The 144,179-nt window shown below is 39.3% G+C and overlaps 5 protein-coding genes across 18 annotated transcripts in view; 2 read left to right on the top strand and 3 right to left on the bottom strand.

The window, feature by feature from the left end:
* Positions 1 to 14,160, bottom strand: part of LOC115194549 (butyrophilin subfamily 1 member A1) — a 20,732-nt gene extending 6,572 nt beyond the window's left edge. Inside the window, exons 1-7 of the mRNA XM_029754314.1 lie at positions 14,053 to 14,160; positions 13,596 to 13,675; positions 5,728 to 6,066; positions 4,374 to 4,664; positions 1,603 to 1,722; positions 1,458 to 1,484; positions 1,289 to 1,324 (exon numbers count right to left, since the gene is read on the bottom strand). Coding sequence (XP_029610174.1) covers positions 1,289 to 1,324; positions 1,458 to 1,484; positions 1,603 to 1,722; positions 4,374 to 4,664; positions 5,728 to 6,066; positions 13,596 to 13,668 — 886 coding nt within the window. The 5' untranslated portion in view covers positions 13,669 to 13,675; positions 14,053 to 14,160. The remainder of the gene's footprint in view (positions 1 to 1,288; positions 1,325 to 1,457; positions 1,485 to 1,602; positions 1,723 to 4,373; positions 4,665 to 5,727; positions 6,067 to 13,595; positions 13,676 to 14,052) is intronic.
* Positions 14,161 to 26,546: 12,386 nt separating this feature from the next.
* On the top strand, positions 26,547 to 38,662 carry LOC115194553 (butyrophilin subfamily 1 member A1). The gene is made up of 7 exons (XM_029754332.1): positions 26,547 to 26,615; positions 34,394 to 34,455; positions 35,055 to 35,093; positions 35,396 to 35,440; positions 35,600 to 35,632; positions 35,741 to 35,758; positions 37,837 to 38,662. Exons 2-7 carry the CDS (start codon positions 34,452 to 34,454, stop codon positions 38,466 to 38,468), a joined length of 771 nt encoding a protein of 256 aa, XP_029610192.1. The 5' UTR covers positions 26,547 to 26,615; positions 34,394 to 34,451; the 3' UTR covers positions 38,469 to 38,662.
* Positions 38,663 to 50,849: 12,187 nt separating this feature from the next.
* On the top strand, positions 50,850 to 107,076 carry LOC115194550 (butyrophilin subfamily 1 member A1). 10 transcript variants are annotated; one of them, XM_029754318.1, is made up of 9 exons: positions 50,850 to 50,965; positions 53,031 to 53,111; positions 98,290 to 98,445; positions 99,251 to 99,298; positions 101,437 to 101,454; positions 103,662 to 103,712; positions 103,947 to 103,979; positions 104,778 to 104,795; positions 105,940 to 107,076. In XM_029754318.1, the coding sequence occupies exons 2-9, from the start codon at positions 53,042 to 53,044 to the stop codon at positions 106,494 to 106,496; spliced, it is 951 nt and encodes a 316-aa protein (XP_029610178.1). In that variant the 5' UTR covers positions 50,850 to 50,965; positions 53,031 to 53,041; the 3' UTR covers positions 106,497 to 107,076. The 10 variants fall into 10 exon arrangements, with proteins under 10 accessions (XP_029610178.1, XP_029610185.1, XP_029610177.1 ...); XM_029754317.1 differs by lacking the exon at positions 53,031 to 53,111 and adding an exon at positions 97,964 to 98,044 and having other exon boundaries at positions 50,853 to 50,965; XM_029754316.1 differs by lacking the exon at positions 98,290 to 98,445 and adding an exon at positions 53,334 to 53,489 and having other exon boundaries at positions 50,856 to 50,965.
* LOC115194548 (butyrophilin subfamily 2 member A1) lies at positions 77,581 to 90,505 on the bottom strand. Of its 5 annotated transcripts, XM_029754312.1 has the most exons (13): positions 88,342 to 88,356; positions 88,123 to 88,135; positions 84,346 to 84,455; positions 83,929 to 84,008; positions 83,109 to 83,447; positions 82,676 to 82,963; positions 82,047 to 82,166; positions 81,821 to 81,847; positions 81,599 to 81,634; positions 81,444 to 81,491; positions 81,322 to 81,348; positions 79,247 to 79,273; positions 77,581 to 78,864 (listed from the first exon to the last, which is right to left on the bottom strand). In XM_029754312.1, the coding sequence occupies exons 3-13, from the start codon at positions 84,387 to 84,389 to the stop codon at positions 78,287 to 78,289; spliced, it is 1,614 nt and encodes a 537-aa protein (XP_029610172.1). In that variant the 5' UTR covers positions 84,390 to 84,455; positions 88,123 to 88,135; positions 88,342 to 88,356; the 3' UTR covers positions 77,581 to 78,286. The 5 variants fall into 5 exon arrangements, with proteins under 5 accessions (XP_029610172.1, XP_029610171.1, XP_029610170.1 ...); XM_029754311.1 differs by lacking the exons at positions 88,123 to 88,135; positions 88,342 to 88,356 and adding an exon at positions 90,405 to 90,423; XM_029754310.1 differs by lacking the exons at positions 88,123 to 88,135; positions 88,342 to 88,356 and adding an exon at positions 90,405 to 90,420 and having other exon boundaries at positions 84,346 to 84,458.
* Positions 107,077 to 112,544: 5,468 nt separating the features above from the next.
* On the bottom strand, positions 112,545 to 113,100 carry LOC115194979 (butyrophilin subfamily 3 member A2-like). The gene is made up of 2 exons (XM_029754882.1): positions 113,016 to 113,100; positions 112,545 to 112,870 (listed from the first exon to the last, which is right to left on the bottom strand). The coding sequence occupies exons 1-2, from the start codon at positions 113,098 to 113,100 to the stop codon at positions 112,545 to 112,547; spliced, it is 411 nt and encodes a 136-aa protein (XP_029610742.1).
* Positions 113,101 to 144,179: the final 31,079 nt, after the last annotated feature.

The following is a 144,179-nucleotide window of genomic DNA, read 5'->3' as shown; positions in this document are numbered from 1 at the left end:
GCACAGGACGCACTGGACTGGGGAGGTGCACTGGAGGCCTGATGCATGGGGTTGGTACAGGTTGCACCGGACTGGTGACACACTCTTCAGGGCGAGTGCGAGGAGCAGGCACAGGACGTACCGGACTGTGGAGGCGTACTGGAGTTCTGGTGCATAGAGCCGGCACAAATTGTCCCGGACAGATGACACACTCCGCACGGCGAGTGCGGGGAGCTGACACAGAACGTACTGGGCTGTGGAGGCGCACTGGAAACCTGGTGCGTAGAACTGGCACAAATTGTACCGGAACAATGACACACTTCGCACGGCGAGTGCGGGGAGCTAGCACAGGAAATACTGGGCTGTGGAGGCGTACATCAGGGTGAGTGCGGGGAGCAGGCACAGGACGTACCGGACTGGGGACACGCAATTCAGGGCAAGTGCGAGGAGGGGACACAGGACGTACTGGACTGGGGAGGCGCACTGGAGGCCTGATGCGTGGGACCGGCACAGATTGCACCGGACTGGTGACACGCTCCTCCAAAAGCCTGCGTTGCCGCATACTCCTCGCCAACTCCATTCTCCGGTATTCCTCCTCGCACTGTTCCATTGACTCCCAGGCTGGCTCTGGCACTCTCCCTGGGTCGACCGACCACCTCTATACCTCCTCCCAGGTTGTCACTGGTTCACTCCCCGGCTCCGCTGACCACCCCGTGTGCCCCACCCCCCCAAAAAAAATGTGGGCTGTTTTTTGGGCTTTCTACGTGGCCGCGAACCCTGGTGTCGTCGCTGTCCTCCCTTCTCCCCGTTCGTCTGCTTCCAAGGAAGGCTTTCGTCTCCCGCCATAATTTCCTCCGAAGTCCAGAATGTCTTCTCCTCCTTTCTCTCCTCCCAAGCCCAGGATACCTTCTCCTCCCGGGCACGAGATGCACCAAGGCACAGCGTGCTCTGAGTTCCACATCTTTTTTTTGTGAAACTTACCAAACAAAAAGGAAATAAACAACGAATCGTTACATAAGAGGTGCAGCATGCACTACCTCAAAATAAGATCCCAGAAAAACCAGTGGGGAAATGGCTGCCTAAATATGATCCCCAATCAGAGACAACGATAAACAGCTGCCTCTGATTGGGAACCATACCAGGCCAACATAGACATAAAACAACCTAGATAACCCACCCTAGTCACACCCTGACCTAACCAACATAGAGAATAAAAGGCTCTCTATGGTCAGGGCGTGACACATACAAAGATTGCGTGAACCCAAACTTAATAGTTAATATATTAATATTGAGGATGGATTTGAGATACCTTTCTTCTTCTCTTCTAGTTCTACTTTGACTTCATCTGTAATGATGAAGAAGAAAAAACATTCTTTCAAACTTTAGGATTTGGAATACTTTAAATCTGTTATTTCATGAAATTAATAATTGATACGTTACAGAAGTCAGTTAATGAAAGTAGACATATTTGATCTTACCAATAGGCTTCAGTTTCTCCTGAAGATCTGGAAGTAAAAAACATATCTCTTAAATTAAATGATTGGTGAAACCCTTATCAAGTGAAAAGAGATGTTCAAGAGAAATACTACATTTGTTCTTCTTAAAATAGGAAGAGAGACCAACCTCTTTTCTGATACATGACAAAGAGCACAGATGCTGTGATACACACCAGTGCCAGAAACACAGGAATCACAAATGCAGAGATGTAGACGCGGTCAGGGAGACTGCTGAGGTAGAACTCCTCTATAACGAGATACAATCAGGGTCAGAGGTCAGTTTTGGGTACAGTTTCCTGAATCTCTTAACGTTCAAAAATATAAAAAATGCTCTAGTTTAACATTACCCAACTATACTGAACAAAAATATAAATGCAACATGCAACAATTTCAAAGAGTTACAGTTCATGAGGAAATCAGTCAATTGAAATAATGCTCACAAACAGGGATGTAAACAGATTTGTTCACAGAATTTGAGAGAAATAAGCTTTTTGTGCGAATGGAAAACATATTTTTATTTCAGCTCATGAAACACCAACACTTTACATGTTGCGTTTATATTTCTGTTCAGTGTATATACTGGATCATGCTTGATGAATAGGTTACACAGCGGTTCATCTAGATCAGGGGTGGGGGACGTCCGGCCTCCGGGCCGTATTCGGCCTACGAGATCGCTTGATCAGGCCCCCAAGCCAATTCATAAATACATTTTTCTTATAAAAAAAGCTCTAGACGTCGTTTTTCCTCAAAAATACATTTACATTTTTTTATTTTTTTTAAAAACATCAGAAAAATGGCTACAGTAAAGAAAAGAAAAGTAGATGTGGAGTGTCGCGTTTTCCAAGACAAATGGCCAAATATTTTTTGCTTGAAGTGAAAGGAAAACCTGTATACCTAGTTTGTGGGGATGCACACATTTGGAGCGTCATTACAGCTCAAAACATGCTAAAGTGAATGAGTTGCAAGGACAACTTTCTGTAGATAAAGTCATTGCTCTTCAGCAGGGTTTGGGTGCCCAACAAAACCTCGTTTGGATGGGGAAAATGTTATGCAAGCAAGTTTTGTGGTGAGTGAGCTTATCCCAAAGAAACTGAAGCCTCATTCGGGAAGGAGAATTTGTAAAATAGTGTCTCCTTGCCACTGCAGAGTTGCTAGCACCAGACAAAGTTAAATTGTTCCAAAGTGTCAGTTTGTCTCGAAGAATCATCACAGAGCGGATAACTGACATGGCACAAGATATCTATAAAACATTGAAGGACTCCGCAAAATATTTCAAAATATTCTCTTTGGCATGTGATGTGACTGACATAACAATACCAACCAATTTGCCATTTTTGTTTGTGGAGTTACCGCTGAGTTTGACACAAGGGAGGAATTGCTGTCTTTGGAAGCCATGCATGGCACCACCAGAGGTGAGGACTTGTTTGAGGGACTTGTCTCGGCTATGAGCAAATTTGAGGTACGATTTGAAAAGTTAAGTGGCCTTACTACAGATGTAGCGCCAGCCATTGTTGGCTCCAAAAAGGGGATAACCGCATTAGTGAAAAAATAAATGAGTTGTCTCATTCTTGATCCAAGTGATTTCATTGAATGCAACTGCATCATACATCAAGAAAGTCTGTGTGCACAGTCCCTGAAGCTGAACAACGTAATGGCAACTGTAGTGTCGACCATCAATTTTATCAAAAGCAAAAGGCTGAACAACCGGCAATTTAAGGAGCAATTGAGTGATCTTGAATCGGAGTATGGTGATCTGGTTTACCAATGTGTGGTGCGATGGTTGAGCCGTGAAAACATGCTCGCGCAGTTTTACGGACTGAAGGATTAAGTAAAACAATTAATGGAGATGAAGGGGAAACCTGTCACAAAACTGAATGATGACAAGTGGACGTGTGATTTGGCCTTCATGGTGGACATAACCAAATATCTGTCTGACTTGAACGTCAAGTTCCAAGGGCTGAACCAAGTTCTCAGCAATCTGCTGTGAAACGTGAATTCGTTCAAAGCGAAATTAAAGCTGTGGCAAGTCCAACTGGAAAGGGGTAACACAGTGCATTTTCCTACTCTGCAAGGACAAGAGCCGGTGATTACATCGGAATATGCCGGTGAGTGTGGAAAGCTCGCAAAGGCATTTTGTGAGCGGTTTAAGGATCTGAAAAGTAAACAACCAGCGGATGTGCCAGATGGCCTACAACACAAAGTCATTGAGCTGCAAAGCAATGACGAGCTCAAAGCCAGGTACAACAACCTCCCTCTCCTTGAGTTCTACAAAATGTACGTTAGCGCTGAGTATTTTCCTGTTCTGAGGAGACATGCACTTAAATTTGCATTTGTGTTCGGGATGACCTACTGCTGTGAGCAGTTCTTTTCCTAAACTGACTCTTGCAAAGACTCTTCCGCTCAAGACTGACTGACACAAACCTGGAAAACCAGCTGCGAGTAGCGTCATCTTCACTGCCAGCTGACATCAAACGCCTCATCAAAGATAAGCAGTTTCAGCCATCGCATTAGAGGTGAGATTGAACAAGTAATCATAATAACAACAGAAACATTATTTACAATACTATTATTTATTTAAATAGGACTAGCACTTTTTAAGTACTCAAGGACACAAGAAACATCATAAAAGTCATATTTAAACTATAAAAACAATGTCAGTGATTAAAGTCACATTAAAACATGAAGAAAGCAGATAACAGCCAATTTTAATAATATGGCCACCAAATTCATTTATAAATATCCAAATGGCCCTTGATGGCAAAAAGGTTCCCCACCCTTGGTCTAGATCATAAAAATGGAACCAAAGTCAAGGTCGGTCATCTGTCATATCGACAGTAGTTAGCATTTTTTACACTCATTTTTGGCTACTTGGACATACATTGCAGTGCTTAAACTCACCAGTCATCTGCAGTGATGCAGACTCCATCTTGGTTCCCCGGTCCTTTGACATTACCACACAGGTGACCCCCTCCAGTTGGTCCATCCCTATTCTTGTGTAACTGGTGATGGAGTACAGGATGCCCCCCTCTTTCTGTTTGGGTCTCTCTGTCTCTGCTGAGGTGATCTCCTTCCCACTGCGGTCCGTCCACATTATGTGAGGCTCTGGGTACCAGTTCTCTGAGCTGCAGCTGAGCTGGATGAAAACTCTGTGGTGCTTCCTCATGGAGATCCTGGGGACACTGCCCTGCTCTGCTCACAAAGGATGGAAGTACTGTTTAGACATTAGGAAGATATTCCCGAAACGGATTTTTTGTGGCTCTGCCAAGGCTAATCTAGATCAAAAAGTTGTCAACAGACAAATCAAGAAAGTTCCTGCATAGCTTCTGATTATTCTGAACTGCCTAATTTTAAACATCTACTGTCAGTTGTTGTCTACTCGAAGATTCAGCATGTCATCATCTTCAGGAAAGACTCAAAGACGAGTCAGATGTGTTTAACCAATTCTGTCTAAATTTGGTAAGACTTTATTTTAAGGTTGAAATTGACATTGACATTATACCCATTATACCCATAAAACCTAGCGATCAAACAGGCAAGTGGTTCCAATTGTTATTCTACCATACATTTTTCCCATAGTGGATTTTAGATACATTTAAAATAAGGGCTGTGTTTCCTGTAGGCCTACCCTGGCATGATGTTTTGATAACAAAGTTACTTTTATCAATGTATTTGCATGTATTCACCTCCAACAAATGAAATTCTACTTAGCTGCTAATGTGGCTATCATAAAGAACTACAAATGCCATGATGATCAGGACGACACTGACGAATTGAGGAAAAGGGAAGAAACTTTGGATTAACTATCTAATGTTCATTACATGTAGTAGTACATTGGCTACATTTCTTTAAATTGACAATTCTTTGAACTGTCTTGGGCAAGTTTTAAATTGACACAAGACCTGTTAGCAAAGGTGTCAGCTAGAGATGACTTGCAGGGATTTGTAGTCTTGCATGAGGTCTACTTTGATGCTAATTTGCATTTTTTAATCTGAGATTACATAGAGCCGAATATATTGATAAATCACCTTTTCCGATAGAGATTTACATGGTTATCAAAATGTCCTGCCAGGGTTAGCCTACACAAAACACAGCCCTTATTTTAAGTGTCTCTAAAATCCGCTTTGGGAAAAATGAATGGTGAAAAAACGATTGGAACCATTTCCCTGTATGACCGCTAGGTTTTATGGGTATTATTACACCACCACCGTGGGGCTATTGGACAATTGTTAGGCTCTTGATAAGCTTCTCTTACTTGTAACTTGTAGCACAACGGCTGGTTCCTGGATCCAATCCAAGTGGCTGGCCTGACATTTGTAGCGTCCCATATCTGACACCTTGACATTCTTCAACAGCAGTGATATGTTGCCTCTCTCCAGCTCCTGGGTGAACAGACTCACTCTGCTCTTATAGCCCTTCCCCTCTTCCCCCATTCCGCTCTTATACAAGTACAGTGGGTTAGTGAATTCTCCCTCCTTAAACCACCTGATATCCATGACAACAGCACTACTTTGAGGAGATAGATGACAGGGAAGGAGGATGTCATCCCCAGCAGAGGCAACTATAGGATCAGGAGGGACTATGAGGCTGAGGTCTGGAGGGAGAGAGGAGGAGAAAGTGTTACAGATGGTATGAAGTATGGATCCCTTGATAAAGATGAGCAAAAAGACTGCATAAAATAAATAATACAAATACTGATCTACAAATGTAGGATCTTAATTTGATCACTTTCTTTTTTTTTCTTTTTCAGCTTAATATTGCGGAAAGAATGTTGCTTCCATCAATGTAATTGTCTGCATCATTTCCAATCACTCTTTTGTTACAAGAATCACTCTTTTCATCACTCTTTTGTTACAAGAATTACAGGAAATGCAAACTTAGTTTATTTGAGAAAAAAATGCTTCTAAAGTTTGTAATTTCCACATTAAAGTATTGAACTTGATTTGCCCTAACAAAAACATGTATCAACCCCTACAAAGATGTGAATTAATTCTAATCCTGATAATAATTCACATTTCCTTTTGTTGCAGGTTACGTTTTCCTGCTGTAGCAAACTGGCTCTAAATAATATCCAAAATCTGTATATTTTTATGCAAAAAAGACAATTATTTTACACTAATACATTTGCTCAGAGAAAGAGTAAGTAATATATACAGTATGTTTCTATATGACATTAAAATAGAGGTCTTAGGCATGTGAAAATCTATAAAAAAAAGTCCACACGATAGGCAAATAATGACGACAAGATTACAGCAAATAAATTACTACTGTTAACAAGACACTGAGTCTGAGTAGCAGTATTTCTTTGTGTTAACCAAGAACAGGACTCTGGAATCAGGATAACTGAGGTACAGCCTTGTTTACAATTAAACCAAATACTAATTTCAAATCTAATGTCTATTCTAATGTCTATTCTACATAAACCTTTGTCTAAATGTCTCTGCGTTGTTCTTTCGAAGGCCAAACCCACCGCTGGTGAAAGTTGCTAAAACATCTATTTTTGAGTGATTTTACCACAGCACTGGTTCCAATCCAAGTGCCAATGCCGTTTAGCAAACTCCAGGCATTGGTTAAACAACATAAAAATAGAGCTCTTTGGCAACGCACACCAGCGGTTGAAAGAACAATGCATATGCAGAAAATACCTCATCGTTAATGTGAAATATTGTGGTGCATCTTTGATGTTATGGGGCTATTTTGCTTCCACTGCTCCTGGAGCCCTTGTTAAGTTCAACGTCATCATTAACTTTACCAAGTACCAGGACATTTTTTGACAAAAACCTGGTTGTCTCTGGCAGGTAGCTGAAACTTGGCAGCAAGTGCATCTTCCAGCAAGACAATAATCCCAAACACACAAAATCTACAAAGAAATTGTAAATTGACAACAAAATTGAAATTTTGCAATGGCCATCCCAGTTTCCGGACATGAACCCCATTGGTTTGAATTGAAGAGAGGAGTCCATAAGCGCAGACAAAGGATCCCTTACAAAATAACCACATGAAATTATGTGATCACTTGTGATTTTATGTTTAGTTAATATGATAACGTAACAACATGTGAAGCAACATGTGATAACATGAATCTACACATGTGTCATGTTCGTCGCAGGAAGGAGACCAAGGCGCAGCGTGGGTATCGTTCCACATCTTTTATTTTAATGTGAAACTTTGCAAGACAAACAATAAACTATAAACAAAACACAAACCGTGACGACAGAGGTGCAACATGCACTAACTCAAAATAATCTCCCACAAACACAGGTGGGAAAAACAACTACTTAAATATGATTCCCAATTAGAGACAATGATGACCAGCTGCCTCTAATTGGGAATCATATAAAAAACCCAACATAGAAAAAAGAAACTAGAACCAAACAACATAGAACTAAATAAACTAGAGAAACCCCCCCAGTCACGCCCTGACCTACTCTATCATAGAAAATAAGAGCTCTCTATGGTCAGGACGTGACAACGTGATCTCGTGAAATAAATGTGATATCATGAAAATGCACATGACCACTGCATCACAGTGCTAGCTGTGACACTAGAGATTCAGGGTTCAAGTCCAGGCTCTGTCACAGCCGGCCCGACTGGGAGACCCATGGGGCGGCACACAATTGGCCCTGCGTCGTCCGGGTTAGTGGAGGGTTTGGCCGGCAGCGATGCCCTTGTCCCATCGCGCACACGTGACTCCTGTGGCGGGCCGGGTGCTGTGCACACTGACACGGTCGCCAGGTGTACGGTGTTTCCTCTGACACATTGGTGCGGCTGGCTTCCGGGTTAAGTGGGCATTGTGTCAAGAAGCAGTGCTGCTTGGTTGGGTTGTGTTTCGGAGGAAGCACGGCTCTCGACCTTTGCCTCTCCCGAGTCCGTATGGGAGTTGCAGCGATGAGGCAAGACTGTAACTAACAATTGGATTCCACGAAATTGGGGAGAAAAAGGGGTAAAAATATACATAAATAAAAATACACATGACAAATGTTTTGCACATGTGAAAACCCAGGTCTCAAAGGTCAATGAGAATATTTTAGTTTAAAAGGCATACAGAATTTGACATTCATTTGATGGAATCAGTTCCAGGTTTGTTCCAGGGACATCCGCAAGAAGGTTTTTTCAGGACGTTCTTAGAACATTGTGTCATGGTCCCCTGGAGGTTTTTGTCTAGGTGCGGTGAAAATACATTAAATCTAAAACAAGTTACTGTATTTTTACAGCTAAGTTAAGGTGTTAATGGACATTAAGCTGCAATATGCTGATTACTTGTGACTCAACCTCGCTTGGGACTGACAACCTCTTGGTTGATAACTATCTGAAGTTCCTGCTGCACTACCAGGTCTGTGGACATAAAGGAGATTGGCTATGCATATATTGCCAAGAATAAATGTTTGAACTTTGCCTAAAGCACTGTATATACTTGAAGATGTTATTTCTATAAAATGGCATTACGCTGCTGTATTCTGATTCCAATTAGAGTAAAACACATCTTGTATGATTTTGTACTGTGACCACACTTGGGCTCAGCCTTAAATATGATTTGAAAGTATAACCTCTTGATCACTAGCAACCTGAAATGTTCTGCTATATGTCCTGCTACACCACCAGGTCTACAAGACTGAAATTGAAAAGGGCCACAGACTTAGTGGCAAGAATACATTTCTGGACTTTGATAAAAGCTGCCCAGATTCAAGTTAATAATTGTCCAATTATTGCCAACAACGTAACATCAATAGATAACTAGCAGTGCTCAAGGACACTTGACATTGAGCATACATGAATGCTTAGGCAATTTGAACTTGCAACCTATTGGTTGAGTGCATTAATGTTTCTGCATTGCCACCACATCCATACTTATTGCTTGGAATATGTATTAACACTCTCTCAAATAATAAGGGTGGTTATGGTACAGTGTTGTTCCCTGGGGTACAAAAAACTCATAGGTAAACTTCCAAAGGTACACATATGAAATCACATGGTACAGTTTGGTACCTTGTAGGTATAATTGGGCATTTTTCCACCCAATATTTTGAATTTAAGGGACAATCATCACTGTGCTTTGATAGATGGGGGCAATGTACTGTTGGGCTGTGCAGCAAGTTAACAGTAGTGATGCTACGTTTGATACCGGAGCTCTGGAACATGTCGAAATCGCTAAGCAGTTTATTTTGAAGCAGTGTGCCGAAGGTTGTATCGCTTTATCAGAAGCACATGATCAGTCAAAAGCTTTGTTTCGTTGATCAACCACCTGATTGGGTTGGTATTGGTTTCGGTAGAAGACAAAAAGGCTACCCTGAGCACGTGCAACATCATCTATAGTAATTTGGCCATTCTAAATTATTTTCACCAGCAGATCCCACTAGTGTACATCAAAGTCTCATGTAATGACCCAATTTTCAACACATTTGGCTGGAAATTCTCAGCTTCATTTCCATATCACTATTTAACACTAAGTTATTACAAATTTCACTTCAACTTTCTATGAACCTGCTGCCATAATGCTACTGGGAACATACTGCAATCTCTTAACAGTGCAACTCTTGCTTGACAGAACTGACATTGTCAAATGCAGTGCTCAACCATCATCCACATAATGAACTACTTAAACTGGTACAACATTTACACCCATGGTTGGAACAAATACAACATATTTTAGAATATGCCCCCACATATGCTAATGAGCCCCTGACAGCGCAATGTCCCCAAGTGAAGTAATGATTGTACATGTTTTACATTTTTTTAGTCATTTAGCAGACACTCTTATCCAGAGCGACTTACAGTAGTGAATGCATACATTTCCTACATTTTTTTTTTCTGTGCTGGCCCCCCGTGGGAATCAAACTCACAACCCTGGCATTTCAAACACCATCCTCTACCAACTGAGCTACAGGGAAGGCTAAATTGTACCTTACATTGAATATATTGGGTACATTGTTTACCATTATACTAAATTATCTGCACATGTAGCCTAAAAGATACCAACCAGTACCATGTTTGTTCCTATGTGTACCTCTGTAGGTACCTTAAGTACCGTAACAACATTGTACTGTAACCATACTTTTATTTTTGAGATTCAGAGATTCAGATTCAGTGTTTAATTGTTACATGTTCAGGGTTAAAGGTGTGATTGCAGGGTACAGTGAAATTATTAGGTGCCAAGTTGCAAGCAGGACTAAGTTAAATAAATTCAAAAAGTTGTAATAAAAAAACAACAATTTAAATAGATATAGCACTATATTCATAATAATAAGAGTTAATATGTTAGCAAGCAATGCTGTATTAGCAAGCTACTAATTTACCAAGCACCTTAGCACTGCTGAGAAATTAATGCACTCCAGATCAAAAGTTCAAATCCCGAAAGTATTTTTGCACACTTGAAGTCAAGTATCCCTGTTGGTGTTGTCAAATAATTGCACAATTATTGACTTGATTCTGTGCAACTCTTAGCAGTGCATACATTTATTCTTGACAATAAATATGAGGCCAATTTCAGTCATGGCCACAGACCTGGTGGCGTAGCAGGAAATTCAGGTTGCTGGTGTCCACCTTAGGGAAATCCCAGTACTTCCATGGCCTGCATACTCACCAGACATGTCATCCATTGAGCATGTTTGTGATGCTCTGGATTGACGTGAACAACAGTGTGTCCCAGTTCCAGCCAATATCCAGCAACTTTGCACAGGAGTTGGACAACATTCCACATGCCACAATCAACAGCCTGATCAACTCTATGTGAAGGAGATGTGTCACACTGCATGAGGCAAATAGTGGTCACACCAGATACTGACTGGTTTTCTGATCCATGCCCCTGCCTTTTTTTTTAAAGGTATTTGTGACCAACAGATGCATATCTGTTTGTCCAGTCATGTGAAATCCATAGATTAGGGCCTAATTAATTAATTTAATTTGACTGATTTCCTTATATGAACTGTAACTCAGTAAAATCTTTGAAATTGTTGGATGTTGCGTTTATATTTTTGTTCAGTGTAGTTGCGGCATCCAGATGTCCAATACAGAGGACATTTCTTGATAAGCTCTTACTCTTCCTTATCTATAATTTATTTTGAAAAAACATATTACAGTCCTGACAACTCACTTAACTACTCCTGAGATATTCACTTACTAGAAACAATTTGAATATCAAACTCACAAAAATTAAACTTAATATTTACACACACTTATTTTCAAATGTCCATAAAATGTGGACATTTTGACGGCAGCCATTTCTTTAAGAACCAGGAAGATAAAATTGTCAAGGTCACTCCCCCCGACGTGATATCATTGAAAAGCCCACATTGTCCTCCCAAATGGACAACAGGACTTAGTACAGTGGTTTGTATGGTCTCAGAGATAAAGACCAATAACTGATGTCTACTAGAGAGGACAAAAATTAATTGATGGGTCTCAGCAGGCTAATGAGGGTTTTCTGTATAATAGTCTAATGTTGGTGGGGCATATTACTCTGTTTTAATGTTACTCCTGAATCACTATGATAAATATAATAGTTTTCCTCAAGTGTATTTTTAACAAAGCTGACAATCACTTTGAAGTCCAAAGTGTAGGAATACAGGTGAAATCAATTATGAATGCAGACATGGTGGCGTAGCAGGAAGATTGGAATGACTGTGAACCACAAGCTTTTGAGTTCAAATCTCAGGTGAGGATAAAATGTATATTTACTATATAAATAAATATACACAATTTGAGTCAAATACGTGAGGTGAAATTATGTGTTTTTTCTCTAAGGGACATCAAGGATCTGGAAAGATCATGTTTGAAGGAATGGTCTAAGATTCCTCTATATCTGTTCTCCAATCTCATAGAACATCTTACAAAAAGGCTTGTGGTGTTAGGGGGATCCAATCATTTTGACCCCTATCTTCTTGGTATTGGTCAGAACAGCCTCAATTCGTTGGGACATGGACTCTTCAAGGTGTCGAAAGCATTCCACAGGGATGCTGGCCCATGTTGAATGCAATGCTTCCCGCAGTTGTTTCAAGTTGGCTGGATGTCCTTTGGGTGGTGGACCATTCTTGATACACACAGGAAACTGTTGGGCGTGAAAAACCCAGCAGTTGCAGTTCTTGACACAAACCACCTATTAACATAGCCTGTTCAAATGCACTTACATTTTTTGTCTTGCCCATTCGCCGTCTGAATGGCACACATACACAAACCATGTCTCAATTGTCTCAATGCTTAAAAATCCTTCTTTAACCTGTCTCCTCTCCTTCATCTACACTGATTTAAGTGGATGTAACTTAACTCAATAAGGGACCATAGCTTTCACCTGGATTCATCTGGTCAGTCTATGTTTTAATGTTTTGAACACTCAGTGCCATTGTGTTTTTAAACATTGAGCACACAATATAGTTCAGTATTTGTATTATTTATTTTATAGTCTTTTTTGTTCATCTTTATTAAGGGATGCAATCATTCTGTACCCCACTGGAGACCTTTTTTTCAATGAAAAAGTAATTTTTGGCCATATCAAAGAAATTCAGATAACTTAATATTTTTTGCTTTTCAAACTTGTAATGTCACTACATATTTTCCATATTTGGCCCTCGTGGGAATTTAACCCACAACCCTGGCATTTCAAGCACCATGGTCTACCAACTGAGCCACACGGGACCCGAAAACATCACAATCAATGAAAACCCCAAACTGAGCTTCACTTTCAAGCATTATGTAAAGAAGAAAGGTTTTATCCAATTTACAAATCAACAACAGACATAATATTCTATTGTGTATGTTGTCAGAAACAGCGAAATAATTTGATTTATTTTCAATGGTTTACCCCAAGTTCACCTTTGCATAATAATCAGAACTTTTCATTATGTTGCACTTAGCACCATTGTCATCCTTGACCATTAAAACATAGGTGAAGACATCACCTTTTATTAGTTTAGTTCAGCAGATATGAAGGAAGATACATTGTCAGGCTGTGGCAGAAAAGCAAAATGGCTGCCACAGCCGCCAGGAGGTGTTTTGCAATGGCTCCCTTTCTGAAAATTCTCAGGGCCCCAAACTTTACAAGTGTACCAAGATTCATGCTTTTATGAAAAAGTTAACATAGTTTTTACATATGTCTGGACTAATACAGTATATGCTTGTAATATTTATTACCTGCAGCAGATGAAGTGGCATCGAAGATGACGAGAAAAGTTAGCAAACAGACTTTGTGAATCAAAGGTTCCATTACGCATCTGTCAGGGAAAAAAAACAGGTTCTGTTAATCATTGCATTTGCCAAGTCATAACCTAATATATCCAGTCGTATTATACCATTGGTTTGTTTTTAATTCACAGTCCCATCTGAGTAATATTTGCTTATAAAAAATAAATAATAATTCAAATATTGTGTTTACATTCATGACAGTTGAAGCACAGAAACGAATAGGAGTGAAGCAATGTGTTTTAGAACAATGCCAAGACTAAAGGTATGGTCAAAATATACAATGGAAATATGTAACGGACACATAAAAAAATCCACCATTAGATTTTCACTACACGCCAACTTTTTTTGAAACAGAAAATACCTATTAATAAATTGTTTTAGCCATTAATTCACTAGAGCCTCTTACCTGACTGCTGGCACCAGGAAAGTTTACCGGAGAGTCAGTTGTAGATATGAGAACACTTTCATTTTCCATCAGTGAATGTAATACACACCCACTTGGACATTTAGGAGGGAAAACACATTTCAAAAGATAGAATATAGTATGGTTTTCAGTTATTGTTAAAGCTGTCTTTACATGTACATAGGTATTAATTTTCTTTAGATTAATTTATCATGTATGTTAAATTAGAACGTCTTCATATTGTAGCTCCCAGATCTATGGTTTACAAGCCCCCTCTACAGGCTGCTGCAGGGGTAATGTGAGAGCAGGTCATGGTCAGTTTCTCTAATACACCAGTTTGTTACAATGTGTGGTTATCCTGCTGTGAATGTTGTAATTGTTAGTTAAATATGAAGTCAGGTTTAAATTTATTTTGACAATTAATCTAGTGACTGTTATTGGAATATTTTATTATGTATATTTTTTAATTCCAACATGCCAAATTATATATAGGTGGTTATTAATCATTAATCTCATTGTAATAAACGGCTCGAGAGAAAACCAAAAAGTTTTTCATAATATATACAGCACCAGTAAAAAGTTTGGACACACCTAATCATTCTAGGATTCTATTCTTTATTTTTACTATTTTCTTTGTTCTAGAATAATAGTGAAGACATCAAAACGTTGAAATAACACATATGGAATCCTGTAGTAAGCAAAAAAAACCTTGAATGAGTTGGTGTGTCCAAATGTTTGACCTGTACTATGTATATACAATGAACAATAATATGAACGCAACATTCAATCATTTGAAAGAATTTACTAAGTTACAGTTCTTATAAGAAAGTCACTCAATTGAAATAAATTAACTAGGCCTATGGAAAAAATTAATTAAATTAACTATGGATTTCACATGACTGGGAATACAGATATGCATCGGTTGGTCACAAATACCAACAACAACAAAAAAGTAGGGACGTGGATCAGAAAACCAGTCAGTAACTGTTGTGAACACCATTTGCCTCATGCAGCACGACACATCTCCTTCACATCTCCTTCGAGTTGATCAGGCTGCTGATTGTGGCCTGTGGAATGTTTTCCCATTTCTCTTCAATGGCTGTGCGAAGTTGCTGTATATATCCGCGGGAACTGGAACACACTATCGTACACGTCGATCCAGAACATCACAAACACGCTCCAATGGGTGACATGTCTGGTGAGTATGCAGGCCGTGGAAGAACTGGGACATTTTCAGCTTTCAGGAATTGTGTACAGATCCTTGCAATATGGGGCTGTGCATTATCATGCTGAAACATGAGGTGATGGCGGCGGATGAATGGCATGATAAATGGACCTCAGCATCTCGTCACGGTGTCTCTGTGCATTCAAATTGACATCAATAAAATGCAATTGTGTTCGTTGTCCGTAGCTTATGCCTGCCCATACCGTAACCCTACCGCCTACAATGGAGCACCCACACAATGCCATACACGCTGTCTGCCATCTGCCCGGGACAGTTGAAACCAGGGTTCATCAGTGAAGAGAACACTTCTCCAGCGTGCCAGTGGCCGTCGAAGGTGAGCATTTGCCCACTGAAGTCGGTTACGATGCCGAACTGCAGTCAGGTGAAGACCCAGGTGAGGATGACGAGTATGCAGATAAGTTTGCCAATTGCATGCTCCCTCAAAACTTGAGACAACTGGGGCATTGTGTTGTGTGACAAAACTGCACATTTTAGAGTGGCCTTTTATTGTCCCCAGCACAAGGTGCACCTGTGTAATGATCATGCTTTTTAATCAGCTTCTTGATATGCCACACCTGTCAGGTGGATGGATTATCTTGGTAAAGGAGAAATACTCACTAACAGGGATGTAAACAAATGTGTGCACAACATTTGAGAGAAATACGCTTTGTGAATATCTAACATTTTTGGGATCTTTTATTTCAGCTCATTAAACATGGGACCAACACTTTACATGTTACGTTTATATTTTTGTTCAGTATATGTACAACTATGTACAGTTGCTGCCAAATATATTAGTACTATATTAGCATTTCTCTTAAATAATTCCCTGTTTCTTCTAAAATACTATTTATGTTTAAATTGAAAAATACATTTGGTCTTCAGACATAGTTATTGGATTTTCAGCATTTCAGAACCAATTTAGATTTTTGAAACTTAAGTTTATCATTTTTATTTATAGTAGGGAAATTATTAGCACCCGGGACTTCACACAGATTTTGGCCAAGATAACTGCTGACAAACGCTTCTTATAGCCATCAAGGAGCTTGCAGCATCTTTTTACTGGAAGTTTGGATCACTCTTCAGCCGCAAACTGCTCCAATTCTGCAATGTTTTAGGATTGCTCTCAACCATCTGCTGTTTTCATATCTTATCATAGGTTTTAGATTGGATTCAACCGTGGCCATTCCAGAACAGATGGTTACAAGAAGCATTTGTCACCAGTTATCTCAGGTGAGGGCTGTGCAACCAAGTATAACATGATGACCACACCACCCACGTTGCTTGTGCGAGTGTTGCAAAATAAATGTACACACATTATTCACTAATTTCATCCACGAGCGTCTACGTAGCCAGGCGCTAACATAGAACCTGGTTTTATTTTTGATGCATGATGCTCTGCAAGCCCCACCTCTCTCATCTGCTCATTGTTTTTTTGTGTGCATATACACACGTGGGTGATCGAAAGATGAACTGAGGTCCCTACTCCAGTCCAGTTGGTGGCCGTAAGGAACCTTAACGTTGGTTGCCAAACGCCATTTAAAATCTACAGAAGAAGAAGACTGAAGGAGGATAGATTACTAGAAACTAACTAGGTTTCCCTTTTATCTGTGGATTAATTGTTGGCGTAGAGAACAAAAATGATTTTGTGTGACTCAGAATGGGTCAAAATTCTACAAAGATCCTGAAAAAAAGGACCTTGTGCATTTCAGGTAAAATAACAACACAAGGTTTATATCCCAGGACAAATTAACTAGCAACAGCAAGCTAGCTAGCTAAATGTCCATGAATGTTTCATGTGTTTCAACCTGTCCCATAATTAATATAGTTGCTTCAGAGTTAATTTTGATATTTCAAACTGTGAGTCCCGATCTCCTCTGGTGTGGAGGGACAAAACCAACATGCGCACAATGGCGTGCCCGGTCTAGCCAGCGTTTAAGCTCTTGGGTGCTTTTTTTTCCATGCTATTTGTTTTTCATTTCTAAATTAAAATTGTAAACTTAAGTTTTAAAACACTGCTTAAAATTGTTTCTGTAATGATGTTGAAAATATAACAATGTGGACCAAAACCCTTTTCAATTTCAAATTATTTGAGAAGAAATATAAATGTGCAAGGGTGCCAATTTATTTGGCCGTTACCGTATATAGCATAACTAGGTTTGCGTTCAACAGTTGGGTTTTTAATGTATAGTGAGTGTATCGTTGTCTTAGTAGAACAACTCATTTATGTCAATTGTCTGCCTCAACACTCATAAATGTAAAGCCAAAAATAGCATTGCGTTTATACTGTAAAAAGGAATGTTATCATTTGATTGGTTAATGATTATCATAGCTTACTGAATTCCAAAATGCTTTTACATTCTCTGTCAGGTGTATCATGGGACCTTTGATCAAGGTCTATTCCATAATTTGCCTCATCATCTTTTATCCCTGTTTATTTTGCTCCCGAGTGGCGCAGCGGTCTAAAGCACTGCATGTCAGTGCTAGAGGCGTCACTACAGACACTCTGGTTTGAATCCAGGCTGTATCACAACCGGCCATGATTGGGAGTCCCATAGGGCGGGGCACATTTGGCCCAGCGTTGTGAGGGTTTGGCCGGTGTAGGCCATCATTGTAAATAAGAATTTGTTCTTTGCTGACTTGCCTAGTTAAATACATTTTCAAAATAATCTTATACAGCCTTGCCAAGGCTGTGACTAAGGTGGTACTTCCATCTGATGTTAGGCCTACATTCCAGGCTGCGGACCATTATTGTGTCCTCTCTAATCTGCCTCAGTGTCTACCCCACTGTTGAACATGTACAATGTTAAAATGAAGTGCTTTGTAATATCAAACCTAGAGGCGTCCCGGGTGGCGCAGTGGTCTGAGGCACTGCATCGCAGTGCCAGTGTAACAGTGTAGGTTCCGTCCCTCTCTTTGCCCCAACCCGGGCTTGAACCAGGGACCCTTGCACACATCAACAACCGACACCCCACGAAGCATCGTTACCCATCGCGCCACAAAAGCCACGGCCCTTGCACCGCAAGGGGAAACCCTACTTCAAGTCTCAGAGTGAGTGACGGCACTGATTGAAATGCTATTAGCGCGCACCACCGCTAACTAACTAGCCATTTCACATCGGTTACACTCACCCCCCCCCCTTTGTTCTCCTCCTTTTTCCACAGCAACCAATGATCCGGGTCAACAGCATCAATGTAACAGTGTAGGTTCCGTCCCTCTCTTCGCCCCAACCCGGGCTCGAACCAGGGACCCTTGCACACATCAACAACTGACACCCCACGAAGCATCGTTACCCATCACGCCACAAAAGCTGCGGCCCTTGCAACACAAGGGGAAACCCTACTTCAAGTCTCAGAGCGAGTGACGTCACTGATTGAAATGCTATTAGCGCGCACCACCACTAACTAACTAGCCATTTCACATCGGTTACACTAGCTGTGCCGCCAGAGATTCTGGGTTTGAGCCCAGGCTCTGTCGCAGCTGGCTGCGACCGGGAGGCCCATGGGGCGGTGCACAATTGGCCCAGTGTCGTCCGGGTTAGGGAGGGTTTAGCTGACAGGGATATCCTTCTCTCATTGTGCACTAGTGACTCCTGTGGCTGGCTGGGTGCAGTGCACGCAGACCAGGTTGCCAGGTGTACGGTGTTTCCTCTGACACATTGGTCTGGCTGGCTTCTGGGTTGGATGTGCATTGTGTCAAGAAGCAGTATGGCTTGGTTGGGTTGTGTTTTGGAGGATGATTGGCTCTCAACCTTCGCCTCTCCTGAGTCTGTAAGGGAGTTGCAGTGATGAGACAAGACTGTAACTACTACCAATTGGATACCTCGAAATTGGGGAGGAAAAAAGGGGGTAAAAAAAAAAAAATATATATATATATATATATATATATATAATAAAAATATATTAAAAAAACTGTCTGATGGCCTTGAGATAGAAGCTGTTTTTCAGTCTCTCGGTCCCAGTACTGACCTCGCCTACTGGATGATAGCGGGGTGAACAGGCAGTGGCTCGGGTGGTTGTTCTCCTTGATGATCTTTTTGGCCTTCCTGTGACATCAGGTGGTGTAGATGTCTTCGAGGGCAGGTAGTTTGCCTCCGGTGATGCGTTGTGCAGACCTCACTACCCTCTGGAGAGCCTAACGGTTGAGGGTGGAGCAGTTGCCGTATCAGGCGGTGATACAGCCAGACAGGATGCTCTCGATTGTGCAAATGTAAAAGTTTGTGAGTGTTTTTGGTGACAGGCCAAATTTCTTCAGCCTCCTGTACGCCGAGGAACTTAAAACGTTCCACCTTCTCCACTACTGTCCCGTCGATGTGGGTAGGAGGGTGCTCCCTCTGCTGATTCCTGAAGTCCATGATCATCTCCTTTGTTTTGTGACGTTGAGTGTGAGGTTATTTTCCTGACACCACACACCAAGGGCCCTCACCTCCTCCCTGTAGGCCGTCTCGTCGTTGTTGGTAATCAAGCCTACCACTGTAGTGTCGTCTGCAAACTTGATGATTGAGTTGGAGGCGTGCATGGCCACGCAGTCATGGGTGAATAGAGAGTACAGGAGAGGGCTGAGAATGCACCCTTGTGGGGCCCCAGTGTTGAGGATCAGCGGGGTGGAGATGTTTTTTCCCACCCTCACCACCTGGGAGCGGCCCGTCAGAATGTCCAGGACCCAGTTGCACAGGGCGGGGTCGAGATCCAGGGTCTCAAGCTTAATGACGAGTTTGGAGGGTACTATGGTGTTGAATGCTGAGCTGTAATCGATGAACAGTATATTTACATAGATATTGCTCTTGTCCAGATGGGTTAGGGCATTGTGCAGTGTGATTGCGATTGCGTCATCTGTGGACCTATTGGGGCGGTAAGCTAATTGGAGTGGGTCTAGGGTGTCAGGTAGGGTGGAGGTGATATGATCCTTTACTAGTCTCTCAAAGCACATCATGATGCCGGAAGTCAGTGATACGTGGCGATAGTCGTTTAGCTCAGTTACCATAGCTTTCTTGGGAACAGGAACAATTGTGGCCCTCTTGAACCATGTGGGAACAGAAGACTGGGATAGGGATTGGTTGAATATGTCCGTAAACACACCAGCCAGCTGGTCTGCGCATGCTCTGAGGACGCGGCTAGGGATGCCGTCTGGACCGGCAGCCCTGCAAGGGTTAACACGTTTAAATGTTTTACTCTCGTTGGCTGAGGTGAAGGAGAGCCCGCAGGTTTTGGTAGTGGGCTGTGTCAGTGGGGCTGTATTGTCCTCAAAGTGGGCAAAGAAGTTATTTAGTTGGTGCTCTCGGGCATGCTGGTGCTCTCGTGCTTGCTTCAGTGTTGCTTGCCTCGAAGCGAGCATAAAAGGCATTTAGCTCGTCTGGTAGGCTCGCATCACTGGGCAGCTCGGGTCTGGGCTTTCCTTTGTGGTCTGTAATAGTTTGCAATCCCTGCCACATCCGACGAGCGTTTTGACGCTTTGCTTGTTTGATGGTTCATCTAAGGGAATAGTGGGATTTCTTATAAGAGTCCAGATTAGCGTCCCGCTCCTTGAAAACGTCAGCTTAGCCTTTAGCTCGATGCGAATGTTGCCTGTAATCCATGGCTTCTGGTTGGGATATGTATGTACGGTCACTGTGGGGACGACGTCGTCGATGCACTTATTGATGAAGCCGATGACTAAGGTGGTATACTCCTCAATGCCATTGGATGAATCCCGGAACATATTCCAGTCTGTGCTAGCAAAACAGTCCTGTAGCGTAGCATCCGCATCATCTGACCACTTCCGTATTGAGTCACTGGTACTTCCTGCTTTAGTTTTTGCTTGTAAGCAGGAATCAGGAGTATAGAATGATGGTCAGATTTGCCAAATGGAGGGCGGGGGAGAGCTTTGTATGCATCTCTATGTGTGGAGTAAAGGTGGTCTAGAGTTTTTTTTTTTTTTTTTTTTCTCTGGTTGCACATGTGACATGCTGGTTAAAATTTTGTAAAACTGATTTAAGTTTGCCTGCATTAAAGTCCCCCGTCACCTGGAGCACCGCTTCTGGATGAGCATTTTCTTGTTTGCTTATGGCCTTATAAAGTTGGTTGAGAGCGGTCTTCGTGCCAGCATCGGTCTGTGGTGGTAAATAGATGGCTACGAATAATATAGATGAGAACTCTCTTGGTAGATAGTGTGGTCTACATCTTATCATAAGAAATTCTCCCTCAGGCAAGCAATATCTCAAGACTTCTTTAATATTAGACATTGTGTACCAGCTGTTATTGACTAAAAGATGCACACCCCCACTCCTAGCTTCTTCTCTGTTCTGCCGGTACATGTAAAATCCCGCCAGCTCTATATTATCCGTGTCGTCATTCAGCCACGACTCAGTGAAACATAAGATATTACAGTTAATGTCCTGTTGGTAGGATAATCTTAATCGTAGGTCATCAATTTTATTTTCCAATGATTGCATGTTAGCCAGTAGAATGGATGAGAGTGGGAATTTACTCGCTCGCCTACGGATTCTCAGAAGGCAGCCTGACCCGCGCCCTTTTTTATTTTCTTCACACAAATGACAGGGATTTGGGCCTGTTCCCAGGAAAGCAGTATATCCTTCTCAATGGACTCATTAACTTCTATGGGCTACATGGGACGCTAGCGTCCCCTGCGGGACACAGCCAGTGAAATATCAGGGCGGAAAACAACAAAATGTCATAATTCAACTTTCTCAAACATACAACTATTTCACACCATTTTAAAGATAAACTTCTCGTTAATCTAACCATATTGTCCGATTTCAAAAAGGCTTTACAGCGAAAGCAAAACATTAGATTATGTTAGGAGAGTACATAGACAAAAATAATCACACAGCCATTTTCCAAGCAAGGACATGTGTCAATAAAACCCAAAACACAGCTAAATGCAGCACTAACCTTTGATGATCTTCATCAGATGACACTCCTAGGACATTATGTTACACAATACATGTATGTTTTGTTCGATAAAGTTCATATTTATATCCAAAATCAGCATTTTACATTGGCGCGTGATGTTCAGAAAATGTATTCCCACCAAAACGTCCGGTGAATGTGCACATCAATTTACAAAAATACTCATCATAAACGTTGACAAAATATATAACAATTATTTTAAGAATTATAGATAGTCTACCCCTGGATGCAACCGCTGTGTCAGATTTTAAAATAGCTTTACGGAGAAAGCACATTTTTCAATGTTCTGAGTACATAGCTCAGCCATCACGGTGAGCTATTCAGACACCCGCCAAGTTCGGGGCAACCTAAACTCAGAATTAGTATTAGAAATATGCTCTTTCCTTTGCTGATCTTCGTCAGAATGCACTCCCAGGACTGCTACTTCCACAAGAAATGTTGTTTTTGTTCGAAATAATCCATATTTACGTACAAATACCTCCGTTTTGTTCGTGCGTACAGATCACTTATCCAAAGGCATAATGCGCGAGTGCGGAACGAGAGACGAAAAGTCAAAATGTTCCATTACCCTACTTATAAGCATGTCAAACGCTGTTTAAAATCAATCTTTATGGTATTTTTAACGTAAAATTGCAATAATATTCCAACCGGACAATAGCGTATTCATTCAAGAAGAAAAAGAAGGAGGGGCGTGCTCGCGGGACCGAGCATATCCAATCCCTTTGTTGCCAGGCAGACCACTCAGTAACTGAGCTCCTATAATCTGCCCAGTGACAGGAGAAGGCTCAAACCACTTTCTGAAGGCTTTAGACAGCCAATGGAAGCCTTAGGAAGTGCAACGTCCCCCACAGACACTGTAGCTTCGATAGAGAATCAAAAGAAGAACTACAATTCTCAGACTTTCCACTACCTGCTTAGATTTTTCTCAGGTTTTTGCCTGCCATATGAGTTCTGTTATACTCACAGACACCATTCAAACAGTTTTAGAAACTTCTGAGTGTTTTCTATCCAAATCTAATAATATGCATATTCTAGTTTCTGGGCCAGAGTAGTAACCTGTTTAAATTGGGTACGTTTTTCATCCGGCCTTGAAAATTCTGCCCCCTAGCCCAGACAGGTTATTCAAGGAAAAAGCTTCTTCCAGTTCGTGGTGAGTAATTGTTGTTCTGATGCCCAGAAGTTATTTTCGATCATAATAGACGATAGCAGAAACATTATGTACACAGTAAGTAAAAAAACAAGTTATAAACAACGCAAAAAAAATAACAAAGTTAGTTAGTTAGGAGCATGTAAAACCTCAGCCATCCTCTTAGGCGCCAGTAGAGATCTGAGACAGGATTGTCGAGGCACAGATCTGGAGAAGGGTACCAAAACATTCTGCAGCATTGAAGGTCTCCAAGAACACAGTGGCCTCCATTTTTAAATGAAATAAGTGTGGAAGCACAAAGACTTCCTAGAGCTGGCCTCCCTGACAAACTGAGCAATCGGGGGAGAAGGGCCTTTGTCAGGGAGGTGACCAACAACCCGTTGGTCACTCTGATAGAGATACAGAGTTCCTCTGTGAAGATGGGAGAACCTTCCAGAAGAACAACCATCTCTGCAACACTCCACCAATCAGCCCTTTATGGTAGAGTGGCCAGACGGAAGCGACTCCTCAGTAAAAGGCACATGACAGCCCACTTGGAATTTGCCAAAAGGCACCTAAAGGGCACTGACCATGAAAAACAAGATTCTCTGGTCTGATGAAACCAATATTGAACTATTTGGCCTGAATGCCAAGCGTCACACCTGGAGGAAACCTGGCACCATCCCTATGGTGAAGCACGGTGGTGGCAGCATCATGCTGTGGGGATGGTTTTCAGCTGCAGGGACTGAAGCTGAAATGATGGAAGGGAAAGATGAACAGAGCAAAGTACAGAGAGATTCTTGATGACAACCTGCTCCAGAGAGCTCAGGACCTCAGACTGTGGCGAAGGTTCATCTTCCAACAGGACAAAGACCCTAAGCACACAGCCAAGACAATGGAGGAGTGGCTTCGTGACAAGTCTATGAATGTCCTTGAGTAGCCCAGCCAGAGCCCCGACTTAAACCAGATTGAACATCTCTGGAGAGACCTGAAAATAGCTGTGCAGCGATGTTCCCCACCCAAGCTGGTAGAGCTTGGGAGGATCTGAATAGCGAAAAGCGCTTTTATTAATGAATGGGATCTAGCAGAGGTAAATGGCAAATATGAACTATGTATGCTGTCTATATTGCTTGTAATTGATTTAAGTCAACATCTAAGTATTGTTATAGTTATGGCAGTATTTTTTTAAAAACCTAATAATGTTGTGCGTCCATCAGACCTGCGAACATTGGGTGAATAACAAAAACATGACCACCACACAGGTTAAAAACGGCAAAACTGTCTCCGCCAACAAGAGTAGTGTGAACAGTTTGCGTCATGCACGCATGGGTCCTGAGGTGGGGGTTTGTTACTATGCCAATAAATGAAAATATCCATCTTGAGCTTTGCAACCTAGGAAATTTGTGTGACCGGACCGCTGACATAGTACCATACATCTTTAGGTTAATAATACAGTATCAGGATACCTTGCTTTTGGTTAAACAGTAACTAGCTGAAATGAAGTGATTACTTATCTCCAGATTTTGGTTCTCATATGACCACTTCCTAGCATTAACCTGTTGGGGGTAGGGGGCAGTATTTACACGGCCGGATAAAAAAACGTACCCGATTTAATCTGGTTATTACTACTGCCCAGAAACTAGAATATGCATATAATTATTGGCTTTGGATAGAAAACACCCTAAAGTTTCTAAAACTGTTTGAATGGTGTCTGTGAGTATAACAGAACTCATATGGCAGGCAAAAACCTGAGAAGATTCCTTACAGGAAGTGGCCTGTCTGACCATTCCTTGAGCTTCTTGCCTCTGTTTATTGAAGACTGAGGATCTTTGCTGTAACGTGACACTTCCTACGGCTCCCATAGGCTCTCAGAAGGCGGGAAAAAGCTAAATGATGTCATTCCAGCCCCAGGCTGAAACACATTTGCGCTTTTGGCAAGTGGCCGATCAGAGGACAATGGGCTTAGGCACGTGCACGAGTCGACCCCATGCTTTATTTTCTTTCGTCTTTTTACCTAAACGCAGATTCCCGGTCGGAATATTATCGCTTTTTTACGAGAAAAATGGCATAAAAATTGATTTTAAACAGCGGTTGACATGCTTCGAAGTACAGTAATGAAATATTTAGAATTTTTTTGTCACGAAATGCGTCGTGCTCGTCACCCTTCTTTACCCTTTCGGATAGTGTCTTGAACGCACGAACAAAACGCCGCTGTTTGGAAATAACTATGGATTATTTGGGACCAAACCAACATTTGTTATTGAAGTAGAAGTCCTGGGAGTGCATTCTGACGAAGAACACCAAAGGTAATAACATTTTTCTTATAGTAAATCTGACTTTGGTGAGTGCTAAACTTGCTGGGTGTCTAAATAGCTAGCCCTGTGATGCCGGGCTATCTACTTAGAATATTGCAAAATGTGCTTTCACCGAAAAGCTATTTTAAAATCGGACATATCGAGTGCATAGAGGAGTTCTGTATCTATAATTCTTAAAATAATTGTTATGCTTTTTGTGAACGTTTATCGTGAGTAATTTAGTAAATTTTTTGTAAATTCACCGGAAGTTTGCGGGGGGTATGCTAGTTTTGAACGTCACATGCTAATGTAAAAAGCTGGTTTTTTATATAAATATGAACTTGATTGAACAAAACATGCATGTATTGTATAACATAATGTCCTAGGTGTGTCATCTGATGAAGATCATCAAAGGTTAGTGCTGCATTTAGCTGTCTTCTGGGTTTTTGTGACATTATATGCTAGCTTGAAAAATGGGTGTCTGATTATTTCTGGCTGGGTACTCTGCTGACATAATCTAATGTTTTGCTTTCGTTGTAAAGCCTTTTTGAAATCGGACAGTGTGGTTAGATTAACGAGAGTCTTGTCTTTAAAATGGTGTAAAATAGTCATATGTTTGAGAAATTGAAGTAATAGTATTTCTAAGGTATTTGAATAACGTGCCGCGCCACAGGATTCCACTGGCTTTTACGTAGGTGGGACGATTTCGTCCCGCCGACCCTAGAGAGGCTAACCAATAGTATAAGATGACCGAGTGATTACACTCTGAATGTGAAAACAGGTTGTATCTCTCCCAAACTGAAATGTATAAAAATTCAACATTATAAATCAGGTTAAGAAAACATTAGCATAGCTGCTCGCTGTATGGTGTTTGGGTCATTGTGGACTTTGTGCACAACTGTAATGGTGCTGTCAATCTGTTAGCTGCTATTAATGATTACCTCCTTAATCTGAGTAGATTCCATTCCGAGGGCACATTCATGAACGAGACACTCGTATCAGAGAGAACCAAGGTAAAGCCTTTTTTATTATTATTACTGAACATGACAATTTTTTCAAACAAATCCCTTGAAATATCAAATGAAATCAAATTGTATTAATCACATGCGCTGAATACAACAGGTGTAGACCGTACAGTGAAATGCTTACTTACAAGCCCCTAACCAACAATGCAGTTAAAAAAAGAAGAAGAAATAAAAGTAACAAGTAATGAAAGAGCAGCAGTAAAATAACAATAGCGAGACTATATACAGGGGGGTATCAGTACAGAGTCAATGTGTGGGGGCACCAGTTAGTTGAGGTAATATGTAGGTAGAGTTATTAAAGTGACCATGCCTAGATGATAACAACAGAGAGTAGCAGCGGTGTAAAAGACGGGGGGGTGGGGAGCAATGCAAATAGTCTGGGTGGCCATTTGATTAGATGCTCAGGAGTCTCATGGCTTGGGGGTAGACGCTATTTAGAAGCCTCTTGGACCTAGACATGGCGCTCCGGTACCGCTTGCCGTGCGGTGGCAGAGAGAACAGTCCTTGACTCAGTCCTTGACATAAAATTTCATATCATGGTATTTTAAACATTTCTGACGGTATTTGACGGTATTTTATGTTTTTGATTAATAAAAGTTCTAAATTTGCTTCATGAGTAGTGTGTGACTAGGGTGGCAACACATAAACTCAGAAAAAAAAGAAACGTCCCTTTTTCAGGACCCTGTCTTTCAAATATAATTCATTAAAATCTAAATAATTTAACAGATCTTCATTGTAAAGGGTTTAAACACTGTTTCCCATGCTTTTTCAATGAACCATAAACATTTAATGAACATGCACCTGTGCAACGGTCATTAACTTCCTTGGGATATGGGGCAGTATTTTCATGACCGGATAAAAACGTACCCGATTTAATCTGGTCACTACTCCTGCCCAGAAACTAGAATATGCATATAATTAGTAGATTTGGATAGAAAACACTCTAAAGTTTCTAAAACTGTTTGAATGGTCTCTGTGAGTATAACAGAACTCATATGGCAGGCCAAAGCCTGCGTAACCCCTAGCCAACAGCCAATGGCATCGCACGGCGCGAAATACAAAACCAACTAAAATACCACAATTCAATTTTCTCAAACAATCAACTATTTTACACCATTTTAAAGACAAGACTCTCATTAATCTAACCACATTGTCCGATTTCAAAAAGGTTTTACAGCAAAAGCAAAACATTAGATTATGTCAGGAGAGTACCCTGCCAAAAATAATCACACAGCCATTTTCAAAGCAAGCATATATGTCACAAAAACCAAAACCACACCTAATGCAGCACTAACCTTTGAGGATCTTCACCAGATTACACTCCTAGGACATTATGTTATACAATACATGCATGTTTTGTTCAATCAAGTTCATATTTATATAAAAAAAACAGCTTTTTACATTAGCATGTGATGTTCAGAACTAGCATACCCACCAAAAACTTCTGAAGAATTTACTAAATTACTCATGATAAACGTTGACAAAATACATAACAATTATTTTAAGAATTATAGATACAGAACTCCTTTATGCAATCGCGTTGTCAGATTTTAAAATAGCTTTTCGGCGAAAGCACATTTTTGCAATATTCTGAGTACATAGCTCGGCCATCACGGCTAGCCATTTTGAAACCCACCAAGTTTGGTGCTCACTAAACTCAGAATTACTATTAGAAAAATTGGATTACCTTTGCTGTTCTTCATCAGAATGCACTCCCAGGACTTCTACTTCAAAAACAAATGTTGTTTTGGTTGCAAATAATTCATAGTTATATTCAAATAGCTCCGTTTTGTTCGTGCGTTCAGGTCACTATCCGAAGGGTGACGCGCGAGTGCATTTCGTGACAAAAAATGTCAAAATATTCCATTACCGTACTTAGAAGCATGTCAAACGCTGTTTAAAATCTATTTTTATGCTATTTTTCTCATAAAATAGCGATAATATTCCAACCGGGCAACGTTGTATTCATTCAAAGGCTGAAAGAAAAAAATGGAGTAGTCTCGTGAACGCGCCTCTTAGTCTCACTGTCCCCAGGCTGACCACTCACAAACAGAGCTGCTGTTCTTTTCCCAGAGACAGCAGACACCCCATTCCACTTTCTGGCGGCTTCTGAGAGCCAATGGAAGCCTTAGAAAATGCCACGTTACAGCACAGATGCTGTATTTTCGATAGAGATGCAACAGAAGGACAACAAATTGTCAGACAGGGCACTTCCTGTATGGAATCTTCTCAGGTTTTGGCCTGCCATATGAGTTCTGTTATACTCACAGACACCATTCAAACAGTTTTAGAAACTTTAGGGTGTTTTCTATCCAAATCAAACAATTATATGCATATTCTCGTTTCTGGGCAAGAGTAGTAACCAGTTTAAAACGGGTACGTTTTTTATCCGGCTGTGCAAATACTGCCCCCTAGCCCCAACAGGTTTTAACACAGTGTCCAAAGAAGGGCCAGAGGTATACAGAATGGTGTCGTCTGCATAGAGCTGGATCAAAGAATCACTAGCAGCAAGAGCGACATCATTGATGTATACAGAGAAGAGAGAATTGAACCCTGTGGCTCCCCCATAGAGACTGCCAGAGGTCCGGAAAACAGGTCCTCCGATTTGACAAACTGAACTCTATCAGAGAAATTGTTGGTGAACCAGGCGAGGCAATCATTTGAGAAACCAAAGCTGTTGAGTCTGCCATTAAGAATGTTGTGATTGACAGTTGAAAGCCTTTGCCAGGTCGATGAATACGGCTGCACAGTAATGTCTCTTATCGATGGCGGTTATGATATCATTTAGGACCTTGAGCGTGACTGAGGTTCACCCATGACCAGCTCTGAAACCAGATTGCATAGTGGAGAAGGTACGGTGGGATTCAAAACGGTCGGTAATCTGTTTGTTAACTTGGCTTTCGAAGACGTTAGAAAGGCAGGGTAGAATAGATATGGGTCTGTAACAGTTTGGGTCTAGAGTGTCTCCCCCTTTGAAGAGGGGGATGACCGCGGCAGCTTTTCAATCTGTGGGAATCTCAGACGATACGAAAGAGAGGTTGAACATGCTAGTAATAGGGGTTGCAACAATTTTGGCAGATAATTTTAGAAAGAGAGGGTCCAGATTGTCTAGCCTGGCTGATTTGTAGGGGTCCAGATTTTGCAGCTGATGCTGACTGTTAGTTTTGATTTTGACCCCCCCTTTGTTCAGGGACACATTATTCCATTTCTGTTAGTCATATGTCTGTGGAACTTGTTCAGTTTATGTCTCAGTTGTTGAATCTTGTTATGTTCATACAAATATTTGCACATGTTAATTTTGCTGAAAATAAATGCAGTTGACAGTGAGAGGATGTTTCTTTTTTTGCTGAGTTAATTTTCTAAATTATTTCAATGGGTCATTCGCCATTCGGATTGTTTTAAACTGTTCAATTCAATTTCAACCTAAAATAATTTCTTGCATTTCCATCAATTTCTGCATTTCCTGCAATCATTTGAGATCATCTCCGCACTGCCACAATATGGGCAAAAATACTAGGCCTTATTTTTAACCAAATGTTGCAATTGCGATTTAGATCAAAACACTTAGGTGAACTTTCAGAATCATGGAAATAGAATGTTTATTATAATTCTGTAATTAGAATATAAATGTGGGCACTTTGAATACAGTGTTGTTTGACATGACAATGAAGGAAAATGCCATGGACGAGTTATTGTGACAGGGTAGGAACCAAAGTGATGTTCCGTGTTTCCTAGAGGACCCTATAATCTTTGTCTACATTAAATCTTTATTCATATAGCCAGCATATTGACGCTTCGCCTATTCCTCTTTGATTTAGAAGATACTGTTGCACAAACAACATGCTGATAAGGCCTCCACCAGCACTGGTATCAGGTTGTGTTAGCTAGCTACGTTTGCTCTGACTTTTATTAGCTAGCCAGATAACTAGCTACGCACTACCCTCTGTAGTGCCTTGCGGTCGGAGGCCGAGCAGTTGCCATACCGTGATTCAACCGGTCAGGATGCTCTCGATGGTTCAGCTGTAGATCCTTTTCAAGGATCTGAGGACCCATGCCAAATCTTTTCAGTCTCCTGAAAGGGAATAGGCATTGTCGTGCCCTCTTTACGACTGTCTTGGTTTGCTTGGACCATAATAGTTTGTTGGTGATGTGGACACTAAGGAGCTTGAAGCTCTCAAGCTGCTCAACTACGTCCCCGTCTATGAGAATGGGGGCGTGCTTCGGTCCTCTTTTTCCTGTTGTACACAATCATCTCCTTTGTCAGGTAGCATGTTAGTGAAACATTTAATTTCCTGTGCTCTTTGATGACGTATTTGTTTATTTCTTAACACTATATCACTATCAAAAACATTTTATACCAATTAATTCAGTTATTATCTATACCATTTGCGCGAAATATTGCTCACATTTGTAAGCATTATAGTGATTGCCTTTATCCCACAATTTCATCTCTCTGCCCTTGGGTTTGAAACTACAGTACTATATCTCAGAATAGCATACAGAGTTTCCTGCAATGATACTTTCTTATCAATGTTTTATGGTCAGCATTACCTTCAGTACAATCTGTGTTTCAGGGTAATACAATGATTATCTTGTCTTTTCACCTGAACAGATGCATTACAAAGAATGTCAGTGCTTTCAGAAAGTTTTTCACACCCTTGACTTTTTACACATTTTGTTGTGTTACAAAGTATGATTAAAATGTATTTAAGTCTCTAACAGCTTTGCACACCTGGATTGTACAATATTTGGCCATTATTTAAAAAATTCTTCAAGCTCTGTCAAGTTGGTTGTTAATCATTGCTAGAAAGCCATAGATTTTGAAGTTGATTTAAGTCAAAACTGTAACTAAGCCACTCAGGAACATTCAATGTCATCTTGGTAAACAACTCCAGTGTAGATTTGGCCTTGTGTTTTAGGTTATTGTCCTGCTGAAAGATGAATTAGTCTCCTAGTGTCTGTTGGAAAGCAGACTGAACTAGGTTTTCCTATATGATTTTGCCTGTGTGTGCTGTTTTCCGTTTCTATTTATCCAAACAGCAGTCCATAGTCCTTGCTGATAAAAAGCATACCCATAACAGCCACCACCTTGCTTGACAATATGAAGAGTGATACTTCATGATGTGCTGTGCTGGATTTGCTCCAAACATAACACTTTGTATTCAGGACAAGAAGTGAATTTCTTTGCCACATCTTTTGCAGTGTTACTTAACACTAGTCACAGCGCAATTCCATAACTACTAGAATGGTCATGACGGTCATCATGACCGTTACGTCCTCAATTATGTAAATATTCAATAATAAATTATAAATGGCTAAATTTATTTGTTAAAATAGGTCATTAGAAACCTCAGGACACCAAATGTAAATTGTAGTCAGTCAGAAAATGTATTGATTGGTCCAGAAGCGCATAGACTGTGAATACTAAAATAAGACCATAGTTTATTTTCTGATTGTAAGACAACAGTTGCCTGCACAGCTGGCTTATCAAAACCTGAACTATGAAAGTATAGACTGATGACCAGCGCAGGGTGCATTGACAAAGAAGGGAACAGATCATACCAAATATGACTTCTTCCATATCATCCTACAGAGGCCCATTCAGGCCAGGCATTTTAATTGCTATACCCTATAAGAAAGAGCAGATTCCAAGGTTTCTAATGAACCTGTTTTTGCCAAACAATTCTACAAAATTGCGCAGATGGTCTCTGTTTTCAGATACAACTTTTTACTAGAATAACCATGGCTCTGTGTGAGTTCCTCATGTGAAAAGGCTACTGGTGATGATCAGCCATTTGGGAAAAATATCCTTTCTTCTGTTAAATTACATTGTATTTTTACTGTAAAATATGCGTGTTGACTATGGCAGGGCAGGGACTGTGATTTATGCTAAATTAACAAGTTGATTTCAGCGGCATGGTGTTGCTACTAAGCACAGATAAATGCAACTCAAAACATGCTATTCTGTTCTTTTTAAATATATTGTCTTTGATCATGTTTATGACCTTCCTAAAAAAAATAGGAATGGTTTTCTTTGTGATTGTGTATATTAACACTAGAAAGACAGAGAGCATCATAATGTAGCATTTGAATCGAAATGTTTAAGTACTCTGACATTTTAAAGTCATGTCCCCCTTATCCTTGACTTTTCCCAAATACACTACATACACCTGCTTGTCGAACATCTCATTCCAAAATTATGGGCATGCATATGGAGTTGGTCCCCCCTTTACTGCTATAAAAGCCTCCACTCTTCTGGGAAGCCTTTCCACTAGATGTTGGAACATTGCTGTGGGGACTTGCTTCCATTCAGCCACGAGCATTAGTGAGGTCAGGCACTGATGTTGGGTGATTAGACCTGGCTCATAGTCTGTGTTCCAATTCATCACAAAGGTGTTCCATGGGGTTGAGGTCAGGGGTCTGTGCAGGCCAGTCAAGTTCTTTCACACCGATCAACAAACCATTTCTGTATTGACCTTGCTTTGTGCACGAGGGCATTGTCATGCTGAAACAGGAATGAGCCTTCCCCAAACTGTTGCCACAAAGTTGGAAGCACAGAATCACATAGAATGTAATTGTATGCTGTAGCGTTAATATTTCCCTTCACTGGAACTAAGGAGCCCGAACCATGAAAAAATTGCCTCAGACCATTATTCCTCCTCCACCAAACTTTACAAATGGTACTATGCAGTTGGGCAGGTAGCATTCTCTTGGCATCTGACAAAAACCCAGATGGTTCATCACACCAGAGAACGTGTTTCCACTGCTACAGAGTCCAATAGCGGCGAGTTTTACACCACTCCAGCCGACGCTTGGCATTGCGCATGGTGATCATAGGCTTATGTGTGGGTGCTCAGCCATGGAAACCCATTTCATGAAGCTCCCGACAAACAGTTATTGTGCTGACATTGCTTCCAGAGGCAGTTTGGAACTTGGTAGTGAGTGTTGCAACTGAGGACAGACGATTTTTACACGCTATACGTTCAGCACTCGGTGGTACCGTTCTGTGAACTTGTGTGGCCTACCACTTCGCGGCTGAGCCGTTGTTGCTCCTAGACGTTTCCAATTCACAATAACAGCACTTACAGTTGACCGGGGCAGCTCTAGCAGGGCAGAAATTTGACAAACTGACTTGTTGGAAAGGTGGAATCCTATGACGATGCCATGTTGAAAGTCACTGAGCTCTTCAGTACGGGCCATTCTACTGTCAATGTTTGTCTATGGAGATTGCATGGCGGTGTGGTTGATTTTTTTACACCTGTCAGCAACGGGTATGGCTGAAATAGCCAAATCCACTAATTTGAAGGGGTGTCCACATACTTTTGTGTATATGTAGTGTTCTTCTATTTAACACACTGTCGTTGTGGCTCAGTTGGTAGAGCATGGTGTTTGCAATGCCTGGGTTGTGGGTTTGATTCCCATGGGGACCAGTACAGAAAAAAAAATGTATGAAATTAATTGAAATATGCATTCACTACTGTAAGTTGCTCTGGATAAGAGTGTCTGCTAAATGACTAAAATGTAAATGTAAATCATGAACAGAACTGGAGTTCTGTTTTAGGAGGGCATGTCATTTTTTTATGGTTTTCCCTGTTAAGCACATTTTTGGTCAAACTTATTTAGGCTTGCCATAACAAAGGGGTTGAATACCTACTGACTCAAGAAGTGTTCTTATTTTTAATTAATTTCCCAAAAATTCTACAAACAAAATTCCACTTTGACATTCTGGGGTACTGTCTCACTTCTTCCTATGTTTTCATCCACAGAAGAATAATACAGAACACAGCTGTTTCTGAACTTGGTCCTCCTCTACTGTTAGCTATAATGGGTAAATCTGCTGCACAGATTAAACTGTACACTCTTAAAATAAAAAAAGCCAATTAGGGAGGGAGATATATTTTTGGGTTGTACATTTTAGTTCGTTTTTAACATTATTAAAAGGAAAATCACCCAAAAAACGATATAGTCCCAAAATGTTCTATATGTCAGCAATCAAGTTCAAGATAGTGACTTTCAAAATACAGAAATCTATCCCATATGATGCATTTTCCATCATGTGATGAATAACGCAGCATCATTTGATGCAAAATACATCATGCGGGCCAGATGTCTGTGTTTAGAAAGTTACATATCTTGAAAAAGATTGCTGACATAAAACATTTTGGGACTATATCAACAATGGACTAATGAAAGAAATACTAAAAGATAGTTTTGGGTGGAGTTTTCCTTTAATAATGTAAAAAAAAGACGAAAAAAAAAATATATATAACCCAAAAATATATCTCCCACCCTAATTAATATCATTATAACTATTACTAATATACTAATGAATGAAGAAAGAGATGCACACATTTTAAACTAAAGAAAGTACATACTGTACATCTCTTTATCAGATCATGATTGCACTGCATTTTCTTCCTTGTACAGGTGGCTGTTGCAGTAGCACATCTGTTGAAGACAAAACAGGTACATTATGTTGATTGTATTTGCTGCATCAAAATCATAATGGTGGATTTAATAATTGTCTAGTTCAAAAGAGCAAAGTAATATCTTTGGACATTTGGTCATAACTATGTGATTTGAACAACACGTTGTACAGGAGCAGACATCCAAAATAATTCTAGTGAAAAACGTTTTACTTCAAAAGTAGAAAATCCCCATGTTGTACGTTTAAAATATGATTTCTAGGATTTAAGTATTTCAGATGAAAAATGTTTTCTCAAATTATGATGAAGTCTTTTTTTTACATGAATGATATAACACCACAGTTATTGAACAGCCAAAGACATCTATCGCATCACCCCCTAAGCAAGGTACAGTAACGAATGTAAACTACACACACATACATGCTACCATATGACATACTTTTAAATAAAGTTATACCATACAGTAAGTACAGCATTATAGGAATACCTGTTATTGACTATGTATTTCCAGGTTAATATATTTGAATTATTTTGCTTCACTTATAGATGCATCAGTGCAGACCATGGAGCCGTCAACCGGTGATGACTCTATTTCTTATACAGTATGCTAATCAGGATGATAGTTTGATTGAGATGTGAGCTTTGTTATTGCACTTCTCTGTTTTCATTTTCTTTTCATTTTTTCAGATGAGAAGTTACATGAAGGTACTAAGCTATTTATTATCATTTTTTCTTACATATGGCTATTAATATTTTGTCACGTTTTCCAATCAACAACCAAGGGACAATCAGCAGTTGAAACAATAACAGTACCAGTCAAAAGTTTGGACACACCTACTCCAGGGTTTTTCTTTATTTTGACTATTTTCTACATTGTAGTATATTAGTGAAGACATCTAAGCTATGAAATAGCACATATGGAATCATGTAGTAACAAAAAAAGTGTTAAACCAATCAAAATACATGTTAGATTTGAGATTCTTCAAAGTAGCCACCCTTTGCCTTGATGAGAGCTTTGCACACTCTTGGCATTCTCTCAACCAGCTTCATGAGGTAGTCACCTGGAATGCATTTCAATTAACAGGTGTGCCTTGTTAAAAGTTAATTTGTGAAATTTCTTTCCTTCTTAATGCGTTTGAGACATTCAGTTGTGTTGTGACATGGTAGGGGTTGTATCCAGAAGAAAGCCCTATTTGGTAAAAGACCAAGTCCATATTATGGCAAGAACAGCTCAAATAAGCAAAGAGAAACGACAGTCCATCCTTACTTTAAGACATGAAGGTCAGTCAATCTGGAAAATGTCAAGAATTTTGAAAGGTTCTTCAAGTGCAGTTGCAAAAACCATCAAGCGCTATGATGAAACTGGCTCTCATGAGGACCGCCACAGGAAAGGAAGACCCAGAGTTACCTCTGCTGCAGAGGATAAGTTCATTGGAGTTATCAGCCTCAGAAATTGCAGCCCAAATTCATCCTTCACAGAGTTCAAGTAACAGACACATCTCAACATCAACTGTTCAGAGGAGACTGCGTGAATCAGGCCTTCATGGTCAAATTGCTGCAAAGGAAGCACTACTAAAGGACACCAATAAGAAGAAGAAACTTGCTTGGGCCAAGAACACGAGCAATGGACATTAGACCGGTGAAAATCTGTCCTTTGGTCTGATGAGTCCAAATTTGAGGTTTTTGGTTCCAACCGCCGTGTCTTTGTAAAACGCAGAGTAGGTGAATGGATGATCTCCGCATGTGTGGGTAGGCAGGTACCCTAGTGGTTAGAGCTTTGGGCATGTAACCGAAAGGTTTTTGGATCGAATCCCCGAGCTGACAAAGTAAAAATCTGTCATTCTGCCCCTGAACATGGCAGTTAACGCACTATTCCCCGGTAGGCCGTCATTGTAAATAAGAATGTGTTCTTAATTAACTTGCCTAGTTAAATAAAGGTTAAACAAATGTGCGGTTCAAACGTGAAGCATGGAGGAAGAGGTGTGATGTTGTGGGGGTACTTTGCTGGTGACACTGTCAGTGATTTGTTTAGAATTCAAGGCACACTTAACCAGCAGGGCTACCACAGCATTCTGCAGTGATTCGTCATCCCATCTGGTTTGCGCTTAGAGGGACTATAATTTGTTTTCAACTGGACAATGCCCCGACACACCTCCAGGCTGTGTAAGGGCTATATTACCAAGAAGGAGAGTGATGGAGTGCTGCATCAGATGACCTGGCCTCCACAATCACCCGACCTCAACCCAATTGAGATGGTTTGGGATGAGTTGAACAACAGAGTGAAGGAAAAGCAGTCAACAAGTGTTCAGCGTACGGAGGAACTCCTTCAAGACTGTTGGGAAAGCATTCCTCATTAAGCTGGTTGAGAGAATGCCAAGAGTGTGCAAAGCTGTCATCAAGGCAAAGGGTGGCTGTTTTGAAGAATCTAAAATATATTTTAATTTGTTTAACACTTTTTTTGGTTACTACATGATTCTATGTGTTATTTCACAGTGTTGATGTCTTCACTATTATTCTACAATGTAAAAAATATAAATAATTAAGAAAAACCCTTGAATGAGTAGGTTGTGTCCAAACTTTTGACTGGTATTTTTTTAATCAAATATGATATGTATTTTTATACATTAAAGGGGTCCTACAATTCTAAATCAAATAGCTAAATGATTCATGGTATTACCGTCTTAAAACACTTCCATATTTTAGCTTCGTACCCTTCCCGCTCCACCCCAAAATAAGAAAAATGTGTCATCAACAGTATGTGTGTATCTGTTTTCTTTCCTCAGTGGATGTAACTCTGGATGTGGACACAGCTCACCCTAACCTACTGATAGATGGAAAAACAGTACGCTGGATAAAGGAAACACCACAGAGACTGTGTAATGAGAATATGTTTGATGAAGATCCCTATGTGCTGGGCATTATGGGCCGTGCTTGGAGGACCTACTGGGAGGTGAATGTGGAGAAGAAGGATGACTGGGTACTTGGTGTTACCAAGGCAACAGCTAACAGGAAGGGACAATTGGTTCTCAGCCCTGCCAATGGCTTCTGGGTAATCAGGCTGTCCAATGGGGGAAGACTGAAAGCCATGGATGATAAGGAGCATGTTCTTGACAAAGATATTCCAGATAAAGTTGCTATCTTTCTAGATTATAAGGAAAAGAAGGTGATGTTCTTTAATGCAGAAGATGGTTCACACATCTACTCATTTACCAACGGACCAAGTTATGAGGATGATGTTCGCCCACTTTTCTCACCCTGGAACAATGATACAGATCCAATCAGAATTTTGTCAATTGAAACTAAACAACCTAAATCATCTAAAGCATTAAAGATCACCTCTACATCTATCAATAGGGTACTTCATTGTGATGGAGAGCTACACTTGAGTGGTCTTAACTACACTAATGATGATTAATATGCCATACATGAATAGGAGTAATTGTCACTAGAGTAATATTTAGGCATTTGCTTTATGGATATAATTGTATGATGATTTGTGCTGGTCATCAAAATGTGTCTCTTCGTCACATCTAAAAAAAAATGCAGACGCTCTTATCCAGAGTGACTTACAGTAGTGAGTGCATACAGTTTTATATTTTTTTTAACTGGTCCCCTTTGTGAATCAAACCCACAACCCTGGAATTGCAAGCACCATGCTCTACCAACTGAGCCACACAGGACCAACAAGGCATTGACTTTTTATTCTTCGTCTTCAACTTTGTTGAATATAAAGGACAGCTATTTCAGTCGCATTTTTTCCAAACCACACGGATGTTATAAATACAAATCATGCATAGTGAATAGGTAATGTTATGCCTCCCTTCATACACATTTACTGTACATTGTATTGATTTGTGAAACATAAAATACTGCTTTTAAGACTTGGATGTGTATCAGTTTATGCCTTGTGATCATGAGGATCAATCAGTTTATGCCAGCTCTTACATAACAGTGTATGTATATGGAAGGTTTGTAATAAGCCATAGTAAGTAACCTCGTACAAGCCAAAAGGCTCATAGAAGCAGGAGCCTATCTCCTGCTTCTGTAGTGAAAAGCAGCATGATTTACCAGTACACCCTCCAGACAGGACACAAGTCTATCGCAGGGCCTTATCCCAAACGCATCTCCTTGATGCTGAGAGCCAAGTAGAGACGCATCAGGTCTCATTTTTAAAGCCTTTGGTATGACTTGGTCGGGGATCAAACCACAAGGTTAGCCATAGGTAAGCACAAATTACAATGTCAAGACTGCTGTTCTGGGATCTAATAAATATTTAAAAAATACATTTGTACACAGTGTCACACCCTGATCTGTTTCACCTGTCCTTGTTATTGTCTCCACCCCCTCCAGGTGTTGCTTGTTTTCCCCAGTGTATTTATCCCTGTGTTTCCTGTCTCTCTGTGCCAGTTTGTCTTGTATGTTCCAAGTCAACCAGCATTTTTTCCCGTACTCCTTTTGCTATTCTCCTTTTTCTAGTCCTCTCGGTTTTGACCCTTGCCTATTCTGGACTCTGTACCCGCCTGCCTGACCAAGCCTGCCTGCCAATCTGTGCCTCCTGGACTCGTTTTGACCTTTTGCCTGTCCACGACCATTATTTTGCTTACTCCTTTTTGGATTATTAAACATCTAAAACTCCAACCATCTGCCTCCTGTGTCTGCATCTGGGTCTCACCTTGTGTCATGATACACAGATTTAATCATAAATTGTTTGTTTAAAAATATTGTAACAAAGTGATTTTGAAATCATGAACTTGACATGGAAATATGCAATTCAAATAGATTCTGCATGACATTTTATGATTTATAAATAAAACATTATTTTATGTGTGACTAAGGGCAGGTTTCAATCAGTTGCAGCATTAACCCGCGTTAGCCAACAACTGCATAGCTCTTGTTTTGGCAGTGTTGGAGGTGTAACTGCAGTAAGAGCTGACAAATCGGTGAGCACCTGCTCTTGTGGATCTTGTCACAAACCACTCCCCTCCTTATCCGCGTTAGTAGTTTATCCAAATATATATATATATATATATATCTCGACCGCGTTAGTAGTTTAACCAGCTATATACTGTGAAGTGATAGAAATGACATTCAAATGTAAAATTGTTAAAGGAAATGGCAGCCTACAAAAGCCACTTGGCTATGTTCTCCTTAGGCTATTTGTGCAGTTGAAAAGCACCAACAAGGCTATATTTTCACAACTAAAATTGTCATAGATAAAACATAATAAAAAAATATGAAAGACAATACAAATTATTTCTAGCCTATATTCTTTATGGGTTCTTTGAATAAGCTACGGCTAGCCAGCTAATGATGACACTTCAAGAAGCAAGTAGCCTATACGGATGATTACATTCCCCAGACAGAAATCAGGTTTTAGGAGGGGTTCTGAAAGACACTCATGGGGGTGTCCACTGAAAATTCACTAGCAACAACAACTCGGACCTAAAAGACACCCACCCATGAGCGGCCACTAAATTTGCCCAATAAGAGGCAAACCAAATAAAATACCTACACCAAACTTAAAGACAGGGAGCAAACCAAAAAGTGGAGCAAAATGAAAACAGGAAAGATTAGATAAAAGATTGTTTTTCTAGAAATCAAATAGGGAGCGCCAACTAAAAGGTGTTAACCCTCCACATCTCTCAAACCGGACAGTTTTCTCTCAATCTCTTCATTCAAAGACTCAGTCATGAACACTCTTACTGACAGTTGTGGCTGCTTTGTGTGATGTATTGTTGTCTCTACCTTCTTGCCCTTGGTGCTGTTGTCTGTGCCCAATAATGTTTGTACCATGTTTTGTGCTGCTACCATGTTGTGTTGCTACCATGCTGTGTTGTCATGTGTTGCTGCCTTGCTATGTTGTTGTCTTAGGTCGCTCTTTATTTAGTGTTGTGTCTCTCTTGTTGTGATGTATGTTTTGTCCTATATTTAAATTGTATTCATTTTTTATTTTTAATCCCAGGCCCCCTTCCCCGCAGGAGTCCTTTTGCCTTTTGGTAGGCCGTCATTGTAAATAAGAATTTGTTCTTAACTGACTTGCCTAGTTAAATAAAGGTTAAATAAATTATAAATAAATACAGTTCAAGCTAAAAGAAATGTGTTGGTTGAAAAACATGAAATATTGACTCCAAACACACAAATATTGGCCATGATAATGTCACGACACCGACGGATGGTGGCACCCCCACTCGACCGGGCGGAGCTCAGCGGTTGTCGTCGCCGGCCTACTAGCTGCCATCGATCCTTTTTGTTTCACTTTCTGTTGGTTAGGTCTAGGTAGGCACGCACCTGTTTTGGGTTAGTTATTAGTAGGGGGGGTTATTTAGTTTAGCGTAGTATGTCTGTGTTTGTGCGTGATTATGTTCCTTGTCAGGTTTGTGTGCTTGAGGAACGTGTGTTTTTTTTCCCCTCTGCCTGTGGTTGGTTTTTTGTGTTTTACCACCGCAGAAGTATTTAAGGGCTGGGTCCCTATTTTCTGACGACCATAACAGTTTTCTTGAATTAAAGTGTGTTCAAGAATTCACTGTCTCCTGCGCCTGACTCTACCTCTCCTGCTTTCTTGAGCCAGCCTTGACAGATAATCAACAATTCGTGCCTCTTACAAGTGCTAAAAATTAAACATTAAACTAGCTAAATTAAATGTACATAAATACAATCACAATTTGTATTCAAAACTGGTATTTAAACCAATGTGTTTTACACCATTAATGCTGTAGATAGCATTGTATTGTAGGTAAAATGCTGAATGATACTGTTATTAACTGTAATTGGAAGCCTCCTGTAAAGATTACTCTAACATACTGTATTTCTTTACAGTAAAAGCTTATGCCTACTGTAGATTCAGATGATCAGTTTCATGCACCAACTTCATTCTGTCGGGTGAGACTTATGAAGCTCAGACTATTTTAGAAATATCTTCTTTAGTAGCTTTGAAGTGGAGGAATATTTTCAGCAGCTGCTGGCTAGGTACCTTGACTTGTTTATAAGAATCTTTATTGCTAGCCAACGTTGAGTTACTACATGTTTTCTTAGCTAAACTAGCTATCTGGTTGGCTAATGTTTGCAAGCTAGCTAGTTAGCTAACTCATGTTGACACAGTGTCACGCCCTGGCCATAGAGAGGTTTTTGTTCTCTATTTTGGTTAGGCCAGGGTGTGACTAGGGTGGGCATTCTATGTCCTTTTTTCTATGTTTTGTATTTCTTTGTTTTGGCCGGGTATGGTTCTCAATCAGGGACAGCTGTATATCGTTGTCTCTGATTGGGAGCCATACTTAGGCAGCCTGTTTTCCTTTGGGTTTTGTGGGTGGTTACTTTCTGTTTAGTTCATGTTCCTGACAGAACTGTTTAGCTGTCGTTCGTTTTCTTGAAAGTGTTCTATTAAAAGTTAATGATGAGCACTCACCACGCTGCGCCTTGGTGTACTCCTTGCAACAGCCGTTACAGAACCACCCACCACAAGAAGACCAAGCAGCATGGTATGGAGGAACAGAGGGTTATGGACTCCTGGACTTGGGAGATGATTTTGGACGGAAAGGGACCCTGGACAACGCCTGTGGAGTATCGCTGCCCACAGTGGGACATCGAGGCAGCGAAGGCGGAACGGCGATACTGGGAGGAACAGGCAAGTCAGCTACAGGAGCCTGGGGGGCACACGGGGAGTTGGAGTAAGTCAGTTTGGAGACCTGAGCCAACTCCCGTGCTTATTATGGGGAGTGACGGTTCAAGCAGGCACCCTGTTATGCTGAGTTACGCACTGTGTCACCAGTGCGCAGCTATAGCCCGGTGCGGTCGATACGGGCTCCTCAGCGTTGCCGTGCTAGAGTTGGCACTCAGGCAGGGAGAAGTGCGCCGGCGCAGCACATCTGGCCACCAGTGCGTCTCCTAGGTCCAGCCTACCCTGCGCCTGCTCTATGCACGGCAGCCATCATTTCCCAGCACAGCCCAGTTCGCCCTGTGCCAGCGCTTCGCCCGTGCCGGGTAACATTGACAACTCAGCCAGGATGGGTGGTGTCAAGCCTACGCACCAGATCTCCAGTGCTCCCCCACAGCCCGGTCTATCCTGTGCCTGCTCTCAGAGCCAGGCCTCCTGCATGTCTCCCCAGCCTGGTGAGTCTTGTGCCTGCTCCCAGAGCCAGGCCTCCTGCATGTCTCCCCAGCCTAGTGAGTCCTCTGCCTGCTCCCAGAGCCAGGCCTCCTGCATGGCTCCCCAGCCTGGTGCGTCCTGTGCCAGAGTCGCCCGCCTGTCCGGAGCTGCCAGAGTCGCCCGCCTGTCCGGAGCTGCCAGAGTCGCCCACCTGTCCGGAGCCGCCAGAGTCGCCCGCCTGTCCGGAGCCGCCAGAGTCGCCCGCCTGTCCGGAGCCGCCAGTGTCGCCCGCCTGTCCGGAGCCGCCAGAGTCGCCCGCCTGTCCGGAGCCGCCAGAGTCGCCCGCCTGTCCGGAGCCGCCAGAGAGTCGCCCGCCTGTCCGGAGCTGCCAGAGTCGCCTGCCTGTCCGGAGCTGTCAGAGTCGCCCGCCTGTCCGGGGTCCGCTGCGAGGGTCCCCACTCCAGAGGCACCACCTAAGTGGGCCAAGCCGAAGGTGGAGCGGGGTCCACGTCCCGCACCAGAGCCGCCGCCGTAAGGAAGGCCCACCCGGACCCTCCCCTTTAGAGTCAGGTTTTGCGGCCGGAGTCCGCACCTTTGGGGGGGGGGTACTGTCACGCCCTGGCCATAGAGAGGTTTTTGTTCTCTATTTTGGTTAGGCCAGGATGTGACTAGGGTGGGCATTCTATGTCCTGTTTTTCTGTTTTGTATTTCTTTGTTTTGGCCGGGTATGGTTCTCAATTAGGGACAGCTTTATATCGTTTTCTCTGATTGGGAGCCATACTTAGGCAGCCTGTTTTCATTTGGGTTTTGTGGGTGGTTACTTTCTGTTTAGTTCATGTTCCTGACAGAACTGTTTAGCTGTCGTTCGTTTTCTTGTTTTGTTGAAAGTGTTCTATTAAAAGTTAATGATGAGCACTCACCACGCTGTGCCTTGGTCTACTCCTTGTAACAGCCGTTTCACACAGCCATTTCGGTCTAATCTAAATTGATTGTAAATATCTTGCTGTGCAACCTAAAGTCAAATCTGACAGGGTGCCATTTAGAGAATAAACTGAGCGCATATATGTGACTGTTATGTTTTCACTACTGAGAAAATGGCTTGTTTCTAGTAGTTCAAAAGATAAGACCCATACTGTATTACTATCACAAAGTGTTTTTTTTCTTCGGATTGACAGGCCTAATTTTACATGTAAACCTTGTCATGGGCTGATAAACTACTCACGAGCCACTAAATTCAATGTGAATGACCAGTGCACCGGTGTTGTATCAGGTTCCTGCCGTCTATCGGCTGCTTGGCACTGGGCAGCTGTAACAGTGTCACTGGCATTAGCTAGTAACGTGGACAATATGTTTCCCTCCCAGGATTATATTTCAAGTTTACAAAATAAATAAATAATATTAGCAGACATCTAGATGTCACCGTGATACAGTCTTCTCAATGGGGAGGCATGAATGGCAACAACACCATGACACAGTGTCCTCCTTAGCTGTGACAACCCTGTTTGATTCGGTTCACTCTGCTCTCAGCTGCGCTACGTACACCATCGTTTTGCAAGCCGTATAGCCTCATCCCACTAACCATTTGTTTCATTTAAACCACATTTTCCCATGATGTTACAGTATTAACTATGACTGTTCACTTTATTAGTAGTATGCAAATGTTTGGTGGCACAGAAAGAAATGAAAATATTATGAGTCTGGTAAAATAATCTGTGGTACTGTGTAGGCTATAGAAATGTTTTATTAGTTAGCTGTCTTATATGTATTTGATCAATGCCTCAATTGATTTCATAAACCTTATTGGATATATGGCTGTACAGATTCCTGGTCCACATCAACCCAAGAAAGAATCCTCCTTAGCTGTCACAACCCTGTGTGATTCGGTCTGTAGCCATGAAGTGCTTTGAAAGGCTGGTCATGGCTCACATCAACACCATCATCCCAGAAACCCTAGACCCACTCCAATTTGCATACCACCCCAACAGATCAACAGATGATGCAGTCTCTATGGCACTCCACACTGCCCTTTCCCACCTGGACAAAAGGAACACCTATGTGAGAATGCTATTCATTGACTACAGCTCAAAGTTCAACACCACTGGGCCCTCAGAGCTAAAAAATAACCTAAGGTCCCTGGGACTAAACACCTCTCTCTGCAACTGGGTCCCAGACTTCCTGACGGGCCGCACCCAGGTGGTAAGGGTAGGTAACAACACATCCGCCACACTGATCCTCAACACAGGGGCCCCTCAGGGGTGCGTGCTCAGCCCCCTCCTGTACTCCCTGTTCACTCATGACTGCACGGCCAGGCACAACTCCAACACCATTATTACATTTGCCGATGACACAACAGTGGTAGGCCTGATCAACACCAACAACAAGACATCCTATAGGGAGGAGGTCAGAGACCTGGCCGTGTGGTGCCAGGACAACAACCTCTCCCTCATCGTGATCAAGACTAAGGAGATTATTGTGGATTACAGGAAAAAGAGGACTGAGCACGCCCCCATTCTCATCAACGGGGGTGCAGTGGAGCATGTTGAGAGCTTCAAGTTCCTTGGTGCCCACATCACCAAGAAACAGACATGGTCCAAGCACACCAAGACAGTCGTGAAGCGGGCATGACAAAACCTATTCCCCCTCAGGAGCCTGAAAAGATTTGCCATGAGCCTTCAGATCCTCAAAAGGTTCTACAGCTGCACCATCGAGAGCATCCTGACTGGTTGCATCACTGCCTGGTATGGCCTCCGACCACAAGGCACTACAGAGGGTAGGGCGAACGGCCCAGTACATTACTGGGCCAAGCTTTCTGCCATCCAGGACCTCTGTACCAGGCGGTGTCAGAGGAAGGCCCTAAAAATTGTCAAGGACTCCAGCCACCCCAGTCATAGACTGTTGTCTCTGCTACCGCACGGCAAGCGGTACCGGAGAGGCACGTCTAGGTCCAAGAGGCTTCCAAACAGCTTCTACCCCCAAACCATAAGACTCCTGAACATCTAGTCAAATGGCTACCTGGACTATTTGCACTGCCCTTCTCTGTTGTCATCTATGCATAGTAACTTTAATAACTCTACCTACATGTATTTACCAACCCATCCATTGCCCCTTTCTTCCAAGATCTCACTGAGTTTGAATGAAGTCCTCTAGTGAGGTAAGTGCACACGCACACACACACACACACACACGACACAAGCTTCATATGTCCCTTGCCAGCTGTATTTTACTTGTGAATATCTTCACTTAACTCTTAACTTAATCACTTTACTCCAACTGAAATCCAGATTACAAAAACATAAAAATAGATCCTAGATCAGTGCAGAGGGACACGAGCATTCCGTTTACTCTGGCTCATGCAGCTTCGTTATTATGGTCTACACTTTGAGAGATCTTCTGTACATCGAGCTGAATTATGATTTTTTTGAAAGACCTCAAAGGTGAATCAGAGTACCTTTGGATAGCTCAAGTTAAGAGCATACATGAGAGCAAACAGCATGGCACAAGCAGATGCGACTGAAGTCAGCTCATTCAGCACTTCCACACCTTCAATGGAAAGAGTCCCCTTCTTTCTGGAAGACAAATATTACCATGGTGGTCTGCTTCAGCTCCGTCTCGGCCTTACCTTTCTGAGTGTCCTGCCAAAGAAAAAAAGGACAGTGCATTCTCTGATCATAGAAGTAACAAATAATCATATAGTGTGTACACCTCACTAATGAACAGGGAACGCATTTATGGATATTGCACAATTTCATAAGTTGACTTGGAATGGGAATTAATATTGAATATATATCCTTACCAGGTACTATTTTATCACGTGTTCAACGTCTTCGCCCAGGTACATGAGGGTTTTCAGTAAGTATTCTCTTCAGGTGAAGGTGAAGATGTCCACACACTGTAAACTCCAATTGTCATCACTCAAAACGTTTGTGGCACCCATTACACTACCATATCTGAATACAGTTACTTGAAGTGATTTGTACTGAACAAAAATATAAACACAACATGTAAAGTGTTGGTCACATGTTTCATGAGCTGAAATAAAAGATCCCAGAAATGTTCCACATGCACAAAAAGCTAATATCTCTAAAATGTTGTGAACAATTTTGTTTACATCCCTGTTAGTGAGCATTTCTCCTTTGCCAAGATAATCCATCCACCTGACAGGTGTGGCAGATCCAGAAGCAGATTAAACAGCATTACACAGGTGCACTTTGTTCTGGCTACAATAAAAGGCCACTGTAAAATGTACAGAGTGAGAGAGACAACATACTGTATCACTGCTGTTGAAGAATGTCAAGGTGTCAGATAGGGGACACTACAAATGCCAAGCCAGCTACTTGGATTGGATTCAAGAACCAGCCGTTATGCTACAGGTTACACGTAAGTTAAGACAAAGTATTTAGCAAAGTTAAACTTCTTAATTCAGTGTGGTGCTTACTGTAATTCAGTGTGTCTGATACACAAATCATCAATGCAAATGATCCGTTATGATATGGTAATACTGTTCTGCTTCCCATCTTGAGCAGAGCAGGGCAGTGTCCCCAGGATCTCTATGAGGAAGCATCACAGAGTGTTCATCCAGTTCAGAGAACTGGTACACAGAGCCTGACATGCTGAGGACGGACCGCAGTGGGAAGGAGATCACCTCAGCAGAGACAGAGAGACCCAAACAGTAGGAGGGGGGTGACCTGTACTCCATCACCAGTCACATGAGAATAGGGATGGACCACCTGGAGGGGATCACATGTGTAGTGATGTCACAATACCAGGGAACCAAGAAGGAGTCTGCACTGCAGATGACTGGTTAGTTTAGGCACTGGATTGTATTGTTGGCTGATACCCTTAAACAAATTAACTAGATCCTTTTTTTTATTTAAGTTTATAATGCTTAAGCGTGGTACATGTGGTGGTACACTTAGTTGTCATTTGACCCTGATTGTTTCCTATGGAGGAGTTTTACCTCAGCAGGGTTTACTGTATGTTAGGCCCCAGTACATTCAGTTACAGATAAAGGTCTAGAACATACCGTAGGTTCACGTAGAATCTAATCTGACACACACAAACCACACCTCGCAGACATTGTATTTGGATAGTGACATGAAAACCACACAGATTCTGCAGTGATGTTTTTCTGTATTTTATTCAATGTGTACAGTTTGGTATTTCACAAATGTCGATATTATTACTATTATTACATTATGTTATTGTTGTGTGCCATATTTTATATATTTCTTTACTTCCAGTTTGTCAGGAGAAAAATAAGTAATTCAGTAAGATCTGGCAGATACTGTACATGATGCAACTCATTTGTGATGAATTTTGGGGACAAAACTCCCTTTTCTAAATGTGTTACAGTACATGCATAGTTCATTAAGTGAATTAACATTATTTTTTTATCATTTGAGGCTTCATTTGTGTTTTTAATTATATTCATTTCACTCTTTTAAATTCCATGAGTTTTCACCAATTGTATTTTCTGATTAGGCATCATCAAATGTGAAGGGAAGGCAAGTTCTTGCAGAACTCACCAAAAAGGATACAGCCCTTGTCAAAAACAATACTATGAGTATACACAGTATTATTAACCATAGAGTTACCATCATTTCTTACATCAATACCCAATGCGTATTGATATAGCAACTTATTTTTAAATATGGTTATGTATACAGGTGTCACGTCCTGACCAGTAAAAGAGGTTGTTTGTTATTGTAGTTTGGTCAGGGAGTGGCAGGGGGTGTTTGTTTAGAGTGTTTCGGGGTTTGTTGGGCTATGTTCTATGTTAGTCTATTTCTATGTTAGTTCTAGTATGTCTATTTCTATGTGGTGTTTATTGGGTTGACCTTCAATTGGAAGCAGCTGCTCCTCGTTGCTTCTAATTGAAGGGCCTATTTAAGAGGGGTGTTTTTTCTATGGGATTTGTGGGTAGTTATTTCGTGTTTTGTGTTCGTGCACCTGACAGGACTGTTTAGTGCCGTTTGTTGTTTTTGTATACGTGTTTCTTTTGTTTTCCTTCTTTAATAAAATAAGAAGATGAGTTTACACGTTCCCGCTGCGTTTTGGTCCAATCCCTATGACATCCGTGACAACAGGACTTACTGGAAACATTTCTGGCTTTTATGTTATTTGGCAAAATAAATGTTATTTATCATTTTGTTTACCATACTGTTTAGTTGAGCAATTGTCTTTTTCTGTCATAGTTTGGAGCCTCATTTTTTATTTCAAACCAACCACTTTCTTTTCACACACACACACACACACACACACCACAGTGTTTTATAAATATTGTTTATTTTTCAAAATATTACTTAACCTATTTTAATATAGAATGTTTAAATATATAATAGTACTAAAGACTACTAAATATGTTTTTAAGCATCTGGATAACCAGTTTATGATAGGGTGTGTTGAATTTCAAAGTATCTGAAACTACTTTATTTCAGTGGATGGACTTTCAACCCTGAAACTGCGCAACACAGTCTCACAGCATATCAGGACAAGACAAATATGTGAAGTTTAAAGAAAAACACAAAGAAGAGAGTACTGGGACACCTGGGAAGAACAACTAAGAAAAAGGTCCTAGAAAGAGGTTTCTGGGAAGGAAGTTTGTCTTGGGAATGGAGGGATATGATACAGGTAAACATTACTGGGAGGTTGACTTGGGGAGGAAGACTCAGTGGAGTGTTGGAGTCACACAGGACCCAGAGAACAGAGGGCCATCTACTAAAGTATCCAGAGAACGGCTATTGGAGCATGTTATCATCATGGAGAACTGAAAACTGTTGATGAGCTTCCCATTGAACTGAAACCTGAGAAGCTGGGAGTGTTAGTGGACTAGTAGGGAGGACAGATACCATTTTTCAACGTGGAGAAGAGGTGCCACATTCACTCCTTTCTGGAACATGGACTAAGATAGTCTATCCCTTCTTTGGCCCTAATGAAATTTGTAAAGAGTAACTCAAAATCTTTGCATAAATGCATAAATGTATTTTGGGAAACCTCATCCAAAGATGAAAATGTAAATGCTTTATGCTCATCCATAAAAGCTACACATCTTTAATTTGGAAAAATAAATAAAATAAAAGACTGTTCCACCACTCAGATTTGCTGTAATTTAACAATGTTACAACATATAAGTATTGAGTGTGACAGTATTGTTTGTAGTGTTGTAATGTAGTTCTGTAATATTCTGTCACCTGTATCTAATATCTAGTAAACCCCTCAAGCTCTGACAACTGTTGACAGGTGAGATGCAAGAAAACACTAAACCAAAATACTTTATAAAGGAATAGCAAATGTGTTGGAGTAGTATCTTATCTATAGATGAACATGTACATTCTAAATTCTGCTAGGGTGAGGCAAACAAGGGATAAATAAATAAATAACAAAGTAGATCCTCATGTTGCTATAGCAACCTTAGTTCAACACAACGACACCTAGTGATTTTATACTATTGGGGAGGTTAAAAGAGGCATAGTTCAGCCATAATCGAAGTGGAAGTTGTATCTCTTTAACGGAAGCTTGAAGGCATCATTTTTGCTACAATAATGCACTTTTTCAGTATAATTTTCAATATACCCAATTTGTATTTAATTAAATTATTTGTTAAATGTGAAGAGGGACATTCGTTAAAAATGTAATTACAATTGTATAGCCTGACCTGTTTTAACTTTTACTGCTGGAGAAACCTCTAGAGGGAGTCTCTGAACCTTTGAACCTCAAAGTCTAGGTGTGGTTAAACACTACTCTCAGAAGCTCTGGGGAGAATATAACGTTTATTTCATATCTGAAACGTACACTCCGTTATAGCTCCGTACTCTGTTATCTGTATTCAGGTAAGAGGTTCTAGTGAATTAATTAATTTCTAAACGCGTATCTTTATCTATTGCGAAATAATTGGATATGTAACGTACATTTAATAATACTGTAATGAACAGGCACGCAGGGAGCAGGTCTCGAACCCTCGACCTTCAAGCCCGAAGTCCGGCGCGCTATCGACTGTGCCGCAAAAGCATGCTCGTCCGGCAGAGTCGATTTCCGCGCTTATAAACCCAGGGTCGTTACAATACTTTCAAATGTATTGATGGTTTAATTGTGTATAACTCTGGTTCATGATGAACTACAAAACATAGCTACGTATGAACAAATACATACATATCCGCATAGAAGTACTGCAGTGCTTAATTTGTAAATCGGGAGGTGCTGCGACAAAAACGTGAGCGCTAGAAGGGGGTGACCTGGAGAGTTCTGAGGTACCAGAACGCATGAGAAAAAATATCACCTATATATTAAAGCATTGCATGTATATCATCGCATTTGCGTAGTGGCATAGAGCAGTAGAGTAGAGGAAGAAGTTGCACCCATGGGGATTTTTTTTTCTTCACCTTTGTTCTTTTAAAAACACATTTCATGCAATTCTATGTAATTTTACATGACTAGAGTCTTTGGCAGAATCATTTTTAATACCGCACAAATGATCAAAATGGCAGGCTACTTTGACACTGACAAACTGAGAATCTGAGATCATAAAACACGACATTGTCTTGAATCCATCAATAGCCTAGGCCTAGGTTGTCAAGTTTAAATAAACAAATACAAATAGTTGTGTGGAGACATATTGTAGGCCACAACATGAGGAAATTATAGTCCAAAATATGCTTTCCAGTTTCACTGACTCACCCAATGATTCGCAGCTCACTCGCTGGTCATTGTCCTATGCGCTCGAAACAAAAGCATATCTCCCTCTCTCTCTCTTGTAAAACATATTTGGAAGTTGATTAAATATTTTGGTGGCCTACAGCACAGACTCTTATCTTTTCAGCAGGAGTCGTTGCTTTTCAAGCTGTGTTTTCGCTCAATTATATTTAAAATGTTTTCACTGACAGATTTGGCGCGTTCCCGACGGTAGGCTATTCCTTATTACTGGGCTACAGTCCACAACTAGGCTATTTTTAAAAGCAGCCATTGATCCTCTGTGGCTAAATTATAGGCTTTCTCGTGGTGTAGTAGGCTATTCTGAATAATTTATTTTATTTCTGAACAGCCAGCAGTAATTATATAACTTTGGCAAATGTATTTGAATTCATCAGGGGTGCTGCAGGTCCCCCAGAACCCTTCGCGCAGCTTTGATTCTATACGTAAATAAATGATGACGTGCAATGCTGGAGAGATGAGAGTTGCAGGCTCATGTCTATCAGAGCAGAGACTGAGAGAGATCATAGAACGTGAATTTCATTGTAGTTAAATGAGAGATACTGGTGCGCTTCTCACACAGCTACGGTCACGCGTTGGTCTTAAGCATATATGGTTACAATGTTGCGCAAACCATAAACAAGGGCCCGGCCGACCCAAATCAACTCATAGAATATAGGCCCGGGCTGAAAATCAACGTTTTATTTTTTAGGGTAAAGGAACATTTACGAAGAGGCAACTCGAATGAACTTTGATCTCTTTTATTTGAATTTCTACATTGCAAAAAGTGACAATGATTTTCCATGCCACGATAGGTAGCGGAACAAAACAGTACAAAACGGAGAGTCGGGAATAGCCTACAGTCGGGATCCTCTCCCGACAGGATCCGGCACAAATTAAGCATTGAAGTACTGGCACAAAGTATTGTAATGAAACAGCAGGGAGCAGGTCTCCAACCCCCTAACGTTCAAGCCCGAAGTCCGGCGCGCTATCGACTGTGCCGCAAAACCATGCTCAAACGGCAGAGTCGATATCCGCGCTTATAAACCCAGGGTCGTTACAGTATATCTGAGTAAACTTGTTGATAAAGATTTTGTTGAAAGAGTATTTGCAAAACAAAGGAATGCCAATCATGCTTATTATCTTAAAATATTATCGTAATTATATTGATGCATGCAGAGATTACAGGTCATTGTTTTATGTTCCCAGGCAGGTGCATCATGGGACCTTTGATCCAGCAATTCTGTTTGGTAACATGCCTTGTCTTTTTTCCCTGTTCATCTGCTCCAGGTAATAAGCTAATAGTAACGTATTGGGAAGGACTATGAGGGCAGACTAAATCATTCACCCTGGTACCACATGTCCACATGTTGGTTGTCATTGTCCATTTGAACCATATCAGGTCCATCACCACTTATTTTGATCAACAGCTGAGGGATGATTTATTTTCTAACAAAGAGGACACATATTTAAATGTTGAGTTCATGACCTAATTCTGATTAACCATTGCAGTTGCAGATGGAACAGAGACTGAGAGGCAGTCAACTTCCGTGTCAACCTGTACACTGTATGGTTTGAATTGCACTGTGTGGTTTGCTGGATGTGTTACATTTGGGATCATTATTTTCCTGGGAGTGGGTTTCTTGGTATGGTATAAGTGCTGTAGAGGTAAAGCGTCATTAATTATACTTTATTACTTTTTAAAACAATATAATTAAATTGAGGAAATCCACTAATTTACTATGAACCTAATATTCATTATCTCCAGCATCTCCAGACTATGAGGTTATGAAGTAGTGGAAATCCCATTTAAACCCTCCATAAATCATTTTGTCTTGCTCTCTTACTGTTATCAATACAAAAACATATTACAAACAACTATCTGAGGATATGCACATACAGGTTTTTCTTAGAATAATGCAAAAACAAAAAAGAATAATAACTAATAATAACTTTCATTAAGCCAATAATAAACTGTTCATAATTAGTGTATGTACAAATGTGAATAAATGTGTATGACAACATTTTATAAATATTTATAAATAGTAAATATGCCACTGTTTCAGATACACAGAACCCTCCACAGCAAGACACTCCTAGCCAACCAGATAAGCAAGGTGAGGCAATTGAAGGCTACACACATGCTGATATCAGCAGGCACTGATTATGCTATCAAAGTAAGGGGTAATCAATGGCAAGCAGTACATGTTCCATGAAATTGCACCAAAATTCAGAGGGTGTTGAGACATGTACAGTTGGGGAAAAAGTATTTGATCCCCTGCTGATTTTGTACGTTTGCCCACTGACAAAGAAAGGATCAGTCTATAATTTTAATGGTAGGTTTTTTTGAACAGTGAGAGACAGAATAACAACAAAAATATCCAGAAAAACGCATGTCAAAAATGTTATAAATTGATTTGCATTTTAATGAGGGAAATAAGTATTTGACCCCCTCTCAATCAGAAAGATTTCTGGCTCCCAGGTGTCTTTTATACAGGTAACGAGCTGAGATTAGGAGCACACTCTTAAAGCGAGTGCTCCTAACCGCAGCTTGTTACCTGTGAAAAAGACACCTGTCCACAGAAGCAATCAATCAATCAGATTCTGAACTCTCCACCATGGCCAAGACCAAAGAGCTCTCCAAGGATGTCAGGGACAAGATTGTAGACCTACACAAGACTGGAATGGGCTACAATACCATCGCCAAGCAGCTTGGTGAGAAGGTGACAACATTTGGTGTGATTATTCGCAAATGGAAGAAACACAAAAGAACTGTCAATATCCCTCGGCCTGGGGCTCCATGCCAGATCTCACCTCGTGGAGTTGCAATGATCATGAGAACGGTGAGGAATCAGCCCAGAACTACACGGGAGGATCTTGTCAATGATCTCAAGGCAGCTGGGACCATAGTCACCAAGAAAACAATTGGTAACACACTACGCCGTGAAGGACTGAAATCCTGCAGCGCCCGCAAGGTCCTCCTGCTCAAGAATACATATACATGCCCGTCTGAAGTTTGCCAATGAACATCTGAATGACTCAGATGACAACTGGTGAAAGTGTTGTGGTCAGATGAGACTAAAATGGAGCTCTTTGACATCAACTCAACTCGCCGTGTTTGGAGGAGGAGGAATGCTGCCTATGACCCCAAGAACACCATCCCCACCGTCAAACATGGAGGTGGAAACATTATGCTTTGGGGGACATTATGTTTTTCTGCTAAGGGGACAGGACAACTTCACCACATCAAAGGGACAATGGACGGGGCCATGTACCGTCAAATCTTGGGTGAGAACCTCCTTCCCTCAGCCAGGGCATTGAAAATGGGTTGTGGATGGGTATTCCAGCATGACAATGACCCAAAACACACGGCCAAGGCAACAAAGGAGTGGCTCAAGAAGAAACACATTAAGGTCCTGGAGTGGCCTAACCAGTCTCTAGACCTTAATCCCATAGAAAATCTGTGGAGGGAGCTGAAGGTTCGAGTTGCCAAACGTCAGCCTCGAAACCTTAATGACTTGGAGAAGATCTGCAAAGAGGAGTGGGACAAAATCCCTCCTGAGATGTGTGCAAACCTGGTGGCCAACAACAAGAATCGTCTGACCTCTGTGATTGCCAACAAGGGTTTTGCCACCAACTACTAAGTCATGTTTTGCAGAAGGGTCAAATACTTATTTCCCTCATTAAAATGCAAATCATTTTATAACATTTTTGACTTGTTTTTTTCTGGATTTTTTTGTTGTTATTCTGTCTATCACTGTTCAAATAAACCTACTATTAAAATTATAGACTGATCATTTCTTTGTAAATGGGTAAACGTACAAAATCAGCAGGGGATGAAATACTTTTTTCCCCCACTGTATTTGCATATGTTTTACAGGCCAGAATAGATTTTATAAAGCCACGGCTACTTGTCAAAGAAAACAATACGTATGCTAAAACTAGATGGTAACTTTACAAGTAAACTTGTGAGGCTTGCTTTTGCTCTTTTAAAAATATTTTTGTGGTAATGGAAGAAGTTTATAAAGTTTTACATTACTATTTAAAGCAAAGCAGTTACATATAGTTACATTTCTGTCTGCTTGTTTTGATAGACAACTACATCAACCTTATACTTAGGATTGTGGGGCAGATACATCAGAAAAAAAGATTGATTGATTTCTTTGATTTATTGGTCAGTAGTTGTGTTGGTCAGTAGTTCTTTGGGCCCTAGAGCATGGACATGGTCAGTAGTTGTGGTCAGTTGTGTTGGTTAGTAGTTGTGGTAAGTAGTTGTGTGGTTGTGGTCAGTAGTTGTGTGGTTGTGGTCAGTAGTTGTGGTCAGTAGTTGTGTGGTTGTGGTCAGTAGTTATGGTCAGTAGCTGTGGTCAGTAGTTGTGGTAATTAGATGTGGTCAGTAGTTGAGTTGTTGTGGTCATACGTTGTGTGTTTCAGAAGTGTTGTGGTCATTCGTTGTGGTCAGTAGTTGTGTGGTTGTGGTCAGTAGTGGTGGTCAGTAGCTGTGGTCAGTAGTTGTGGTCAGTAGTTGTGGTCAGTAGTTGAGTTGTTGTGGTCAGTAGATACGGTCAGTAGTGGTGGTCAGTAGCTGTGGTCAGTAGTTGGGGTCAGTAGTTGAGTTGTTGTGTTCATAAGTTGTGTGTTTCAGAAGTTTTGTGGTCAGTAGTTGAGTTTAGTAGTTGTATGGTTGTAGTCAGTAGTTGTGGTCAGTAGTTGTGGTCAGTAGTTGTGTGGTTGTGGTCAGTAGTTGTGGTCAGTAGCTGTGGTCAGTAGTTGTGGTCAGTAGATGTGGTCAGTAGTCGAGTTGTTGTGGTCATAAGTTGTGTGTTTCAGAAGTGCTGTGGTCATTCGTTGTGGTCAGTAGTTGTGTGGTTGTGGTCAGTAGTGGTGGTCAGTAGCTGTGGTCAGTAGTTGTGGTCAGTAGTTGTGGTCAGTAGTTGAGTTGTTGTGGTCAGTAGTTGTGGTCAGTAGTTGAGTTGCTGTGGTCAGTAGTTGTGGTCAGTAGTTGAGTTGCTGTGGTCAGTAGTTGAGTTGCTGTGGTCAGTAGTTGTGGTCAGTAGTTGAGTTGCTGTGGTCAGTAGTTGTGGTCAGTAGTTGAGTTGTTGTGGTCAGTAGTTGTGGTCAGTAGTTGAGTTGCTGTGGTCAGTAGTTGTGGTCAGTAGTTCAGTTGTTGTGTTCATAAGTTGTGTGTTTCAGAAGTTTTGTGGTCAGTAGTTGAGTTCAGTAGTTGTATGGTTGTAGTCAGTAGTTTTGGACAGAAATTGTGGTCAGTAGTTTTGGTAAGTACTTGTGGTTACTGTCGTCCGTATTTTTCCAGGCAGCAAACGTTAGTTAGCTAACAGTAATGTTAGACTCTAACTTGAAATGAAACCACTTTTTGTCAAAATTAGAAATGTGTAATATCTGAAAATATAGCTAGCTAGACTATCTTACCGGTGCTCTGAATCAGAGTAGATAGCCAGAGCGAATTTACCAGCTACGTCTATCAACAGTTGTCGCAGTGACATTCTACTGAAATGGATACTTGAATAGTAGAGTCTTTTGTTAAGACATGTAGCTAGCTAAACAATGAACCATAATCCCATCTCATGACATTGCTACTCAGCTTGAATCTGAAAGTAGCTTACCAACCAGGTTCAATGTTAGCTAGGTAACAATAGGCTATAACTAGCAAAACAAATGGCTCTGAGATATGAATAATAAGACCATACAGGTAATGTTAGCTAGCGAGCCAGCCAGCTTACGTTAACAAGCTAAGAGTACACTTTAACTTGAAATGAAACCACTTTATGTCAAAATTAGAAACGTGTAATATCTGAAAATTTAGCTAGTTAGACTATCTTACCCGTATAAATCATGGATGGACACGTCTCCCTCACGGATACCATGAATGCCCTTAGTGTGAAGATGTAATCCGGAGACTGGTGTTTTCTTCATCACCTTAGCTATCATACTTTATTTCTACAGATTTCAAAACTCGGTCCTCAAGAAAGTGGAGAGCAATACTTATGCAGTTTTACTACACAATACATAAAAAAAGCAGCGTTAGACAGGATTACCTACACATACTGACCAGCTCAAATAGACAGAAGCGTGTTATATGGCAGACCAATCCAACCTCATCTCTCGGCATGTCCAGCCCACTCTTTATGTCAGCCAATCATTGCTAGCGGGAAGGTTGTTGACTTTTTCTGTCATTAAACCAATTAGGCTCGTAGTTTTAAAATGTTATTTGTATTTACAGATGGCATACAAGTTTGTTATTGAGGCACATGAAAGTTCACATGTTCTAGATGACATTATGTTCAAATGGCTCTCCTGTGAAGTAGTGACCCGCGACATATGCCTGTTTCCTCAAACAAGTCACATATCATGATTGTCTGCTTGTTTCATATCTGCAAAGTAGTTGGAACTCTGTCAGTTCCACTTCAAGCATTTCGTCCTTATTTTTGTCCTCCATCCACTTTCATGGCATTTCCTTAACATTCTAAAGGCCCCATTATGACATCATCACTTCAAACATTCCATTCTCTGTAAATGTAACAATGGACAACTGTAACTAAGGCTGGAAATGTCAATGCAATTAAACTAGCAAGTGCAATGATCACAAGTCATTCAAAACCTGGAAAATAGGCTAGCGCACATGTGACAAACACAAGACTCGCTGGCCAAATAGGACACACAAGCGAGTATAAATGAGTCAACAGTTGAGTCACCTACTTTATGATATTGCAGCCTGATGTGCTCACACTTCAATTGCGCTGTTTCTTATGTTCCGTTTATGGCGCGCAGTGGCGGGAAAGTGTACAGACACATGCCTCAGTCCTAGCTAGGCTACTAAAATGATGCAGTCTGGCTTCGGTTTTTAAAGCTAAACAATGAATAAACAAAATACAAAACCTGCAATAAAACACAATGCAAAGGAGAAACATTTAGGCTTAATACAGAAACATTTAGGCTTATTATAGTAACATTTGAGCAGTAGCCTAGACTGGCTACTCAACTACGAGACATTTTGAGTGCACCATACAACATCACCGATGATCCACGCAGTGCAAAAGAAAGGAGAAACATATTTTAAGTTTAAATGTTACAACAACCTATAGCTAAGTTTTTGTAATTTGGAGACATTAAATACTTTTTGATTAGGGTTGCAGCATTTACACACATCTGCAAGCATACCAGCAAAGGCTGGACAAATATGATTTATTTCTTATTTTGTTTTAATATGTTAAAATGATATATACTGCATCCTATGGACATTATAATCCCGTTGACATAAAACAATGGCCAGTTTGGGTCACAGTTGCTATATCTGGCATGCAAATTCAATGTATTTTTTTCAATATGGCCAGTGTGCTGATTGAGTTTGGTTTCTGGGTTAGCATATATATTCATAGAGCTAGCCAGCTATGTATTTAGCAAGCTAAAAACAAAGAGCCTAATGTTAGCTAGCTAGCTAGCTGCTGGGAGGATGTCATGTTATTGGAGGAGTGGCTGAGTGACCGATTTTTTCCCCCTCATCGTTTTTTGAGTGGCTACAGCTAGAGATGCAGGTGTCATTTGGTTACCTAGCAAGGAATGTGAATCACTTTGCTAGCTTGCTAGCTAGCTATGCTGAACTTGAATGACAGTTATCCACAGTTAGCATATCTCTTAGTTGTCAATCAAATGTATTTGTCTTCAATCAAATCGACGTGTAGTTAGGACCATTCAGTTGATATTGTTGTTGTTGTTGATCTGCATAGACTCCCTTTTCATGGTTGTTTGATCAATAGGACTTTGAAGTTCCTAAATGTAAGAGGACTCCTGTGGTATTTACATATTTGCAGAAATCCATTCAGGTGTATTTTGTGGCTTTTGGAGAATGCATTCTTATGATCTAAAGTTGCGCTGTTGCTACTGCCTGTAAACACACAGTCCAGTTCAAAGTAAATCATCAAATCATATCAAATTGTATTTGTCACATGCACAGAATACAACAGGTGTAGTAGACCTTACAGTGAAATGTTTACTTACAAGCCCTTAACCAACAATGCAGTTTTAAGACAAATATGTTTTAAGTATAAAATAGATCAATAAAAGAGCAGCAGTAAAATAACAGTAGCAAGGCTATATACAGTGGGTACAGGTTAGTCAAGGTAATTGCGGTAATATGTACATGTAGGTAGAGTTAAAGTGACTATGCATAGATAATAAACAGAGAGTAGCAGCAGCGGGGGGTGGGGGCTTTCTCTGACACCGCCTGGTATAGAGGTCCTGGATGGCAGGAAGCTTGGCCCTAGTGATGTACTGGGCCGTACGCACTACCCTCTGTAGTGCCTTGCGGTCGGAGGCCGAGCAGTGTCATACCAGGCAGTGATGCGACCGGTCAGGATGCTCTCGATGGTACAGCTGTAGAACTTTTTGAGGATCTGAGGACCCGTGCCAAATCTTTTCAGTCTCCTGAGGGGAATAGGCTTTGTCGTGCACTCTTCCCGACTGTCTTGGTGTGTTTAGACCATGATAGTTTGTGGTGATGTGGCCTCCAAGGAACTTGAAGCTCTCAACCTGCTCCACTACAGCCCCGTCATTGAGAATGTGGGCGTGCTCAGTCCTCTTTTTTCTTTAGTCCATAATTATCTCCTGTGGCAAATGGCATATTTGCATATAGGCCTACTGTAGCTATGATTGGCTATGGCGCACTGGTCTGTGTAGACTCCGTTCCTGGACAAGACTGATGTTTTTATTAGGTTTCCTTTACTGCATTAATTGTCCAAACGCATGACCATTTCCCACTCTATATTGCTATGTAATTTTCAAAAATGCCTTTCTCTACATCATTCCCAAACATTCTATAGATGTATTAAAACGTGAAAATGACCATATCTACGTGCTTGCTTCTCCGAATTAAAAAAAATATATATCATCATATTCTTCCTGGAGCAGTCAACCTGTAATGATTCTACATTTCTAATACAGTCGGCTAATGTGATAATAGAAAAACTTTTGTTAGTAACTATCTTTTCTGGTTATTATGTGTTTATTTAATCAGGGAAGTCACATTGAGATTGACATATCTGAGCCCTGCTTATTAGCTTTGGGTATAACAATGTAATCTGATTTACCTTTGCAGCTGATCAATTATTGCAGACCGTCAATCAGCCAACCGGTAATTATTATACTGTATGTTTATAGTCTGGTAATCAGAATGTCAATCAAATTTAAATGTGGGACTTTATATAACTATTTTCATTGTGTTCCTAATTGCAAAATAATTGTACAGATATAATCCTGAAATGCTCACCAGAAAGTTATGTAGTAATGTATCTAATCAGCATCTTGTCTTTATTGTACAGTAGATTATATTAGGTAACGTTAATACCTTTAACACAAACGATGATAATTCTGACACTAGTTCTATTTTTGTAACTGTCTAATTTCATTCTGCTTTTCAGATATAGATGTGAAGCACTTACATGAAGGTACTAAGCTATCATCTTTTAACATACAGTATTATGCCCACGTCTTCAGTAACATGTTGTCATAGTTTCAAAATAATGACGATTGATTAAATTGTTGTTTAGTAATGACCATTTTAACATGTATTTTCAAGTACGTCTGGTCATTTCTGTACTGTAAACTGAATCGGTATGGAAAATGTATTATTCAACTGTGTGTAACTTTCTTTCTCCTCAGTGGATGTAACTCTGGATGTGGACACAGCTCACCCTAACCTACTGATAGATGGTAAAACAGTACGCTGGATAAAGGAAACACCACAGAGACTGTGTAATGAGAAGATGTTTGATGAAGATCCCTATGTGCTGGGCATTATGGGCCGTGCTTGGAGGACCTACTGGAAGGTGAATGTGGAGAAGAAGGATGACTGGGTACTTGGTGTTACCAAGGCAACAGCTAACAGGAAGGGACAATTGGTTCTCAGCCCTGCCAATGGCTTCTGGGTAATCAGGCTGTCCAATGGGGGAAGACTGAAAGCCATGGATGATAAGGAGCATGTTCTTGACAAAGATATTCCAGATAAAGTTGGGATCTATCTGGATTACAATGAAAATAAGGTAACTTTCTATAATGTAGAAGACGCTTCACTCATCTACTCATTTACCAACGGACCAAGTTATGAGGATGAGGTCCGCCCACTTTTTTCACCCTGGAACAATGATACAGATCCAATCAATATTTTGTCCATTGTGATTACAAAGGTTTAGAACAAACATTATATACCATAAGCGGTCAGATGCCCAATTATAGCTTACATTGATGTTTTAACTGTTATTTAATCACTTGATCAAAGCAGTTTGATCTCTATCATTGGATCTCTTAATCCCTAAGAATATACTGTACAGTAACCTGTAAATGTTAGCCACTTTTTATGTTGAGTTGTTTCCTCAAACATTCCACATGATGTGGATGATGTGGAAACTAAGCTACAGTATGGAGAGGTTTATTTTATTGAACGACTTCAATTGTATATTTACAATGAAATGGAAGCAATATGGGGTCGCCTGTGGCACCCACTTTGATGCCATTGGCAATCCCATAGTGGTCCCCTTTGAATGTAAAACGATTAATGTGAGTTTTGTCCACTGTGCCTCAAAACGGTCTAGATTAATACAAATATGGAAAACATTTTTATCTTGTCAATATCTGTCAATATGTATTGTGATGCAGTCCCTGCGACTTTTGAGAAACTGGATTATCATTCACTTCAGCTGTAATTCATAACATCTCCAAATGAGTGGTCACTAAATGCAGTAGCTGCTTCTATGCCAGTCATCAAGTAAAACAGGTGGAGTCCAATCAAGTTGTAGAAACATCTCAAGGATGATCAATGGAAACAGGATGCACCTGAGCTCAATTTCAAGTCTAATACAAAAGGGTCTGAATACTTATGTAAATAAGGTGTTTTTGTTTTTGAGTTTTTCTAAATTTGCAAATATGTCTAAAAAACTGTTTTCGTTTAATCAATATGGGATATTGTGTGTAGATATTGTGTTTTAGAATAAGGCTGTAACGTACCAAAATTCTGAAAAAGTCAAGGGGTCTGAATACTTTCTGAAGACACTGTATTACATTTTATTCCCATATTTTCCATGACCTGTGTACTATGTCTACTGTATGTATAGGCTATTCATATGTATGTATGTACACAGTCAGGTCCAAAATTATTGTCACCCTTGATTAAGATGAGCAAGAAAGACTGTATAAAAAAAATAATACAAATAACTGAGTTGTTTTGTATGCTACATTTTTCAAATTTTGTATAGGATTTTATACTAATATAACTGCTCGGATAAAAATATTTTGTTGAACAAGTAATATTTGTTTTTCTCAAAAAGACACTGGCACCCGTGTTTTCAATACCTTTCAATACCTCGCCTTGCAAAGATAACAGCACAAAATGTAGATTTTGTGGTCAATTAAACATGTTGATGTGTGCTTGGGGTTATTATCTTGCTGAAAGATCCACTTGCGGCCAACTTTCAGCCTTCTGGCAAAGGCAACCAGTTTTTTTGCAAAAATGTCCTGGTACTGGATAAAGTTCATGACGCCGTTGACCTTAACAAGGGCCCCAGGACCAGCGGAAGCAAAATAGCCTCATAACGTCAAAGATCCACCACCATATTTTACTGTGGTTCTTTTCTGCTTATGCATCCTTATTTTGACACAAAACCTACCACTAGTGGGCATGGCCAAAGTGCTCTATCTGTCACGACTTCTGCCGAAGTTGGTTCCTCTCCTTGTTCGGGCGGTGTTCGGCGGTCGACGTCACCGGTCTTCTAGCCATTGCCGATCCACTTTTCATTTTCCATTTGTTTTGTCTTTGTTTTTACACACCTGGTTCCTATTCCCCAATTACATGTTCATTATTTAACCCTCTGTTCCCCCATGTTTGTTTGTGAGTTATTAGTTTGTTGTTAGTGCTTGTTGCACTTGACTGGTTTACGCTCGGGTATTGTTGCTCAAATTATTGTTGTATTTTATGGGTGCCGTTTGTCGTTAATTAAACTACTCCGGTTATCACCCAGTTTCTGCTCTCCTGCGCTTGACTTCACTGCAGCCAGTCACGCATCTTCTGACATCCACCTTTCATTTTCCATTTGTTTTGTCTTTTGTATCCAACAAATGTAAACACCTGAAGTTTGCTAAACGACATTGGTACTTGGATTGGAACTGGTGCTATGGTCAGATGACATGAACATAGAGCTCTGAGTGGCAAGTTTATTGTTCACATTGTTTCATTCAGCCTCAACAAATAAAAGTGATATGAAGGGATAGGAGATACAGTATTGTCATTGGCTCTGATGATGTATGTTACATATTTTCTTCACCAAGTTGTAAGATATAGAAGATACTGTACATTCTGTATCTTCATTTACAAGTTACAGTAATGTCTTATTCCTTTATTTAAATGTTTTACATTTACGTTATCCTGTACTTCTACTTTTGTTTCATTTCTCATTTTAGTAAACTCAATGAGTTTATACTACTGCAAACAAGTACTAACTCCTTGAACCACTGTCTTCTGTCTTTTTCTCTGTTTGGCTGAGATTGTCCGGTTATATTTTAATTTACAGGTGATTTACGGTTTCACATTTTCTTGGTTGTAGCTTCAGTGCTGTGTTGTACCTCATGACACCAGGATCATGTGGTAAACAATTACCACAATGGAAAGGTCACCGGTTTGTGTCAAGAACTGCAACACTGCTGTTTTTTTACCCTAAACAGTTTCCCATGTCTACTAAGAATGGGCCACCACCCAAAGGACATCGAGACAACTTGACACAACTGTGGGAAGCATTGGAGTCAACATGAGCCAGCTGCCCGGTGGAACGTTTTCGGATGTTCTGAGGGCAACACTCAATATTAGGAAGGTGTTCTTAATGTTTTTTACACTCTATACGCATCACTATACACATCAATATTCACATCAATACACAAAAAGAGAAACGCATACAGAGAAAGGGAGGTAGAGAAAGGGAGCAGTGGTGAATAAGGATATTTATCCTTAATCCTGGAGAAGTTATTCCTAAACAATTTCTTCTAGCTCTGTCAAGTGGGTTGTTCATTGCTAGACAGTCATTTTCATGTCTGGCCATAGATTTTCAAGCTGTAACTAGAACATTAAATTTTGTCTTGGTAAGCAACTCCAGTGTATATTTGGCCTTCTGTTTTAGGTTATTGTCTTACTGAAAGGTGAGTGTTTCCCAGTGTCTGTTGGAAAGCAGACTGAACCAGGTTTTCCTTTAGGATTTTGCCTGTGCTTAGCACTATTCAGTTTTTTTTATCCTAAATAACTCTCTAGTCCTTGCCGATGACAAGCAAATGCACAACACGATGCAGCATTTCCCATGCTTGAAAATTTGAAGAGGGGTGGGTACTCAGTAGGGTTGGGTGGTATACCTTATATACCATTACCGTAAATACCGTTGAAAACTATTTCTTTTAAGTTTTTTAATTCATTTTTATTAGGTAAATACCTGCAGTTAACTTGTGCAGTCAACTTGTGCAGTAAGTTAGGAGATAAAATAATGTTGCATTCTTCATTTCACCTGTCATATAATTTTTTATTATGAAGCTTACCAGTAGTCCCTAGTCACGTGGTGTTTGTTACCAAGCACACAATGACCAGAGACCGGAGCCTTGTGAGTCACTCATTGTTGTGCAGCATGTGCCAGTTGATCTAATTATAGTATGGAATTCACAATTAAATGTTTGCCAGCTAGAAATGTGCTAAACGCTTTATAGTTGTACATTTGGTTTGCTGATATAGTAGCTAGTTAGCTACCTATAGAGAATCCCCTGCTGGATCAAGAGCCTTGCTGTCTAATATTTTGTTTGTGCATACAACAAACTGTGAGTAGCATGTTTTTGTTACTTGTATAGTTTAGGTCATAGACTGTATAAAATGTTTGCAATGTGCTCGTTAGCATTTAGTTAGCATTGGATTTTACATGTACTTGCTAGCATTGCTAACCTTCGGATTACAGAGTATCAGTTGGGTTTGAAAACAGCGCACCCTTATGTTCAGTTCCGGTATTACCGAATATCCCGGTATGGCACAAGGTCAGTATGAAGGTATGACAATGTGGATACCGCCCACGACTAGAACTCAGTGATGTGTTGTGTTAGATTTGCCCCAAATATAACACTTTTTATAACACTTTATGAAGTTAATTTCTTTGCCACTTTTGTAACAGTTTTACTTGAGTGCTTTAATGTGAACAGGATGCATGTTTTGGAATATTTGTATTCTGTACCGGCTTTCTTCTTTTCAATCTTTCATTTGGGTTAGTATTATGGAGTAACTACAATGTTGTTGATCCATCCTCAGTTTTCTCATATTACAGCCATTAAATTATGTAACTGTTTTAAAGTCAACATTGCCTCATGGTGAAATCCCTGAGCAGTTTCCTTCCTCTCCGGCAACTGAGTTAGGAAGGACGTCTGTATCTTTGTCGTGACTGGGTGTATTGATACACCATCCAAAGTGTAATTAATAACTTCACCATGCTCAAAGGGATATTCAATGTGAGGCATTGGAAAACCTCCTTTGTCTTTGTGGTTGAATCTGTGTTTGAAATTCACTGCTCAAATGAGGGACCTTGTAGATAACTGTATGTGTGGGGCACAGAGATTAGGTAGTCATTCAAAAACCATGTTAAACACTCTGCAAAGTCCATGCGACTTATTATGTCACTTCTTAAGCACATGATTTACTCCTGTACTTATTTAGGCTTGCCATAACAAAGGGGTTAAATACTTATTGACTCAAGACATTTCAGGTTTACATTTTTTATTAATTAGCAAATATTTCTAAAAACTCCATTCCACTTTGACATTATGGGATATTGTGTGACACAGCAAAATGTGTAACCAACAAAATGTGTCAAAAGTAAAGGGGTGTCAAAACCTTCTGAGGACACTGTACATTATTTAATTTATTTTTACCTTTATTTAACTAGGCAAGTCAGTTAAGAACAAATTCTTATTTTCAATGTCAGCCTAGGAACAGTGGGTTAACTGCCTTGTTCAGGGACAGAACGACAGATTTTTACCTTGTCTGCTCGGGGATTCAATCTTGCAACCTTTCGGTTACTAGTCCAATGCTCTAACCACTAGGCTACCTGCCGACCCAAAAAAACATAAAGTGCACTTGGGTTCTCTAAAATACATCACAGTGAAGAACATATATCTTCCCTCTTCAAATGTCTTTGACTCATCTCAAGTTTCCCAACCAATGAGGAACAGAGATATAAGCGGTACTTACCATACACAACGACGGGAGAACACACACACACGCACGCACACATGCACACACTGATGAAAAATACTGCTCTATGTCAGTGGTTCCCAAACTGTGGGGCGTGCCCACTAGGGTGTGTGAGAGGGGTCGTCAGGGAATCCAGTTCATTTTTTTTAAAAGTCAGTCAGGCTTTCATCTTACTCTTGAAAGTTGTAATATTAAAATGCACAAGGTGCCATTTCGAACATTTTGCTAGGTTTTTTTACCCCATAGATTTTGTTGAGTCACTCAGATATCACATAAACGCACATACGTGTGTAGAATGTGTAGAATTGCAGGAAATAAGCTATAAAGGACCAATGTAGCTGTTTTTTTTATTATCTCAATATTAAAAATGTTCTGGGTAACAATAGAGTACATTACTGGGATTGTTTTCAATTATATATATTTTTCTATTTTAAAAAACTGCTTCTTAGCAAAGAGCTATTTCTCAAGCAAAAATTTTGCTAGGACTTTTTAGGAGTTGTCTGAGTGGGGAGGGGAAAACTGAAAACTAGCTGTTATTGGCAGAGAGGTTTGGAACTCTCTTTCTTATTGATAGATTAATTATTTTATTACATGGTGATGTCACCATGAAAGGCCAAAACTCAATCCCACCAAAACAGGCTGAGATTTCAGGCAGTCTTTTTAAACAGCACTTACACTAAAAGGGCATTATCATATGATACATTTCACAGTATTATTCCAACCTCTGACATACAGCACTGCACTATGTCAAATACCCTCTGCTACGGATTCCACCCAACCATAAGACCGTCCTCATCCTAAGAATGAAACAAACAAGGAAATGTTTTATGGCTGGCAGTGTCATAGTGTGTCATATGCTAACGAGTTATAATGCATACATACATCCACTCCGTCCAGTGTCATAGTGAGAGTTATGGAGTGTTATAATGCGATGCAGGGCATGTAATATACATCCTCACTGTCCAGTGGGTTTTCTGCAGAAGGTACTGACACTGCAGCCATCTCCAGGCACAGTGTTATAATGTGATAAAAAGCATATCATAGTGAGTTATGAAGTGTTATAAGGCAACATAAGAAAAGCATACATCTTCACTGTCCAATGGGTTTTGTTTCGTCTGGACCTCCAATATGCATAATATGACCTCCTATAGTGAATATATTATTAAATTGCTATATTATTACTATTCCTTTTAATATGAATTCATGTGAAAATTAAGAAACAACAACTTCAGTAAAAAAGACAGGGATAACCAAGCGAAGAAGGAAGAGATTGAAAATAGGGTTGCCTTAGCTCCATAGCCAAACCAGGCACCAGGGAGAATCCTTAGCTCCATAGCCAAAAAGGGTACCAGGGAGAATCTTTAGCTCCATAGCCAAACAGGGCACCAGGGAGAATCCTTAGCTCCATAGCCAAACAGGGCACCAGGGAGAATCCTTCTCATCCTGAACATCCACATCCAAACAGACAGAAACATGAAAACACACACTATCACTGTGTTGGGATACTCTGAATTAGAGGGTACTATGCAGATGATGCACTTATTTTATTGGGATGGTAGTATTATAGTGTGGTACTTTGTGACAACTGATGATGTAAAAAGGGCTTTCAAAATTAAATTATAAGCTGACATGGAATTGTTATAAACTGGCATGTGGAACTGTTTTAAGATGGTAATACCTTGGGCCATTTAGATATTTGATTTAGAATTTTAGGACCCCTTTAGGTATAAAAACATTTAAAATAATTATTTGATAGAATATTGAATTTGGCCTTCACTACTATAGCCCATAGAAACGCATTGAATAACACATTCATAAATGACAAAAAAAAGACAGTCAAAATATAAATCATAAGAAATAAAGTTTAGAAGTGTCTGTCCTCTAGGAGATATAAGAAAGGCTCAGAAAAATATTTTAGTTTTTTAACATATTTAAACCCTTATTTTTGGGGGGCACAAAACTACCTTCCTACTTTCATTTGTTTGTATGGGTTGTGTTTAGATGAGTCTCGTGACACTTGTGGGGTCGTAAAGCAAAACAGAGAACACAATTGTGTTCGTGAAAATGTCCCCTTTCCAAAGTGGAGTCACATTAGTTTGTAGCCCAAACAGTTTGGACACTACAACAGAAGTTGGCACATCGATGGTACCGATTTGAAACGAGTCAATGGACTCTATGGGATTTCCTATAAAGTATTGAACTGAAGAAGTCAATAAGGTACATTCTGTTGTCTTGATAAAAATTGGACCCTCCCAGTTTCCCAGCGTGATTCTTGCTGGAAGGTTCAACTGACTGGTTACACATTAACCAGAGGAGCAGCAGCATGCTATCTCATTATCAAATCTTTCTTTTCTTATATGGCCACTCACTAGCATTTAGCATTAGTAAGTTGGTAAATGGGTACTTGGTATAAATCCTATTTGAGACTATAAGTGGTACACCAGTCTCAATGTCAACAGTGAAGAGGTGACTCTGGGATGCTGGCATTCTAGGCATACGTTCTTCTGTCCAGTGTCTGTGTTCTTTTGCCCATCTTAATCTATTTATTTATTGGCCAGTCTGAGATACGTATTTTTCTTTGCAACTCTGCCTAGAAGACCAGCACTCCAGAGTCGCCTCTTCACTGTTGACGTTGAGACTGGTGTTTTGTGGGTACTATTTAATGAGGCTGCCAGTTGAGGACTTGTGAGGCGTCTGATTCTCAAAATAGACACTCTAATGTACTTGTCCTCTTGCTCAGATGTGCACTGTGCCCTACCACTCCTCTTTCTACTTTGGTTAGAGCCAGTTTGCGCTGTTCTGTGAAGGGAGTACTACGCGGCGTTGTATGAGATCTTCAGTTTCTTGGCAATTTCTCGCATGGAATAGCCTTCATTTCTCAGAACAAGAATAGACTGACGAGTTTCAGAAGAAGGTAATTAATTTGAGGGTATTTTCATTTATAACAGTTTAGAAATTACCACACTTTTTGTACACAGTCCCCCCATTTTAGGGTACCAAGAGTACTGGGAGAAATGTATTTATCAGTGAATTAAAGTAGTCAAAGGTTAATATGAATCGTGAGTAATGATGAATGAGAAAGTTACAGATAGGGCTGTTATGGTGACCGTATTATCGCCACACCAGCGCTCACGAGGCTTCTCCAAGCGCTGATTCTGCTGATGGTCATTAGTAGCCTACCAAACTTGCTAACTGCCTTGTACTCAGCATTATATTGTCCATCTAATCACTCTGACATCAATGCAAATGTTATCAAAAATCTAATCAAACACTTCATGAGAGCCTATGAGCTCATGTTGCTCAACATTTCTATAGGCTGTTCAATTGTGTGAGAAAACAGAGTGATGGCCTCTATTGAAAAGAGGAGGGTCAAATCAGTTTTCAATAGGCAAGGTCTACTATATTTTTTTTCTCAACTTTCCTAATATTAAGCACATTGCTTCTCTTCACAACAGGAGTATAGCTTACCTGGCTGGCAGTGAAAATGAAACACGGGAAAAGCATCCTCCACTCGCTATTTTAGTGCAAAGATGACATGTATTTTTTCCCCTGTTTCGAGACAGGTGCATGATAATGGTTCATTCTATATATATTATATTTTATCACTTGTGAATGATGCCCAGCATTAAACAAGAAACAATGCATGCTTTTTCAAATCATAGTCACACACCTCATGTAGCCTTGCCCACAGGTCTTTATATTTTGATAAGGTTTGTATCACAACTAAAGTAGCCAAATAACTTCTTAAAATTAAGAACATTAATCCGCTTAACAATGGGTGTAAAGCCTACCTGGCATATATAAGCATCTGTGAGTTTCAAGTTTGGGGAAGATCATTTTCACCATAAAAATACACCTTTATAATAAAAGCATTACATGCATAATCACATTTGCAGTCACTTTTGAAAGTGGTGTTTTCCCGCTAATGGAACATTTGAGCATAGCTGTGCACATAGCTGTGCTTATAATGTGAAGAAATAGCTTAATAGTTTATCAGCATTTTAAACTAAACATTCTGACATGTTGAGTCAGATTTATTGCAAAAACAAGGTTTATGGATGCTAGTGGTTGTATTATTTTGGGATCTATCGCATCCCACAACTGCCACAGATTATGTTTGGAATATTTGTTTATTGCACAGAATAGAATAGGTTAACTTTTGAACTATGGGGGATAGTGGATTGACATATGCTAGTTCTTTTGCTGTTCGTTAGGCCTACTCATCTTGTTGGCTGATGAATAGTAAATGTGGACAGTTCTTCCAATTTCTTCAATATGCGCCTTGGAATTGGATAAGGATGCGAGCAGTTGTGTCCCCGATGTGTCTGTCTTCACTTGTAGCCTATGACAAAGACCTGATTACGTGACAGAGAGCCGTGTGAGTGAGAGACGCTTCGGATTATGCAGCACACTTAGGGAGAAGGGCACAACACACCACTCCGGGACACAAAAGGCATGGATTTTTTAGGGTGCATTACAGCCACAAACGGATGCCACCGAGAAATTTGAGGCATTATCAAGTGACGGAGAGAAATGTGAGAGAGATGTGCTTCGTTGCACGCAGGAAGCAGCAGGGAAAATGGAATTATAATTATTATATTCAGCACAACGGCCACTGGCCGCAAAAGGAATGGATTTTTATAGGAGGCATTATGGCCATGCTAAGGGGATGCCGCCAGGAAATTCGAGATATTAACAAGTGCTTGTAAAATTGTGAATCAGAGACTGTTGATGTGTGTACAGTCTGTGCAAAAAAAAGTTATTTTTTTCAAATCATCTTTAGAGTCGCATCATTCAGAATAAGATTGTTTTAAAAATCAAAACATACAGCCCAACATTTGTATCACACCTAAAGTTACATTAATAACCTCTCTGGGCTACTGTCCCGCTAGCGGGACACCTACGACAACATCCGGTGAAATTGCAGAGCGCGAAGTTCAAAATACAAACATCGTAATATTAAACATTCATGAAAATACAAGTGTCATACATCATTTAAAAGCTTAAATTCTTGTTAATCCAACTGCGTTGTCAGATTTCAAAAAGGCTTCATGGTAAAAGCATTCCATACGATTATCTGAGGACAACGCCCCACACCAAATACTATTTCAACCAGCACAAGTGTCACAAAATCACAAATAGCGATTAAATAAATCACTTACCTTTGAAGATCTTCCTCTTTTTGCAATCCCAAGGGACCCAGCCACACAATGAATGGTCATTTTTGATCGATAAATTCCTTCTTTAAATCCTAAAAAAATTAATTTAGTTGGCGCCAGTGATCTCAGCAATCCACTCCTTCAACATGCATACAAACGAATCCAAAAAGTTACCAGTAAATTTCATCCAATCAAGTCAAACGATGTTTCTAATTCATCCTCAGGTACTCTAATATCTAAATAAACGATAATCTTTAAGACAGAGAAAAGTGTGTTGAATGGGGAAGATAAATAACCAAGTGCGCACAACTCATTCACGCGCCAACAAGACCACTTTTGTAATAAGACACTCGATGGAAATCTTCAAACTACTTCTTAATTTTTCAGAAAACAAGCCTGAAACCCTTTCTAATGACTGGTTACATCTAGTGGAAGCCATAGGAACTGCAATCTGGGTCCTATCTATGAGTATATCCCATAGCCAACCATTTGAAATTGCATGTGACCTCCCCCCAAAAAAATTCAGGATGGATTTTCCTCGAGTCTTTGCCTGCCATATCAGTTCTGTTATACTCACAGACATTCTTTTAACAGTTTTGGAAACTGCAGAGTGTTTTCTATCCAATGATACCAAGTATATTCATATCCTAGCTTTTGGGCCTGAGTAACAGGCAGTTTAATTTGGGCACATCAGTCATCAGAAATTCCAACCAAAAACCAGCACCCCAAAGAAGTTTTAAGCATATAGGACTACCTGTTTCTTTTTTAAACACTCAACACAGAATCGCCGCATATGCGCACTCCCTCAAATAGTTTGGAGGAAATATCCTTTCTATTTTATTCAGCTTTGTTCAATTGTACTCGTCATACTATAAAATAATAAAATAATGCCACTGAATTCTAAGCAAATCTTGTCTGCTAATTGAACTAGTGTAGCCTACAGCCATATGGCATAGCCAGATCAGGACCTAACATTGTAAGGATCTGCTTTTCCTTTCTTAGTCAAGCTTGTGTTATTTTTCTTTGTGTTCTTGAATGTAGCCCTGTTTCTTTGTGTTCTGGAACATACAGTGTGAGAAAAAAGTATTTGATCTCCTGCTGATTTTGTATGTTTGCCCACTGACAAAGAAATTATCAGTCTATAATTTTAATGATAGGTTTATTTGAACAATGAGAGACAGAATAACAACACAACAATCCAGAAAAATGCATGTCAAAAATTTTATAAATTGATTTGCATTTTAATGAGGGAAATAAGTTTTCCATAATTCCATAAAATCTAGACTTTCGACCCTGCCACTGCACACCCCAGTCCATATCAGGACAGGACAACAAATGTGTGAAATTTGAAGAAAAGCACAAAGAAGAGTGTACTGGGACACCTGGGAAGAAAAACAAAATAGAAGGTCCTGGGAAGAGGTTTCTGGGAAGAAAGCGTGTCTTGGGAATGGAGGGATATGATACAGGTAAACATTACTGGGAGGTTGAATTGAGGAAGAAGACTCAGTGGAGTGTTGGAGTCACACAGGATCCAGAGAAGAGGTTCATCCAGTGGTGTAAAAATACTTTTAAGTATTACTTAAGTCGTTTTTTGGGGTATCTAACCTTTATTTTACTATTTATATTTTTGACAACTTTTACTTTTACTCCACTGCATTCCTAAAGAAAATAATGTACTTTTTATTCCATACATTTTCCCTGACACCCAGAAGTACTCGTTACATTTTGAATGCTTATCAGGACAGGAAAATTGTCTAATTCCCATACTTATCAAGAAAACATCCCTGGTCATCTCTACTGCCTCTGATCTGGCAGACTCACAGACTCACACAAATGCTTCATTTGTAAATTATGTCTGAGTGTTGAACTGTGCCCCTGGCTATCCGTAAATTAACAAAAAAACAAGAAAATCGTGTCGTTTGGTTTGCTTAATATAAGACATTTTAAATTATTTATAATTTTACTTTTGATACTTAAGTACATTTAAAACCAAATACCTTTAGACTTTTACTTAAGTAGTATTTTACTAGGTGACTTTTACTTTTACTTGAGACATTTTCTTTTAAGGTATCTTTACTTTTACTCAAGTATGAACATTGGCTACTTTTTCCACCACTGGGTTCATCTAACCTACTAAAGTATCCAGATAATGGCTACTGGAGCATGTTATCATCATGGAGAACTGAAAACTGTTGATGAGCTTCCCATAGAACTGAAACCTGAGAAGCTGGCAGTGTTAGTGGACTAGTAGGGAGGACAGATACCATTTTTCAACGTGGAGAAGAGGTGCCACATCCACTCCTTCTCTGGAACATGAACTAAGATAGTATATCCCTTCTTTGGAAATGTGTAAAGAGTAACTCAAACTCTCAACATTGCATAAATGTATTTTGGGAAACCTCACCCAAAGTTGAAAATGTAAATTATAATTTATGCTCATCCATTAAAGCTAAATCAAATAAAAGGCAGTTCAACTCAGATTAGCTGTAAATTACTACATTTACGTTTTAGTCATTTAGCAGACGCTCTTATCCAGAGCGACTTACAGTAGTGAAAGCATACATTTCTTCTTTTTTTCCCATACTGGTCCCCCGTGGGAATTGAACCAACAACCCTGGCATTGCAAACACCATGCTCTACCAACTGAGCCACACGGGATAATTATATATTTTTTTTACAAATGTAAGTATTGAGTGTGACTGTATTGTTTGTAGTTTTGTAATGTAGTTCTGTAATATTCTGTCACCTGTATCTAATATCTAGTAAACCCCTCAAGCTCTGACAACTGTTGACAGGTGAGAGGCAAGAAAACACTAAACCAAAATACTTTATAAAGGAATAGCAAATGTTTCGGAGTAGTATGCTATCTATAGATGAACAAGAAAATTCTAAATTCTGCTTGCATAAATTAAGGAAATATATTTTTACTCGTACAGATACATCTCATATATTTATTATTTAACAGGGGCTTGCAAGAGGAAGAAGAATTTACAATGACACATCTTACATATCTGACAATAAAAAGCATGATTGAACACTAAGTACTTCTCCTTGAGTGATTAGCGTACTTCCATGTTAACAGACATATGAATTAAGCAGAGATGAAATGTTGGACATTTACGTGACTGTGTTACTTTGCCAGTCAGGGTGTACAGCATCTGTTTGGCCATGAGGTTGTACACATGTTATTAAACTTTAACAGATTTCTTAGTTTTTTTTAAGTGAGGCAAACAAGGGATAAATAAATAAATAAAAAAGGAGATTATCTTGTTGCTATAGCAACCTTAGTTCAAAACTTAACGATAGCTAGAGATTTTATGCTCTTGGGGAGGATAAAAGAGGCATAGTTCAGCCATAATCCAAGTGGAAGTTGTATCTCTTTAACGGAAGCTTGAAGGCATATTTTTTACTATAATAATGCACTTTTTCAGTATAATTTTCAATATCTCCGATTTTGATTTAAATAAATAATTTGTTAAATGTGAAGACGGCCATTCATTAAACATTTAATTACATTTGTATGGCCTGACCTGTTTTAACGTTTACTGCTGGAGAAACCTCTAGGGGGAGCCTCAGAACCTTCGAGCCTCAAAGTCTACAGTAGGTGTGGTTAAACATTACTCTCGTTGTTATAAGAAGCTATGGGTAGAAAATAACGTTTATTTCTTATCTGAAATGTACACTCCGTTATAGCTCCGTACTCTGTTATCTCCCAGCTAGCAAAGAGGAATTGGTCCAGAAGCGGCCCTCTCGGGGGGACGGAGCTTATTGAATTGGCCCGGAATCGGGTGTCGGACTCGGCCCGGAATCAAATGAATGACTGCCCAGAATTCAGCCGACTTTGCCGGAAACTTACCAGATTCCCCCCAGAAGCGTCTCGATGCAAATTTAAATAAATGTATAGAAAATTACCGATTTAGTCATTTTAAATATTAATATTATAGATTTTTTTCATACAAATTATACCCATCCACAAAAAAAACATTTTGTTTTGGAGGAAACACCATACACCTGGAGACATCAAGCAGCTCACTCTCAGCTGAAGATATCACACAATGGGAAAGTTGTGGAGCGGGTGAAGCAAAAACAAGAACCACAGACAGAGATTGACAAGACTGACATTGACAAGCATTTTGATGAAGCCCCATATGTGTTGGGCAGTATGGGCCGTGCTATGAGGGCCTACTGGGAGGTGTGTGTAAAGGAGAAAATGGACTGGGTACTTGGTGTTACCAGGGCAACAGCTAGCAGGAAAGGACAGTTGGTTCTCAGCCCAGACAATGGCTTCTGGGTAATCGGGATCTCTGAAGGCAAAGACTTTAAAGCGTTCATAGATGATGATGATGTCCATAAAGTAATAACTCTACACCGAGTGGGTATCTATGTGGATTATCAGGAAAGGAAGGTGACTTTTTACAATGCAGAAGACAGCTCACTCATCTACTCATTTACCAATGGACCAAGTTATGAGGATGAGGTCCGCCCACTTTTCTCACCCTGGAACAACGATGCAAAACCAATCAGAATTTTGTCCATTGAAATAGTCTAAAGCATAAACTATCACCTCCACATCTGTCAATAGGCTAGTTTATTGTGATGGAATGCTAAACATGAGTGGTCCTAACTACACCAATGATGGTCAATCACTAATGATTGTCACTTCAGTAATATTTACACATTTGCTTGGAGTTGTTTAAATTGTATGATACATTTTGCTTATTATACAAATGTGTTGCTTTCTCACGTTGACTTTATATTTGTTGTCTTTGACTTGAATAATAATTGACAGCTATGTTAGTTGTTTTTCTCAAACCACAAGGATATTATAAGATAAATCATGCATAGTGAACAGGTAATGTTATTTCTCCCTTTATGCACATTTACTGTACGCTGTATTGATTTGTGAAAAATAAAATATTCCTTTTAATACTTGAATGTGTATCAGTTTATTGCCTTGTGATCATGAGGATCAATCAGTTTATGCCAGCTCTTACATAACAATGTATAGATTAGGAAGGTTTGTAATCAGCCATTGGTAAGCACAACTCTGCATTAGAGGCCTTCGTCTTGACAATGTCAAGACTGCTATTCTGTGACCACATTAATAAAATCTTTGCACTCACAGATTTGGTTTTAAATAGTGCATATAACAAAATCTACAGGAACAATGTGATATGGAATTTACATATATTCTGCATGACTCTGCATTAAAATGATTCTGCATTTTCTGATTATTAATTGAAAAAGCTTTTTTGTGACTAACGCAAACTTATTTATGGGTGTAGACATTATTATAAAGGACACGTCTCATATTTTAATATAATACAGACACATTTTTAAATGCCTTTTATTAATGTAACAAACGTTTTTACATTTTTACAGATTTAACACTGAGTACAGTGAGTGATTTTTTTTAACATAATATTTCAAAACACATAATTACAGTGAGTGAGTAAATTATTATATATTGTCATACAGTACTAAGAACAGCTAAGACTTCCTGCTCTTTCCTGAACAGTTGAAGCTATGATCCCTTATTGATGCCACTTAAATCCACTTCAATCAGTGTAGATGAAGGGGAGGAGACAGGTTAAATAAGGACTTTTAAGCCTTGAGACAATTGATTGTGTATGTGTGTCATTCGAGAGTGAATGGGCAAGACAAAATATTTAAGTGCCTTTGAATGGGGAATGGTAGTAGGTGCCAAGTGCACCGGTTTGTGTCAAGAATCGCAGCGCTGCAGCGTTTTTCATGCTCTACAGTTTCCCGTGTGTATCAAGAATGGTCCACCACCCAAAAGACGTCCAGTGGGAAGCATGTAGACACCTTGTAGATTGAAATGAGGCTGTTCTGATGGCAAAATTAGGAAGGTGTTGTTAATATTTTGTACACTCAGTGTATTTTCTACACTACAAAACTAACATGTGTAAAGGCTACATTTTAGGATTTACATTTCATCTTAATTTAAGTGTCTATAATAAGCTTTGGGTTCTAAATACCTTTTTTTCAATGACTGTCATCTTCCATTATTTACACTAACAGTTCCCGGAGGTTGAGGGTTTGTCTCTTTGTACCACTGGTGAGATTTTGAGTTCCTCTTTACAATCAATCAAAGGACCAAAGAACGGATAGAGTTTCTTAGTAAACATGCCATAGAAGGAGTGGATGTGGCATTTCTTCTCCACGTTGAAAAATGTTATCTGTCGCCCCTCATAGTCCATGAAAACTCCCAGCTTCTCAGGTTTCAGTTCAATGGGAAGGAAAGTGGAAGACTGTTCAACTGTTTTCAGTTCTTTATCTTTGTAACATATGCTCCAGAAGCCATTTTCTGGATACATTTGGATGTTGTCTCTCTTCTCTGTGTCCTGAGCGATCCCAACACTCCACTGAGTCTTCTTCCCAAGGTCAACCTCCCAGTAATGTGTACCTTTTTCATATCCTTCCATTCCCAAGACACATTGATTAAATTTAAACTTATGTTTAGTGCCTTTGCATTTTTCTTTGATATTCTCACAATCTTTTTTTTCTTTGAATTCTCCAAATTTGAGACGTCTGTTATCATCAGATAAAGAGAGTTTGACATGTGCAGTGTCAGGGTCGAAAGTCACATCCACTGAAAAAATGTAATTTTTGTTACAATGTTAAAAAGAATTCTGATATTTTAAAACAAGATATGAATCCAATAACATTAACATATTTCAACATGTTTTGTTTGTTCTATAATGAATTAGCATGACCATTGAAAGAACAATACATTTTAATTGAATTTGTGGTAGGCAATGTGATAACGTTAATGTTAAAAATAAAATGTAAAATTAAAGATAAAATATCAAATATTGTTACTGAATTTAATCTTTTTTGTGGTAGGAAATGTGGTCACATGTTAAAAATGAAACATAAAATGATATAGGTGTGTGTGTGTGTGTGTGTGTGTGAGTATAATATTAGTCCCAAACATCATGACACATAGGAAATATAAAAGTGTTCATAATTACCTGCATGATCAACCATCAAGCTCCAAACTATGTAGGAGAAGAAGAAAAGGAATTGATGTAAGTATATATATGCAAAAGTACTGGGACAGTGACACATTTTTGGTTGTTTTAGCTCTGTAATCCAGCACTTTGGATTTAAAATGATACAATGACTATGAGGTTATGAGAGTCATTTTGGAGTCACATTTATTGTAAATAAGAATAGAAAATGTTTCTAAACACTTAGTTTTGGATGTGTTTCAGATAATTCTGTGCTCTATAGAAATGAATGGCAAATTATGTATTGTGCCACTTTGTAGTCACATTTATAAGAATACAATTAGAAGTGTATAAAAGCATTTTTTATTCTTATTTGTAATAAAAGTGACTCCAAACTGACACTATACATTATTAACCATTCATTTCTGTTGGGCGCAAAATAATCTGAAACACAACCAAAACCAGTTGAAAATGAATCCAACAAGTTGGTAGAGTCACAAGCTTGATGTAGTCATTGCGTTTTAGGAATATAGTACTGAATACTAAACATTTGACTACTTTATTCATAAGAATCTTTATGGATGTCAATAATAATTGTCAATAATGTTGACCTCTACTTTTTGAATTTTTAAAAATAAATTAATAACCTAAATCAATCTATTTCTCTGAGCAATTGTATCTGTATAAAATCATATAATTTCTGGATTTATTTTACATACAATATAGCTCAGTATCTGAATTGTTTATTGAATACAGTTATTATTGCTCATCTTTATCAAGGGTGTCAATAATTGCAGTCCCCACTAAGAAGTAATCTGTTCTGCTGATGCATTCTCATTTTGATGCCAAACCCACCACTGGTGCACGTGGCCAAAGAGCTCTATTTTCATGTCATCCATAAAATGTAAAAAACTGCAGTTTGCTAAATGGCACTTTGGTAAACTACATTGGCTTTTGGACTGGAACCGGTGCTTTGGTCAGATGCCATGAAAATAGAGCCACACACTCCTGTGGTGGGTTTGGTTTCGAAATGAGAATACACGAGCAGAAAATAACCCCATAACTGCTGTGAAACATGGTGGATCTTTGATGTTATGGGGTTATCATCATGAAATTTACCCAGTAGCAGGACATTTTAGTCAGAAACCTGGTTGCCTCTGCCAGGAGGCAGAAACTCGTCCGCAAGTGGATCTTTCAGCATGACAATGACCCCAAGCACACGACAATGTCAGTCTACGGACTTGAAAACCTATGGTTTGAATTAAAGAGGGAGGTCCAGACGAACGATATCAAAGATCTGGAAGGTTTCTGTATGGAGATCCCTCCCGATGTGTTTTCCAAAAAAAAAAAAAATTTTTTTAGAAAAAGTCTCAGTGTCAAAATCCTTGCAAGGTGAGGTATTAAAATGTATTGAAAACAGGTGTGTCAATAATTTTGACCTCTACATGAGAAAAAAAGAGTACTTATTAAACAAAATCTATTTCTCTGAGCAATTGTATTAGTATTCAATAATATAATTACCCAATTTCTTTGAGCATACAATATTATTCCGAATTTAAATTATTTATTTTATCCAGTCATTGTTGCACATCTTTATCAAGGGTGTCAATAATTTCATACCGCACTGTATTTATGAAAACCAAAATGCATGGATTATATATTTAGATGACAAATCACTTGAAGTGTGTGCAGCACGGCCTGACCAGTAAAAGGGGTTATTTGTCATTATAGTATGGTCAGGGGGTGTTTGTTTTGTGTGTTTTGGTGTTTTTGGTTTAGGATCTATGTTTTCTTTATCTATGGTTTAATCTAGTTTTTCTATTTCTATGTTGGTTTTTTGGCATGACCTCCAATTAGAGGCAGCTGGTTGTCGTTGTCTCTAATTGGAGGCCATATTTAGTTGATGTTGTTTCACTTGTGTTTTGTGGGTGGTTATTTTCTGTATAGCCTGCGTTGCCTTACGGAACTGTTTCGTTGTTTTTGTGATTTTGGTTTAAGTGTTCACGTTACTTCAATAAAAAGAAGATGAGCACTCTACACTCCGTGCCTTGGTCCCCTTTGTATGACCCACGCTACAGAAAGAAGCCGATAGTTACCAGAGTCTGGGATTGTTTCAGTAATTCCTGTGAAAATACAAAATCATGTTGCTGTATCAATTCACTTTTAATACTTGTGAAATAAATAATGGTCCATCAACTGTAAAACACATAATACGTACCCATTAACTTATCCTTATAAGTGAGTTCCTCTGTCTTTTTGATGAGATCTGTAATATACAGTAGAGGAAAGTTGTTATTTCGGTTTGAATTAAAACAGTTTGAAATTATTAATTTTAAAGAAATACTGTATATATTGAAGATAAATATTGCATACCTTGGTCCATAGCTTTTAATTTTGTATTCATGTCATCTATTGTAAAAACATATATTATTATATATTTGTGAATGAGTTCAATATACGGCATACTACCTGATATTTGAATTCCTTTTTGACAATTGTTTTTTGTTTATTTATAAAAAATTTGACTTGAGATGTTGGTGTTTTTCAAATGTGTTACAGAACTCAGTTAATGCATCTTCCAGTATCTGTTCTTACCCAAAGGCTTCAGTGTTTCTCGAACAACTGGAGGTGAAAATATAATATCATCATCACACAAAGTACTTGCACAACAATATTGCATGCAACAATGAAAGTATATGAAATGTAATTCCAATAACATCTGAAATGGCCTACAAAAATGTTGAATCATAGAACCTACTAATAAACATGGTTGTGTATAATTATACCCTGATATCATATTTAAACAACATGTGAGATCCACCTCTTCTCTGATGGAATAAGGAGAGCACAGATGCAGTGATACACAGCAGTCCCAGAAACACAGGAATCACAAATGCAGAGATATACACCCGGTCTGGCAAACTGCTCATGTAGAATTCCTCTGTAACACAAGCAGGGTTAAAGGTTAGATTAGATTACCATTGCAATACATTAGTCCTGCAAAGGTTCAATATTCCACATTTTTACAACTGTCACATAATTAAACTCAAACCTAATTTTCGTCTTATATAAGATGTACCTTGAGCCGGGAACTTTATACATTATCACCATGATGAACAAACAGGCCCCTGGACCACTTGTTTAGGGCATTGGTCTACAGCAGGGATGGGCAACTTTGATGGTGGTGTGGGCCACAAAAAAACAGAACTCATAACTTTGCCATAGGGTGGAGGCAAATGTTTACAGTTTCTAATGTGATAATTCGGTCAGTAATACAACCACGCTTTCTATAAGTTTAGATAGCTGTCCGCTAGACTAACTTACCAATCAAAATGTTTGCTGACATGGGCTAATTGAGTGACTGCTGATGCACAACCACATTTCAAAATTGCACCTTGTGTATTCTATTCTTCTAAACAGTAAGTTGAGACCTAAAGTTCCTAAACTCACCAGTCATCTGCAGTGTAGACTCCATCTTGGTTCCCTGGTACTCTGACATCACCACACAGGTGACCCCCTCCAGTTGGTCATTCCTTATTCTCATGTGACTGGTTATGGAGTACAGGACGCCCCCCTCCTTCTGTTTGGGTCTCTCTGTCTCTGCTGAGGTGATCTCCTTCCCACTGCTGTCCGTCCACAACATGTCAGGCTCTGGGTACCAGTTCTCTGAGCTGCAGCTGAGCTGGATGAACACTCTGTGGTGCTTCCTCATGGAGATCCTGGGGACACTGCCCTGCTCTGTAAATAAACAGATGAAAGAATAGTTTTACCCTATTGTAAAATCTTAAATACTCTACATTCTGTTGATCTGCTTTGATGATTCTGCACTAGACAGGAATTGATTAAATTGATCCTCTTACTGAATAGAGTGTTATTTACTTACGTTTAACCTGTAGCACAACAGGCAGTTCCTGAATCCAGTCCAAGTAGCTGGCTTGGCATTTGTAGCTTCCCCTTTCAGAAGCCATGACATTATTCAGCAGCAGTGATATATTGCCTTTCTCCAGCTCCTGAGTGAACACACTCACTCTACCCTCATAGCCTTTCCTCTCTGTCACCTTTCCACCATCATACAGGTACAGGGGGTTAGCGAATTCTCCTTCCTTAAACCACCTGATTTCCATGTCAACAGCACTGGTTAGAGGAGACAGGTGACAGGGAAGGATGACGTCATGACCAGCAGAGGTAACTACAGGGTCAGGAGGGACAACAAGCTGCATATCTGAGTGGAGAGAGGAGAAAGTGTTATCAGTCTGAAGGACACAAAGATAAGAGCGGCTCATATCGGGCAATAACTTTTCAAGACATTTACACAAAGTTTCCTTTTAACATAAGTGACCATCATACTAATGTATAGAGTATACCACTAATACCGAAGAAGTAGACATCTAGATTTTTTATCAATAGGCTAACATATTAGTAAGACCTACTGAGTATAATATGATATTAATGTTCAAGAGTATCAAATTGGTTACATATTGTGGATAAACGTTGAGAGAATGATCTTCCGTAATTTACATATTATAATAAGTTGTTATTTAAGATGCAAGATGATTTGTAGATCACTCGCTCTGCAATTTCCGACTGCAATTCAGTCAATCTCAAACAAAACCACTGACACATTTAAATGTGTTTATTATATTTAAGTTGTAGTTGTAGGTAAAAGTTTACATGGGTAAAAGATCACTTGTAATATTAATTACCTGCAACAGATGAACAGGCATTAAAGAAGATGAGGAATGTTGACAAACAGACTTGCCGGATCAAAGGTCCCATGATGCACCTGACATGGAACATAAAACCAGGTCCTGTTAATCGCATGGTTCATTAAGTCTACAAAAATATATATTAAGCTTTAAAAAGTCAAAAGATACCATTAATTTATTTGGTATCACATTTCTTTTAAGGGGGGGGGACATTTAAAATGAATTGACATCCATTTGTGAAAACACAGCAATTCATATCTATGTGTTTTCTCACAAATAATCTATGTATTCTGACGACGGATAGGGAAACTGAGGAAGAAGTAAATATGCCGAAGTTAAAGTGAAGACATTGGATAAATCACAACACTTGGGTAGAGGACGAAAATGAATCTGACAAGGTTCAGAATGAATTACCTGCGGTGGCAGGTGTGGTGAAGATGGCCAAGGTTGAGCCTCATCCCAATAATGATAAGGATGATTCTGGCCCAGTTGGAGTGAGAAGTTTGGAGATAATGGATGCTAACCTGCTGGCGGATCCATGTGTGGTGTTAGGTTGGGTGGAGAAGAGGTTGGGGACTGCTGAGTCGGTGAATGTTACTCTAAGTGGACTTATGATGATTTTTAGCTGGGTGGCATTTAATGTTAAGGAGGAGCAACTGAAATGGAAGATTCCTGGTATATGTGACACCTGCCGTTTGCTACGACGCAGAACCGATGGGGAGCGTGATGAAACAAGAAGACTTTGTCTGTCCTGATGAGTTTTGATGCAGAGTCTTTACCCGACAAAGTTAAGTTAGGATGTCAAATCAAATCAAATTGTATTGGTCACATACACGTGTTTAGCTGATGTTATTACGGGTGAAGCGAAAGGGAGGGCAGACGAGGGCCTTGTAGGCATCCCGGAAGTTGGAGTAGCAGTGGTCGAGTGTTTGAGAAGCGCGATTACTACAGTCAATGTGTTGATAGAACTTGGTAGCATTTTCCTCAAATTTGCTTTGTTAAAATCCCCAGCTACAATAAATGTGGCCTCGGGATATGTGGTTTCCAGTGTGCATAGAGTCCAGTGAAGTTCTTTGAGGGCCGTCATGGTATCGGCTTGAGGGGGAATATTCTCGGCTGTGACTATAACCAAAGGGAATTCTCTTGGGAGGTAATACGGTCGGCATTTGATTGTGAGGTATTCTAGGTTGGATTAACAAAAGGACTTGAGTTCCTGTATGTTATCACAATCACACCATGAGTAGTTAATCATGAAACATACACCCCCACCCTTCGTCTTCCCGGAGAGATATTTATTCCTGTCTGCACGATGAACTGAGAACCCAACTGGCTGTACGGACTCAGACAGAATATCCCGAGAGAGCCATGTTTTCGTGAAACAGAGTATGTTACAATCCCTGATATCTCTCTGGAAAGAAATCCTTTCCCTGAGCTCGTCAACTTTATTGTCCAGAGACTGAACATTAGTGAGCAATATACTCGGATGCGGTAGGTGGTGTGCGTGCCTCCTGAGTCCGACTATAAGTCCACTCCGAGTATCTCTTCTCCGCCGGCGATGTTTTGGATCAGCTTCAGGGAACAGTTCAATTGCCCTGGGTGGAACGAACAAAGGATCTGATTCGGGAAAATCATATTCCCGATTGTAACGTTGGTAATGCTGGTGAGTTACCGCCGCTCTGATATCCAAAAGTTATTCCTGGCTGTATGTAATAACAACAAAAATAATCTGACCTAATAATGTAAGAAATAAAACATTAAAAAAACAAAATACTGTAAATTTGCTTAGGGGCTAGAAGCACGGCTGCCCTCTCTATCAGCGCCATTTTACAATGTGTCAGTTATCCCGTGAGAGCTTTTGTCCCAAACCCATAACGTTGTTATAGGTGTCAAGCTTATGGTCATGTTGCAGCATTGTGTAGGATGGAGATTCCTAGATGTGAGAAGTGTGCAGGAGGGCACAAAACTAAGGAATGTGTAGTTGTGTGTGTTAGCTTTGAGGGTGCCCATAGTGCTGGAAATCGGAGGTGGCCGGTGAGAGAAAGGCAGGTTGAGGTTGCCAGGGTCAGAGTAGTACAGAAGGTGTCATGTGCTGAGGTAGTGAAGGGAGTTGTACAGGAAGATGGGTACATGGTGAGGGATCCTGAGAGGCCAATAAAGTGTGATAGGAATAATATGTTTCAGTGAGGTGGGTTTCTTAGCGTTCATATCCATGGTTGTCAACTCTACTTTAGAAAATGGAATGCAACTCATAGAAAACAGAGGTTATGGTGGCAGCTGCAGAGATGTATTTGGGATTGTGAGGTTTTTCTGCAGAAGAGTTGCAGGGGGTGTTGAGTGGTAGTTTTCTGCCGTTGGCCTGGTGTAGGATTAGATAAGGTGAAATATGGTGGTGGGTTTTTAATGAGTGTACGGTTAGTTGGCACGGCAGTTTTTCCTTTTCCTATTTTATATCACAAAGTATAATGGATATATACAGTGCCTTTGAAAAGTATTCAGACCCCCTTGACTTTTTCCAAATTGTGTTAGTTTACAGCCTTCTTCTAAAATGTATTCAATTATTTATTTCCTCAATCATAATGACAAAGAAAAACAGGTTTTTAGATTTTTTTGCAAATGTAAAAAAACAAACAAAAAATGGAAATATCACATTTTCTGTACATAAGCATTCCTACCCTTTACTCAGCACTTTGTTGAAGCACCTTTGGCAGCAATTAAAGCCTTGAGTCTCCTTGGGTATGGCGCTACAAGCGTGGCACACATTTTTTGGGAGGTTTCTGTCAGGTTTAATGGGGAGCATTGCTACCTGTTGGAAGGTGAACCTTCTTGAGGTCCTGAGCACTCCGGAGCAGGTTTTCATCAATGATTTGTCTGTACTTTGCTCTGTTCATCTTTGCCTCGATCCTGACTAGTCTCCCAGTCCTTGCCTTTGAAAAACATCTGCCACCACCATGACACTGCCACCACCATGCTTCACCGTAGGGATGGGTCCATGTTTCTTCCAGAGGTGACGCTTGGCATTCAGGCAAAATTGTTCATTCTTGGTTTCATCAGACCAGAGAATCTTGTTTCTCATGGTCTGTGAGTCTTTAGGTGCCTTTTGGCAAACTCCAATTGGCTGTCATGTGCATTTTACTGATGAGTGGCTTCCGTCTGGCCACTCTACCATAAAGACCTGATTGGTGGAGTGCTGCAGAGAGGGTGGTACTTCTGGAAGGTTCTCCCATCTCCACAGAGGAACTCTAGAGCTCTGTCAGAGTTACCATCATGTTATTGATCACCTCCCTGACCAAGGCCCTTCTCTAGGAAGAGTCTTGGTGGTTCCAAACTTCTTCCATTTAAGAATGATGGAAGCCATTGTGTTCTTGGGACATCATGGCTTGGTTTTTGCTCTGACATGCACTGTCAACTGTGGGACCTTATATAGACAGGTGTGTGCCTTTCCAAATCATGTCCAGTCAATTGAATTTATCACAGGTGGACTCCAAGTTGTAAAAACATCTCAAGGATGATCAATGGAAACAGGATGCACCTGAGCTCAATGTCAAGTCTCATAGCAAAGGGTATGAATACTTAAGTAAATAAGGTATTTCAGTTTTTTCAATTTCTAAAAACCTGTTTTTTCGCTTTGTCGTTATGGGGTATTTTGTGAAGATTGATGAGCATTTTGATTTATTTAATCCATTTCAGCATAAGGTTTTAACGTAACAGAATGTGGAAAAAGTCAAGGGGTCTTGTAAAGTAGACACAGGGAGTCAGAAAGTAGGTGCAGTTAGTGAGTTCACTAATAACGAACACCAAGCGATACAAAACAAGAGAAGCGTCTGACATAGAAACATATACAATACTACCCGATGACTGATAAAAAAGAGTGCTTTTTAAAGGGTAAGTAATCAAGGGCGTGATGAAGTCCAGGTGTGACTGATAATGAGATGCCGGTGTGCGTACTGATGGTTGCCAGGTGTGTGTAAAGATGTGTTGCCAGGACCGGTGGTTAGTAGACCGGCAACGTTGAGGGCTGGAGAGGGGGAGCGGGAGTTGATGTGACAGGTCTGAATACTTTCCAAATGCACTGTACATCCATTATAGTCTAGCTGGTGGTGGTAAAGTCTAGTTGTTGGTGGTAATGCAACATATATTGGATGCCAACCACCGTTACACCTCGCGAAGAATTAGAAGCAATGTATTACATACCAAAACAACGATGCTGTGAATACAAAAATTAGATGTATTAGAAGGTATAAAAATACCTTTTGAACAGATGACAAGATTACCATCTCGAAATATATTATTTCCATGTCTACAATATTTTTTTTATTTTTGTTGCAGAATGCTGTCTGCATTGTTTAGCTGAAATGGAATGTTTATCCTGTATATTTGACTGTGATATGTGGTTAAGATGATTGCACTTACTGTAAGTCACTCTGGGTAAGAGCATCTGGTAAATTACTAAAATGTCAAATGTAAATGTTTTACATACAGTACAGATCTCATATTACTGTATTGAATACTATTTATTTATTATGTCACAAATGTATAATTTGTACAGTTCATATAAAATGTTTTATTTGTTACATTTGACTTTGTATAACCTAGCAGTACTACTAGCAGTACTTCTTTGTTCCCTGAGAGTGCGGTGGAAAAATTGCATTTTGTACCAATAAATGAAAAAAATATTATTTGACTTTGGAAAGTAAGCATTAAGTGATAGATTTTAAACAAATGATGAGTTGAAGTTGGAAGTTCACATACACCTTAGCCAAATACATTTAAACTCAGTTTTTCACAATTCCTGAAATTTAATTCTAGGATCACCACTTTATTTGAAGAATGTGAAATGTCAGAATAATAGTAGATAGAAATATTTACTTCAGCTTTTATTTATTTCATCACATTCCCAGTGGGTCAGAAGTTTACATACACTCAATTAGTATTTGGTAGCATTGCCTTTAAATTGTTTAACTTGGGTCAAACGTTTCGGGTAGCCTTCCACAAGCTTCCCACAATAAATTGGGTGAATTTTGGCCCATTCCTCCTGACAGAGCTGGTGTAACTGAGTCAGGTTTGTAGGCCTCCTTGCTCGCACACGCTTTTTCAGTTCTGCCCACAAATTTTCTATAGGATTGAGGTCAGGGCTTTGTGAACGCCACTCCAATAACCTTGACTTTGTTGTCCTTAAGCCATTTTGCTACAATGTTGGAAGTATGTTTGGGGTCAATGTCCATTTGGAAGACCCATTTGCAAACCAAGCTTGAACTTCCTGACGGATGTCTTAAGATGTTGCTTCAAGATATCCACATCATTTTCATTGCTCATCATTCTATCTATTTTGTGAAGTACACCAGTCCCTCCTGCAGCAAAACACCCCCACAACATGATGCTGCCACCCCCGTGCTTCACGTTTGGGATGGTGTCCTTCGGCTTGCAAGCCTCCCCCTTTTTCCTCCAAACATAACGATGGTCATTATGGGCAAACAGTTCTATTTTTGTTTAATCAGACCACAGGACATTTCTCCAAAAAGTACGATTTTTGTCCCCATGTGCAGTTGCAAACCGTAGTCTGGCTTTTTTTATGGCCGTTTTGGAGCAGTGGCTTCTTCCTTGCTGAGCGGCCTTTCAGGTTATGTCGATATAGGACTCGTTTTACTGTGAATATAGAAACTTTTGTACCTGTTTCCTCCAGATTCTTCACAAGGTCCTTTGTTGTTGTTCTGGGATTGATTGGCACTTTTCGCACCAAAGTACGTTCATCTCTAGGAGACAGAACGCGTCTCCATCCTGAGCGGTATGATGCCAGCATGGTCCCATGGTGTTTATACTTGCATACTATTGTTTGTACAGATGAACGTGGTACCTTCAGTCGTTTGGAAATTGCTCCCAAGGATGAACCAGACTTGTGGAGGTATACAAAAAAAAATTCTGAGGTCTTGGCTGATTTCTTTAGATTTTCCCATGATGTCAAGCAAAGTGGCACTGAGTTTGAAGGTAGGCCTTGAAAGACATCCACAGGTACCCCTCCAATTGACTCAAATGATGTCAATTAGCCTATCAGAGGCTTCTAAATCCATGACATAATTTTCTGGATTTTTCCAAGATATTTAAAGGCAGTCAACCTTTTGTCTGTAAACTTCTGACCCACTGGAATTGTGATACAGTGAATTATAGGTGAAATAATCTGTCTGTAAACAATTGTTGGAAAAATTAGTAGATGTCCTAACCGACTTGCCAAAACTATAGTTTGTTAACAAGAAATTTGTGGACTGGTTGAAAAACGAGTTTTAATGACTCCAACCTAAGTATATGTAAACTTCCGATTTCAACTGTTTGTCTGTCATTGAACCCCAAGGCATGATTAAATAGTGAAATAACACCACACGAATCTCTTTCATAATTTCTTGAAACAATAAAAGCGAAATTACTAACATTTCTGAAAATGGATACATAGCTTTTTGGAATTAATGGATAAAAATTGTTACCTGTACGCTGCTACAGCAAGTTTAAAATGGAGAGTCTGTTGAAAATAAGTCAAACTCTTTCCTTTTCTCTGTGGAGCATTTTATTACAATGATTAATGTTTAACAATGATTCATGTTTAACCATCAATAGACTTTGGATATCCTTGAGCAATCAACGTGTCGGGAGCTTCCAACGGTGCGCTGAAATGGGGAATCATAGAAAAAAACAACAGGTTAAATCGAATCCAACAAAAGTGTGAAATGGTTTAAAGAAACTAAGGTCCAAGCAGTCAGGTGGGTTTTAAAGTTAGAATGCCAATAAACACTAACTTGTATATTAAGTTAACTTTGCATAACTTAACTTCCAAATATATAGTTTAGAGGCTCCCTCTGGAGGAGACTGAAGAGTGAAGGTAAGAGCAGTCATGACTAAAAAGATCTTCAAAAAACACTATTTGCATAGTGCCACTGTAATGTAGGTACTTTCAGTAGTGGAAAAGAACCCAGTAAAAACCTACTTGAATAAAAGTCTAAAAGTATTTGGTTGTAGATATACTTCAGTATCAAAAGTAAATGTAATTGCTAAATTAAACTTTAGAATCAAAAGTAAAAGAATAAATCATTTCCAATTCCTTATATTAAGCAAACCAGACGGCACCATTTTCTAGTTTTTTTAATTTACGGATAGCCAGTGGCACGCTTCAACACAGACATAATTTACACACAAAGCATGTCTTTAGTGAATCTGACAGCTTAGAGGCAGTAGGGATGACCAGGGATGTTCTCTTGATAAGTGTGTCAATTAGACCATTTTCCTGTCCTGCTAAGCATTCAAAATGTAACGAGTTCTTTTGGGTGCCAGGTAAAATGTATGGAGTAAAAAGTACATCATTTTCTTAAGAATGTAGTGAAGTAAAAGTTGTCAAAAATAACAATACTAAAGTAAAGTACAGATACCCCCCAAAACTACTTAAGTAGTACTTTCAAGTATTTTTACACCACTGGGTACTTTATAAGTAAGAGAGAGGAGGTCAAAGGGCTAACCAGTTGGCTGCATTAATTACCCTTGTGTAATGTATAACCTAGCCTGTAGTCTGTCGTCCCAGACATTACATACTATACTCATATTCTAGAATGAACGGTCAAGGGGCTCCCTCTGGAGGCTGATTCAGTCTAAAGACTAAGTCACACATTAACCCTGATATTTGGCATTACAGTCAAGTAGTTCAGTGTAAATAAACTCACTGAGGTTGATTCTTGTTGACATGTGTTTTATATTAGATTCTAGTCTCATTAGGTAGCACCAGGGTTGTGGTTTCAAGTCCTCATTCAAACACAAAAGTGTACAAAAGATGATCAGACAAGATTACAGCAAATGACTGTTAATCATCATGTTACTCATTCTGTTAATGAGTATCTTCTGAGTCTGAGTAATATTCCTTGTTTCTAAACAAGAATAGGACGCTCGTATCAGGACAGCTGAGTTACATCCTTATGCAAAATTAAACCAAATACTCATTTCAAATCTCATGTCTATTCTACATCAATAAAATAAGTGTTTTTCAGCATGTGATCTTATGAGGTGGTGTTGAAGAGAAGGGCCCGTGACAGGGTGATATAATAGACAGCCGAGTGGTAAATTGCATTTTGTTTTAAAGAAAGGACTAATATTTCTGCTAATGCGCTTCACAACCAAAATAAGACACTAATATTTCTGTAAACTCTACAAAGTTGTGTTCTCTGAGTGTCACTGAGTAGGCTGATACCCCATGTCATGGGTGCACAATCTCTAGCTTAGGCTGTACAGTCCAAGATGTATGTTGAATAAGCACAATAGGCTTCATAGTGAGATGATTTCCCACAGTCAATGTCCTGCAATAAGAGCTAAGACTTTAATATTTGTGTAAACTCCACAAAGTTGTGTTCTGTGAGTGTCACTGAGTAGGCTAATACCAGGTGCTTAATGTGTAAATCGGGAGGTCCCGGAACACATAGTGAACGCGAGAGGGTGGGGGGTTATCCGGGCCGGAACACATTGAGAAAAAAAGTGTCAAACACAACATAGCAGCCAAGTAGCCTACTATCTATTGTGGTGAAACAGACAGCACTCTCGCTAATTAATTTCAAGCTTTTTAGACGTCACTGCAGTATGCCCACATACTTGAGTATAGTTGCGGGGTCTACATATGTCCGAATTTCCTATAGCCTAATTTTCTAGACATCAATGTACAGCAACATTTTTAGACGACACTGCAGAACACCCACCATATGCACACATACTCATCATCAATGTAGCAGTAGAACAAATATCACAATATCGGTATAGAACTTCAAATAAAATAGGCCTCCTGCCTATGTGATAATATGAAGCACATATTCAGATTACTAACTTGTTCTGTGCTGTTTTTTTTTTTAGGTTTTTTAAATTTATTGAATATTCAAAACATACAATATACTTGCAGTGAAGCCGCTCAACAACTACATCATACCAGTCATCCAACAGATTCCCATTCAGAGCGACACACAGAAGCATCCAGGGTCAATGCCCTGCTCAATGGCACGTTGACCGATCTACCACCAGGCCAAAAAACGTCTACCCGAACCCTCCAAGATCCCCCTACAGTTCCCCAATAGCTGTCCCTCAACCATTCGAGACAAGAATAGACTGACCAGAAATCATAGAGTCTTGGGTCAGTTCCAATGAGCAGGTCATACTCAGATCTGAAGGGTAAACCTAACTTACAGGTGGATCTGGCTTGTGAGTCATAGGAGTTGGAAATCATCAAACCAGTGTGGTGATTGTTTACCACATGATCCTGGTGCCATAAGGTACAATACACTGAATCTACAACCGATGAAATGTGAAACCGTAAATCACCTGTAAATTAATATGTAACCTGACATTCTCAACCAAAGAGAGAAAAAGAGAGTTACTACTTGTTCAATGAGTTACTACTTGTTTGCAGTAGTGTAACCTCTTTTTTTATCAAATGAGAGATGAATCAAAGGTAGAAGTACAGGATAATGTAAATGTAAAACATTTAAATAAAGGAATAAGACATTACTGTAACTTGTAAATGAAGATACAGAATGTACAGTATCTTCTATATCTTACAACTTGGTGAAGAAAATATGTAATATACATCATCAGAGCCAATGACAATACTGTATCTCCTATCCCTTCATATCACTTTTATTTGTTGAGGCTGAATGAAACAATGTGAACAATAAACTTGCTACTCAGAGCTCTATGTTCATGTCATCTGACCAGAGCACCGGTTCCAATCCAAGTACCAATGTCGTTTAGCAAGTTTCAGGTGTTTACATGTGATGGATGACATGAAAGTAGAGCACTTTGGCCACGCCCACGAGTGGTAGGTTTGGCATCAAAATAAGGATGCATAAGCAGCAAATAACCACATACCTACTGTAAAATATGGTGGTGGATCGTTGATGTTATGGGGCTATTTTGCATCTGCTGGTCCAGGGGCCCTTGTTAAGGTCAACGGCATCATGATCTTTACCCAGTACCAGGACATTTTAGGCAAAAAAATGGCTGCCTCTGCCAGAAGGCTGAAAGTTGGACTTAAGTGGATCTTTCAGCAAGATATTAACCCCAAGGACACATCAACATGTTTAATTGACCACAAAATCTACATTTTGTGCTGTTCTCTTTGCAAGGTGACTATTGTAGCTGGAAACGGCAGATTATTTATGAAATATCTAGGCGTACAGAGGCCCATTATCAACAACCGTCACTCCTGTGTTCCAATGTCACGTTGTGTTAGCTAATCCAAGTTTATAATTTTAAAAGGCTAATTGATCATTAGAAAACCATTTTGCAATTATGTTAGCACAGCTGAAAACTGTTGTGCTAATTAAAGAAGCAATAAAACTGGCCTTCTTTAGACTAGTTGAGTATCTGGAGCATCAGCATTTGTGGGTTTGATTACAGGCTCAAAATGTCCAGAAACAAAAACTTTCTTCTGAAACTGGTCAGTCTATTCTTGTTTTGAGAAATTAAGGCTATTCCATGCAAGAGATGGCCAAGAAACTGAGGATCTTGTATGACGCTGTGTACTACTTCCTTCACAGAACAGTGCAAACTGGCTCTAACCAGAATAGAAAGAGGAGTGGGAGGCCTGGTGCACAACTGACCAAGAGGACAAGTACATTAGAGTGTCTAGTTTGAGAAACAGATGCCTCACAAGTCCTCAACTGGCAGCTTCATTAAATGGTACCCGCAAAACACCAGTCTCAACGTCAACAGCGAAGAGGCCAGCATCCCGAAGTTGCCGCTTCACTGTTGACGTTGAGACTGGTATTTTTATTAACATGAAATCTTATTAAAATCTGTTCATATACACCCTCAAGAAGAATATGATTTTTTTTTGGGGGGGGGGGGGCATTTTCTGAGAAGCAAGCACGTAAACATGATCATTTACACGTTTTCAGACATCCATCGAATGTTTGGGAATGATGTAGAGGAATGCATTTTTTAAAATTATATAGAAATATAGAGTGGGAAACCGTCATGCGTTTGGACAGTTAATAGACACTGCAGTAAAGGAAACCTAAGAAAAACATCAATCTTGTCCAGGACCGGAGTTTACACAGACCAGTGTGCCATGGTCCTACTGTAGCTATGATTGGCTATATGCAACTATGCCATTTGCCACAGGAGATGATTGTGGACTACAGGAAAAAGAGGACCGATGCACGCCCACATTCTCATCGACAGGACTGTAGTGGAGCAGGTTGAGAGGTTCAAGTTCCTAGGTGTCCACATCACCAACAAACTATTTTACATTTCAGTCATTTTTGCAGACGCTCTTATCCAGAGCGACTTACTGAATGCATACATTTCATAAATTTTTTCTCCATGCTGGTCCCCCGTGGGAATCAAACCCACAACCCTGGTGTTGCAAACACCATGCTCTACCAACTGAGTCACATGGGATCATCAACTATCATGGTCCAAACACACCAAGACAGTCAGGAAGAGGGCATGGCAAAGCCTCAGGAGACTGAAAAGATTTGGCACGGGCCCTCAGATCCTCAAAATGTTCTACAGCTGAACCATCCAGAGAACAGAGATTCATCCAGTGGTGTAAAGTACTTTAGTAAAAATACTTTTAAGTATTCGTTTTTTAAGTTATCTAGCTTTAACTTTTACTCCACTACATTCCTAAAGAAAACTTTTTACTCCATACATTTTCCCTGACACCCAAAGGCACTCATTACACTTTGAATGTTTAGCAGCACAGGAAAATGGTCTAATTCACACACTTATCATCTCTGGTGGTCCCTACTGCCTCTGATCTGGCAGACTCACTAAACAGAAATAATTTGTTTGTAAATTATGTCTGAGTGTTGAACTGTGCCCCTGGCTATCCGTAAATAAAGAAATCAAGGAAATCGTGTCTTTTGGTTTGCTTATTATAAGACATTTATAATTTTACTTTTGATACTTAAGTACATTTAAAACCAAATGCTTTTAGACTTTTACTCAAGTAGTATTTTACTAGGTGACTTTTACTTTTACTTGAGTAATTTTCTTTTAAGGTATCTTTACTTTTACTCAAGTATGAACATTGGGTACTTTTTCCACCACTGGGTTCATCTAACCTACTAAAGTATCCAGATAATGGCTACTGGAGCATGTTATCATCATGGAGAACTGAAAACTGTTGATGAGCTTCCTATTGAACTGAAACCTGAGAAGCTGGGAGTGTTAGTGGACTAGTAGGGAGGACAGATACCATTTTTCAACGTGGAGAAGAGGTGCCACATCCACTCCTTTCTGGAACATGGACTAAGATAGTCTATCCCTTCTTTGGCCCTAATGAAATTTGTAAAGAGTAACTTAAACTCTCAATATTGCATAAATGTATTTTGGGAAACCTCATCCAAAGATGAAAATGTAAATTATAATGTATGGTCATCCATTAAAGCTACACATCTTTAATTTGTAAATATAAATCAAATAAAAGACAGTTCTACTCAGATTTGCTGTATTTAAAAAAAATGTTTTTACAAAATATAAGTATTGAGTGTGACTGTATTCTTTGTAGTTTTGTAATATAGGTTAAAAGTGGCATAGTTCAGCAAAAATCCAAGTGGAAGTTGTATCTCTTTAGTGGAAGCTTGAAGGCATATTTTTTTGCTATAATAATGCACTTTTTCAGTATAACTTTTCAATATCTCCGATTTTTATTGAATTAAATGATTAGTTAAATGTGAAGAGGGCCATTCGTTAAACATGTAATTACATTTGTATGGCCTGACCTGTTTCAATTTTTACTGCTGGAGAAACCTCTAGAGAGAGCCTCTGAACCTTTGTTCCTCAAAGTCTACAGTAGGTGTGGTTAAACACTACTCTCATTGTTATAGGAAGCTCTGGGGAGAAAATAACGTTTATTTCATATCTGAAACGTACACTCTGTTATAGCTCCGTACTCTGTTATCTGTATTCAGGTAAGAGGTTCTAGTGAATTAATTCATTTCTAAAAGCTTATCTTTATCTATTGCGAAATAATTGGATATGTAACGTACATTTAATAATACTTTCAAATGTATTGATGGTTTAATTGTATATTACTCTGGTTCATAATGAACCACAATAAGTGAGCGGAAGAGGGTGACGTGGGGAGTTCTGAGGTACCGGAACGCATGAAAAAAAAACGTTATAATAAATAATTTCATGCATATCGTCGCTTTTTCGTAGTGGCATAGAGCTGTAGCGTAGAGGAACTTACAGAAGTTGCACACACTGGGAACATGTTTAGTAACCTAAGGTCCGGGAAAATGTTGGCCTTTTAAAAACGCATTTAATGCAATTCTACGTCATTTTACATGACTGGAGACTGTCCTAATCTTTTTTAATACCGCAGAAATAATCAAAATGTCAGGCTACTTTGACACTGACAAACTGTTCCCCCAGAACCCTTCGCGCAGCTTTGATTCTACACGTAAATAAATCATGAAGTGCAATGCTGGAGAGATGAGAGTTACAGGCTCATGTCTGTCAGAGCAACGACGGAGAGAGGTCAAAGAAAGTGAAGAAAGTGAATCTCATGTGACAGATACTGGCGCGCTTCTCGGTCACGCGTTGGTCTTAAGCATATATGGTTACAATGTTGCGCAAACCATAAACCCGGGTCGGCCCAAACCAAATCAGCTCATAGAATATTAGACCCGGGCTGAAAATCTACTTTTTCACATTACATTTTTTTGTGGAGAAAGGAAAAATTAACTAAGAGGCAACTCGAATGAACTTCTACGCTTTTATTATGATTTTTACATTGCAAAAAGTGAAAATACTGTTTCATCCCACAATATGTACCGGTTCCGGCCAAATAGGTTTCGGGAACAAAACAGTCCAAAACGGAGAGGTGTCGGATCCTCAAATTAAGCATTGAAGTACTGGCACAAAAGTATATCTAAGTAAACTTGTTGACAAAGATTTTGTTGAAAGAGTATTTGCAAAATAAAGGAATGCTAATCATGCTTATTATCTTACATTATCTTAATAATATTGATGCATGCAGAGATTACAGGTCATGGTTTTATGTTCCCAGGCAGGTGCATCATGGGACCTTTGATCCAGCAAGTCTGTTTGGTAACATTTCTTATCTTTTTTCCCTGTTCATCTGCTCCAGGTAATAAGCTAATAGTAACGTCTTGGGAAGGACTATGAGGGCAGACTAAATCATTCACCCTGGTACCACATGCCCACATGTTGGTTGTCATTGTCCATTTGAACCATAAAGCTACATCAAAAAACATCATAACAGTTCCCCCTCCACTTATTTTGATCAACAGCTGAGGGATGATATATTTTCTAACAAAGAGGACACATATTTAAATGTTGAGTTCAAGACCTAATTCTGATTAACCATTGCAGTTGCAGATGGAACAGAGACTGAGAGGCAATCAACTTCTGAGTCAACCAGTACACTGTATGGTTTGGATTCCAAAGTGTGGTTTGCTGTATTTGTTACATTTGGGATCATTATTTTCCTGGGAGTGGTTTTCTTGGTATGGTATAAGTGCTGTAGAGGTAAAGCGTCATTAATTATACTTTATTACTTTTTAAAACAATAGAATTCTAACTTAAATCAGGCATTTCCACCACTTTACTTTTTAACATAATATTCATTTTCTCCAGCATCTCTAGACTATGAGGTTATGAAGTAGTGGAAATCCCATTTAAACCCTCCATAAATTATTTGATCTTACTCTCTTACTGTTATCAATGCAATGTTATTAATGAGGAAATGCTCATACAGGTTTTTTCTCAGAATAATGCAAAAACAAAACAGAATAGTAACTAATAATAACTTTCAATAAGCCAGGAATAAACAGTTTACAATTAGTGTATGTACAAATGTGAATACATGTGTATGCCAACATTTGAGAACAGTTGCTAAAAGAGCTGTATCATTAGATTTAAAAAAAATTGTTCCAAGATTTGAATAGCAAAGAAATAGACTAAGATGTCATACCCTCTAACTTTTTTGTCTAAGTTGTTGGAAAGTGGTCAAAGTAGCTGATTTGTGTCAAAAGTCAAAATGTCACATTGGGGCCTTTAGAATGTTGAAGAAAAGCCATGAAAGTGGATGGAGGACAAAAAGAAGGACACACAGCTTAAAGTGGAATTGGCAGATTTTTTAACTACTTTGTAGATATGAAACAAGCAGACAATTATAATATTAGTAAATAATATCAAATTCCCAGTTTATCTTTAAAAAATATATTTTATAAGAGTTTTTAAAATGAGGTTATCTTTTACTCAAAATTCCATGATGTACAGTAAGGAATTGTTGGCAGAATACACTTAAATTACATGTTTTGTCATTTAACAGATGCAAGTCGAAATCTGCTGGGAGTATTTCATGTCGTTGGAAGACAGGGTGAGTGACCCATTTTGAATGTATGGCTAAAATGTTATGTTGTTCTGTAGCCTTTCCTGCAGTCAAATTACCAAATCGCGCTCTACTGGCCTCATGGGAGGAATGTTATTCATATTTTTTATAATTTCATAATGAATAAACATTCATAACAAAAACAGAAATCTGGTGTTTCTATGTCAAAGGGTTTTGTTATATTTCAGTCTTCTGTGATGTATATAAAGTGTCACACTGGAATGCAAACTCAAAATTGAATACATTTAAGCTCTATATCTGCCATGATACAGGTCTTCTTTTTTAAAAGCCCACAACCAATTATATGAGGTGTATACTTTTCATTCAAATTAGATCTGTTTAAGACTACCAAGAAACACTCTGCGTGACCCTGATATAGCCCAATGTAGTAAAAGGTTATTCATGCAGACTGGAATGCTCTTTAGTTATTTAGAATTGACTATTCAACAAAAATGTGATGTAAGAAGATGTACTGTATATGTTTACCTTCAAATAAAAAAATATGTTTTTGTGGTTTGGTTATAAAGCACCAGTCAAAAGTTTGGACACACCAACTCATTCAAGGGTTTTTCTTTGTTTACTATTTTCTACATTGTAGAATAATAGTGAAGATGTCAACACAATAAATAACACATTTGGAATCATGTAGTAACCAAAAAAAGTGTTAAACAAATCAAAATACATTTTATTTTTGAGATTCTTCAAAGTAGCCACCCTTTGCTTTGATAACAGCTTTGCACACTCTTGGCATTCTCTCAACTAGCGTCATGAGATAGTCACCTGGAATGCATTTCAATCAACAGGTGTGCCTTGTTAAAAGTTAATTTGTAGAATTTTTGTCCTTCTTAATGCGTTTGAGCCAATCAGTTGAGTTGTGACATGAAGGTCAGTCAATCCGAAAAATTTCAAAGACGTTGAAAGTTTCTTCAAGTGCAGTTGCAAAAACCATCAGGCGCTAAGATAAAACTGTCTCTCATGAGGACCGCCACAGGAAAGGAAGACCCAGCGTTACCTCTGCTGCAGAGGATAACTCAGTTAACTACAACTGCCACGCAGCCCAAATAAATGCCTCCAGAGTTCAAGTAACAGACACATCAAAACATCACCTGTTCAGGGAGACTGTGTGAATCAGGGCTTCGTGGTCGAATTGCTGCAATGAAACCACTACTAAAGGATACCGATAAGAAGAAGAGACTTGCTTGGGCCAAGAAACACGAGCAATGGACATTGATTTTTGGCTCCAACCGGCATGTCTTTCTTTGTGAGATGCAGAGTAGGTGAACGGATGATCTCCGCATGGAGGAGGAGGCGTAATGGTGTGGAGGTGCTTTGCTGGTGACACTGTCAGTGATTCATTTAGAATTCAAGAAACACTTAACCAGCATGGCTACCACAGCATTCTGCAGCGATTCGCCATCCCATCTGTTTTGCACTTTCTGGGACTATCATTTGTTTTTCATCTGGACAATGACCCAAAACACACCTCCAGGCTGTGTAAGGACTATTTGACCAAGGGGAGTGTTGGAGTGCTGTATCAGATGACCTGGCCTCCACAATCACCTGACCTCAAACCGATTGAGATGGTTAGGAATGAGTTGGACCGCAGAGTAAAGAAAAAGTAGCCAACTGTAAAGAAGGTAAAGGGATGTTCAATAGTGAACATCATAGGAAATCCCAGGACATAGTGTCAATAACACTGTAATAAGCTCACATAGTTTCTGTCACAAACTCTAAACTCTACACAGTTGTCACTGACTAGTTGGATATTAATTTCCTTGTGAGCAAACAATGTCTGTACTTACAGCATTCATATACATTCATTTATAGTGTTGTTGTTTTGGCCGAGCTTTTTTTAATTGTTGACATTTGTCAATACAACTCATGAATGCAACTGTTAATTTCAAATTGTTTTGTGTTGTACTTGTAGCCCTGGTTGTCCTGAAAGGAAAATGATAAAACACTTCATTGTGAGACTAAATATAAGGGTTGGACATTAAGATAAATGAAAGTCAGATAATGGAAAAGCCGATTTTTGCTGGGGCCTTGGGACTGATAGGGTTAACAAATCACAGTACTATAATAAGACTGAAACATGTAAAACAGGTCTGTTTCCTTTTCTTTTCTAGAGGAACGCTCACATGAAGGTAATCAGCTTTAATCATATTCTTTCTATATCTAAATATAGAACCCTAGTGTGAAAAAGTATTTCTCTATTTTACAAATTATTTACACTGAGTATTATCAGATCTTCAACCAAAATTATCTTGTGCACAATAGAAATAAATGGTAAATTATGTATTTTGTCATTTTGGAGTCACTTTTATTACAAATAAGAATCAAATATGCATTGAAACATTTCTACATTAATGTGGATGCTACCATGATTAGGGAAAATCCTGAATGAATCTTGAATAATGTTGAATGAGAAAGGATGAGTTGGACTACAGAGTGAAGAAAAAGTAACCAAGAAGTGCTCAGAATATGTAGGAACTCCTTCAACACTGTTGGAATAGTATTCCAGGTGAAGCTGGTTGAGAGAATGCCAAAAGTGTGCAATGCTGTCATCAAGGCAAAGGGTGGCTACTCAAAAAAATAAAGGGAACACTAAAATAACACATCCTAGATCTGAATGAAAGAAATAATCTTATTAAATACTTTTTTCTTTACATAGTTGAATGTGCTGACAACAAAATCACACAAAAATAATCAATGGAAATCCAATTTATCAACCCATGGAGGTCTGTATTTGGAGTCACACTCAAAATTAAAGTGGAAAACCACACTACAGGCTGATCCGACTTTGATGTAATGTCCTTAAAACAAGTCAAAATGAGGCTCAGTAGTGTGTGTGGCCTCCACGTGCCTGTATGACCTCCCTACAACGCCTGGGCATGCTCCTGATGAGGTGGCGGATGGTCTGTTGAGGGATCTCCTCCCAGACCTGGACTAAAGCATCCGCCAACTCCTGGACAGTCTGTGGTGCAACGTGGCGTTGGTGGATGGAGCGAGACATGATGTCCCAGACGTGCTCAATTGGATTCAGGTCTGGGGAACGGGCGGGCCAGTCCATAGCATCAATGCCTTCCTCTTGCAGGAACTGCTGACACACTCCAGCCACATCAGGTCTAGCATTGTCTTGCATTAGGAGGAACCCACGGCCAACCGCACCAGCATATGGTCTCACAAGGGGTCTGAGGATCTCATCTCGGTACCTAATGGCAGTCAGGCTACCTCTGGCGAGCACATGGAGGGCTGTGCGGCCCCCCAAAGAAATGCCACCCCACACCATGACTGACCCACCACCAAACCGGTCATGCTGGAGGATGTTGCAGGCAGCAGAACGTTCTCCACGGCGTCTGCAGACTCTGTCACGTCTGTCACGTGCTCAGTGTGAACCTGCTTTCATCTGTGAAGAGCACAGGGCGCCAGTGGCGAATTTGCCAATCTTGGTGTTCTCTGGCAAATGCCAAACGTCCTGCACGGTGTTGGGCTGTAAGCACAACCCCCACCTGTGGACGTCGGGCCCTCATACCACCCTCATGGAGTCTGTTTCTGACCGTTTGAGCAGACACATGCACTTTTGTGGCCTGCTGGAGGTCATTTTGCAGGGCTCTGGCAGTGCTCCTCCTGCTCCTCCTTGCACAAAGGCGGAGGTAGCGGTCCTGCTGCTGGGTTGTTGCCCTCCTATGGCCTCCTCCACGTCTCCTGATGTACTGGCCTGTCTCCTGGTAGCGCCTCCATGCTCTGGACACTACGCTGACAGACACAGCAAACCTTCTTGCCACAGCTCGCATTGATGTGCCATCCTGGATGAGCTGCACTACCTGAGCCACTTGTGTGGGTTGTAGACTCCGTCTCATGCTACCACTAGAGTGAAAGCACCGCCAGCATTCAAAAGTGACCAAAACATCAGCCAGGAAGCATAGGAACTGAGAAGTGGTCTGTGGTCACCACCTGCAGAACCACTCCTTTATTGGGGGTGTCTTGCTTATTGCCTATAATTTCCACCTGTTGTCTATTCCATTTGCACAACAGCATGTGGAATGTATTGTCAATCAGTGTTGCTTCCTAAGTGGACAGTTTGATTTCACAGAAGTGTGATTGACTTGGAGTTACATTGTGTTGTTTAAGTGTTCCCTTTATTTTTTTGAGCAGTATATTTTGATTTGTTTAACACTTTTTTGGTTACTACATGATTCCATATGTGTTATTTCATAGTTTAGATGTCTTCACTAATACAATGTAGAAAATAGTACAAATTTTAAAAAAACTTGAAAGAGTAGGTGTATTCAAACTTTTAACTGGGACTGTAAATGTTCAGTTTAGTCACATTGATATACTGCCATTACAGACACAAATATCTCTCCCCATCCCAAGACGCCTAAGACAGTTTCAGAGAAAGGTGAGGTTAAATGAAGGTTACTTAACCATGCAGATATCTATAGGAAATAATAATTTTGTCACAGGACACTTCAATTCAGAACATCTTGGAAAAGCAACAGTCAACCAGAAATGAATCTGTTTCAAGTACAGTTTACAAAATAAATAACAGTACTATAATAAGAGTGAATTGTGAGATGTATTACTTTTCTCATATTATTTATATTGTGTTCTAATTGTATTGTATTTTTTACAGAAACTAATATGAATTTGGACCTCCCTCATAACGGTAATGTGCTAATCAGTATTAACCATTGTTTTTACGATACATAAATTAACTTAACCCAATGAGTCCCAGAATATCATTGCCGCATTTTGGACTTCTAACCACTTTTAAACTCCTTGTTTATTTCTTCCACATCCCTAAATACCACCCATTAGTCTGTGATTAACGGGGGCTGAGCTAGAGCGGTGTTTAAGAGACAAGGGCAGGTCCCGAAGAGGCTTGGGGGGTTGAAAAGCTGATACTCTCACAAACATGCACATGTTAAATGTTTTGCTCTATGACACTCACAAGCTACACAAGAGTTGTTAGAAGGTAAAGGGTTGTTCTATAGTGAACATCATAGGAAATCCCAGGACATAGTGTCTATAACACTGTAATAAGCTCACATAGTTTCTGTCACAAACTCTAAACTCTACACAGTTGTCACTGGCTAGTTGGATATTCATTTCCTTGTGAGCAAACTATTTCTGTACTTACAGCGTTCATATACATTCATTTGATCAGGTTGTTGCTTTGGCTGACCTTTTTCTATTATTGACATTTGTCAATACAACTCACGAGTGCAACTGTTTATGTCAAACTGTTTTGTGATCTACTTGTAGTCCTGGTTGTCCTGAAAAGAAAATGGTAAAACACTTAATCGTGAGACTAAATATAAGGGTTGGACATTAAGATAAATGAAAGTCAGATAAAGGAAAAGTTGATTTTTGCTGGGGCCTTGGGACTGATAGGGTTAACAAATCACAGTACTATAATAAGACTGAAACATGTAAAACAGGTCTGTTTCCTTTTCTTTTCTAGAGGCACGCTCACATGAAGGTAATCAGCTTTAATCATATTCTTTCTATATCTAAATATACAACCCTGCTGTGAAAAAGTATTTCCCCCATTCTGATTTTCTCTATTTTTGCTAATTATTTACACAAAATATTATCAGATCTTCAACCAAAATTATGTTGTGCCCAATAGAAATGAATGGTAAATTATGTATTTTGTCATTTTGGAGTCACTTTTATTACAAATAAGAATCAAATATGAATAAAAACATTTCTACATTAATGTGGATGCAACCATGATTAGGCAAAATCCTGAATGAATCGTGAATATTTTTGAGTGAGAAAGTTACAGAGGGTCAAAGATCATACCTCCAAGACATGCTAACCTCCCCTGTTATTGGTAATGATGAGAGAGAGGTTAGCATGTGGAAAGACATTGTATTAGTTTATTAGTCCCATGTTGAGACAGCTTACTAGCAATCTGTATCTCATCTAACTTGCTCTTTAGGAGTGAAAGTTTTAAGAGTGCAGTTTTTATTTTTTATTTCAAATCATCACTGTATGTCTGGTAAATGTGTTTATTTCATGAAAATAACATTGTGTGTATATATATATATATATATAAAACATTTATTTTCCTGACACTCGTTTTGCCAATGAAATGCTCAGTCTGATGATGATACAAATGTAAATATATTTACATACACAGCGTTGATTGGTGGATAGGATCATCTAGACTCAGAGCCTACCTCGCTAGCCCCTTCAAAGTAGGAGGATACATTATGCAAATAATAGATGATAATAACAATCAGATCAGATTGTGATGTTTTGCTGTGGGACAAAAACTCCATCCTACCCGAACTGGCTGAAATTCCAGGCTCTTACACTAAAAGGGCATTCTCAGAATTTCCACAGTTTCAGAGTGTTATTTTGACTTCATAGTGTGGAAATATCATGAACCAAACAGGAAATCAAGTTTTTGACTGCACTGCCCCTTCAATGTATACTGTTTGATTAAGAAAACACTGGATAAAGGCCTTCTATATTGCTAGTAAGACATAATCAGGGCCTTATTAGCTATTTATATACACACTTATGAATCACAAATCAGTGGCTAGGTAATATGTGTACCTTAAGTCTTATTAACAACTATGACATAATTGGTTCTCTTTTTTTGTTATTATCAGTGGATGTTATTCTAGATGGAAAAACAGCTCACTCTCAGCTGAAGATATCACACAATGGGAAAGTTGTGGAGTGGGTGATGCAAAAAGGAGAACCACAGACAGAGATTGACAAGAATGACATTGACAAGCATTTTGATGAAGCCCCATACGTGTTGGGCAGTATGGGCCGTGCTATGAGGGCCTACTGGGAGGTGTCTGTCAAGGAGAAAATGGACTGGGTACTTGGTGTTACCAGGGCAACAGCTAACAGGAAAGGACAGTTGGTTCTCAGCCCAGCCAATGGCTTCTGGGTAATCGGGATCTCCGACAGCAAAGACTTTACAGCATTCATGGATGATGATGATGTCCATAAAGAAATAACTCTACACCGAGTGGGTATCTATGTGGATTATCAGGAAAAGAAGGTGACTTTCTTCAATGCAGAAGACAGCTCACTCATCTACTCATTTACCAACGGACCAAGTTATGAGGATGATGTCCGCCCACTTTTCTCACCCTGGAACAATGATATAGATCCAATCAGAATTTTGTCAATTGAAGCTAAAAAATCTAAATAATCTAAAGCATAAACTATCACCTCCACATCTGTCAATAGGCTAGTTTATTGTGATGGAATGCTAAACATGAGTGGTCCTAACTACACCAATGATGGTCAATCACTAATGATTGTCACTTCAGTAATATTTACACATTTGCTTGGAGTTGTTTAAATTGTATGATACATTTTGCTTATTATACAAATGTGTTTCTTTCTCACGTTGACTTTATATTTGTTGTCTTTGACTTGAATACAATTTAACAGCTATGTTAGTTGTTTTTCTCAAACCACAAGGATATTATAAGCTAAATCATGCATAGTGAACAGGTAATGTTATTTCTCCCTTTATGCACATTTACTGTACTCTGTATTGATTTGTGAAAAATGTAATATTGCTTTTAAGACTTGGATGTGTATCAGTTTATGCCTTGTGATCATGAGGATCAATCAGTTTATGCTGCTCTTACATAACAATGTATAGATTAGGAAGGTTTGTAATCAGCCATTGGTAAGCACAACTCTGCATCAGAGGCCTTCGTCTTTACAATGTCAAGACTGCTATTCTGGGACCTCATTAATAAAAGGTTTGCAACAACAGATTTGATTGTAAATTGTGCATATAACAAAATCTACAGGAACAATGGTATTTCTAAATCTTGAACCTGACATGCAAATATGGAATTTACATAAATTCTGCATAACATTTTCTGATTAATAAACAAAAAAAGCTTATTATAAGCTTATTATTATAAGGACATTTGTCTCATAATTTAATAAATGCTCTTACAGAGAAATGTAAAAATGAATAATATTTTGCAAATGAGGCCTCTGGGCCTTTAAACAAATATCCACTAACATACAAGTACTTTGATCAGTTCATGACCAGTTTTAAAATGCCTTTTATTATTGTAACAAAAGTTTACACGTTTACATATTTTGCCGCATTGAGTACAGCGAGTGAAAAGCTTTTTTTAAACACATAATTACAGTGAGTGAGTCAATTATTCTATATTGTCATACAATTCTAAAAACAACTAAGACTTTATATTTAAATAGATTAACACTGAGTGCACAAAACATTAAGAACTACTCTTTCCTGAACAGGTGAAAGCTATGACGACTTATTGATGTCACTTGTTAAATCCACTTCAATCAGTGTAGATGAAGGGGAGGAGACAGGTTAAAGAAGGATTTTTAAGCCTTGAGACAATTGATTGTGTATGTGTGTCGTTCAGAGGGTGAATGGGCAAGACAAAATATTTAAGTGCCTTTGAATGGGGGAATGGTAGCTGGTGTCAGGTGCACCCGTGTATGTCAAGAATTGCAGTACTGCTGTGTTTTCAATGCTCAACAGTTTCCCTTGTGTATCAAGAATGGTCCACCACGCAAAAGACATCCAGACAACTTGACACAACTATGGGAAGCATGTAGACACCTTGTAGAATGAAATGAGGCTGTTCTGAGGGCAAAGTTAGGAAGGTGTTCTTAATATTTTGTACACTCAGCGTATATTCTACACTACAAAACTAACATGTGTAAAAGCTACATTTTAGGATTTACATGTTCAGCTTTAAATTTAAGTGTCTATAATAAGCTTTGGGTTCTAAATACCTTTTTTTCAATGACTTTGTCATCTTCCATTATTTACACTAACAGCTCTCGGAGGTTGAGGGTTTGTCTCTTTGTACCACAGGTGAGAGTTTCTTAGAAAACATGCCATAGAAGGAGTGGATGTGGCACCTGTTCTCCAAGTTGAAAAATGTTATCTGTCCCCCCTCATAGTCCACTAAAACTCCCAGCTTCTCAGGTTTCAGTTCAATGGGAAGGAAAGTAGAAGACTGCTCAACTGTTTTCAGTTCTCCATCTTTGTAACATATGCTCCAGAATCCAGTGTCTGGATGCATTTGGATGTTGTCTCTCCCCTCAGTTTCCTGAGCGATCCCAACACTCCACTGAGTCTTCTTCCCCAGGTCAACCTCCCAGTAATGTGTACCTTTTTCATACCCTTCCATTCCCAAGACACATTGATTATATTTAAACGTATGTTTAGTTCCTTTGCATTTTTCTATTAACTTCAGTGGCCTCTTTGCGTACTTCTTCAACCTTCAGAGTACCGTCTTTGTTTTTTCCCTTTTGATTTTTCTGGTTAAAGATTCCAATTTTCTTGTCATTGTCTTTTCCTGAAACATTTAACATACTATTTTCTGTAGGTTTTCCTGCAAATGGCCCTGGGTCTTCTTTGTTTTTTTTTCACACTTCATGCTGCCACTTCCTTTGCATTTTTCTTTGAAATTCTCACAATCCTTTTTTCTTTGAATTCTCCAAATTTGAGACATCTGTTATCATCAGATAAAGAGAGTTTGACGTGCAGTGTCAGGGTCGAAAGTCACATCCACTGAAAAAAAATGTCAATGTAATTTTTGTTTCAATGTTAAAAAGAATTCTGATATTTTAACACAAAATATGAATCCAATAACATTGGCATATTTCAACATGTTATGTTTGTTCTATAATGAATTAGCATGACCATTGAAAAAACAATACAATTTAATTGAATTTGTGGTAGGCAATGTGATAACATTAATGTTAAAAATAAAACATAAAATTAAAGATTAAATTCAATGACGATGTTTGATTTTATATTATTTGTGGTAGGAAATGTGATCATATGTTAAAAGTGAAACATAAAATGATATGTGTGTGTATGTGTGCGCATGCGCGCATGCGTGTGTATTCTATTAGCGCCAAACTTCATGACACATAGGAAATATAAAAGGGTTCATAACAATCAAGATCCGAACTATGTAATGGAAGAAGAAAAGTAATTATAGTGTATATATATATATATATATATATATATATATATATATATATATATATATATATATATATATATATATATATATACACACAAAAGTATTGGGAAAGTGACACATTTTTTGTATTAGCTCTGTAATCCAACACTTTGGATTTGAAATGATACAATAACTATGAGGTTATGAGAGTCATTTTGGAGACACTTTTATTGTAAATGTTTCGAAATACATGGTTTTGGTTGTGTTTCACATAATTTTGTGCTCAACAGAAATTAATGGCAAATAATGTATTGTGTCATTTTGGAGTCACTTATATAAATATACAATTAGAAGTGTATAAAAGCACATTTTATTCTTATTTGTAATAAAAGTGTCTCAAAATGACACAATACATTATTTACCATTAACTTTTATTGGGCACAAAATAATCTGAAACACAACCAAAACTAAGTGAAAATGTATCCAACAAGTTTTTAGAGTCACAAGCTTGATGCGTTCTAGGAATATGGGACATAATACTAAACTTTTGAATACTTTATTCATAAGAATCTTTATAGGTGTCAATAATGTTGACCCCTACCTTTTTGACAAAAAATAAATATATAACTTGTTCATCAAAATCTATTTCCCAGAGCAATTGTATCTGTATAAAATAATATCATTTCAGGATGTTTTTGAACATACAATATAGCTCAGTATTTATTGAATACAGTTAATATTGCTCATCTTTATCAAGGGTGTCAATAATTGCAGTCCCCGCTAAGAAGTCATCTTTTCTGCTTATGTAACGCCCTGGTCATAGAGAGGGGTTTTTGTTCTTTATTTTGGTTAGGCCAGGGTGTTACATTGGGTAGGCGTTCTATGTGCATTTTTCTATGTTGGTTTGTTTCATTGATTTTGGCCGTGTGGCTTCCAATCAGGCACAGCTGTAGAGTGTTGTTGCTGATTGGGAGTCACACATAAGGAGCATGTTTTTCCTTTGGGTTTTGTGGGTAATTGTTTCTGTTAGTGTTTTGCACCTGACAGGACTGTTTGGCTGTCGGTTTTCTTGTTTTGTTTGTATAGTGTTCTTTCTTTATTAAATATTCAATGATGAACACTAACTACGCTGCACCTTGGTCTACTCTCTCTCATGACAGCCGTTACAGCTTATGCATTCTCATTTCACCACCAAACCCACCGCTGGTGCACGTGGCCAAAGAGCTCTATTTTCATGTCATTCATAAAATGTAAAAAACTGCAGTTTGCTAAATGGCATTGGCACTTTGGTAAACTACATTGGCATTTGGACTGGAACCGATGCTTTGGTCAGATGCCATGAAAATAGAGCTATTTGGCCACACACACCTGTGGTGGGTTTGGTGTCGAAATGAGAATACATGAGCAGAAAATAACCCCATAACTACTGTAAAATATGGTGGATCTTTGATGTTATGGGGTTATTTTGTTCCACTGGTCCTGAGGCCCTTGTTAAGGTGTAACGGCATCATGAAATGTACCCAGTACCATGACATTTTAGCCAAAAACCTGGTTGCCTCTGCTAGGAGGCTGACACTTGGCTGCAAGTGGACCTTTCAGCAAGACAATGACCCTAAGCACGCGTCACAATCCACAAATGGTTAATTGGTCACAAAATCAACATTTTGCATTGACAATCTCAGTCTCCGGACTTGAAACCCATTGAAAACCTATGGTTTGAATTGAAGATGGAGTCCAGATGAACAATATCAAAGATCCGAAAGGTTTCTGCATGGAGAGCCCTTACAATGTGTTTTCCAACTTAAAAAACATTTTAGAAAAAGGCTCAGTCGTAATCCTCACAAGGTATTGAAATGTATTGAAAGCAGGTGTGTCAATAATTTTGACCTCTATCTTGACCTCTATTTTTCACAAAAACAATAGTACTTGTTCAGCAAAATCTATTTCTCTGAGCAATTGTATTACTATTAAATAATATAATTTCCCAATTTCTTTGAGCATGCAATCTTATTCTGTATTTTAATTATTTATTTTATACAGTCATTGTTGCTCATCTTTATCAAGGGTGTCAATAATTCCGTACCACACTGTATATATGAAAACAAAACTGCATGGATTATATATTTAGATGACAAATCACTTGAAGTTTGTGCAGCATTAATATGAAAGAAGCCGATAGTTACCAGAGTCTGGGATTGTTTCAGTAATTCCTGTAAAAACACAATACATGTTGCTGTATCAAACTCACTTTTAATACTTGTTAAAGAAATAATGGTCCTGTCACGTCCTGACCATAGAAGCTTTTATTTTCTATGGTAGAGTAGGTCAGGGCGTGACAGGGTTTTGTCTAGTTTAGATTTTCTATGTTATGTTCTAGTTTCTGTTTTTCTATGTTGTTGTTTTTGGGATGATCTCCAATTAGAGGCAGCTGGTCATCGTTGTCTCTAATTGGAGATCATACTTAAGTAGTTGTTTTTCCCACCTGGGTTTTGTGGGAGATTGTTTTGAGTAGTGTATGATGCACCTCTTCGTCACGGTTTGTTGTTTTGTTTATTAGTTTATTTTTATGTCTTGCATAGTTTCACAGTGATAATAAAATGTGGAACGATACACATGCTGCGCTTTGGTCAGCTTCTTCATTAAACAACCGTGACAGGTCCATCAACTGTAAAAAACATAATATGTACCCATTAACTTATCCTTATCAGGGAGTTCCTCTGTCTTTTTGATGAGCTCTGTAATATACAGTAGAGGAAATTTAGCCCAAACCACTACCTCTTCCCCTACTGTATTTATTTATTTATTTTGCTCCTTTGCACCCCATTATTTCCATTTCTACTTTGCACTTTCTTCCACTGCAAATCTACCATTCCAGTGTTTTACTTGCTATATTGTATTTACTTCGCCACCATGGCCTTTTTTTGCCTTTACCTCCCTTATCTCACCTCATTTGCTCACATTGTATATAGACTTATTTTTCTACTGTATTATTGACTGTATGTTTGTTTTACTCCATGTGTAACTCTGTTGTTGTATGTGTCGAACTGCTTTGCTTTATCTTGGCCAGGTCGCAATTGTAAATGAGAACTTGTTCTCAACTTGCCTACCTGGTTAAATAAAGGTTAAATATTTTTTTATTTTAAATAAATGTTTGCTGACATGGGCTAATTGAGTGACTGCTGATGCACAACCAAATTTTGAAAATGCACCTCCTTGTGTATTATTATAACTGTAAACAGTAAGTTGAGACCCCAACTGACTTATATTTATTTTTATAATTGGTCCACGGGCCTAAAGTTCCTAAACTCACCAGTCATCTGCAGTGTAGACTCCATCTTGGTTCCCTGGTACTGTGACATCACCACACAGGTGACCCCCTCCAGTTGGTCCATCCCTATTCTCATGTGACTGGTGATGGAGTACAGGTCACCCCCCTCCTTCTGTTTGGGTCTCTCTGTCTCTGCTGAGCTGATCTCCTTCCCACTGCTGTCCGTCCACAACATGTGAGACTCTGGGTACCAGTTCTCTGAGCTACAGCTGAGCTGGATGAACACTCTGTTGTGCTTCCACATGGAGATCCTGAGGACACTGCCCTGCTCTGTAAAGAAACAGATGAAAGAATAGTTTTACCCTATTGTAAAATCTAAAATACTCTACATTCTGTTGATCTGCTTTGATGATTCTGCACTAGACATGAAAGGATTAAATTGATCCTCTTACTGAATGAGTTCTTATTTACTTACGTTTAACCTGTAGCACAACAGGCAGTTCCTGAATCCAGTCCATGTAGCTGGCTTGGCATTTGTAGCTTCCCCTTTCAGAAGCCATGACATTGTTCAGCAGCAGTGACTCCTTAGTGAACACTCTAGTAATTCACTCTAATTCTCCTTCCACCACCTGATTTCCATGTTAACAGCGCTGGTTTGAGGGGACAGGTGACAGGGAAGGATGACGTCATAACCAGCAGAGGTAACTACAGGGTCAGGAGGGACAACAAGCTGCATATCTGAGTGGAGAGAGGAGAAAGTGTTATCAGTCTGAAGGACACAAAGATAAGAGCGGCTCATATCGGGCAATAACTTTTCAAGACATTTACACAAAGTTTCCTTTTAACATAAGTGACCATCATACTAATGTACACAGTATACCACTAATACCAAAGAAATAGACATCTAGATTTTTTATCAATAGGCTAACTTATTAGTAAGACCTGCTGAATACAACATGACAATAATGTTCAAGAGCATCAAATTGGTGATGCATTTACATAAGTTGTTACTTAAAACCTCTTACATCTAGATGTTCCGCTAGCGGAACGCCTCGCCAATATCCAATGATAGAGCGTGGCGCGAATTACAAACACCTCAAAAATCTCAAAACTTAAATTTTTCAAACATATGACTATTTTACACCATTTTAAAGACAAGACTCTCCTTTATCTAACCACATTGTCCTATTTCAAAAGGCTTTACAGCGAAAGCAAAACATTAGATTATGTCAGGAGAGTACACAGCCAGAAATAATCACACACCCATTTTTCAAGCTAGCATATAATGTCACAAAAACCAAAACCACAGCTAAATGCAGCACTAACCTTTGATGATCTTCATCAGATGACACTCCTAGGACATTATGTTATACAATACATGCATGTTTTGTTCAATCAAGTTCATATTTATATCAAAAACAGCTTTTTACATTAGTATGTGACGTTCAGAACTAGCATACCCACCGAAAACTTCCGGTGAATTTACTAAATTACTCACGATAAACGTTCACAAAAAACAAAACAATTATTTTAAGAATTATAGATACAGAACTCCTTTATGCAATCGCGGTGTCCGATTTTAAAATAGCTTTCGGTGAAAGCCCATTTTGCAATATTCTGAGTAGATAGCCCGGCCATCATGGCTAGCTATTTTGACACCCACCAAGTTTGGCACTCACCAAACTCAGATTTACTATTAGAAAAATTGAATTACCTTTGCTGTTCTTCGTCAGAATGCACTCCCAGGCCTTCTACTTCAACACCCAATGTTGTTTTGGTTCCAAATAATCCATAGTTATATCCAAATAGCTGCGTTTTGTTCTTGCGTTCAAGACACTATCCGAAGGGTGATGCGCCGGCTCGTATCGTGACAAAAAAATTCAAAATATTCCATTACCGTACTTCGAAGCATGTCAAATGCTGTTTAAAATCAATTTTTATGCGATTTTTCTCGTAAAATAGCGATAATATTCCAACCGGGAAACCTTGTTTTCGTTCAAACACTGAAAATAGAAAATGGAGTCTTCACATGCACGCGCACACCCCGTGTCATTGTTCTCAGAACGACCACTTTCCAAAACCCCTACTGTTTTTCGCCCAGGGACTGCAGAGTCATCATTCCCCGTTCTGGCGCCTTCTGAGAGCCTATGGGAGCCTTAGAAAATGTCACGTTACAGCAGAGATCCTCTATTTTCGATAAAGAGGCTATAGAAGGACAAGAAATGGTCAGACAGGGCACTTCCTGTATGGAATCTTCTCAGGTTTTGGCCTGCCATATGAGTTCTGTTATACTCACAGACACCATTCAAACAGTTTTAGAATCTTTAGGGTGTTTTCTATCCAAATCAAATAATTATATGCATATTCTAGTTTCTGGGCAGTAGTAATAACCAGATTAAATCGGGTATGTTTTCTATCCGGCCGTGAAAATACTGCCCCCTATCCTAAACAGGTTTTTAGATGCAAGATGATTTGTAGATCACTCACTCTGCAATCGCCAACTGCAATGCAGTCAATATCAAACAAAACCCCTGACACATTTAATTGTGTTTATTATATTTAAGTTGTAGTTGTAGGTAAATGGTTACATGGATAAAAGATTACTTGTAATCTTAATTACCTGCAACAGATGAACAGGCATTAAAGAAGATGAGGAATGTTAACAAACAGCCTTGCCGGAACAAAGTTCCCATGATGCACCTGACATGGAACATAAAACCAGGTCCTGTTAATCACATGTTTCATTAAGTCTACAATTTTTTTTATTCAGTTTTAAAAGGTCAGAAGATACAAATAATTTACTTGGTATCACATTTTTTTGGGGGGGGGGGCAATTAGAATGAATTGTGCATTGACATCCATTTGTGAAAATACAGCAATTCATATCAGTGTGTTTTCTCACAAATAAACAATGTATTCTGACGACAGATAAGGAAACTGAGGAAGAAGGAACAATGCCGAAGTCAAAGTGAGGACATTGGATAAATCACAACACTTCGGTGGAGGATGAAAATGATGAATTACCTGCGGTGGCAGTTGTGGTGAAGATGGCCGAGGTTGAGCCTCGTCCCAATAATAATAAGGATGATTCTGGCCCAGTTGGAGTGAGATGTTTGGAGAGAATTGATCCTAAACTTCTGGCGGATCCATGTGTGGTGTCAGGTCATGTGGAGAAGAAGAGGTTGGGGAGAGCCAAGTTTCCGTGAAACAGAGTATGTTACAATCCCTGATATCTCTCTGGAAGGAAATCCTTGCCCTGAGCGCGTCAACTTTATTGTCCAGCAACTGAACATTAGCGGGTAATATACTCGGAAGCGGAAGGTGGTGTGCGCGCCACCTGAGACCGACTAGTAGTCCACTCCAAGTACCTCTTCTCTGCCAGGCGATGTTTTGGATCAGCTTCAGGAAACAGTTCAATTGCCCTTGGTGGAACAAACAAAGGATCTGATTCGGGAAAATCATATTCCTGGTCGTAATGTTGGTAATGCTAGTGAGCTACTGCTGCTCTGATATCCAAAAGTTCTTCCTGGCTTTATGTAATAACACAAAAAATTATCTGGGCTAATAATGTAAGAAATAACACACCAAAAAACAAAATATTGCAAAGTTGCCTAGGGGCTAGAAGCACGGCTGCCCTCCCTATCAGCACCATTTTACAATGTGTTAGTTATCACTTGAGAACTTTTGCCCCGAAACCATTACGGTGGCATAGGTGTCAAGCTTATGGTCATGTTGCTGCATTGCGTAGGAAGGAGATTCCTAAATGTGAGAAGTGTGCAGGAGGGCTGTAACGGGCGTCGTAAGGATTGGACCAAGGTGCAGCGGGAACGTGTATACTCATCTTCTTTATTTTTAATAAAATAAGGAAAAACAAAAGAAACACGTATACAAAACAACAAACGACACTAATCAGTCCTGTCAGGTGCACAGACACAAAACAGGAGACAACTACCCACAAACCCCCAGAGCACAAACACCCCTATACATAGGACCTTCAATCAGAGGCAACGAGGAACAGCTGCCTCCAATTGAAGGTCAATCAACAAACCCTAAACATAGAAGTAGAAAAACTAGACTGAACATAGAAAAACACTAACCTAGAACATAAACCAAAAAACCCTGAGACACTCTAAACAAACACCCCCTGCCACGTCCTGACCAAACTACAAAAACGAATAACCCCTTTTACTGGTCAGGACGTGACAAGGGCACAAAACTAAGGAATGTGTAGTTGTGTGTGTGAGCTTTGAGGGTGCCCATAGTGCTGGAAATCGGAGGTGGCCGGTGAGAGAAAGGCAGGTTGAGGTTGCCAGGGTCAGAGTAGTACAGGTAGGTGTCATGTGCTGAGGCAGAGAAGGGAGTTGTACAGGAAGATGGGTACATGGTGAGGCATCCTGAGAGGTCAATAAAGAGTGATAGAAATAATATGTTTCAGTGAGGTAGGTTTCTTAGCATTGATATCCATGGTGGTCAACTCTACTTTAGGAAATGGAGCGCAACTCATAGAAAACAGAGGTTATGGTGACAGCTGCAGCTATGTACTTGGGATTGTGAGGTTTTACTGCAGAAGAGTTGCAGGGAGTGTTGAGTGGTAGTGTTCTGTCATGCCAGGCCATTAGCATGTTTGTATCCTGTATATTTGACTGTAATATGTGGTTGTGTTACCTAGCTATTTTAAGATGATTGCACTTACTGTACAGTGGCTTGCGAAAGTATTCACCCCCCTTGGCATTTTTCCTATTTTGTTGCATTACAACCTGGAATTAAAATAGATTTTTTTTGGGGTTTGTATCATTTGATTTACACATGCCTACCACTTTGAAGATGCAAAATATTTTTTATTGTGAAACAAACAAGAAATATGAACTGAAAACTGAAAACTTGAGCGTGCATAACTATTCACCCCCCCAAAGTCAATACTTTGTAGAGCCACCTTTGCAGCAATTACAGCTGCAAGTCTCTTGGGGTATGTCTCTATAAGCTTGGTACATCTAGCCACTGGGATTTTTGCCCATTCTTCAAGGCAAAACTGTTCCAGCTCCTTCAAGTTGGATGGGGTCTGTTGGTGTACAGCAATCTTTAAGTCATACCACAGATTCTCACTTGGATTGAGGTCTGGGTTTTGACTAGGCCATGCCAAGACATTGAAATGTTTCCCCTTAAACCACTCGAGTGTTGCTTTAGCAGTATGCTTAGGGTCATTGTCCTGCTGGAAGGTGAACCTCCGTCCATGTCTCAAATTTCTGGAAGACTGAAACAGGTTTCCCTCAAGAATTTCTATGTATTTAGCGCCATCCATCATTCCTTCAATTCTGACCAGTTTCCCAGTCCCTGCCGTTGAAAAACATCCCCACAGCATGATGCTGCCAACGGGCTGATGAGAGGTGTTGGGTTTGCGCCAGACATAGCGTTTTCCTTGATGGCCAAAAACCTCAATTTTAGTCTGACCAGAGTACCTTCTTCCATATGTTTGGGGGGTCTCCCACATGCATTTTGGCAAACACCAAACATGTTTGCTTATTTTTTTTCTTTAAGCAATGGATTTTTTTCTGGCTACTCTTCCATAAAGCCCAGTTCTGTGGAGTGTACGGCTTAAAGTGTTCCCATGGACAGATACTCCAATCTCCGCTGTGGAGCTTTGCAGCTCCTTCAGGGTTATCTTTGGTCTCTTTGTTGCCTCTCTGATTAATGCCCTCCTTGCCTGGTTCGTGAGTTTTGGTGGGCTTCCATCTCTTGGCAGGTTTGTTGTGGTGCCATATTCTTAAATTGTTTTAAATAATGGATTTAATGGTACTCCGTGGGATGTTCAAAGTTTAGGATATTTTTTTATAACTCAACACTGATCTGTACTTCCCCAGAACTTTGTCTCTGACCTGTTTGGAGAGCTCGGTCTTCATGGTGAGCTTGGTCTTCATGGTGCCACTTGCTTGGTGGTGCCCCTTGGTTAGTGGTGTTGCAGACTCTGGGGCCTTTCAGAAAAGGTGTATATATACTGAGATCATGTGACACTTAGATTGCACACAAGTGGACTTTATTTAACTAATTATATGACTTCTGAAGGTAATTGGTTGCACCAGATGTTATTTAGGGGCTTAATAGCAAAGGGGTGAATACATTTTGTAATGGGTCTGTGTGTAGCTGGTGAGATGAGTCAGGCGCAGGACAGCAGATATGAGTAATGATAGCAATTTTACTCAAATATATCACAATACACGTCGTATAAATACAAGTCCACAAATACGGACTGCAATACAATAAACTATTACTCACAAACAACCATGGGGGAGGAAAGGGTTAAATACTGAACAAGTAATTGGGGAATTGAAACCAGGTGTGTAAGACAAAGACAAAACCAATGGAAAATGAAAAGTGGATCGGCGATGGCTAGAAGGCCGGTGACGTCGACCGCCGAACGTCGCCCGAACAAGGAGAGGGACCGACTTTGGCTGAAGTCGTGACACATATGCACACACCACTTTTTCGTTTTAGAATTTTTGGAATTTTATTGTTTTAATTTCAATTCACCAATTCGGAATATTTTGTGTATGTCCATCACATGAAATCCAAATAGAAATCTATTTAAATTACAGGCTGTAATGCAACAAAATAGGAAAAACACCAAGGGGGATGAATACTTTTGCAAGGCACTGTAAGTCACTCTGGGTAAGAGCATCTGCTAAATGACTAAAATGTCAAAAGTAAATGTTTTACATACAGTACAGATCTCATGTTACTGTATTGAATACTATTTATTTATGATGTCACAAATGTATAATTTGTCCAGTTCATATAAAATGTTTTATTTGTTACATTTGACTTTGTATAACCTAGCAGTACTACTAGCAGTACTTCTTTGTTCCCTGAGAGTGAGAAGGATATATAGCATTTTGTACCAATAAAAACAACTAAAATCATTTGACTCTGGAATGTAACCATCAAGTGATAGATTTTAAACAAATGCATGTATGTCATTGAACAACCCCAAGGCATGATTAAATAGTGAAAAAACACACCACACCAATCTCGATCATAATTTATTGAAACAGTAAAGTGAATTTACTAACATTTCTGAAAATGGATATATAGCGTTTTGGAATGAATGGGTAACAATTGTTACCTGTACGCTACCACAGCAAGTTTAAAATGGAGAGTCTGTTGAAAATAAGTCAAACTCTTTCCTTTTCTCTGTGGAGCATTTTATTACAATGATTAATGTTTAACAATGATTAATGTTTAACCATCAATAGACTTTGGATATCCTTGAGCAATCAATGTGTCGGGAGCTTCCACCGGTGAGCTGAAATGGGGAATCATAGAAAAAAACTACAGGTTAAATCGAATCCAACAAAAGTGTGAAATGGTTTGAAGAAACTAAGATTCAAGCAGTCAGGTGGGTTTTAAAGTTAGAATGCCTTTATTTACTAGACCACAATAAGCACCAACTTGGATATTAATCTTTAACTTCAGCGTAACTAAACTTCCAAATATATGGTTCAGAGGCTCCCTCTGGAGGAGACTGAAGTAAGAGCAGTCATGACTAAAAAGATCTTCAAAACACTATTTCTTATAGTACCACTGTAATGTAGGTACTTTCAGTAATGGAAAAAGTACCCAAAGTCACCCAGTAAAATCCTACTTGAAATCCTACTAAATGTGTTTTGTTGTAAATATACTTCAGTATCAAAAGTAAATGGAATTGCTAAATTATACTTTAGAATCAAAAGTTAAAGAATAAATCATTTCAAATTCCTTATATTAAGCAAACCAGACGGCACCATTTTCTAGTTTTTTAAATTTACGGATAGCCAGTGGCAAGCTTTAACACTCAGACATAATTTACAAACAAAGCATGTCTTTAGTGAATCTGCCAGATTTGAGGCAGTAGGGAGGACCAGGGATGTTCTCTTGATAAGTGTGTGAATTAGACCATTTTCCTGTCCTGCTAAGCATTCAAAATGTAACGAGTACTTTTGGGTGCCAGGTAAAATGTATGGAGTAAAAAGTATATAATTTTCTTTAGGAATGTTGTGAAGTAAAAGTTGTCAAAAATAGAAATAGTAAAGTACAGATAACACAAAAACTACTTAAGTAGTACTTTCAAGTATTTTTTACAGAACTGGGTACTTTATAAGTAAGAGAGAGGAGGTCAAAGGGCTAACCAGTTGGCTGCATTAATTACCCTTGTGTAATGAATAACCTAGCCTGTAGTCTGTCGTCCCAGACATTACATACTATACTCATATTCTAGAATGAACGGTCAAGGGGCTCCCTCTGGAGGCTGATTCAGTCTAAAGACTAAGTTCCACATTAACCCTGATATTTGGCATTACAGTCAAGTAGTTCAGTGTGAATGAGATCACTGAGGTTGATTCTTGTTGACATTTGTTTTATATTAGATTCTAGTCTCAGTAGGTAGCACCAGGCTTGTGGTTTCAAGTCCTCATTCAAACACAAAAGACGATAAGACAAGATTACAACAAATGACTGTTAATCATCATGTTAGTCATACTGTTAATAAGTAACTTCTGAGTCTGAGTAATATTCCTTGTTTCTAAACAAGAATAGGACGCTCGTATCAGGACAACTGAGTTACATTCATATACAACATTAAACCAAATACTCATTCCAAATCTCATGCCTATTCTACATCAATAAAATAAGTGTTTTCAGCATGTGATCTTATGAGGTGGTGTTGAAGAGAAAGCCCGTGACAGGGTGATATAAAGATAGCCAAGTGGTAAATTGCATTTTGTTTTAAAGAAAGGACTAATCTTTTTGCTAATGCACTTCACAAAAAAATAAGACAATAATAATTCTGTAAACTCTACATAGTTGTGTTCTCTGAGTGTCACTGAAATGCTGATACCCCATGTCATGGGTGAACAATCTCTAGCTTAGGCTGTACAGTCCAAGATGCACAGTTGAAGTCGGAAGTTTACATTCACCTTAGCCAAATAAATTTAAACTCAGTTTTTCACAATTACTGACATTTAATCATAGTAAGAGTTCCCTATCATAGGTCAGTCAGGATCATAATTTTTTTTTAAGAATGTGAAATGTCAGAATAATAGTAGACAGAATGATTTATTTCAGATTTTATTTCTTTCTTCACATTCCCAGTGGGTCAGAAGTTTACATACACTCAATTAGTATTTGGTAAAATTGCCTTTAAATTGTTTAACTTGGGTCAAACTTTTCGGGTAGCCTTCCACAAGCTTCCCACAATAAGTTGGGTTAATTTTGGCCCATTCCTCCTGACAGTGCTGGTGAACCTGAGTCAGGTTTGTAGGCCTCCTTGCTGCACATGCTTTTTCAGTTCTGCCCACAAATTTTCTATAGGATTGAGGTAAGGGCTTTGTGATGGCCAGTCCAATACCTTGACTTTGTTGTCCTTAAGCCATTTTGCCACAACTTTGGAAGTATGCTTGGGGTCATTGTCCATTTGGAAGACCCATTTGCGACTAAGCTTTAACTTCCTGACTGATGTCTTCAGATGTTGCTTCAATATACCCACATAATTTTCCTCCCTCATGAAGCCATCTATTTTGTGAAATGCACCAGTCCCTCCTGCAGCAAAGCACCCCCACAACATGATGCCGCCACCCCCGTGCTTCACGGTTGGGATGGTGTTCTTCGGCTTGCAAGCCTCCCCCGTTTTCCTCCAAACATAACGATGGTCATTATTGCCAAACAGTTCTATATTTGTTTTATCAGACCAGAGGGCATTTCTCCAAAAAGCACAATCCTTTTCCCCATGTGCAGGTGCAAACCGTATTCTGGCTTTTTTATGGCGGTTTGAAGCAGTGGTTTCTTCCTTGCTGAGCGGCCTTTCAGGTTATGTCAATATGGGACTCATTTTACTGTAGATTTAGATACTTTTGTACCTGTTTCCTCCAGCATCTTCACAAGATCCTTTGCTGTTGTTCTGGGATTGATTTGCATTTTTCACATCAAAGTACGTTCATCTCTATGAGACAGAACACGTCTCCTTCCTGAGAGGTATGACGGCTGCGTGATCCCATGGTGTTTATACTTGTGTACTATTGTTTGTACATATGAACGTGGTACCTTCAAGCATTTGGAAATTGCTCCCAAGGATGAACCAGACTTGTGGTCAATTTTCTTTCTGAGGTCTTGGCTGATTTCTTTTGATTTTCCCATGATATCAAGCAAAGAGGCACTGAGTTTGAAGGTAGGCCTTGAAATACATCCACAGATACACCTCCAATTGACTCAAATGATGTCAATTAGCCTATCAGAATTTTCTAAAGCGATGACATCATTTTCTGGAATTTTCCAAGCTGTTTAAAGACAGCTGTTTTAATGACTCCAACATAAGTGTATGTAAACTTCCGGGCCGGAACAAGTTGAGAAAAAAAGTGTCAAACACAACATAGCTGCCAAGTAACCTACTATCTTTGGTGGTGAAATGGACAGCACTCTCGCTAATTAATTTCAAGCATTTTAGACGTCACTGCAGTATGCCCACATACTTGAGTATAGTTTCAGGGTTTACATATGTCCGAATTTCCTATATCCTAATTTTCTAGACATCAATGCACAGCAACATTTTTAGACGACAATGCAGAACACCCGCCATATGCACACATACTCAAGTGGGGCGCTTACAAGACCCAAATTTCATATAATTTTCAAGACATTAATGTAGCAGTAGAACAAATATCACATATCGGAATAGAACTTAAAATAAAATAGGCCTCCTGCCTATGTGATAATATGAAGCACATATTCAGATTACTAACTTTCTCTGTGCTGTGAAGGTAAAGGAAAAAAAATGTCCTACCTTAGTTTTCAATCTCCCACAATGACTCTCCCCATGTCAAGTCCATTTCAACTAATCACCTAGATGCATTTCAATTAACAGGTGTGCCTTGTTAAAAGTTCATTTGTGGACTTTCTTTCCTTCTTAATGCATTTGAGCCAATCACTTGCGTTTTCCCTTTGTTAGCTTAGCATCTCGTGCAAGCTAATCCTACTTTGTACAGAAATCTCACTTCCAAGCACAAAATAGGGTCCCCTTCACCATGGAAAGGGGGGTTTACCAGTGACGTCTCACATTAACCCATTCGGCATACTATTTGCTAGCATTATATTACCGGAGCGCACAGTACATAAAAACAGATATGCCTGTGGCCTACCCACACTGGCTTAGCGTGGTAGGCGGACAGATAACAATTCAGCTCATTCACCAAGCAGATCCATCCTCTAATTTCTAACCCTACTGGCTCTATGCCCTTGCTCTACAAAATAATATTGACCTACAGAAATAGTACCGTTTGGCCTAATGGACTACATCTGGAACTTACAACTCATTGTTCTGACGCTATTGACACCGGAGGCACTCCTCGTAGCTTGTTCAAATAGAAACACACACACAACCAATCTGAATACGCAGTCTGTTTCTACAATTCTGTTTGCACAATTGATATATTTTTAATTCAACAGCAAAGTCCAGTTCTATCTTAGATTCCTCGCACGGGGCGTCATAATATGTCGTGTCTTTGGCATCATTAAAAGTGAAGACTGTTATGGTTATCTGCACTAACCTGTCACGTCCTGACCATAGTGAGTGGTTATTTTCTATGGTAGAGTAGGTCAGGGTGTGTCAGGGGGAGTTTTTCTATGTTGTCTATTTCTATGTTTAGTTCTAGTTTGTCTATTTCTATGTTGGGGTTGTTTGGGTTGATCTCCAATTGCAGGCAGCTGATCCTCGTTGCCTCTAATTGGAGGTCATATTTAAGTTGATGTTTGTCCCACCTGTTTTTGTGGGTGATTAATTTTGAGTAGTGTGTTTTCCTCTCTGCATCACGGTTTGTCATTTTTTGTTTAATTTGTAAAGTGTTCATTTCCTTCATTAAACTACAAGATGAACATATTCCACGCTGCACCTTGGTCTACTCATTTTGATGCCTGTGACATAACCCAGCCTTTACTATGAATTATCCATACACCAATTGTCTTAATAATGTATTTACTAACTAAATAATCACAGAAATGCATAAATACACAAACAGTAGATATGGTTACAAGGAAATTATAGGGGAGGTTCCCTAGTGGGCTAAGCCAATATGATGGCTTGGTGGACAAAGGAAAGTGGGTGTGGACTGAGAACAGGCGGGAAAGAACAGAGGGCTCACTACATACAGTACTAGTATAATTATATTAATTGAAATGCTAATCCTTTGCACATGAATGCTCACTCAATGGGGAATAATTGCAATCAATATATATATTTACACCCATGTGTCGTGATCTTTTCTGTTGGAATCCGGTCCTTCTGCTGGAGAGTCAGTTCATCCGTGTCTCTTTCTCTCTCTCTCTACTTCCCTGAAGATCAAAGTCTTTTGTAGTTTGAATGGAACCTTCAGAGTACCATTCAGAAATGTTCTCATAGAATAGATGTTTCGGCGGTTGTCAGTCTTCGCATCCCAGGTTTGCATAATTTCTAGCTGCAGACTAGTAATTAGTATCTAAGATTTGCTATTAGTCTGTAGGGATCGATAGTCTCAGAGTTTAACCTTTTCCAGCTGTGTAGCCAATGCTCCACGTGGAATGGTTAAGAATTGAATAACTATTCGCAATCACAGGTCACGCTGTGGGTTTGCTTAGTCTTGGTACTCAAACCTGTGCCACCTCAGCTTCCACAGAGGTACGCATGGTCTGAAGAGGATTTCCTCAGGAGGGGGTTTTATTCGTAACAATAGAAAAGGCCGGTTCTATGATACATGATCATGTCTGTGCTCACGGGGGCAGGCCAATGACTTAGTTCAACTTTAAAGGGAATACAATTCTCTCACATTAAAGGTTTAACATCACATGACATCATTTCACAAATAGTTTCATCTTTACTCATTAATTTTGTACAAGAATTAGATGCAAACCCCATAATTGAGAAATGTACACATTCAGAGATATAGTTATGTGTGTTTCCTGTCCTCTCTGAGGTCACCAAATGAAATACACTCGTCATACCCGTCCCTTAAGTGTCCACAGACCATTCCCACCTTCTCACAAGTGGACATTTTGTTTCAAATGCACATATTGGGGATTTAGGAGTTCGCCATGTGAAATCCTTTGTTCTCTTGGTGTCTCTCTTTCTGCATGGCCAGAGAGAGAGAGTCTCTGCCAGGAATGTACAACCTGAGATAACATAACCTGGGTGTAGGAGAGAGTGGGAAGCCATGATCTATGACCAGAAAGGGCAACATCATAACAGTCCGCTGTTGGGACAGCTTTATGTAGGCCCTGTGTGCACAGTTTGTCACCATTATAGTGCAATTAATGTATTGTTTAGTGTTGTGTTGTGAAGTGGCTTTGCTGGCATGCATCCCCAACAACATTATTTTTGGCTCACCAAGATTTACAGTCTGAATACTCATTTTCTTTATTGTGAAGAGAACCAAAATAAACACTGAATACAAAACAACGACGAAAAACAGTCCTGTGAGGCACACAGCTACACACGGAACAACTATCCACAAATCCCATAGACAAAACACCCCTATTAAATAGGACCTTCAATTAGAGGCAACGAGAAACAGCTGCCTCCAATTGAAGGTCAAACCAATAAACTAAGCATAGAAATAGACTAACTAGAACGAACATAGAAATACACTAACATAGAACATGAACCAAAAAAAAACGAAACACTCTAAACAAACACCCCCTGCCACGCCCTGACCAAACTACAATAACAAACAACCCCTTTACTGGTCAGGACGTGACAGTAGACCCCCCCCCCCCCCCCAAAGGTGCAGACCCCGGATGCACCTAAAACAGAAAAAACACAAAAAGAAACCCCAAAACAAAAATAATCCCAACCTAAAGGGAGGGTGGCTATCGTCAGTGAAAAAGTTTTTGCCCACTTTCAAACTTTCTCTACTTTTGTATATTTTTTATACTGAATATCATCAGATCTTCAACCAAAATCTAATATTAGATAAAGGGAACGTGGGTGAACAAATAACACAACAATTACATACTTATTTCATTTATTTCATAAACAAAAGTTATGCAACACCCAATGCCCCCGTGTGAAAAAGTAATTGTTCCCTTACACTCAATAACTGGTTGTGCCACATTTAGCTACAATGACTCCAACCAAACGCTTCCTATAGTTGATCAGCCTCTCACGTCGCTGTGGAGGAATTTTGTTCCACTCTTCCATGCAGAAGTGTTTTAACTCAACGACATTTGTGGGTTTTCAAGCATGAACTGCTTATTTCAAGTCTTGCAACATCTCAATTGTGATTAGGTCTGGACTTTGACTAGGCCATTATATAACATCAAATTTGTTGCTTTTTAGACATTTTCATGTAGCCTTGATTGTGTGTTTTGGATCATTGTCTTGCTACATAACCCAGCTGCGATTCAGCTTCAGCTTCAGCTTCAGCTCACAGACAGATGACCTGACATTCTCCAGTAGAATAATCTGATACATAGCAGAAACCATGGTTTCTTCTATTAAGGCAAGTCACCCAGGTCCTGAGGCAGTAAAGCATCCCCAAACCACACTATCACCACCATGCTTACTGTGGAATGCAGTGTTTGGTTTTCGCCAGGCATAATGGGACACATCTCGTCCAATAAGTTATACTTTTTAATTTCACAACAAGAATGATAATGTGAGAATGCTGTTCATTGACTACAGCTCAGCATTCAACACCATAGTGCCCACGAAGCTAATCTCTAAGCTAAGGACCCTGGGACTAAACACCTCCCTCTGCAACTGGATCCTGGACTTCCTGACGAGCCGCCCCAGGTGGTAAGGGTAGGCAACAACACGTCTGCCACGCTGATCCTTAACACTGGGGCCCCTCAGGGGTGTGTACTTCGTCCAGCCTGAGGTGGTTCAACTCTGTCTAGCTGTTTAGAGTGGATGTAATTATTATCTGAGAAACCGTTTTTGGTGCTATTTTTTAAAACACAAAATTACAAAAGTCTAAACTGATAACACTTGTAATGCCCCCTATCTTATGTTCAGATTGCGCATTAATTGAGGGTTCACACATCTTTCACCCCTGAGTCGATCAAGCAAAATCTGTTTTCCATTGAATACAATGAGAACATTTAGTTAAGTCACCAATACATCAGATAATGATAGGCTCACCATGTAGTCATTTTAACTACCAAATCAAATCAAATGTATTTATATAGCCCTTCTTACATCAGCTGATATCTCAAAGTGCTGTACAGAAACCCAGCCTAAAACCCCAAACAGCAAGCAATGCCGGTGTAGAACCACGGTGGCTAGAAAAACTCCCTAGAAAGGCCAAAACCTAGGAAGAAACCTAGAGAGGAACCAGGCTATGAGGGGTGGCCAGTCCTCTTCTGGCTGTGCCGGGTGGAGATTATAACAGAACATGGCCAAGATGTTCAAATGTTCATAAATGACCAGCATGGTCAAATAATAATAATCATAGTAGTTGTCGAGGGTGCAACAAGTCAGCAACTCAAGAGTAAGTGTCAGTTGGCTTTTTCATAGCCGATCTTTGAGAGTATCTCTACCGCTCCTGCTGTCTCTAGAGAGTTGAAAACAGCAGGTCTGGGGCAGGTAGCACGTCCGGTTAACAGGTCAGGGTTCCATAGCCAATAGCAAAGAATATAAGATACACATTTCAAAACTGTTATTTTTGAAGTGCTGAACAGAACGAATAATAGATGTTAAATATAATTTACCATACAGTATTTGACTAAAACTTTGACTAAAACTTTTACAATTATTTGTATCAATTGGCAGGTTATGAGGATGTTGAGAAATTTGTCATTCTTACAGTTTCATTATCCTTATACAATACATACTTAGTACAAATCATCAAAAATAGGGGTAGTGTAAAGCAGTTTGCTACCTTAATAACATAGCATGGTGTTGTATGCCATTTCTGCCCCATGCAACATTGTACAAGATCACCTTTTCTACATCACTGATACAGTACTGCCTGTCTTCTGCTATATAGTCCAGGTATTTCAGCAGTGTATTGTACACTATACTATAATTGTAGCACATAGGGAGTCTTTCCACTTTGTCCTATTGAAGCACACTGGCTGATGGAGAATGGAGGATGTAGTATTTACAGCCACATCCAAGTATGATACAGTTTTACATTACATTACAACATCAATTGATGTCAAATTGATACATTTATTAGGTAAAAATATTGAATTTTACAGTGTTCCAGTTATCAAACTATATACGTTAACTATGCACTATACAATTCTGGTTAAGTAGTTATCTGATTTGAGCAGTTTGAGTAAGTTATAGTTAATTGTATTGTTAACAAATGACAACTAAGGGTGTGTTTGTAAATTCAATCTGGAGGGCCATAGCGCGCTCAGAGTGTGCTCTGGCTGTTTGTAAATTCAGAGCATTGTCAGATTGTCCATTAGTAAATTCACTTTTGATCTCGGAGCATACAGTATAGCACACTGGATGCTCTGGCCGAGGAGTAGGGTTGATCCGAGCGTTCTGACCTCACAACAGCAGTCAAGCACCCAAGCTAACTGGTTAATGTTGGCTAGCTTACTAGCTACTTCCAGACACAAATGAGAGAACACCTCACTCTGACCATTTTACTCTGTTTTTATGTTATCCAGAGCGTTGGTGACTGTAACTGTGCTGCATTGCTCCCCATCCAGATCTCTCTGTGCTGTGCTCCATTCATCGTTCCCTCAATCCTGACTAGTCTCCCAGTCCCTACAACTGAAAAACACCCACACCACCGTCCTTCACCACCATGCTCCACCGTAGGGATTGTGCCAGGTTCCCTCCAGACATGACACTTGGTATTCAGGTCAAAGAGTTCAATCTTGGTTTCATCAGACCAGAAAATGTTGTTTCTCATAGTCTGAGAGTCTTTAGGTGCCTGTTGGCAACCTCCAAGCGAACCGAGCTCTGTCAAAGTGACCATCGGGTTCTTGGTCCAGACACAAATGAGAGAACACCCTGACCAAGGCCCTTCTCCTTCGATTGCTCAGTTTGGCTGGGTGGCCAGCTCTAGGAAGAGTCTTGGTGGTTCCAAACTTCTTTGACTTAAGAATGATTGAGGCCACTGTGTTCTTGGGGATCTTCAATGCTGCAGACATTTTTTGGTACCCTTCACCAGATTTGTGCCTCGACACAATCTTTCTCGGAGCTCTACGGACAATTCCTTCGACCTCATGGTTGGTTTTTGCTCTGACATGCACTGTCAACTGTGTGACCTTATATAGACGTGTGTGCCTTTCCAAATCATGTCCAATCAATTGAATTTACCACAGGTGGACTCCAATCAAGTTGTAGAAACATTTCAAGGATGATCAATGGAAACAGGATGCACATGAGCTCAATTTTGAGTCTCATTTAAACGGTCTGAATACTTATGTAAATAAGGTAATTCAGTTTTTTACGTTTTATTAATTAGCAAAAATTCTAAAAGCCTGTTTTCGCTTCGTCATTATTGGGGATTGTGGGTAGATTTCTGAGAATTTAAAAAAATATTTAATACATCTTAGAATAAGGCTGTATTAGGGGTCTTAATACTTTACGAAGGCACTATACATGCATCTTTACTGTCCAGTGTGTCACGGTTGTCTGAAGGATCGTACCAAGCGCAGCGTGTTTGTAGTTCCACATCTTTAATAATTATTGTGAAAAGTTGCAATACTCCAAACTACTTGAAAATACAAAAACAACAAAACCCGTGACGCAGAGAGAAACACACTACTCAAAATTAACAACCCACAAAACCTGGGAAGAAAAACCCCTACTTAAATATGATCTCCAATTATAGACAACGAGGACCAGCTGCCTATAATTGGAGATCAACCCAAACAACCCCAAAATAGAAATAGTAAAACTAGAACATAAAACATAGAAATAGAAAACATAGAAAAACACAAAACACCCCCTGTCACGCCCTGGCCACTCTACTTTAGAAAATGACATCTTACTAGGGTCAGGATGTGACACAGTGGGATTCCTGCACTAGGTACTGGAACTGCAGTTATCTCCAGAGGCTGAACCTTCAATATGCCCTCCTATAGTGAATATATTATTACATTGTTATATTATTACTATTCATTTTAATATGAATTCATATGAACATCTACATCCAAACAAAGAGAAACATGAAAACACACACTGTGTTGGGATGTCACGTCCTGACCAGTAAAGGGGTCATTTTGGTATTGTAGTTTGGTCAGGACGTGGCAGGGGTGTGTTTGTTTTGTGTGTTTCGGGGTTTTGTTGTATGTTCTATATTTTCTATTTCTATGTTCCTTGTTTAGTCAGAGCACCTTACAAGACTGTCTTCGTCATTTATTTTGTATAAGTATTTTGTTTGTGTTTTTCCTTCTAATAAAGAAGATGAGTATACACATTCCCGCTGCATTTTGGTCTACTCAATACGACGAACGTTACATCGGATGCTTTGAATTAGAGGCTAATATGCAGATGTTCCACTTGTTTTATTGGGATGATAGTATTATAGTGTGGTACTTTGTGACAACTGATGACGTAAAAATGGCTTTTAAAAATAAATTACAAGCTGACATATAGAATTGATATAAGCTGACATGGAATTGTTTTAAGAGGGTCATACCTTGGATCATTTAGCTATTTGATTTTGAATTTAAGGACCCCTTTAGGAATTAAAACTTACATAAAACAATTATTTGATAAAATATAGAATTTGGCCTTCAGTTCTATAGCCCATAGAAATGCATTGAATATGTATTAAGGCAGTGGTCACCAACCTTTTCTGAGTCAAGATCACTTTCTGAGTCAAAATGCATGCCGAGATCTACCACTCCGATTTTTTTATTAACATGACTTAAAAAATGTAAGCCTATGCAACATTAACCAATTAAAATCAGTACTGTAGCAATGAGGTTTGTGCAGTAAGCTATAGGCCCAATAAATTATCACCGCATATTGGCTTTGCTTGAATTGCCCTGCCAAAATTTGAGGTATTCTATATGATCACACCGGTAATAGATCCATTGCTGTATTACAAATCTAACTCCCTGTAGCTCAGGCCCTGAAGCAAGGATATGGATTTTCTTGGTACCATTTGAAAGGAAACACTTTGACGTTTGTGGAAATGTGAACGGAATGTAGGAGAATATAACACATTAGATATAATACAAAGAAAAAACCAACCGTTTTTTTGTATTTTTTTGTGCCATCATCTTTGAAATGCAAGAGAAAGGCCAAAATGTATTAGATGGCAACAGTGTATGTGCAAGGTTTTAGTCTGTTCCAATGAATTATTACATTTCTCTGCCAATTGTTGTATCAAGAATGCCCAAATGTGCCTCATTTGTTTATTAATAGCTTTTCATGTTCTGAAATGTGCACTCTCCTCAAACAATAGCATGGTATTCTTTCACTGTTATAGTTACTGTAAATTTGACCGTGCAGTTAGATTAACAAGAATTCAAGCTTTCTGCCAATATCAGATATGTCTATATTCTGGGAAATGTTATTGTTACTTACAACCTCATTGAATCGCATTTATCTACGTTAGATCAACCATCCCGCAGGGGACCCACCAATCCTGAAGAAGTTTTAAGGGCTCAGAATTTTTTGGAAAACACATATTTAACCCCTTTTTGGGGCACAAAACTACCTCCATACTTCCATTTCTTTGTATGGGTTGTGTTCAGATGAGTACCGTTGTCACGTTCGTTGTAAAGATGGGACCAAGGTGCAGCAGGAATGTGAATACTCATTTTCTTTATTGTGAAGAGAACCAAAATAAACACTGAATACAAAAAAATGACGAAAAACAGTCCTGTGAGGCACACAGCTACACACGGAACAACTACCCACAAATCCCATAGACAAAACACCCCTATTAAATAGGACCTTCAATTAGAGGCAACGAGAAACAGCTGCCTCCATTTGAAGGTCAAACCAATAAACTAAGCATAGAAATAGACTAACTAGAACAAACATAGAAATACACTAACATAGAACATGAACCAAAAAAAAACAAAACACTCTAAACAAACACCCCCTGCCACGCCCTGACCAAACTACAATAACAAACAACCCCTTTACTGGTCAGGACATGACAACCGTGACATTCGGGGTCGTAGAGAAAAACACAGAGCACCATTGTGTTCATGAAAATCTCCCCTTTCCACAGTGGAGTCATATTAGATTGTAGCCCAAACAGTTCAGATGCTACAACAGAAGTTGGCACATCGACAGCACCGACTTCAGACAAGCATGGTAACAAGCATTCATTGTTACACCTCTGTAATTACAGACCTCAATTAATACCAGTTACATGTTGTTATTACAGTGTAACTTATAGATATTACAATTAACTACAATACTTATAAAGAGCATATGCTAGGGAGATTGTTCAAAATTGACTTCGAAATTTGACCATTATCCAGGTCAGGAAATGACTTTAAAACCGGCCACTAGGGGGCAACAGTTATTAGCTATTACCATCAAGTAGTCTTTGGGTTTTCCTACAGTTGTGTAAATGGGTGTGTGGGCATAGTCCCATGACTCCGGATTGGACGGTTGAGTGTTCAATTCCAGTGGTAGACCAGTGTTTTTATTTATTTTGTTTTAACACTTACTTTAAACCTTCGGAACCCTATCCCAAACCTTTACCTTAACCATTTGTAACGAATGCTAAACTTAATGTTTTAGGTTTTAGCAACTTCTAAATTTGACGTTTGGAGAAACGTACCGAAGCTGAGCAAGAGTCAACCCAGTCCTGGGTGTAAAAAACAGTTAGAAATTTGACGTTTGGAGAAATGTGGATAAACTTCAGAATCGGAAATCAAATTGGTAAAACCGTGATATGCAGACACTGCTTCTCCAATAGAAATCCCCGATCACCCTTGTGTGTGACGTTAGCTAGCATAGTTAATGTGCAGAAAAACGTCATTAGGTCTAATGGTCTCGTTGTGCCATACTACGCAGGCAGTCAAATTAAAGTTTTTGAAAAACAGTTAATGTGTCACTTTGTCACTTTTACTAAGTTTTATGAATTACAGGTTCAGTGTTACGTTCCCCAGTTTCTGTGTTGTGGGTTTGTATTTCAGGAAATTGCTTCCTGGATTCCTCTAAGCAGCTGATTGGTCGGCCCCATTGATGATTGGAGCTGACCCCGGTCTCTCATCAGAAAACGCTGTCTTCAATTACCAATTCCTTCTGAAGCAAGTGTTCCTTTGTTAGGAGAGGAGATTATTAATGTGTGTGTGTGTGTGTGTGTGTGTGTGTGTGTGTGTGTGTGTGTGTGTGTGTGTGTGTGTGTGTGTGTGTGTGTGTGTGTGTGTGTGTGTGTGTGTGTGTGTGTGTGTGTGTGTGTGTGTGAGATATCCTGTGTTGGTTGTTTCTCAGATAGAGCTTATTGTAATATCCTGTGTTGGTTGTTGCACATAGGTATAATTTGTTGCCAGTATTTTATAGTCGGTCCTGCTAAGGTATGTCTATGAAAAAAGGACTGTGTTTTTGAATTCTTTTGAATTATTCTATTTAATTTGTTCCCAGGGGGGAAGGGGAAGGTGCTTAAACAAGAGGCCTGCGGGCATACATAACCCATAGTATTTACTGTCTATGCACACTAGGTAAGAATTGGGCGGACCACCCCTGTATTTTGGTTAGCGCACCAGGTGGTGCTAAGTTAGGTAAGTAGTGGGTAGGCAGGTAAGGTAGGAGAGGGGGCTTTGACATTTACTTTCATTGCTTTGGTTCCATTCAGCCCCTTTTCCCAAATTTACCGTGTGAAGGAAGCAATAAATACCCAGTAAACGGTAAATTCTCTGCCTTTTGTCATCCTTACTCGCACCTACAATCCCATACCTCTTTCACTCCACGGGGAGTTGAGTTGTAGCAGGGTGTTGCGTTCCCTCTTCCTAGAGGCGTACGTAACATTCAGCTACTTAAGCCATTGGTTTGAATCTAGGTTTTGCCTTTAGAATTTGAGAAAGGGGGTATATGTGAGGCACACCCAGCATGTTAATGTTAGCTAGATAGTTAGTTACTTGTGTCAACACACCTATGAGTAGCTCCAATTCAATGTAAACAATAGCTAGCTTATCAATGTTAGCAAGCACCATTATTGGTATAATGCTAGCTGGATAACTGAATAACTAGGTAGCTAGGCCTTTCTACAGGCCTAAACTCCAAATGACAGAAATCATGATAATGATGATAGCAGAGATATTGAAGGAAGGTTTCTAGCTATACCGTCTCTTATGATAGCTAGCTAGTAGGCTAATTGTAGAGTGTCTTTCATAAATTGTCATACATTCCTCTTCTCTCCAACAGATTCCCACAGACCGCAATTACCGCCAGTTACATGTTATCACAGTGTAACTTGAGTTGATTCAATTAACTACAATACTTGTTACAGTGTAATTACACATGTTATTACACTGTGAAAAAGACCCCTTAAAATGAAGTGTTACAGAGGGAACATAGGTCACAGTTTGGACTTAGAGCCTGTTTTGTATGAAAACTTACAAGATGTGTCCAGTACGACCTATGACAGTGCTTAACATGTATTAACTGATGGTTTGGGTTCTTTGAGGAATGAAACGCTGTATATTCTGCCAGAAACTCTCCCAGTCAATAGCCTCATCATCAATAGCCAAATACTTTATACTTTCAGGTGAAAAAATCCCCACAGTCGTCAACATTTAGTAAATTTGTCTCAGAGCGTGTTACTGCTTTGATACCAAGTGGTATACACTCTTAGAAAAAGGGTTCCAAAAGGTTCTTCGTCTGTCCCCATAGGAGAACTCCTTTTGGTTCCATGTAGAACCCTTTCCCCAGAGGGTTCTACATTAAACTCAAAAGACTTTGTTCTCCTATGGGGACATCCAAAGAACCCTTTTAAGTTTTAGAATATTTTTTTCTAAGAGTGTACAACACATGAATATGTGTTATGATACAGCACATAGATAATGCTTGCAGTAACTAAAATGGCCATGGGGGCAGCTTTCCTATAAAGTACTGAGGAAGCCAATAAGATACAATGTGTTGTCTTGATAAAACCTGGACCCTCCCAGTTTCCTCCCATGTGATTCTTGCTGGAAGGTGGCAACTGACCGCTTACACATTAACCAGAGGAGCTGCAGTATGTTGTCTCCTTATCAAATCTTTCTGTTCTCATATGGCCACTCACTAGCATTTTGCAGTAATAAGTTGGTAAATGGGTACATGGTATGAATAATATTTGAGACTATAGTGGTACGTATACAACAAAACAGGACATTAATTTATAAACTAGTTAAGTGTCTGACAAATAATCACCATCAGAACTGGAAATCTCTCTCTCTTTCTCTGATACTGTCTCGTTAGTAAAATGTCAAGGTCAGAATTTTTATTTTCACTTATTTTTTTACTCTTGGTTTTGTTAGCAATGTGAAGAAGGCCTATCAGACGTGAAAAAAGGCTGACGATTTCTTTATAGGTGCCATTGCTGAGTGTTACAGAAGGTTGAGGCAGAGTTGTTCTGGGTCTACTTAGGACTATTTCATTGTTAACTGTTACCACTTTGCCACCATCACCATGGGTAAAGCTGCTCGCATATACAAACCTAAATCATTACCCTAAATACATGAATTTACCCCTGACTACTATATTCATTACAACTATAGTACATATACCACTGGATCAAAAGAAGACACAACTCTTTCTTTCTTTTACAGGATAATATGGATCAAAACCAGAAGAACAGAGTAAGTTTGTTTTCTTCACTTTGCATAGAAAGATTATGATGGATATTTGTCTTTCAATAGAAGAAAATAAATTATTCAACACTGTATAACTTCATACAGGACAGATCACAGGGCATGAAACAAAGAAGGGTAAGCTTTTAATCTCTTAATGTAAATACTTTTAGTGGATCATTATTACAAAATAAGACATTCATGAGTTGGTGGATTTAAAATATCTGATTCTTAAGGACTTAATATTTTAGTGTTTGATAGCATTTGTTATCTAATAAATAACAAAACATGACATTGATTAAAAGCATGTGCAGTTATAGGGTCTGACAAAATATTTCAGATTAAGAATGTTTATTAAAATTATTTAAGGAGAATTCTATTGTTTTGTTATGAAGGTTAGGACTCAACTGCGGAGGAAGAAAACCCATTACAGAAAAAAACTCAGTTCAAACCATCTAAGAAAGGTGAGAAATATACTACATCTGTCACGATCGCCGTAGAGCGGACCAAGGCGCAGCGTGAGTTGAGTTCCACATCTTTTATTTAAAGTAAAACATAAAAAAACAATAAACAAACAACGAACGTGATAGCCGGGGTGCAACATGCACACACACACAAAAACAATATCCCACAAAGCAGGTGGGAGAAAGGGCTTCCTAAATATGATCCCCAATTAGAGGCAATGATTACCAGCTGCCTCTAATTGGGAACCATACAAAACCGCCAACATAGAAATTGAATGACTAGAACACCCCCCTAGTCACGCTCTGACCTAAACACCATAGAGAACCAAGGGCTCTCTATGGTCAGGGCGTGACAACATCAATATAGTTGGTGCTGTGTATATTCTGGACACAGCTCACCCTAAGCTGAAGATAGATGGAAAAACACTACAATGGATAGATCAATCACCACAGAGAAAAATTGACATCACGGGCCGTGCTTTGAAGGCTCTCAAACCAACTGACGGCTTCTAGGTTAATCAGCCTATCCAATGGGCAAAGACTTAAAGCAATGGAGGATAAAAAACATGTTCTTGACATAGGCATTCCAAACAAAGTTGGTATCTATCTAGATTATCAGGAAGGGATGGTGACTTTCTTTAGTACAGAAGAAGGCTCACTCATCTGTATTCTACTCATTCAACACTGTATTCTATATGTGCACCAATATGGTTTTTGTAAAAACTACTCCACAGATATGGCTCTTTTGCAATTGTGGATAAAATCTTTACAGCGCTTAACAACAATGGATACGCTCTAGGCATCTTTTTAGATTGATCCAAAGAGTTTGACAACGTTGATCATTAAAGATTACTTTCTAAATTGAATTGTTTACGGTTTTCATGATTATACATATAATTGGTTATATAGTTGGGTTTATGCAAATTGGTGTGCATCTACCAGGGCCAATACATCTTGTGGTGTGCCACAGGGTTGGATAATTGGACCTTCGTTATTCCTAATCTATATCATTGGCCTTGGTTTGACTCATCAGGCTTGCTTCCTTACTCTATACTAAAGCTTAATTTACCCATATCTCATTTACTGTAATATTGTCTGGGCCAGTACATATGCCTCCTACCTACACAACTTACTCGTCATACAAAATACATTTGGAAGACTATCCACCCTCTCTAATTACCTGCCTCCATCTGCACCTTTGTTTTAGAAACTCAGTATCTTCTCCATTTACGACATTAATGTACGTCATTTATTTACTTTCATCTACAAATACTTATAACTCCCAGACAGTTTAGCAAAACCCTTCAATGGATTCTTCCAAGTTAATTCTGAAATCTATCTATATAACACAAGACACTGCAATAACCTTCACCCTCCCCTCTGCCGCACCTCACATAGTCAATTCTCTGTCAGATACAGAGGTACAATACTCTAAAATTGTTATCTTCACATTGCCAAAACCTCATCATCCCTCAATGACTTCAAGTGAAGACTGGGGATCAGCCTGATGAACCAAACTACCCAATAATTCCCTCCGTGTAGCCTAACTCTCATACTCGCACACACACACACACACACACACACACACACACACACACACACACACACACACACACACACACACACACACACACACACACACACACACACACACACACACACACACACACACACACACACACACACACACACACACACATCATTTTCCATTAAGTAATATCAAGAAATGTGGATTCATTTGTATGATCTTTGCTGTCGTCTAACCAGGCATCAACATTGTGTCCTCTATTATTTTATACATCAATTATTTCAGTAGTTTGTGAGTGACGTTAAACAAGCATTTTTGTTTTAAAACATGAAATGTTTATGCGTGATAAATACAAGATGTTATTTGGTATCTGGATGTAGATCTATTGATGACTAGGATTGAGGAAACAACTACCTTCTACTGGCATGTATGTAGTTGTTTTGACAAGTTTGGTAATAATCCATCACATAAAAAATACTATCTTGGTGATAATAATCTTCACAATGACCAAGAATGAAAGCTATTTAGCCAGAGACTTGACACAATATATTGACCCATATTTTCATTACAGATATATCTATCAACATGCTAGTTCAAACAGTGTGGGATATAAAGGGATTCTATGATTTGTTTTTAAATGTCACAGGTGTCGTAGGGTAGAGACCAAGACGCAGCGGGAAAATGTATACTCATCTTCTTTTATTAAAGGATAAAGAAGGAAAAAACAAAATTAACACGTATACAAAAAACACGACGACAAAGAAGAGGCCGGTGAGGCACAAAGCTATTCACAGCAACAATCTCCCACAAAAATCCCATGACAAACACACACCTATTTATAGGACCTTCAATCAGAGGCAACGATAGACAGCTGCCTCCAACTGAAGGCACCAACACCGAAAAACTAAACATAGAAATACAAACGAGTAGACTGAACATAGAACTAAACTAACATAGAACAATAACCAAAACCCTGGACTAATAAATCAAATACCCTCTACATACATAACCACCCCGAACCATATAAACCAAATACCCCCTTTACATGAACACATACACAAACACACCCTGAACAACATAAAACAAATACCCCCTGCCACGTCCTGACCAAATTATAAGAACAAATAACCCCTTTACTGGTCAGGACGTGACATTAAAAGAACTATGGCTATACAATATGAACATGACAAAACATTAATATGATAAATGAATATAACAAAACAGAATACATTACTGTATACATCATTACAGCAAGGGATATTTACTCACTTTACAATAATGAGTATATACAGAATCAAAACAGAGGTTTTACTAGATTTTTACAGTTACATCTAAAGCATTAGAAAACAGTACAGCTATTAAAAAGGGGAAAACGTTCCATCTCAAATCACTCAGATCAATTTTTGTGGGATAGAAGAAGTAAAAGATTAAATTAACTCAGTCTTCACTAAGTTAATAATTGCTAAAGCTAAATAATTGCTCAAACAATGGAAGATAATCTGCATTGCACTCTACGCATCAGCTGTTTTCCCCATGGTCAAATAAAACCACAGAGAGTTGTGTGGTATTAGAGTACTAATAAAACCACAGAGAGTTGTGGGGTATTAGAGTACTAATAAAACCACAGAGAGTTGTGGGGTTTTAGAGTACTAATAAAACCACAGAGAGTTGTGGGGTATTAGACTACTAATAAAACCACAGAGAGTTGTGGAGTATTAGACTACTAATAAAACCACAGAGAGTTGTGGGGTATTAGAGTACTAATAAAAAAACAGAGAGTTGTGGAGTATTAGAGTACTAATAAAAACACAGAGAGTTGTGGAGTATTAGAGTACTAATAAAAACAGAGAGTTGTGGGGTATTAGAGTACTAATAAAACCACAGAGAGGTGTGGGGTATTAGAGTACTAATAAAAACACAGAGAGTTGTGGAGTATTAGAGTACTAATAAAAACAGAGAGTTGTGGGGTATTAGAGTACTAATAAAACCACAGAGAGGTGTGGGGTATTAGAGTACTAATAAAAACAGAGAGTTGTGGGGTATTAGAGTACTAATAAAACCACAGAGAGGTGTGGGGTATTAGAGTACCACTAAAGCCACAGGCAAAGGCAGTAGTAACCAAAGGCAGAACAAAAAATGCTATGGCCTTGCCTGACAACTGCAATCTTTTATAGGTTCACTTTTCAGCTTGAGGGACGGGTGAGATTTTGAGTTCCTCTTTACAATCAAACACCGGACCAGAGAACGGATAGAGTTTCTAAGTAAATGTTCCAAGGAAGGAGTGAATGTGGCATCTCTTCTCAACGTTGAAAAATACTATCTTTCCCTCCTCATAGTCCACTAACACCCCCAGCTTCTCAGGTTTCAGTTCAATGGGAAGGACATTAGAAGACTTTTCAACTGTTTTCAATACTCCGTTTTCCAGATGTATACTCCAGTAGCCATTCTCTGGAATCATTGGGAAGTTGTTTCTCTTCTCTGGGTCCTGTGCGCCTCCAACACTCCAAAAATGACAGATAGCTAGCAACCTAAGAGTTTGTCAGTTCAAATGTCCCAACTAAGCATCAAACTATCCTGTCACATCAACACCTTGGTTTAGCTGTAAAAATACAGTAAATATGGTTTATCATGTGAAAAGTGAGCTTGACAGACCACAGCTATTTTTATTTTTTACATGTGAAACTGCAAATTGGTCATTGTTTTGTAAGGGACGAGTGGCTCATATTCAGCACAAATACAGGCCTCAGCCAAATAGGTATGTTTTTTTTTCAAATTTGTACTCACTACACGTGTATTAACAAATGTGTGTTACCAGTATATACTTCAGAGGAGGCTGGTGGGAGGAGCTATAAGAGGACGGGCTCATTGGAATGGAATAAATGGAAACATGGTTTCCATATGTTTGATGTGTTTGATACCGTTGCATTTATTCCATTCCAGCCTTTACAATGAGCTATAGCTCTTCCCACCAACCTCCTCTGACATACAGCGAAGGCAGCGAAGATGACAAGGAAAGTTAGCAAAAAGATTTTGTGAATCAAAGGTTCCATGATGCACCTGTCAGGGAAACAAACCAGGTGTTTTTAGTCATTGTATTTGTCAAGTAATAATCCAGTCATATTTTGCTACAAAATTTTTTTTTCACTGTCCCATCGAAGTAATGTTTGCTTATACAAAATGAAAAGTAGTGAAGCCATGTGTTTTAGTTCAATACAATGACTAAAGGTATGGTCAAAATATACAATGGAAATATGCAACTGAACACATAAAAAATACCACTACTGTATGTGATAATATATATTCATGACATGTATTTTGTTTTGCAAAGAAAATACCTATGAATATAACTTTTAAGAAATTAATTCACTAGAGCCTTTTACCTGAATTCTGGCACCAGGAAAGTATACCAGAGAGTCAGTTGTAGATATGAGAACACTTTCATTTTCCATCAATGAGTGTAGTAAACACCCCCATTTAGGAGGGAAAACACATTTCAAAAGATAGAATATAGTATGGTTTTCAGTTACTGTTATTAAAGCTCCTTGACATGTACATTTTCTTTAGATTAATTTATCATGTATGTTAAAGTATAACGTCTACATACTGTAGCTCCCAGATCTATGGTATACAAGCCCCCTCTACAGGCTGCTGCAGGGGTAATGTGAGAGCAGGTCATGGTCAGTTTCTCTAATACACCAGTTTATTACAATGTGTGGTTATCCTGCTGTGAATGTTGTAATTGTTAGTTAAATATGAAGCCAGGTTTAAATTGATTTTGACAATTAACCTAGTGACTGTTATTGGAATATTTTATTATGTATATTTTTTAATTCCAACATGCCAAAGTATATATAGGTGGTTATTAATCATTAATCTCATTGTCATAAACAGCTCGAGAGAAAACAACAAAGTTTTTCATCAATTAAACAGTGCCAGTAAAAAGTTTGGACACACCTAATCATTCTAGGATTCTGCTGCAGGGGTAATGTGAGAGCAGGTTATGGTCAGTTTCTCTAATATGATGTAATACACACCTGTTTGTGACAATATGTGAGTGGTTATACTGCTGTGAATGCTGAAGTTTAAAGAACAGTCTATTTGGACAGGTAACTGTCTCTCCACAATATAGCAGAGGATCTAAAGCCCTAACACATACATTTTCCAGCAGCAGACTGTGATCGATAATATCAAAGCCACACTGAAGTCTAACAAAACAGCACCCACAATCTTTGTATCATCAATTTTATCAGCCAACCAGTCATTTGTTTAAGTTCCCTGCTTGTTGAATGTCCTTCTCTATAAACGTGCTGAAAGTCTGTTGTCAATTTGTTTACTGTAAAATAACATTGTATCTGGTCAAACACCAGTTATCCCAAAAGTTTACTAAGGGTTGGTAACAGGCTGATTGGTCGGCTATTTGAGCCAGTAAAGGGGGCTTTACTATTCTTAGGTAGCGGAATGACTTTTGCTTCCCTCCAGGCCTGAGGGCACACACTTTCTAGTAGGCTTAGATTGAAGATGGAACCCCTGGTCAAAGACAATGCTATGAGTATACACAGTATTACAAACCATAGAGTTACCATCATTTCTTACATCAATGCCCAATACTTATTGATATAGTATTGGGCATTGATATAAATATGGTTATATATACAGGAGTTACTGGAAACATTTCTGGCTTTTATAATACTAGGCTAAATAAACCATATTTATCATTTTGTTTACCATGTTGTTTAGTTGAGCAATAGTTTTTTTTCATCATACTTGGAGCCTAATTGTTGATCATTCAGGTAATTTCAGACCAACCACTTTCTTTTCACACAGGCACACACACAGGCACACACACACACACACACACACACACACACACACACACACACACACACACACACACACACACACACACACACACACACACACACACACACACACACACACACACCACGGAGTGTTTTTTGATTATTTTATTTTTTTACTAAATATTGCTTAACATACTTTATGATATAATAAAACATAAATATAATAGTACTAAAGATTAGGAAATATATTTTTAAGCATCTGGATTAACAGTTTATGATGGGGAATGTTGAATTTCAAAGTATCTGAAACTACTTCATTTCAGTGGATGGATGGACTTTCAACCCTGAACCTGCACACCCCAGTCTCACAGTATATCAGGACAGGACAACAAATGTGTGAAGATTGAAGAAAAACTATGAAAAAGGTCCTGGGAAGAGATTTCTGGGAAGGAAGTGTGTCTTGGGAATGGAGGGATATGATACAGGTAAACATTATTGGGAGGTTGACTTGGGGAAGAAGACTCAGTGGAGTGTTGGAGTCACACAGGACCCAGAGAACAGAGATTCATCCAGTGGTGTAAAAATACTTTAGTAAAAATACTTTTAAGTATTCGTTTTTTAAGATATCTAGCTTTAACTTTTACTCCACTACATTCCTAAAGAAAATAATGTACTTTTTACTCCATACATTTTCCCTGACACCCAAAGGCACTCATTACATTTTGAATGCTTATCAGGACAGGAAAATGGTCTAATTCACAGACTTATCAAGAGAACATCCCTGGTGGTCCCTACAGCCTCTGATCTGGCAGACTCACTAAACACAAATGATTTGTTTGTAAATTATGTCTGAGTGTTGAATGGTGCCCCTGGCTATCCGTAAATAAAGAAATCAAGGCAATCGTGTCTTCTGGTTTGCTTATTATAAGACATTTATAATTTTACTTTTTGACATTTAAAACCAAATGCTTTTAGACTTTTATTCAAGTTGTATTTTACTAGGTGACTTTTACTTTTACTTGAGACATTTTCTTTTTAAGGTATATTTACTTTTACTCAAGTATGAACATTGGATACTTTTTCAACCACTGGGTTCATCTAACCTACTAAAGTATCCAGAGAACGGCTACTGGAGCATGTTATCA

Source organism: Salmo trutta, chromosome 5, assembly GCF_901001165.1.
Source record: "Salmo trutta chromosome 5, fSalTru1.1, whole genome shotgun sequence".
Taxonomy (NCBI): Eukaryota; Metazoa; Chordata; class Actinopteri; order Salmoniformes; family Salmonidae; genus Salmo; species Salmo trutta.
Note: the sequence above shows the minus strand (reverse complement) of the source record. Positions and strands in the feature narration are given on the sequence as shown.

Bases quoted from the DNA above. Each gene is read 5' to 3' on its own strand.
- LOC115194553 (XM_029754332.1), top strand. The intron at 35,094-35,395 runs GTACATTATGTT...ATAACACCACAG, and splicing joins ATCTGTTGAAGACAAAACAG to TTATTGAACAGCCAAAGACA. The intron at 35,441-35,599 runs GTACAGTAACGA...CTTCACTTATAG, and splicing joins CGCATCACCCCCTAAGCAAG to ATGCATCAGTGCAGACCATG.
- LOC115194979 (XM_029754882.1), bottom strand. From the start codon at position 113,100: ATGGCTTCTGAAAGGGGAAGCTACAAATGCCAAGCCAGCTACATGGAC. The intron at 112,871-113,015 runs GTAAGTAAATAA...GTTTCTTTACAG, and splicing joins TGTTGTGCTACAGGTTAAAC to AGCAGGGCAGTGTCCTCAGG.
- LOC115194550 (XM_029754318.1), top strand. From the start codon at position 53,042: ATGGGACCTTTGATCCAGCAATTCTGTTTGGTAACATGCCTTGTCTTT. The intron at 98,446-99,250 runs GTAAAGCGTCAT...GTCATTTAACAG, and splicing joins ATGGTATAAGTGCTGTAGAG to ATGCAAGTCGAAATCTGCTG. The intron at 103,713-103,946 runs GTGAGGTTAAAT...TATTTTTTACAG, and splicing joins TAAGACAGTTTCAGAGAAAG to AAACTAATATGAATTTGGAC.
- LOC115194548 (XM_029754311.1), bottom strand. From the start codon at position 84,389: ATGAGGCTCAACCTTGGCCATCTTCACCACACCTGCCACCGCAG. The intron at 81,635-81,820 runs GTAAGAACAGAT...TTTTTACAATAG, and splicing joins AGAAACACTGAAGCCTTTGG to ATGACATGAATACAAAATTA. The intron at 78,865-79,246 runs GTAATTATGAAC...ACATTTTTTCAG, and splicing joins CTTGATGGTTGATCATGCAG to TGGATGTGACTTTCGACCCT.